Source organism: Somniosus microcephalus, unplaced genomic scaffold (genome assembly GCF_052327205.1).
Source record: "Somniosus microcephalus isolate GS21.2 unplaced genomic scaffold, FLI_Smic_1.0 unresolved_chr1, whole genome shotgun sequence".
NCBI lineage: Eukaryota > Metazoa > Chordata > Chondrichthyes > Squaliformes > Somniosidae > Somniosus > Somniosus microcephalus.
Window position 1 is genome coordinate 124,404,868 of NW_028225179.1, and position 144,179 is coordinate 124,549,046.

At 50.1% G+C, this 144,179-nt stretch overlaps 1 protein-coding gene across 1 annotated transcript; it reads right to left on the minus strand.

The window, feature by feature from the left end:
* Positions 1 to 3,479: 3,479 nt before the first annotated feature.
* On the minus strand, positions 3,480 to 116,150 carry LOC147095803 (uncharacterized). Its single transcript, XM_085974810.1, has 6 exons — positions 115,885 to 116,150; positions 41,967 to 42,347; positions 27,602 to 27,829; positions 25,566 to 25,737; positions 14,295 to 14,848; positions 3,480 to 7,888 (listed from the first exon to the last, which is right to left on the minus strand). Exons 2-6 carry the CDS (start codon positions 42,318 to 42,320, stop codon positions 7,655 to 7,657), a joined length of 1,542 nt encoding a protein of 513 aa, XP_085830936.1. The 5' UTR covers positions 42,321 to 42,347; positions 115,885 to 116,150; the 3' UTR covers positions 3,480 to 7,654.
* Positions 116,151 to 144,179: the final 28,029 nt, after the last annotated feature.

The following is a 144,179-nucleotide window of genomic DNA, read 5'->3' on the forward strand; positions in this document are numbered from 1 at the left end:
GATATCTGTACACTGTATGGAGTCTCTCAGTCCCCTCTCCCTCAGGGAGATATCTGTACACTGACTGGGGTTTCTCAGTCCCATCTCCCTCGGGGAGATATCTGTACACTGTATGGAGTCTCTCAGTCCCATCTACCTCAGGGAGATATCTGTACACTGACTGGGGTCCCTCAGTCCCATCTACCTCGGGGAGATATCTGTACACTGTATGGAGTCTCTCAGTCCCATCTCCCTCGGGGAGATATCTGTACACTGACTGGTGTCTCCCAGTCCCCTCTCCCTCAGGGAGGTATCCGTACACTGTATGGAGTCCCTCAGTCCCATCTCCCTCGGGGAGATATCTGTACACTGACTGGGGTCTCTCAGTCCCCTCTGCCTCAGGGAGATATCTGTACACTGACTGGGGTCTCTCAGTCCCATCTCCCTCGGGGAGATATCTGTACACTGACTGGGGTCTCCCAGTCCCCTCTCCCTCAGGGAGGTATCCGTACACTGTATGGTGTCTCTCAGTCCCATCTCCCTCGGGGAGATATCTGTACACTGACTGGGCTCTCTCAGTCCCCTCTCCCTCAGGGAGATATCTGTACACTGACTGGGGTCTCTCAGTCCCATCTCCCTCGGGGAGATATCTGTACACTGACTGGGGTCTCCCAGTCCCCTCTCCCTCAGGGAGATATCCGTACACTGTATGGAGTCTCTCAGTCCCATCTCCCTCGGGGAGGTATCCGTACACTGTATGGAGTCTCTCAGTCCCATCTCCCTCGGGGAGATATCTGTACACTGACTGGGGTCTCTCAGTCCCATCTCCCTCAGGGAGGTATCCGTACACTGTATGGAGTCTCTCAGTCCCATCTCCCTCAGGGAGATATCTGTACACTGACTGGGGTCACTCAGTCCCCTCTCCCTCAGGGAGATATCTGTACACTGACTGAGGTCTCTCAGTCCCCTCTCCCTCGGGGAGATATCTGTACAGTGACTGGGGTCTCTCAGTCCCCTCTCCCTCGGGGAGATATCTGTACACTGTATGGAGTCTCTCAGTCCCATCTCCCTCGGGGAGATATCTGTACACTGACTGGGCTCTCTCAGTCCCCTATCCCTCAGGGAGATATCTGTACACTGACTGGGGTCTCTCAGTCCCCTATCCCTCAGGGAGATATCTGTACACTGACTGGGGTCTCTCAGTCCCCTCTCCCTCGGGGAGATATCTGTACACTGACTGGGGTCTCTCAGTCCCATCTCCCTCGGGGAGATATCTGTACACTGACTGGGGTCTCTCAGTCCCCTCTCCCTCGGGGAGATATCTGTACACTGACTGGGGTCTCTCAGTCCTTTCCTCAGTGAGATATCTGTACACTGACTGGGGTCTCTCAGTCCCCTCTCCCTCAGGGAGATATCTGTACACTGACTGGGGTCTCTCAGTCCCCTCTCCCTCAGGGAGATATCTGTACACTGTATGGAGTCTCTCAGTCCCATCTCCCTCGGGGAGATATCTGTACACTGACTGGTGTCTCCCAGTCCCCTCTCCCTCGGGGAGATATCTGTACACTGACTGGTGTCTCCCAGTCCCCTCTCCCTCGGGGAGATATCTGTACACTGACTGGGGTCTCTCAGTCCCATCTCCCTCGGGGAGATATCTGTACACTGACTGGTGTCTCCCAGTCCCCTCTCCCTCGGGGAGGTATCCGTACACTGTATGGTGTCTCTCAGTCCCCTCTCCCTCGGGGAGATATCTGTACACTGACTGGGCTCTCTCAGTCCTTTCCTCAGTGAGATATCCGTACACTGACTGGGGTCTCTCAGTCCTTCCCTCGGGGAGATATCTGTACACTGACTGAGGCCTCTCAGTCCTTTCCTCAGTGAGATATCTGTACACTGACTGGGGTCTCTCAGTCCCCTCTCCCTCGGGGAGATATCTGTACACTGACTGGGCTCTCTCAGTCCCCTCTCCCTCGGGGAGATATCTGTACACTGACTGGGGTCTCTCAGTCCCCTCTCCCTCGGGGAGATATCTGTACACTGACTGGGCTCTCTCAGTCCTTTCCTCAGTGAGATATCCGTACACTGACTGGGGTCTCTCAGTCCCCTCCCCCTCGGGGAGATATCTGTACACTGACTGGGGTCTCGCAGTCCTTTCCTCAGTGAGATACCTGTACACTGACTGGGGTCCCTCAGTCCCCTCACCCTCGGGGAGATATCTGTACACTGACTGGGGTCTCTCAGTCCCCTCTCCCTCGGGGAGATATCTGTACAGTGACTGGGGTCTCTCAGTCCTTTCCTCAGTGAGATATCTGTACACTGACTGGGGTCTCTCAGTCCCCCCCCCTCGGGGAGATATCTGTACACTGACTGGGGTCTCTCAGTCCTTTCCTCAGTGAGATATCTGTACACTGACTGGGGTCTCTCAGTCCTTTCCTCAGTGAGATATCTGTACACTGACTGGGCTCTCTCAGTCCCTCCCTCAGGGAGATATCCGTACACTGTATGGAGTCTCTCAGTCCCCTCTCCCTCAGGGAGGTATCTGTACAGTGACTGGGCTCTCCCAGTCCTTTCCTCAGTGAGATATCTGTACACTGTATGGAGTCTCTCAGTCCCCTCTCAGTGAGATATCTGTACACTGTATGGAGTCTCTCAGTCCCCTCTCGGGGAGATATCTGTACACTGACTGGGGTCTCTCTGTCCCTCCCTCGGGGAGATATCTGTACAGTGACTGGGGTCTCTCAGTCCCCCCCCTCGGGGAGATATCTGTACACTGACTGGGGTCTCTCAGTCCCCTCTCCCTCGGGGAGATATCTGTACACTGACTGAGGTCTCTCAGTCCTCTCTCCCTCGGGGAGATATCTGTACACTGACTGGGGTCTCTCGGTCCCCCGTCCCTCGGGGAGGTATCTGTACACTGACTGGTGTTTCTCAGTCCTCTCCCTCAGTGAGATATCTGTACACTGACTGGGGTCTCTCAGTCCCCTCTCCCTCGGGGAGGTATCTGTACACTGACTGGGCTCTCTCAGTCCTTTCCTCAGTGAGATATCTGTACACTGACTGGAGTCTCTCAGTCCCATCTCCCTCGGGGAGATATCTGTACACTGACTGGGCTCTCTCAGTCCCCTCTCCCTCGGGGAGATACCTGTACACTGTATGGAGTCTCTCAGTCCCCTCTCCCTCGGGGAGATATCTGTACACTGACTGGGCTCTCTCAGTCCCCTCTCCCTCGGGGAGATACCTGTACACTGACTGGGGTCTCTCAGTCCTTTCCTCAGTGGGGTCTCAGGCGGATGTTAAAGACCCCACGGTATTATTTGAAGAACGGGGAGTTCTCCAGTTGTCCTGGCCAACATTCCGCCCTCAAGCAACACCAGCAAATGCAGGTTGACTGGTCGCTCTTCTCCTCGCCGTCTATGGGATGTTCATGCTGCAGAACGAGCCGCCACACTTGCTGCAGTCGCTGACTTGCTGCCCCTTTAAAAGTAATTCAATCTGCAAAATGCTTTAAGAAGTTTCAACAGGCAACGCAAGTCATCTTTTTTTCTCTTGATATTTATTTACAGGCGGCTAAAGACATGATTCGCGCCTTCACTGACCAAAGCACCGCTCTGGGGTTCCGTTCTCTCTGCATCTCAGGAAGGAGAGTTCCGCACGCAGGTAGTTCCAAGCCTTTCCATGCACTCCCTATAATCCAGCAAAGTAACCAGCCAGGTTTTATTATATAGAAAAATAAAACAAGGTTAATAAAGGAGAAGGAACTTTCACCCCTCAGGACATCCCAAAGTAATTTTTATATTAATTCTCAGGATGTGGGCCTCACTGGTCAGGCCGACATTTATTGCCTGTCCCCGAGATGCCCTTGAGAAGGTGGTGGTGGGCCTTCTCCTTGAACCATAGCAGTTTTAAAACAACTGTGTGGCTCGCTAGGCCAGGTCACAGGGCGTTTCATAGAATCCTAGAATGATACAGCAAAGAAGGAGGCCGGACAAGTGCAAGGTAATGCATTTGGGGAGGGCTAACAAGGCAAGGGAATACGCAATAAATGGTAGGATACTGAGAAATGCAGAGGGTCAGCACGACCTCGGTGTGCATGTCCACAGATCTCTGAAGGTAGTAGGACAGGTAGATAAGATGGTTAAGAAGGCATACGGGATACTTTCCTTTATTTGCCGAGGCATAGAATATAAGAGCAGGGAGGTTATGCTTGAACTGTATAAACCACTAGTTAGGCCACAGCTAGAACACTGCATTCAGTTCTGATCACCACATTACAGGAAGGATGTGATTGCACTAGAGAGGGTGCAGAGGAGATTTACGAGGATGTTGCCTGGGCTGGAAAATTTTAACTATGAGGAAAGATTGGATAGGCTGGGGTTGTTCTCTTTGGAACAGAGGAGGCTGAGGGGAGACTTAATTGATGTGTACAAAATTATGAGGGGCCTAGATAGAGTGGATAGTAAGGAACTATTTCCCTTAGCAGAAGGGTCAATAACCAGGGGCCCTAGATTTAAAGTAATTGGTAGAAGGATTAGAGGGGAGTTGAGGAGAACTTTGTTCACCCAGAGGGTGGTGGGGGTCTGGAACTCACTGCCTGAAAGGGTGGTTGAGGCAAAAACCCTCATCACATTTAAAAAGTACTTGGATATTCACTTGAAGTGCCGCAACCTGTAAGGCTACGGACCAAGAGCTGGAAAGTGGGATTAGGCTGGAGAGCTCTTTGTTGGCCAGCACGGACAAGATGGGCTGAATGGCCTCCTTCTGTGCTGTAAATTTCTATGATTCTATGATTCGGCCCATCATGCCTGTGCCGGCTCTTTGAAAGAACTATCCAATTAGTCCCAGTCACCAGCTCTTTCCCCACAGCACTGAACATTTTTCCTTATCAAGTATTTATCCAATTCCCATTTGAAAGTTATTATTGAATCTGCTTCCAGCACCCTTTCAGGCAGCACGTTCCAGATCATAACGACGCGCTGTGTTAAAAAATGTTCCCTCATATCATTTTTGGTTCTTTTGCCAATCACCTTAAATCTGTCTCCTCTGGTTACTGACCCTTCTACTGTTGGAAACAGTTTCTCCTTATTTACTCGATCAAAACCCTTCATAATTTTGACCACCACTGTTAAATTTCCCCTGAATCATCTCTGCTCTAAGGAGAACAAAGTCAACAAGGAGTTGGGGTGGGACTGGAGTCACATATAGGCCAGACCGGGTAAGGATGGCAGGATTCCGTCCCTGAAGGACATTAGTGAACCGTTTTGGGTAATTTATGAAATTCTGACAGCTTCAAAGTGACTTTTACTGGTTTTGCAGTCAATCTGTTACTTTCTGAAGAGCAGCCAGTATTGTTAGTCAGGCAAACTTGGTTGAGCATTGCCTGAGGGAGCAATGTTGACCAGGACTCCGGGCAATCTCCCATTGCCTTTTATATCCTCCTGCACAGGTAGCTTAGTCGTATTTGTCCTTCTCGTTCTCACTGGCTGGTTTGTCCTTGTGTGAATGTTGCAGGCCTGGAGGTTTGGGAAGGGTTGCTCTTGGTGCTGTTCTCTGATTGGTGGGCAAATCCTAAATCAGTTCGTAGCAGCAGCTTGAGATACGTGCAGCTGAATGGCAGTTGGGATTTAAATCTCATAGCTGCGGCTCAGCGGGTAGCACGCTCACCTCTAGAGTCAGAAGGTGCATGGGTTCAGGCCCCACTCCAGAGACTTGAGCACAAAATCCATGGAAGACACTCCAGCGCCGTGCTGAGGGAGAACTGCACTTTCACAGGTGCCGTCAGGTGAGAGGTCGAACCTCTCGGGTGGACATAAAAGATCCCTTGACACTATTTCGAAGAAGAGCAGGGGAGATTTCCCCCGGCGTCCCGGCCAATATTTATCCCTCAGCGATCTGGTCATTTATCACATTGCCGTTTGTGGGAGCTTGCTGTGCACAAATTGGCTGCTGCGTTTCCCACATTAGAACAGTGACTACACTTCAAAAGTACTTCATTGGCTGTAAAGTAATTTGGGATGTTGTGAAAGGCATGATATATAAATTCAAGTCATTCTTTCTTTCTTATGGTAAAGTCAGGGGAACCAGCTTGTTGTGTGTGCCCCAGAGGCTCATGGTAAGCACCTAAGTGGCTCACAGAGACAAAAAGACCTTCAACAAGAGCAGGCCAGAGGCTGGGAATTCTGCGGCGAGTGTCTCACCTCCTGACTCCCCAAAGCCTTTCCACCATCTATAAGGCACAAGTCAGGAGAGTGATGGAATACTCTCCACTTGCCTGGATGAGTGCAGCTCCAACAACACCATCCAGGACAAAGCAACTCGTTTGATTGGCACCCCATCCACCACCTTAAACATTCACTCCCTCCACCACCGGCGCACTGTGGCTGCTGTGTGCACCATCTACAAGATGCACTGCAGCAACTCGCCAAGGCTTCTTTGGCAGCACCTCCCAAACCCGCGCCCTCTTCCACCTAGAAGGACAAGGGCAGCAGACGCATGGGAACGCCACCACCTCTGAGTTTCCCTCCAAGTCACACACCATCCTGATTTCGAAGTATATCGCCGATCCTTCATCGTCGCTGGGTCAAAATCCTGGAACTCCCTCCCTAACAGCACTGTGGGAGCGCCTTCACCACACGGACTGCAGCGGTTCAAGAAGGCAGCCCACCACCACCTTCTCAAGGGCAATTAGGGATGGGCAATAAATGCTGGCCTTGCCAGTGACGCCCAGATCATGAGAATGTATAACAGAAGAAACATAGGATACCTGGCCCACGCTGCGTTAGTTGATCCCAACTGGACGGAAGTTGAGTCATGACATTATGAATCAGTGCCCTTGGACAACTGTGGAGAGTGGGGTGGGGGCGGTTGGAAATTAGCCAGGATTCCCGCTCCAGTGACCATCCCCGACCCCCCACTCCCCACAGTTGGAGAGAGTGTGTTGGGTGACAGACAAGGTTGGGATGAGTCATGACCCGTGCTCCCTTCAGTTTTTTTTCCGGGTGGGCGGCCCATTCGAAAGACCGCGCCCATTTAAAAGCCGACGAGCTGGCCGCGTGGGAGCTCTGGAGCGCAGCGCGGCCGCACAGCTTAAAGGGAACATCGGTCATGATGTCAATTCCCCTGACGACACGCGACAAACAACTTGCATTTATATAGCGCCTTTAACGTAGTAAAACCTCCCGCAGCACTTCACAGGAGCCAAAGGAAAATGAGACGGAGCCATTGGGACAAGTGGGCGGAAGCTTGGTCAAAGAGGTCGGCTTTAAGGAGCATCTTAAAGGAGGAGAGGGGAGGGGCCAGGGACCACCCGGCAACGATGGGGTATCAGCATAGCGGGGGTGGGGGGCACTGAGGGAGGAGAAACATTCTGACAATTTCAGCGCCATGTTAAATCAGGATAGTGCAGCCATTTCCCCACTGGTACGGCACAGAGCAGTCACTATTTTAATGCCATCTCCATCCGGGTCAGGGGTTAGAGTTGGTCGCTTTGGCTGTTCTCAGGTTTTCCAGCTTCTTTGCTGCAATATCTTTGACCGTAAACTCCCGAGCGAGGTTTTCGCTCGCCATCCTCGTCGGTCGGCCGGTGATTATTATATATATATTTTTTTTTGTGTGTTGCCTGCTGTGGTTTTCTGTGTTTTTTTTTTCCTTTTTATATCCCCCCTCCCCCGCCGGGCGTTCAGTTGGAGTTGGCGCGTCGCTGGGACATGCCCTTCAGCAGGGGCGAGAAGATGGAACCTCGCCGCTCCTCCTGGCCCCGCTCCGCCACCCGCTTCGGGGCCAGGCCCAGCGGTAGCGCAGCCCGCTGCTCGTCCATCCGCCGCTCCTGCACGCGCTCCAGCAGGTCGAAGAAGTCCTGGGAGCTGTAGGCCGGAGGCTGGCTGCGTTGGTCCTCGATCCGGGCACTGGCCGACTGGCGGGGGCAAAGAAGAGAGAGGGGAAACAAGATGGGTTATTCCATTCCAGCCGGCGTTCATTCCTAGACTACTTCCCTCCGCTTCAGCCCAGTTCAACTTAATTGAGACCCGCAGTCTTGGTGTCAGCCATGGATCAGTGGGCCACACTCTCACCTCTGGGTCAGAAGGTCATGGGTTCAAGTCCCCACTCCAGAGACTTGAGCACAAAATCCAGGCTGTCACTCCCAGTGCAGTGCTGAGCGAGAGCTGCACTGTTGGAGATGAGTGCCTGGATGAGTGCAGCTTCAACAACACTCAAGAAGCTCGACACCATCCAGGACAAAGCAGCCCGCTTGATTGGCACCCCATCCACCACCTTAAACATTCCCTCCCTCCACCACCGGCGCACTGTGGCTGCAGTGTGTACCATCTACAAGATGCACTGCAGCAACTCACCAAGGCTTCTTCGGCAGCACCTCCCAAACCCGTGACCTCTTCCACCTGGAAGGACAAGGGCAGCGGGCGCATGGGAACACCGCCACCTCCAAGTTCCCCTCCAAGTCACACACCATCCTGACTTGGAAATATATCGGCCGATCCTTCATCGTCGCTGGGTCAAAATCCTGGCAGTCCCTCACTAACAGCACTGTGGGAGTACCTTCACCACACGGACTGCAGCGGTTCAAGAAGGCGGCTCACCACCACCTTCTCAAGGGCAACTAGGGACGGGCAATAAATGGCGGCCTTGCCAACAACGCCCACATCCCATGAACATATAAAAAAATATGCTGTTTTCAGGATGAGACGTTAAACCCAGACCCTGTCAGCCCTCTCCGGTGAAAGTGAATCATCCCATGGCCGCTATTTGAAAGAAGAGCAGGGGAGTTATCCCCGGTGTCCTGGCCAATATTTATCCCTCAACCCATCATCACTAAAAACAGATTATCTGGTCATTTGTCTCATTCCTGTCTGTGTTTCCTACATCACAACAGTGACTACACTTTGAAAAGTACTTCATTGGCTGTGAAGCGCTTTGTGATAGGTGCTGTATAAAGTCCCTTTTTGCTTTTTTTACTTCTTTCTTACAGAGCTGCCTTGAAGTTGCACATTGAGGGAACAGCAGCCTATTATTTCTCATCTAGTTGTCCCAGAGTTTTACCCTCTCCTCCTCTCCTGAAGACCAGAGCTTCCTGCTAGGGTATATTTCCCAGGGGGTCAGCCACCCTTCACCCAATTGGTCGATCTTCTCATGCGAGCCTTGCCGGTGAGCTGTTTGACCAAGTGGGGAATCACAGCCCAGCCCAATCCAGTTTTCACCCAACACCCAGGCACGCCATCCTGCAGCAGCCATTGGATAGAGATCAGGAGTGGTCAAGCTCGGTTGATATTTCCCCAGTCTGAGGCCAGAGAGCGGGGTTGTGGGGGGTTGGAGAGGAACCAGATTCAATAGTAACTTTCAGAAGAGAATTGGATGTAAAGTTGAAAAGGAAAAACTTGCAGGCCTATTGGGAAAGGGCAGTGGGAGTGGGATTAATTGGAGAGCTCTTTCAAAGAGCCGGCACAGGCCCGATAGGCCAAATGGGCTCCTTCTGCGCTGTAAGATTCTACGCGGCGTTCCAACATTCCTCGCCCTCTGAGTGTGCAGCAAATGGCATCCACACCCGCTCCGGCTCGCTACCAAGATTAGGGACCGGATGCAATGTCCTCAGTCATTCCCTGTGCCAGAGCATTCCATGCTCCAACAGCGCTCTGTGCAAAGAGATTCCTCCTAACCTCTCTCCTCAGGCTCTGAGCGACAAATCGAAAAGGAGTCGCTGACTCCTCGTCATGGACTCCCCAATCAGAGGAAACAGTCTTTCCCTTTCGCTTTACCAGACCGGATAACATTATCTGGTCATTATCGCATTGCTGTTTGTGGGATCTTGCTGTGCGCAAATTGGCTGCTGCGTTTCCTACATCACAACAGCGACTGCACTCCAAAAAGTACTTCATTGGCTGTAAAGCGCTTTGGGACGTCCTGAGGTCATAAAAGGCGTTATATAAATGCAAGTCTTTCTTTTACCAAAACTCCTTGTAATTTGAAAAACCTCTATTCATTCTGCTCTGCTCCAGCAGAACATTATTTTTATGGAATTTCTCTTGATACAGATTCCAACACATTTCCAATAGGCAGATTCCTACATTACAACAGTGACTACACTTCAAAAAGTACTTCATCGACTGTGAAGCGCTTTGGGGCATCTGATGCAATTTATTTCTCTTTTTTTAACCCCTCTGTTAAATAACGGACGGAGGAATATCACACGAGCACATCGAACATTCGGCACTAATATTGGTGACGGGGTTTTCACACTTGAAGAAAGACCAGTTGCCGTAGGACTTGCCCGCTCACACCCACCCTGATTTTCTTCACAGACGTCCCCCGTTCTTCAGCGACATGAATCCCACAGTTGGGTTCAGATCTGAGATATGCCCGACCCCCGCCCCGGTTCTGTCTGCTCATTTAAATGGGCAGGGAAAGCGGGCGGGGGGCGCCTCACTTGCCCATTTTCCCTGCATTCCCGGCGCCCATGCCACCCAATAGCCTCAGACGCAGGGCGAGGAAAATCTGCCTGGTCAAACTCCAGCGCCCGCCTCCCTCTGCTGGAGACATGTGTGAATTACACGCCATAGTCTAAAGTACAGTCCCCACCACAGAACCGCCCACTCTGTAGTGCCATTTACAAAGTGCTTGTTTACAATATGTTAATCGCGCCGGCTATGTTGGGCGGAAACAAGTATCCAGCGATCAGTCTGTGCCTTGATAATGTTATACATATGGGTAAAGGCCGAACAGGCTGCTGCTCTTTTCTCTAGAAAAGAGAAGACTGAGGGGTGACCTGACAGAGGTATTTAAAATTATGAAGGGGTTCGATAGGGTAGATATAGAGAGGATGCTTCCACTTGTGGTGGGGGGGGCGGCGGGGGAGTCCAAAACTAGGGGCCATAAATGTAAGATAGTCACTAATAAATCCAGTAGAGAATTCAGGAGAAACTGCTTTACCCAGAGAGTGGTGAGAATGTGGAACTCGCTACCACAGGGAGAGTGGTTGAGGCGAATAGTATAGATGATGCATTTAAGGGGAGGCTAGATAAGCGTATGAGGGAGAAGGGAATAGAGGGATATGCTGATAGGGTGAGATGAAGAGGGCTGGGAGGAGGCTCGCGTGGAGCATAAACACCGTCATCAACCAGTTGGGCCGAATGTGCTGCACATTCTCTCTAATTCTATGTACGGTGTAGTTATCTATTAAAATGAAAAAAGACAGACTTGCATTTATATAGCGCCTTTCACGACCACCGGACGTCCCAAAGCGCTTTACAGCCAATGAAGTGTTTTTGAAGTGTAACCACTGTTGTAATGTGGGAAACGCGGCAGCCAATTTGCGCATAGCAAGCTCCCACAAACAGCAATGTGATAATGACCCAGATCATCTGTTTTTGTTATGTTGTTTGAGGGATAAATATTGGCCGGGACACCAGGGAGAACTCCCCTCCTCTTCTTCGAGATAGTGGCCATGGGATCTTTTACGTCCCCTGAGAGAGCAAACGGGGCCTCGTTTTAACATCTCATCCAAAAGACAGCACCTCTGACAGGGCAGCACTCCCTCAGCACTGCACTGGAGTGTCAGCCTAGATTTATGTGTTCAAGTCCCTGGAGTGGGACTTGAACCCGCAACCTATTATTAATCACCTCTAATACTGAAGGTGTTTGAAGAAACTCTGAACACACTGACTGACAATAGCGCGAACAGGGGCAGCTTTCAAGCCTCAGATCGATTGGGTTTAATGGAGTATTTCACATTCTGAGGTGATCTCCAAAAATCCTCTTCCATTTTCATTACTTCCCGCTTTAAATAATTTGATGTCGAGAGTTTATCTATTGATGCCAGTTTGCAATTAAAGTCACTGCTTCAGTTCCCCACTCATCGACTCGGGCTAATTCGTATAAACCATCCAGCACATATTGTGGGAAAATCGCATTAGCATCAACGCTGTAAGCAGTGGGGACTGCACTACAGTCAATGGGCTCTGCTGTAGACCACCCTCAGAAGCTATCACCGACGGGCAGTAATAGCATTGCTCCTGTAGAGCCCTCACAGACAGACAGCGTGCAACTCTACCACCTAGAAGGACAAGGGCAGCAGGCACGTGGGAACACCACCTCCTCCAACTTCCCCTCCAAGTCACACACCAGCCTGACTTGGAAGTATATCAGCCATTCCTTCATCGTCGCTGGGTCAAAATCCTGGCACTCCCTCCCTAACAGCACTGTGGGAGCACCTTCACCACATGGACTGCAGCAGTTCAAGAAGGTGGCTCACCATCACTTTCTCAAGGGCAATTAGGGATGGGCAACAAATGCTGGCCTTGCCAGCGATGCCCACATCCCAGAATGATTTTTTTTTTAAAACATGTCGTTCTGCTGACCTGGAGTGCAGATGAACAGCGGGGTCGCTGACATTGCTCCGTTCTCACCGGGCACCAGCGCGTGGGTGAATGAGGATTGAGCTGACTTGTTTGTGGCATGGCCCCTCTTTTCCTCTTCGGCTGCCCCTCACCCACCCCCCCCACCCACCTCCCCCGCCCCCTGCCAGGCTCTGGAACCCACATGTTTAACTAGGGGCTACCGCTCTACACCATGCATGGTTGGTGCCCCATGGGTTTGTTCTTGCTGTGCTCGAGATTTGCAGCATTCCATTAAAGTAGCAAAGTTAGACCGAATTTACAGCACAGAAACAGGCCATTCGGCACAACAGGTCCATGCTGGTGTTTATGCTCCACACGAGCCTCCTCCCACCTTTCTTTATTTAACCCCAGCAACATAACCTTCTATTCCTTTCTCCCTCATGTGTTTATCTAGCTTACCCTTAAATGCACCTATGCTCATCGCCTCAACTACTCTCTGTGGTAGCGAGTTTCATGTTCTCACTACTCTCTGGGTAATGAAGTTTCTCCAGAATTCCCTATTGGATTTATTAATGGCTCAGAAATTCGGGTCCCAACGCGTGAGTACGCACTGGGTACTCACACCTGGGCCCAATGAAAGTGCCGGTTTCGTACATGCACTGCGCATGCACGGGAAACCGGCACTTCTGTTCCCCTGAAAGAAGGGGTTGAGAGGTGGAACGCGTGCGCAGGAGAGGCAGCGCGTGCGCATCGAACTTACGTTTTTTTTGCAGGTTTCCCTGGGAGGGTAAGTCTCCAGCAGTTACACTTTAAAAAGCAGTCGCAAGGCCTGCTTTTAACAAGGTAAGTGGTGAATTAATTAAAATTAAAACATTTTTTCCACAGGTTTATTATTTTTAAATACTTTAAAGAAAGGTAAGATTATTTTTAGCCCCGTTAGAAAATGTAATTAAATTTTTCAAAAATTTAAATAATTGTTTAAAATAGTTATTTCATGTAATTTATAGTTATTTTAAAAATGTGATGTTTTTTTAAAAATGTATTTGAGGTTTTAGTGATGTTTTGGGGCTTATAGTATTTATAGGTTTGACAGGTCTTCCTGTCAAACTTATGAATGAAGTATTCCCTGCTATCATTGGCTCTCCATGGCCCACGTGATCCCAGGGGACGCATCGAACTAACTGCGCCCCTGGGATACACAAGCACTGCGCGCTGGCAGCTGGAGGAGACCCAGGATCGGAATCCCACGGGGGCCCACAGCACAACGGCCGGCGTGCTAGGAAAGTACAGGTCGGGGGCTTGCACCCGCGGGAAGCCCCCGACCCGAATTTCTGGGCCATTAGTGACTATCTTATATGGCTGGAGTGTCTAGAGCTAGAGGGCATAGTCTCAGGATAAGGGGTCGGCCATTTAAGACTGAGATGAGGAGGAATTTCTTCACTCAGAGGGTGGTGAATCTTTGGAATTCTCTGCCCCAGAGGGCTGTGAATGCTGAGTCTTTGAGTGTATTCAAGGCTGAGATCGATAGATTTTTGGACTCTAGGAGAATCAAGGGATATGGAGATCGGGTGGGAAAGTGGAGTTGAGGTTGAAGATCGGCCATGACCTTGTTGAATGGCGGAGCAGGCTCGAGGGGCCGTAGGGCCAACTCCTGCTCCTAATTCTTATGTTCTTATGGCCTCTCATTCTGGTCTCGCCCACAAGTGGAAACATCTTCTCTACGTCTACCCTACTGAACCCTTTCATAATCTTAAAGAGCTCTATCAGGTCACCCCTCAGCCTTCTTTTTTCAAGAGAAAAGAGCTCCAGCCTGTGCGATCCAGATATGACTAATACCGGCTATCTGCCCACTCAACCTATACCCACAAAACCACAGGGCCAAACATGGCCCAAGGAATTGGACAAAGGGACCAAATGGTCAATGTCCCTTTAATGGGTGGCCTATACAGAGTTCAGCCCGTCGTTTCTCAGTACCTGATGCGTCAATATGGTGTTGTATAGTTCATCATCCGGCTCTTTCTTCTCTGCTGGGATCTTCACTTTCTCTGCTGGGATCTCCTCTCTCTCTCCTGGATCCTGTCCTTTCTCTGCTGGAGCCTCCTCTCTCTCTGCTGGAGCCTCCCCTGTCTCTGCTGGAGCCTCCTCTCTCTCTGCTGGGGCCTCCTCTCTCTCTGCTGGGGCCTCCTCTCTCTCTACTGGGGCCTCCTCTCTCTCTGCTGGAATCACATCTCTTTCTGCGGGAACCTCTTCTTCCTCTGCTGGAGGCTCTTTTCCCTCTGTTGGAGAATGCCATCTCTCTGTTGCATTATCTTCTGTACCTGCTGGAGATTCCTCTCTCAACGTGGGAGATGCCGTTCTTCCCACCGGAGCCAGGTATTCGAAAGTTTGCTCAGGGAAAGGTGACCCAAGTTCAACAATAGGGGAATCTTCAAAGTCCGCTCGCTGGTCGTCAAGGCGACGGCTCTGGGAGCAGGCAATTAGGTCGAAGAATTCCTCTGTTTGCAGCGAAGACATGGAGGGGTAAAATGCTACAAAGAAGGTGAAAGATCAGCGGATGTCGAAGAAAATATTTCAATTCGACTTCAGCTATCCAGCCCCACCACATACACATCCGTTTATACGCACACATTCACATGTACATGCATGCACACAGACATCCGTACAAAGGCATATTTATAGGCACATCCATGTACACATACAGATTCATGTACACATCATATACAGTCTAACGACAAGTACAGCACAGGTTAGATACAGAGTAAAGCTCCCTCTACACTGTCCCATCAAACACTCCCAGGTCAGGCACAGCACAGGTTAGATACAGAGTAATGCTCCCTCTACACTGTCCCATCAAACACTCCCAAAGCAGGCACAGCACGGGTTAGATACAGAGTAAAGCTCCCTCTACACTGTCCCATCAAACACTCCCAGGGCAGGTGCACCATGGATTAGATACAGAGTAAAGCTCCCTCTACACTGTCCCATCAAACACTCCCAGGGCAGGTACAGCAGGGGTTAGATAAAGAGTAAAGCTCCCTCTACACTGCCCCATCAAACACTCCCAACGCAGGCACAGCACAGGTTAGATACAGAGTAAAGCTCCCTCTACACTGTCCCATCAAACACTCCCAGGGCAGGTACAGCACGGGTTAGATACAGAGTAAAGCTCCCTCTACACTGTCCCATCAAACACTCCCAGGGCAGGTGCACCATGGATTAGATACAGAGTAAAGCTCCCTCTACACTGTCCCATCAAACACTCCCAGGGCAGGTACAGCAGGGGTTAGATAAAGAGTAAAGCTCCCTCTACACTGTCCCATCAAACACTCCCAGGGCAGGCACAGCACAGGTTAGATACAGAGTAAAGCTCCCTTTACACTATATCATCAATCATTCGCACATCAGGTACAGCACGGGTTAGATACAGGTTATTTCCCCCGGCAGGAGTGTCTGGAAATAGGAGGCATAGTCTCAGGATAAGGTGTCCGCCATTTAAGACTGAGATGAGCAAGAATTTCTCCAGTCAGGGGGTTGTGAATCTTTGGACTTCTCTACCACAAAGGGCTGCGGATACTGAATCATGGAGTATATTCAAGGCTTTCATAGATAGATTTTTGGACTCTAGGAAAAGCAAGGGATATGGGGATAGTGCAGGAAAGTGGAGTTGATATTGAAGATTAGCCATGATCTTGTTGAATGGCGGAGCAGTCTCGAAGAGCCGTATGGCTGACTCCTGCTCCTAATTCTTATGTTCTAAAGCTCCCTCTACAATGTCCCCTCAAAAACTCCCAGGGGAGGTACAGCACAGGTTAGTTACCGAGTGAAGCTACCTCTACACTGTCCCATCAAACACTCCCAGGTCTGGTACAGCACGGGTTAGATACAGAGTAAAGCTCCCACTAAACTGTCCCACCAAACACTCCCAGGGCAGGTACATCACGGGTTAGATACAGAGTAAAGCTCCCTCTACACTGTCCCATCAAACACTCCCAGGTCTGGTACAGCATGGGTTACATACAGAGTAAAGCTCCCTCTACACTGTCCCATCAAACACTCCCAGGTCTGGTACAGCACGGGTTAGATACAGAGTAAAGCTCCCACTAAACTGTCCCACCAAACACTCCCAGGGCAGGTACATCACGGGTTCGATACAGAGTAAAGCTCCCTCTACACTGTCCCATCAAGCACTCCCAGGGCAGGTGCAGCAAAGGTTAGATACAGAGTAAAGCTCCATGTACACTGCCAAATCAAATGCTCCCAGGGCAGGTACAGCACGGGTTAGATAGAGATTAAAGCACCCTCGACACCATCCCATCAACACTCCCAGGACAGGTACAGCCCGGGTTAGACACAGAGTAAACCTCCCTCGACACTGTCCCATCAGACACTTCCAGGGCAGGTACAGCACGGGTTAGATACAGAGTAAAGCTCCCTCTACATTGTCCCATCAAACACTCCTGGGGCAGGTACAGCACGGATTAGATGCAGAGTCAAGCTCCCTCCACAACATCCCATCAAACACTCCCAGGGCAGGTACAACACGGGTTAGATACAGAGTAAATCTCCCTCTACACTGTATCATCAATCATTCGCACATCAGGTACAGCATGGGTTAGAGACAGAGTAAAGCTCCCTCTACACTGTCCCATCAAACACTCCCAGGGCAGGTACAGCACAGGTTAGATGCAGAGTAAAGGTCCGTCTACACTGACCCATCAAACACTCCCAGGTCAGGCACAGCATGGGGTAGATACAGAGTAAAGCTCCCTCTACACTGTCCCATCAAACACTCCCAGGGCAGGTACAGCACGGGTTAGATAAAGAGTAAAGCTCCCTCTACAGCATCCCATCAAACAATCCCAGGGCATGGAAAGGACTGGTTAGATACAGATTAAAGCTCCCGCTACACTGTCCCATCAAAGACTCCCAGGTCAGGAACAGCACGGGTTAGATACAGAGTAAAGCTCCCTCTACACCATCCTATCAAACACTCCCAGGACAGGTACAGCACGGGTTAGATACAGAGTAAAGCTCCCTCTACAGCATCCCATTAAACAATCCCAGGGCATGGAAAGCACTGGTTAGATACAGATTAAAGCTCCCTCTACACTGTCCCATCAAACACGCCCAGGTCAGGTACAGCACAGCTTAGATACAGAGTAAACCTCCCTCTACACTGTCCCAACAAACGCTCCCAGGTCAGGTACAGCACGGGTTAGAAACAGAGTAAATTCCCTCTACACTGTCCCATCAAAACTCCCAGTTCAGGTGCAGCACGGGTTAGATACAGAGTAAAGTTCCCTCTACACTGTCCCATCAAACACTCCCAGGTCAGGTACAGCACGGGTTAGATACAGAGTAAAACTCCCTCTAAACTGTCCCATGAAACACTCCCGGGGCAGGTACAGCACGGGTTAGACACAGTGTAAAGCTCCCTGTAAACTGTGCCATCAAACAATCCCAGGGCAGGTACAGCACAGGTTAGATACAGAGTAAAGCTCCCTCTACACTGTCCCATCAAACACTCCGAGGGTAGGTACAGCACAGGTTAGCTACAGAGTAAAGCTCCCACTACACTGTCCCATCAAACACTCGCAGGGAACGTACAGCACGGATTAGATACAGAGTAATGCTCCATCTACACCAACCTATCAAACAATCCCAGGGCAGGTATAGCACGAGTCAGATACAGATTAAACCTCCCTCTACACTGTCCCTTCAAACACTCCCAGATCAGGTACAGCACCGGTTAGATACAGAGTAAAGCTCCCTCTACACTGTCCCATCAAACACTCCCAGGGCAAGTACAGCACAGGTTAGATGCAGAGTAAAGGTCCGTCTACACTGATCCATCAAACACTCTCAGGGCAGGTACAGCACGGGATAGATACAGAGTAAAGCTCCATCTACACTGCCAAATCAAACACTCCCAGGTCAGGCACAGCATGGGGTAGATACAGAGTAAAGCTCCCTCTACACTGTCCCATCAAACACTCCCAGGGCAGGTACAGCACGGGTTAGATACAGAGTAAAGCTCCCTCTACAGCATCCCATCATACAATCCCAGGGCATGGAAAGGACTGGTTAGATACAGATTAAAGCTCCCGCTACACTGTCCCATCAAAGACTCCCAGGTCAGGAAAAGCACGGGTTAGATACAGGGTAAAGCTCCCTCTACACCATTCTATCAACCACTCCCGGGACAGGTACAGCACGGGTTAGATACAGAGTAAAGCTCCCTCTACAGCATCCCATTAAACAATCCCAGGGCATGGAAAGCACTGGTTAGATACAGATTAAAGCTCCCTCTACACTGTCCCATCAAACACGCCCAGGTCAGGTACAGCACAGATTAGATACAGAGTAAACCTCCCTCTACACTGTCCCAACAAACACTCCCAGGTCAGGTACAGCACGGGTTAGAAACAGAGTAAATTCCCTCTACACTGTCCCATCAAAACTCCCAGTTCAGGTGCAGCACGGGTTAGATACAGAGTAAAGTTCCCTCTACACTGTCCCATCAAACACTTGCAGGGAACGTACAGCACGGGTTAGATACAGAGTAATGCTCCATCTACACCAACCTATCAAACACTCCCAGGGCAGGTATAGCATGAGTTAGATACAGAGTAAACCTCCCACTACACTGTCCCTTCAAACACTCCCAGATCAGGTACAGCACCAGTTAGATACAGAGTAAAGCTCCGTCTACACTGACCCATCAAACACTCCCAGGGCAGGCACAGCACGGGTTTGATACAGAGTAACGCTCACTCTACACCATCTCATCTAACACTCCCAGGGCAGGGACAGCACGGGTTAGATACAGAGTAATGCTACCTCTACACCATCACATCAAACACTTCCAAGGCAGGGACAGCGCTGGTTAGATACAGAGTAAAGCTCCCTCTACACTGTCCCATCAAACAATCCCAGTGCAGGTACAGCACAGGTTAGATACAGAGTAAAGCGCCCTCTACACTGTCCCATCAAACATTCCTAGGGCAGATACAGCACCGGTTAGATAGAGATTAATGCTCCCTCTACACTGTCCCATCAAACACTCCCACGGCAGGTACAGCACAGGTTAAATACAGAGTAAAGCTCCCTCTACACTTTACCATCAAACACTCCCAGGTCAGGAACAGCATGAGTTAGATCCAGAGTAAATCTCCCTCTACACTGCCCCATCAATCATTCGCAGGTCAGGTACAGCACGGTTAGAGACAGAGTAAAGCTCCCTCTACACTGGCCCATCAAACACTCCCAGGTCAGGCACAGCACGGGTTAGATACAGAGTAAAGCTTCCACTACACTGTCCCATCAACACTCCAGGTTAAGCACCATACGGTTTAGATTCAGAGTAAAGCTCCCTCCACACTGTCCCATCAAACACTCCCAGGGCAGGTACAGCACAGGTTAGATACATAGTAAAGCTCCCTCTACACTCTCCCAACAAACACTCCCAGGTCACGTACAGCACGGGTTAGATACAGAGTAAACCTCCCTCTACACTGTCCCATCAAACACTCCCACGTCAAGTGCAGCACGGGTTAGATACAGAGTAAATCTCCCTCAACACAGTGTCATCAATCATTCGCACATCAGGTACAGCACGGGTTAGAGACAGAGTAAAGCTCCGTCTACACTGTCCCATCAAACACTCCCTGGGCAGGCACAGCACGGGTTCGATACAGAGTAAAGCTCCCTCTACACCATTCCATCAAACACTCCCAGGGCAGGTATAGAACGGCTTAATTACACAGTAAAGCTCACTGTACACTGTCCCATCAAACATTCCTAGGGCAGATACAGCACCGGTTAGATACAGAGTAAACCTCCCTCTGCACTATCCCATCAAACACTCCCAGGGCAGGTACAGCACGGGTTAGATACAGAGTAAAGCTCCCTCTACACTGTCCCATCAAACACTCCCAGGGCAGGTACAGCACGGGTTAGGTACAGAGTAAAGCTCCCTCTACACTGGCCCATCAAACACTCCCAGGGCAGGTACAGCACGGGTTAGATACAGAGTAAAGCTCCCTCTACACTTTACCATCAAAAACTCCCAGGTCAGGAACAGCATGAGTTAGATCCAGAGTAAATCTCCCTCTACACTGCCCCATCAATCATTCGCAGGTCAGGTACAGCACGGTTAGATACAGAGTAAAGCGCCCTCTACACTGGCCCATCAAACACGCCCAGGTCAGGCACAGCATGGGTTAGATACAGAGTAAAGTTCCCTCTACACTGTCCCATCAAACACTCCCAGGGCAGGTACAGCACGGGTTAGATACAGTGTAAAGCTTCCACTACACTGTCCCATCAACACTCCAGGTTAAGCACCATACGGTTTAGATTCAGAGTAAAGCTCTCTCCACACTGTCCCATCAAACACTCCCAGGGCAGGTACAGCACAGGTTAGATACATAGTAAAGCTCCCTCTACACTCTCCCAACAAACACTCCCAGGTCACGTACAGCACGGGTTAGATACAGAGTAAAGCTCCCTCTACACTGTCCCATCAAACACTCCCAGGGCAGGTACAGCACGGGTTAGATACAGAGTAAAGCTCCCTCTACACTGTCCCATGAAACACTCCCAGGGCAGGTACAGCACGGGTTAGATACAGAGTAAAGCTCCTTCTACACTGTCCCATCAAACACTCCAGGTTATGCACCATACGGGTTAGATTCAGAGTAAAGCTCCCTCTACACTGTCCCATCAAACACTCCCAGGGCAGGTACAGCACAGGTTAGATACATAGTAAAGCTCCCTCTACACTCTCCCATCAAACGCTCCCAGGGCAGGTACATCACGGGTTAGATACAGAGTAAACCTCCCTCTACACTGTCCCAACAAACACTCCCAGGTCAGGTACAGCACGATACAGAGTAAATCTCCCTCTGCATTGTATCATCAATCATTCGCACATCAGGTACAGCATGGGTTAGAGACAGAGTAAAGCTCCCTCTACACTGTCCCATTAAACACTCCCAGGGCAGGTACAGCACAGGTTAGGTGCAGAGTAAAGGTCTCTCTACACTGACCCATCAAACACTCCAGGTACAGCACGGGATAGATACAGAGTAAAGCTCCATCTACACTGCCAAATCAAACGCTCCCAGGTCAGGCACAGCATGGGTTAGATAAAGAGTAAAGCTCCCTCTACACTGTCCCATCAAACACTCCCAGGACAGGTACAGCACGCGTTAGATACAGAGTAAAGCTCCCTCTACAGCATCCCATCAAACAATCCCAGGGCATGGAAAGCACTGGTTAGATACAGATTAAAGCGCCCGCTACATTGTCGCATCAAAGGCTCCCAGGTCAGGTACTGCACGGGTTAGATACAGAGTAAAGCTCCCTCTACACTGTCCCATCAAACACTCCCAAAGCAGGTACAGCACAGGCTAGATACAGAGTAATTCTCCCTCTGCAGAATCCCATCAAACACTCCCAAGGAAGGTACAGCACGGGTTAGACACATAGTAAATCTCCCTCTACACCTTCCTATCAAACACTCCCAGGACAGGTACAGCATGGGTGAGATACAGAGCAAAGCTCCCTCTACACTGTCCCATCAAACAGTCCCAGGTCAGGTACAGAACAGGTGAGATACAGAGTAAGGCCCCCTCTACAGTGACCCAACAAACATTCCAAGATCAGGTACATCACGGGCTAGATACAGAGTACAGCTCCCCCTACACTGTCCCATCAAACACTCCCAGGGCACGTACAGCACGGGTTATATATAGAGCAAAGCTCACTCTACACCACCCCATCAAAAACTCCCAGGGCAGGGACAGCAAGGGTAAGACACAGTGCCAAGCTCCCTCTACACTGTCCCATCAAACACTCCCAGGGCAGGTACAGCACAGGTTAGATAGAGAGTAAAGCCCCCTCTACACTGACCCAACAAACACTCCAAGATCAGGTACTGTACGGGTTAGATACAGAGTAAAGCTCAATCTACACCATCCCATCAAACACTCCCAGGGCAGGGTCAGCACTGGTTAGATACAGATTAAAGCTCCCTCTAAAGTGTACCATCAAACACTCCCAGGGAAGGTACAGCACAGGTGAGATACAGAGTAAATTCCCTCTACACTGTCCCATCAAAACTCCCAGTTCAGGTGCAGCACGGGTTAGATACAGAGTAAAGTTCCCTCTACACTGTCCCATCAAACACACCCACGTCAGGTACTGCACGGGTTAGATACAGAGTAAAACTACTTCTACACTGTCCCATCAAACACTCCCAGGGCAGGTACAGCACAGGTTAGATGCAAATTAAAGCTCACTCTACACGACCCCATCAAACACTCCCAGGGCACGTACAGCACGGGTTAGATACAGAGTAAAGCTCAATCTACACCATCCCATCAAACACTCCCAGTGCAGGGACAGCACTGGTTAGATGCAGATTAAAGCGCCCTCTACACTGTCCCATCAAACAATCCCAGGATAGGTACAGCATGGGTTAGATACAGAGTAAAGCTCCGTCTACACTGCCCCATCAAACACTCCCAGGGCAGGTACAGCATGGGTTAGATACAGAGTAAAGCTCCCTCTACACTGTCCAATCAAACACTCCCAGGGCAGGTACAGCACGGGTTTGGTACAGAGTAAAGCTCCCTCTACACCATCCCATCAAACACTTCCTCGGCAGGGACAGCGCTGGTTAGCTACAGAGTAAAGCTCCCTCTACACTGTCCCATCAAACACTCCCAGGTCAGGTATAGCACAGGTTAGATACAGAGTAAAGCGCCCTCTACACTGTCCCGTCAAACACTCCAAGGGCAGGTACAGCACGGGTTAGACACAGAGTAAAACACACTCTACACTATCACATCAAACACTCCCAGGGCAGGTACAGCACAGATTAGATACAGAGTAAACCTCCCTCTACGCTATCCCATCAAACACTCCCAGGGCAGGTATAGCACAGGTCAGATACAGAGTAAAGCTCACTCTACACTCTCCCATCAAACACTCCCAGGGCAGGTACAGCACGGGTTAATTGCAGAGTAAAGCTCACTCTACACTGTCCCATCAAACATTCCCAGGGCAGATACAGCACCGGTTAGATACAGAGTAATGCTCCCTCTACACTCTCCCATCAAACACTTCCAGGGCAGGTACAGCACGGGTTAATTACAGAGTAAATCTCACTGTACACTGTCCCATCAAACATTCCTTGGGCAGATACAGCACCGGTTAGATACAGATTAATGCTCCCTCTACACTGTCCAATCAAACACTCCCAGGGCAGGTGCAGCACAGGTTAGATACAGAGTAAAGCTCCCTCTACACTGGCCCATCAAACACTCCCAGGTCCGGTACAGCATGGGTTAGATACAGAGTAAAGCTCCCTCTACACTGGCCCACCAAACACTCCCAGGGCAGGTGCAGCATAGGTTAGATACAGACTAACGTGTCCTCTACACTGCCCCATCAATCATTCGCATGTCAGGTACAGCATGGGTTAGATACAGAGTAAAGCTCCCTCTACGCCATCCCATCAAACACTCCCAGGTCAGGTACAGAGCGCTTTACATGCAGAGTAAAGCTCCCTCTACACTGTCCCATCAAACACTCCCAGGGCAGGTACAGCACGGATTAGATACAGGGTAAAGCTCCCTCTACACTGTCCCATCAAACACTCCCAGGGCAGGTGCAGCGCGGGTTAGATACAGAGTAAAGCTCCCTTTACACTGTCTCATCAAACACTCCCAGGTCAGGTACAGCACGGTTTACATACATAGTAAAGCTCCCTCTACACCAGCCCATCAAACACTCCCAGGGCTGGTACTGCACGGGTTAGATACAGGGTAAAGCTCCCTCTACACTGTCCCATCAAACACTCCCAGGGCAGGTACAGCACGGGTTAGATACAGAGTAAAGCTCCCTCTGCACTGTCCCATCAAACACTCCCAGGGCAGGTACAGCACGGGTTAGATACAGAGTAAATCTCCCTCTACACTGTCCCATCAAACACTCCCAGGGCAGGTTCAGCACAGGTTAGATACAGAGCAAAGCTCCCTCTAAACTGTCCCATCAAACACTCCCAGGGCAGGTACAGCACGGGTTAGATACAGAGTAAAGCTCCCTCTACACTGTCCCATCAAACACTCCCAGGGCAAGTACAGCACGGGTTAGATACAGAGTAAAGCTCTCTCTACACTGTCCAATCAAACACTCCCAGGGCAAGTACAGCACGGGTTAGATACAGAGTAAAGCTCCCTCTACACTGTCCCATGAAACACTCCCAGAGCAGGTACAGCACGGGTTAGATACAGAGTAAAGCTCCCTCTACACTGTCCCATCAAACACTCCCAGGGCAAGTACAGCACGGGTTAGATACAGAGTAAAGTTCCCTCTACACTGTCCCATCAAACACTCCCAGGGCAGGTACAGCACGGGTTAGATACAGAGTAAAGCTCCCTCTACACTGTCCCAGCAAACTCTCCCAGTGCAGGTACAGCACGGGTTAGATACAGAGTAAAGCTCCTTCTACACTATCCCATCAAACACTCCCAGGGCAGGTACAGCACGGGTTAGATACAGAGTAAAGCTCCCTCTACATTGTCCCATCAAACACTCCCAGGTCAGGTACAGCACGGGTTAGATACAGAGTAAAGCTCCTTCTACACTATCCCATCAAACACTCCCAGGGCAGGTACAGCACGGGTTAGATACAGAGTAAAGCTCCCTCTACACTGTCCCATCAAACACTCCCAGGGCAGGTACAGCACGGGTTAGATACAGAGTAAAGCTCCCTCTACACTGGCCCATCAAACACTCCCAGGGCAGGTACAGCACGGGTTAGATACAGAGTAAAGCTCCCTCTACATTGTCCCATCAAACACTCCCAGGTCAGGTACAGCATGGGTTAGATACAGAGTAAAGCTCCCTCTACACTGTCCCATCATACTGTCCCAGGACAGGTACATCACGGGTTAGATACAGAGTAAAGCTCCCTCTACACTGGCCCATCAAACACTCCCAGGTCAGGTACAGCGCGGGTTAGATGCAGAGTAAAGCTCTGTGTGATGTCTCAGGTTTCAACGACCTTGCTGGGCCGGGTACTGGGAGATGGTCTTCACCAAACACGAGGAAAAGTGGAAATTGGGAAGGGAAAAAATGTTAGTGTATTCTGCGACAGCCATATAAGGCTGAAAACCAAACAATTATGATTGATATTATGACAGAAAATGTGCAGTTAGTGTTTCAATCCCTTACATCTTATTTCATCCTCGTGCAGAGGCGATGAGGGCACTGATCGATATGCTCGACGGTCCTTGATCTTCTTACGGAAAGAACACCGTTGGTCGTTGAGACGTCTGCTCTGGACTTCCCACACCAGGTCAAAAAATACCTCACCGTCACTGAAGTCAGGGGTCAAGTATTTGGTCTACAGAGAGAGAGAGAGAGACAGTGTGACATTGAGTGACATCACAGACAGCCAATCCCAACCGAGTTCCTGGCGGAAGGCGGTTCCAAAACAGCCTCATTCGTCCAATGAAGCAGCTTTTCCTGTACATCCTACCATGATTCTTTGGTCAGGGAGAAAGGAATCGGAGGATATGTTGATGGGGTTGGATGAAGAATGGTGGGAGGAGGTGTGTGTAGAGCGTGCCTCTGTTGGGCCAAATGGCCTGTTTCTGGGCTGTAAATACGATGTAACTCTGTGTAATTGTCCAGCTCTCCGCCCACAATGCAACAAGTGTGAGATGTTTAGATCCCTTCTCTGGCCATTCTTGAGGTGCCTTCGAAATGAGATTGTCAGTTTAGCGTCATTTAATGTGCTGGCAATTTTGTGTGGAGTCCCGAATTCGGGGTCATAAATACAAGACCAATAAATCCAACAGGGAATTCAGGAAAATCTTCTTTCCCAGGGAGTGGTTAGAGTGTGGAACTCACTCCCACATGGAGTAATTTAAGCGAATAGCATCGATGCATTTATGAAGATAGTGACAGACTTCAAGAGGACACACACAGACATGTGGCAGATGAAATTTAACGCAGAAAAGTGCGAAGTGATACATTTTGGTAGAAAGAATGAGGAGAGGTAATTTAAACTAAAGGGTACAATCCTAAAGCGGGTGCATGAACAGAGAGACCTGGCGGTATATGTGCACAAATCCTTGAAGGTGGCAGGGCAGGTTGAGAAAGTGGTTAAAAAAGCTTACGGGATCCTGGGCTTCATAAATAGAGGCATAGAGCACAAAAGCTAGGAAGTTATGATGAACCTTAATAAAACACTGGTTCGGTCTCAACTGAAGTATTGTGTCCAATTCTGGCACTGCGCTTTAGGAAGGATGTGAAGTCCTTGGAGAGGGTGCAGAAGAGGTTTACAAGAATGGTTCCAGGGATGAGGGACTTCAGTTACGTGGATAGACTGGAGAAGCTGGGGTTGTTCTTCTTAGAGCAGAGAATATTGAGAGGAGATTTGATAGAGGTGTTCAAAATCATGAGGGGTCTGGACAAAGTAGATAGAGGGAAACTGTTCCCATTGGCAGAAGGGTCGAGAACCAGAGGACACAGATTTAAGGTGATTGGCAGAAGAACCAAAGGCGACATGAGGAAAAACGTTTTAATGCAGCGAGTGGTTAGGATCTGGAATGCACTGCCTGAAAGGGTGGTGGAGGCAGATTCAATCGTGGCTTTCAAAAGGGAATTGGATAAGTACCTGACAGAAAAACATTTGCAGGGCTATGGGGAGAGGGCGGGGGAGTGGGACTAGCTGAGGTGCTCTTGCAGAGAACCGGCACGGGCTCGACAGGCCAAATGGCCTTCTTCCGTGCTGTAACCATTCTATGAGTCTATGATAAGGGGAAGCTAGATAATTATGTGAGGGAGAAAGGAATTGAAGGTTAGGCTGACAGGGTGAGATGAAGTAGGGTGAGTGGAGTTTTGTGCGGAGCATAAACACTGGCAGAGACCAGCTAGATTTGTATCTGTGCTGTGAAATTCTATGTAATTCTATGTAATTGACCCATCCATTGGGGACTGGGTTGGGATTGTACCCATTTCACCCAGAACTCTTTCAGACAACAGAGAGAGGAGATTTTCATTCACCCAGTCTGTTCTGGATTAGAACTTAACGACCAGAGGTGACAGGAATGTACACTAACTCACTGCGGCACCCTTGACCATCTTTAATACATGGTTACAGTGTAAATGCACAATCCCTGTTAATCTGAAGGGCATCCTGTATGAACTTATCGGTAGCGACAGCAAGGGCCAAGTCTAGTTTCAGATTCCTTTGCGCTCACCATATTTTGTACGTTGCTGGTATCCAGGTGTAACTGGTCAAGGCCGAGGCACCTTACAGCTTCAGCGTTGCATTCATCCGCTGGCACGGTGTCACTGTCCTCGTCACTCCTGTCTGTGGGGCAACTGGGGTGACTGAGCTGCCCCGCCCCGGCGTGAGTGTCCGAAGAAGCCGATCGATCGGTCACCTCGCCGTCCTCTTGGCCACCGTCACCTTCACTCTCTCTGGTCTGCGATAAGAAAGACTTGGCATTTGTATTGGGCCCTTCCACAGACTCTGGACATCCCAAAAAACAATTGGCGGCCAACGTATCACCAGCGGAGTGTTGCTTTACTTGTAGGCAAGCATGGCAGCCCATTAGCAAGTCATGAGATGAATGCCCAGTTAATCTGTTTTAATTTTGTCGGCAGCCCTCTCACCTCTGGAGTGAGACTACATAATGCTGCGGTACAGAGGGATCTGGGGGTCCTTGTACATGAAACACAAAAAGTTAGCATGCAGGTACAGCAAGTAATTAGGAAGGCTAATGGAATGTTGGCCTTTATTGCAAGGGGTATGGAGTATAAAAGTAGGGATGCAACTTTACAGGGTGCTGGTGAGACCACACCTGGAGTATTGCGTACAGTTTTGGTCTCCATATTTAATGAAGGATATACTTGCATTGGAGGCAGTGCAGGGAAGGTTCACTAGGTTGATTCCTGGGATGAAGGGGTTGATGTATGACAAAAGGTTGAGCAGGTTGGGCCTATACTCATTGGAGTTTAGAAGAATGAGAGGTGATCTTATTGAAACATAAGATTCTGAGGGGGATTGACAGGGTGAATGCTGAGAGGATGTTTCCCCTAGTGGGGGTATCTAGAACTAGGGGGCATAGTTTCAGAATAAGGGGTCACCCATTTAAGACGGAGATGAGGAGGAATTTCTTCTCTCAGAGGGTCGTGAATCTTTGGAATTCTCTACCCAAGAGAGCTGTGGAGGCGGAGTCAGTGAATATATTCACGGTGGAGATTGACAGACATTTGAACTACAAGGGAGTCAAGGGGTATGGGGAGAGAGCGGGAAAGTGGAGTTGAGGCCAAGATTGGATCAGCCATGATCTTATTGAATGGCGGAGCAGGCTCGAGGGGCCGATTGGCCGACTCCTGCTCCTGTTTCTTATGTTCTTATGTTCTCTGAGTCAGGAGATCATGGGTTCAAGCCCCCCTCCAGGACTTGAGCACAAGATCAGTGTTGGTGTTGGCTCAGGGATGAACATGGGCCAAGGCAGCAGGCGAACTTCTTCAAATCGCCTACCATTGGATCTTTTACACTCACCTGAGAAGCCAGATGGGGTCTCATTCAAAAGGATGGCATCTTGTACAGCAGCACTAGCTCAGTACTTCACTAATTATGTGCTCAAGTCTCCGGAGTGGGGCTTGAACCCAGGACCTCCTGATTCAGAGGCCAGGTTTGTAGGAAATCGTGGATTGAAAGAAATAATCGTCTGTTATGTGTTCCCTGTAGTGTATGTAACCGTCTACCTTTAAGAGACTATTGTATGTAACCGTTCACCTTTAAGAGAACTATTTTAGGTGTGGCACTACTTGTTTGGCTTCTGTATACGGTAATACCGACGGTGACCACACCGGTATATAAGTGCTGTGGCATGATTTATAGGGCAGATTCGCCCTGACCTTCGAATAGTAAAGTCCTGTTGTATGTTACTCCTGAAGTCTGTGTCGTAATTAACTGCACAAACCACAGACTTTACAGTGGCGACGAGTCCGATCGTACCCTGCGGCAACAATATTTTCAAGCAACGAAAGAGCGTCGAAAAGAGGCAACCGCCCTCGTCATTCGGCTGGGAGAAAACTCAAGGCTGCAGCAATAGAAAGGAGGAAGACTTTAGCGACAAAAACTTCCATCAGCAACAGGCACTGACTGTCCCTTCTGCCACGGTGACTGTGAGTAAGGGAAAGTGAAAAGAATAGCCGGAGGATAAGGGCTGGGCACTCGACCACGGTCGAGGGGGAAAAGGAGCCGGACAAAAAAGTCGGGTCCAACGGTGTCGTGAGAGACCGCGACCGGCGGGAAAAGCCGGGTGGTGACCGAAGCCACGAAGCGCTGCGACCGGGAGCGTAGGCGCGGGAAGAGAGAAACTCAGCCGCAGCCGGGGAGAGAAGCACCGGACTGCGAGAGGGCTGGGAGGCGCGATTGGGGTCCGAGCGAGCGGGAGAGGCAGAGCCGACCAAGAGAGACTGCGCGAGAGCCAGTCCAGCGGCTGAACTGTCCTCCGTCAACGGGGTGTAACCAGCGCCGGTAGAGCCGAGCGAGCGGGAGAGACACAGAGCCGAGCAAGGGGAACTGTGCGAGAGCCAGCCCAGCGGCTGAACCTGTTCGCCGTCAGCGGGGTACCCAGAGCCGGTCGCCCTGCCATAAAATTTAAAAAAAAGGGAAAGCCTTGAAGCCGACGCGCAGGCTGTGAACCTGAAAGCCAGCGGCCGTCGCCCGTGGGGGAAAGTGTACCCCTCCCGCCAGGGAAGAAACGCGGGAAGCCGCCATTAGGCGAGGAAGAAGACAGAAGCGGGAAACCGCCATTGAAGTGGGCGGGGAGAGAAGATAAGAGCGGGAAACCGCCATTTTCGCGGGAAAACCGCCATCTTAGAAAAAAAAAGAAATAATAATTTAAAGAAATACTTGTGTTGTTCCCAAAGAGAGGAAGATGCCTAAGCGTGGTAACATCAACGATTTTAATTCGGAGATAGAAGACTGGGCCACGTACGTGGAACGCATTGAGATCTATTGTGAGGCCAACAAAATAGAAGACGACGACAAAGCTATAACCTTGCTAAACTCGATGGGCGCAAAGACATACGGGCTCTTGAAGCATCTACTATCACCAGCTAAACCGGCGGATCAGACTTTCGATGAGATAGTGGCTGTTCTGAAGGATCACTTGAACCCCACACCGTTGATGTTGGCTGAACGATTCAAATTCTATGCGAGAACGCAACGGAAAGACGAAAGCAACGCGGAATACTTGGTCGAACTGCGTAGACTAGCGAAATACTGCCAGTTTGAAGGGAATCTGACAGAGGCATTGTGAGACAAGTTCGTATGCGGACTGTCCAAGGAAGGGACGCAAAAGCGATTACTCGAAGAGAACGACCTTACACTTGACAGGGCTGTCCTTATAGCAGCATCGCACGAAGCCGCAGTGAAAGGAACTGCGGAAATGCAGCTAAAGGCAGCGGCACTCGGTGTGGACCAAATTACCTCGAGTATAACAAAATGCTATCGCTGTGGGAAGACAACACACGATCAGAACCAATGCTGGTTTAAGAGCCAGGAATGTAGGAAATGTGGCAAACTGGGTCACATCGCTAAGGTATGCCGGTCAGGGAAGAAGACCAACAACCAAAGGAAGCCATCACAGGAAAAGTACAACAAGGTACACAAGGTGGCTGAGAAGAGTTCAGACGAACAGAATTCAGGCTCAGACCCAAACGGCCAGGAGCTGGGTAGTCTGAGAATTCATAATGTGAGTAAGGAAGCTGACCTACAAACTATCTGGGTCATGCTAAAAATAGCTGGAGTCCAAGTGAAAATGGAGTTGGACACTGGATCAGCTGTATCAGTCATAAATCGAAGGGATTACCACAGGCTATTCTCACATATACCCCTAAGAGATACCAAGTTCGTATTGCAGACATACACGGGGCATAAAGTATACCCCATGGGAAAGATAAGAGTCAAGGTGAGAGATAGGGGTAAAGAACACCCAAGAATGAACTTATACGTACTACCTGAGGGAGGACCACCACTTCTAGGACGGGAGTGGATCAAGAAAATAGACATGGAATGGCACTACCTACAAGCAATGACGAGTGAGGACTCGGTGCAGACAAGCAGCTCAGACTCTGAGCCGGAAGACGATAAGTCCAGCCCAAGTATGAAAAACAAGGTTAACATGAACTCACTGACTAAGGATGGCAAAACGATGGCGTGTATAAAGACAGAGAATTCTGAGTCTGTTCAAGTTACAGACATATGCATTACGGAGGAACACCGAGCTCGAACTCAACGTTATCTCAAAGTACGACAACAATTAGAACAATTGAGTTACCGTCTCGTACAAGAGATGAAAACAATGAAAAAGTTCTATGACACCGAATGGGAGAGTCTGGAAAGACAACAGAACCTGCTGGCTCAAGCAGAGAGTGACCATAGAGCCATCGTGACCAATTACCGATCACATCTCCCTTATGATGTTCAGGAGTTAGAATATTTGCATGATCTAGAGATACAGCATAAAGGCAAACCACGCTACACTGAGGATTTTGTCCTGCAATTGGAGACGGAGCCAGTGCAGGCAAGGTTAAGAGAAGCTGAATCGCAATGTGCACTTAAAGAGATGCAGAAAAAAATCTTGGACATAGAAAAGAGAAACGCTTCTTTACCTGATGAGAATAATGTGGCCATGTTGCAAGAGGAGCTTATGGGGCGAAACTGAAAGAAGCTAAGCAAAGGATGTTGGAACTTGAAACACAGAACCAAATCAGCAGTAACCAGCTATGTCGAGCAGAGAAGGAGTGCAATGGTCTACAGGAGAAGGTGCAATATCTCTCAGCCCAGAATAAGGGACTACTCACTCAGTTAAATGAAAGTAAAGGGAAAATGGCTGAGATAGACTGCAAGAATAAAGAAGATTTGATGGCAGTGAGACTTCGAGAGGCAGATAGCATAGCAGCCTTGGCTGAACTCCAACAGAAAATTGCGAAAGAAGCAAATGAAGAGGAATCTTCAGGAAGCCAGGATTTTATTCCAGTTCTTCTCTACGACTCCTTACAAGCAGAGTGTGAGAAGTTGAAAGAACAGTATGAACAGGCCCAGGCTATAATTCTGGAGGGGGTTAACTCGGCAACCTCCGAAAAGCTAGTTTCAGTAGAAGCATATGAGCAACTAAAGGTTGAACATGAGCAAGAAGTCCAAAGGCTGCAGGAAATTCTTGATGAGCTCAAGGCCAAGACAGACTCATCGGTAGAAGTTCCATCCATAGATGAGAAATTAGAGGTGAAAGACATGGCCGAACATGAAAGACAAGATGTCCAAGAACTCATAAAAATATTGAAGGAAACCCAAGACAAATATGAGGCGGCAATGACCGAGGTTCAACAACTTGAACAACAGATTCAACTGGGAATCCTTTCAGTGGAAGAAAAGGAAACTGTAAGAAACACAGAGACTGTAAGAATGGCCCCTGAACATGAGCTAGAGAGCATCAAGGCGCAACTGCTCCGAGCGCTGAAAGCCAAAGTCCAAGAGGAAAAGAAGGTGAAAGCATTGGAGAAAAAGGTGGAGGAAATGGAGAAGACTCTGATCCACAGTGTTCCCGTGGAAGAGTTAACGGTCAGCCAACTCCTTCATATGCTGAGGGACAAGACTCTGCAATGGGAACAATCTGAACACGAGCTTCAATCTTCAAAGGGAAGGAGTTCGGAGCTCTCAAAAGTTATGGAAATAGCTGAGGTTGCAACACAGATTTTACTGGGATGCCAAAAGGACACTGAATCACGTCTATGTGAACAACAGAATGTTGAAACAGCTGCTCCAGTAGAAGGATTGAATAGCCCGATCAATCAATCCCCGATGGAAGGGGAAGTATTGAAATCACAAATGAGGTCCTTAGTGAAGGATTTGCAGGAAACCCAGGAAGAGCGGGATGACTATGAACACATGAAGAAGTCCCTTCAGGAAAGATGTCTAGGGAGGGAACAACAGTCGGCTAACGTCCAGTTGGGTAAGGAAGAAGTAGCAGGCCCTCTCGCTAGACTAGCTCAGGATGACACCGAATATTACCATGACCTGTTGAGTGACACGGAATATTACGAGGACTTGGTCTGCCCAGCTTGTGATGAAAACTCCCAAAGTGCAGAAATCAGGATGAAGCACTTAAAGTCTAAGGAACATAGGGAGATGGTGGCGCTACAGCTGGCAGCTGATAAGGGAGCCCCGAGAGTCTCCAAGAAGCAAAAAAGGAAAAGACGAAGCCAAAGATGATAACCATCTAAATCATTATCACTTCTAATGGGAAAGTAGGGAAAAATTACTAAGGCAGTCCAGCTGTTTATAAAAGTCAGCACTGCTGGTTCAGCAGGACGGAAGTTCAAGCTGTTACGTCAAGGGAAAGACTATTGGATGAGTCACGCTAGCAATGTGAACCGGCTACACCACAGAGATGTTGTTCGGACCGAGTCAAGACCAGAGACTGAATCTGTGAACTGTTCCCACAGAGACTGAACCCGTGAACTGTTTTCCGCAGAGACTATATCTGTAAATTGTTTTACATGAAGTTGAATATATGTTATGTTTAATGGGGAATACGTATGTTGTAAGCTAAAAAGGGAGGATTGTAGTGTATGTAACCGTCTACCTTTAAGAGACTATTGTATGTAACCGTTCACCTTTAAGAGAACTATTTTAGGTGTGGCACTACTTGTTTGGCTTCTGTATACGGTAATACTGACGGTGACCACACCGGTATATAAGTGCTGTGGCATGATTTATAGGGCAGATTCGCCCTGACCTTCGAATAGTAAAGTCCTGTTGTATGTTACTCCTGAAGTCTGTGTCGTAATTAACTGCACAAACCACAGACTTTACATTCCCTAGATCAGCAGTTTGCCTAAGTTGATGACACAGAAGGATTCCAGTCATGTCAGAAAAGGAGTTGTACAGAGAGCTGAATTACGAGGTCAGAACACAAACACAGGCCTTCGAGTGGGCATAGCTAGGCCTGATAAGGGATGCAGCAAGGAGCCGTAGGATAAACAAGCTGTCTACGAGAGGGCAACAAAACCTTTAGAACAGAGATAAGGAGGAAAATGACCTCATGAGGCTGGGAGGGGGCTGTGATAGGTGGCCTCTCCCTTGTAATTGGACAATAGGATGGGGAACAATTGATTGACACCAGGTAATTGTAGTGTCCGTGTGTAGATAAAGACACTGAAGACAGGAGTTGGTTCATAGGTATTTACTAAGCAAGTCTGGGGGGGGGGGGTTCTAAAGGATATACACAATACACAGGCTTATATAGCCCAAGTGGCAATTACCGGCATTACGCACACTTGGGGCTCTTAAAGGCACATACACCACAATTGCTCTTAAAGGCACATACACCACAATTCCTCCCCTTCTAGCTAACTAGTACATCATATTTTAAGTAATTATTAATTACATGTTATATGCAAAATAATATACATTGCTGTATTAATTAATTATAAGTTAGTCTCTCAGGAGGCTTCCTGACTCGGTCCGGATAACGCCTCGGGGGTGTAGTAGTTTCTGGTGGTGTAGTAGGTTCTTCTGGCAAGGCTGATTCGGCTTGAAGGCCAGTGTCGGGTTCATCGGGTTCCAGTATCACCGGATCGGAGGTAGATATGGGTATCTCTACTTCATCGTTAGATGTATAGTGTGGTGGTGTAGGTTGTCCCTTTTCAGATGACTTGATGATTTGGTCAGCATGGCGCCTTATTATGCTTTCTCCGATGTCCACGGTATACATCAGTGGCCCTAGTCGTGTGCAGATAGTTCCAGGCTGCCATTTCTCGGTACGGTAGTCCCGGGCCAAAACCGGTTGGCCTATCTGGAAGGCCCTAGTTGGCCTTTCATTCATGCCCTGAAACTGCCGGTTCTCCACGTCCCTTCGGATGTTGGGCTTGACCAAATCCAGCCGGCATCTTAGGTTTCTATTGTAGAACATCATGGCGGGAGTTTGGTTTGTAACCATATGTGTTGCATTCCTATATGCAAATAAGAAGTTATCCACCTTGTGCTGAAGTTTTATGTCTTCATTACCCATGGCCTTTATGGCCTTCTTAAAGGTCTGGACAAACCTTTCAGCCAATCCATTGGTGGCGGGGTGGTATGGGGCGGACGTGTAGTGCTTTACCCCATTGTTCTTTAAGAACTTTCTGAATTCTTCGAACACAAATTGCGGTCCATTATCAGAACATATCTGTTCCGGCAGCCCATTCCTGGCAAATATGGTCCTTAATACTGTGATGGTTTTTTCCGTGGTGGTGGAGGACATCTTTATTACCTCCGGCCACTTGGAGTGTGCATCAACTGCGATTAAGAACATTGAGTCCATAAATGGACCAGCAAAGTCGATGTGCACCCTTTGCCAGGGAGATGAGGGCCACTCCCATGGATGTAGAGGGGCCTGTGGCGGAGCATTTTGGACCTTCTGGCATCCTAGGCAGCTCTTGGTCATGTCTTCGATGTCTCCATCGATACCTGGCCACCATACAAACGCCCTAGCTAGGTTCTTCATTTTCACTCCACCCAGATGCCCCTCGTGAAGCTCCTTTAGCACTTTATCCTGGAGTTTGGGTGGAATCACCACTCTGGATCCACACATCAAGGTTCCTCGGCACACTGACAGCTGTTCTCTTCTTTGCGAGAATGCTGGCAACAGTGGTTCGCCATGTGCTGGCCATCCCTTTATTGTTAAATCGTAGACCCGTGAGAGAGTAGGGTCATTTCTGGTCTCCCTTTCAATGGCAGAATTTGTCACCGGTAGACATTCCACTATGGTAGAGTGGAATATCTCTACTGGGTCTACTGTAGGTGCCTCTTCTATCGTTGGCAACGGCAGGCGCGATAAACCGTCAGCATTCCCATGCTGTTTTGACCCTTTGTATTCAATGTTGTATTGGTGTGCCCCTAGAAAAAGGGACCACCTCTGTAGTCTTTGTGCCGTCATAATGGGGACACCTTTCTTAGGGTTGAATATGGAGATGAGGGGTTGATGGTCAGTCAGCAAGGTAAATTTTTGTCTGTGTAGGTAATGGTTGAATTTCTTCACTCCCCATACCAGGCTGAGTGCTTCCCTGTCTATCTGGGAATAGTTACGCTCAGCTGAGTTCAATGAGCGTGACGCAAAAGCTATCGGCCGTTCCGAGCCATCAGGGAATCTATGGGACAATACCGCTCCTATGCCGTAAGGGGATGCATCGCACGCCAGTCTGATTGGTAGTGATGGGTTGTAGTGAGCCAAAACTTTCTCGGATGTGATTAAGTCTTTACATTTATGGAAGGCACGTTTACAGTCTTCGTTCCATTTCCAAATCACTCCTGTGTGTAGAAGATCATTAAGAGGGTGTAGAATAGTTGATAAGTTCGGTAAAAATTTATGATAGTAATTTATTAATCCCAGGAATGACCTCAATTGTGAAACATTTTCAGGTGCTGGGGCTTTTATAACTGCTTCAATTTTTTCAGGTGACTTATGCAACCCCTCCTTATTAATTATGTGGCCACAATATGATATCTGATTTTGGAAAAATTCGCACTTGGGGCGATTTGCTCGTAGGCCCCGTTCTTTCAGCCTAGTGAGCACCTGCTCCAAATTGGCAAGGTGCTCGTTGTCGTTTTCTCCTGTTATAAGGATGTCGTCTAGGTAACACTGAGTCCCCGGAATCCCTTGCAGGACTTGCTCCATAGCTCTTTGCCAGATAGCTGGAGCTGATGCTACTCCAAAAACCATTCGATTGTACTGGTACAGGCCTTTGTGTGTGTTTATTGTGAGATACTTTTTAGAGGTCTCCTCAACCTCCATCTGTAGATATGCCTGTGCCAAGTCAATTTTTGTGAAACGTTTTCCTCCGGATAGTGAGGCGAAAATATCTTCTATCCTCGGAAGAGGATACTGTACCGTGTGAAGGACCGGGTTTACAGTCACCTTAAAGTCCCCACAGATGCGAATTTTTCTCTGTTCCTCAGAGTTATTTTTCAATGCTTTTTTCATGACTGGAACGATGGGTGTTGCCCATTCGCTCCAATCTATTTTGGATAATACGCCTGCCTTTTCCAAATTCTCCAGCTCTGCCTCGACTGCCAGACGTATTGCGTATGGCACCGGTCTTGCCTTAAAAATTTTTGGAATTGCTGCATCTTCCACTTTTATTGAGGCGGTGATGCCTTTCAAGGTTCCTAGGTTCTCTTGAAACACTTCTTTGGCGTTGGCCAAGATGTCTTTTAATCGTTCAGGTATGATGTCATCATTCTATTTTTCTTACTGGTCACCGTCAGTGCCTGACTGGAGTGCCAGTCTAAACGTATCTTCCTTATCCATTCACGTCCCAACAACGGTGGACCACCATCTTGTAGAATGTATAAATACAACTTTTGTATTTCTTTGCCGTTGTATACCACAGGCACCTTTATTTTTCCTTTGGGGTATACTTTCTGCCCCATATATGTTTTTAAGATAATGGATGTGTCTTTTAGAGGTATATGCGAAAATAGCCTCTCGTAATCTCGTCGATTTATTACGGTTAGAGCTGATCCTGTATCTAGCTCCATTTTAACTGGGGACCCTGCTATTATGAGGGTAACCCAAATGGTCTGGTAATCTTCATTGGCAATTACATTATGTAATTTGAGAGAGCTTAGTCTCTTGTTCCCGGAGTCGCTATCGCTCTTCTGGTCTTTGGAGCTACTGTCCGTCATCATTTGTACCTTTCTGTGCTTTTCCTTATTGATTCTTTTCCCGTTAGTGGATTTTTTATTTTCAGATCGGCATACACGTGGAATGTGTCCCATCTTTCCGCATCGCCTGCATGCTTTTTCTTTGAACCAGCAATCCCTCTGGTCATGGTTGGATCTGCCGCAGCGATAACATCTCTCGAAACCCTGTGTCATTTCATGGGTGCCGAAGTCCTGTGGCCTTTGCTGTATCTTTGCCGCTCCTATTGCACTGAAAGCCTTGTCCGGTGTTAAATCTTTTCCAGAAGATACCTTTTTCTGTGTTTCTACACTTAGGGGATCGCAGGTGAATTTGTCTTGCAGAGAATCTGCCAGTCCTGCCTCGAATTGGCAGTGTAGGGTATCAACAATCTCCTCAAAATTCTTGTCCATCGGTTCGGCTGGAGTGATTAAGTTGCGTAACAGCTTGTATGTTTCTGCGCCCATTAGATCCAGAAGCACTGAAGCTTTTTTTTCATCTTCTATTCCATTTGCGGTGCAAAACACCTCCACTCTTTCTACATATGTGGTCCAATCCTCTATCTTGTTATCAAAAACATCAATATTGCCAAAGTTAGGCTCTGTTTCATTATCAAAAGCATCAATATTGCCAGACTTAGGCATTTCAAAAAAGATATGGCGCTTCCCACGCTTTTTTTTCTCTCTGTAGCAACGATATGACGTTTCCTGCGCTTTCCCGCCGCTGCTACCGATAACAACGCTGTTTTACTGTGGTTTCCGTTTATTCACTGTTGGAGACTCGTTCCCGACGGAGGTCTAAACGCTGACCTGCTTGCCGCGCTGGCCGTCTCCCGAGTGCACCCTCCCAGTCCGTTATTGCTTGCCTCCGATTTCGCTGCCTGTCTCAGCTGTAGAGCCCGCCGCTGGAGCCCCAGCCTGACGCCCAGGAAGGATTAGCGCAGTACCTGCCACCAGCTTGGCCAGCTGGTGAAACCACAGTTTATATTACTTCCTTGAGTCTTCTGGACGCTGGAGGAATCGATGTCCTTGAGGTGCTGCCGAATTGCAGGTAAGTCCGTTTCCACTTCGTCGCCACTGTAGTGTCCGTGTGTAGATAAAGACACTGAAGACAGGAGTTGGTTCATAGGTATTTACTAAGCAAGTCTGGGGGGGGGGTTCTAAAGGATATACACAATACACAGGCTTATATAGCCCAAGTGGCAATTACCGGCATTACGCACACCTGGGGCTCTTAAAGGCACATACAGCACAATTGCTCTTAAAGGCAAATACACCACAATTGCTCTTAAAGGCACATACACCACAGTAATCACCAGCCCACTGAAATAACTATAAATATAGATGACCGAGAGAGGAAATCAGGCCGTTAGGGATGAAGGCTTCCCCAAGGTGGCTGCGGTCTAACACCTTGGTCAAGTTTAGCCTCTGAGGTGGCTGACGGCCTAACACCTCCAACAGCTCGAGGGATGACCCAACGGAAGTGACCGCTGCAGCAGACTGCAGGAATCCACCCAATCCGAGACCACCGTACTGCCTCACCATCCATCCGGTTGTTTCGTTCTGTTCCAGGGCCGTGGATCGCCCTCATCTGTTACGGGTTGTCTATGTCTACTGTATCTATTTCAATCGCATTTCGTAATATCTGATTATGCTTTAAACTGTAGCTCTGTAATAAAAAGCCTTACAACTCCTAAGACCCTTTGGGTAATCTGTATGTGGCCTGTGATCCAAAATCTTACAGGTTGCTACCCACTGAGCCAAGACTGACTCTCGCTACAAAGAAAGGTTTAAAGGCCAGTGTCAGGGCAACCCCCAATGATTGCAAGACTCAGAAAGCTGCTTCTCCCCTCCTCTCCTGAAGGCACCGACTCTTGCTGGGGAAGATCCCGCACATGCTGTTCATTCCTTCAGTGCATAAGAACATAAGAAATAGGAGCAGGAGTCGGCCATACAGCCCCTCGAGCCTGCTCCACCATTCAATAAGATCATGGCTGATCATCGACCTCAACTCCACTTTCCCGCCTCATCTCCATATCCCTTGCTTCCCCTGGAGTCCAAAAATCTATCGATCTCAGCCTTCAATATACTCAAAGACTCAGCATTCACAGCCCTCTGGGGCAGAGAATTCCAAAGATTCACAACCCTCTGAGTGAAGAAATTCCTCCTCATCTGAGTCTTAAATGGCTGACCCCTTATCCTGAGACTATGTCCCCTAGTTCTAGACTCTCCAGCCAGGGGAAACAACCTCTCAGCATCTACCCTGTCAATCCACTTCAGAATCTTGTATGTTTCAATGAGATCACCTCTCATTCTTCTAACCTCCAGAGAGTATAGGCCCATTCTACACAAGAGGACATTTATCCACGTGTGACTAGGTGTTGGCAGGATATTCGACTGTTGGGAACCATTGGGAACCAGAGCTGACTCTGTGCTCACCCAATGTCCGCACACAGGCACCTCCCAGAAGGAGTTGCTGGACAGCCATCAGGAGCAAGGAGCCGAGCTCATTCCTCCTGTCCATATCCCAAGGGTGCTGAAGTCAACACCCTTCGCTGCTTAAAACCTACCTCTTTGACCAAGCTTTTTGTTCACCTGTCCTAACATCTCCCTGTGTGGCTCGGTGTCAAGATTTTGCCTGATAATCGCTGTAAGATACCCGAGCCGTGTATACATATACACAAAGAGTTAGGATTTGGCTTAATCTCATATGCTTTCTTTTTACTTTTAAATGGTTTGTGGATTTGTACTGCAGTTAGAAATAGTGAAGTGGTTAAAGTTGTTCATTCCCAGGATGCTGTAGAGTTTAATGTGTCAGGGTACAATTTAGCGGACTGTGCTGTTCAGCTTCTGCAGAAGGTGCAGGATGTGTGATTCATGTCTGTTGACTTCTTGTTGTCACCACACTGTGAAAAGAGGTAGCTAGAACAGTCTTGAGATAAAGAAACTGGCAACAGGGCTATGATGATTAGTTACATGCTTGATGGTAAACAGATTGAGCATCTGGACATTTTGTAGGAACTACCACGTTTCTGGTGTCTTGTTTACATTAACACTTGTCAGGCCATAATGAATCAGCCAGGATAGTGTGCATGACTAGAGGCCTATAAAGATCCTGAGCTTTCCTTCACAATTGATAAACAGAGTCAGGATCGAAAGGATTGATGACATCTCTACCCAGGGGAACATGGGGTAATATTGTTTGTTTCTCTGTATGTCTGCTGCTTAGAGATATTGCATGTGTCAGAGACTTGGTCGAATAAAATCAATAGATTGTGTTGCAACCATATTTGGTGTTGGATTCAACTGTTCTTACATCACTCCTGTGAAGCGCCCTGTGACGTTTTACAACAACAACGTCTACAACTTGCATTTATATAGCGCCTTTAAAATAGTAAAACGTCCCAAGGCGTTTCACAGGAGCGTAATCAAACAAAATTTGACACCGAGCCACATAAGGTGAATTTAGCTGACTGTGTCAAAAGCTTGATCAAAGAGGTAGGTTTTAAGGAGCAGGAGAGAAGGGTGGAGAGGTTTAGGGAGGGAATTCCAGAGTTTAGGGCCTAGGCAGCTGAAGGCACGGCCACCAGTGGTGGAGCAGATGTACTGCCCAAGATCAACCCCCTAAAAAAAACACATCCAGATGAATTTCTGCTCCAACATCCACCCCACCACCATATCTCGACCTGTAGCCTCCCAACCAATACAAAAACTGTTGGATCCCAGAGAAAATGTTGGATTTGATAAAACCAATGTTGCTTCGGTGGTTCAATGGGCAAGTTCACCAGGCACCAGAGAGCAGGGGCCACACGTGGAACCAAGGAGAGTTGGAGGGGTGACATCGGGGAGGAAAGATGGGGTTAATGAAGCCAACTCACCAGGCCGCTGTCCACACTGGTATCAAGTTCTGAGACTTTGGACACGGGTGACGTTTCGCTCCGACTAACTTCGTCTGCGAGCCCATCGCCCACCCACACCGTAGCCAAGATGTCCTCCGTGTGATTAGCAGGCTCAGAGAGGATCGCCAGGTAGAGCGAGAGGGCGGCCCCCTCTTTCTCCTCATTTCTGTTGTCCCTGTTGGTGCCCAGCCCTTGTGCTCCTTCAGTCTGGTCTTCCTCAGGTGGGTCACCACCGCCGTCCAACGAGGTTGTATCCCCGTCGTCCGCGTTGCTGTACTGAGCACCGGCCGTTCCACTCTGAACCCCTGTGTCCGTCAATCCTCTTTCTTCCATTCCTTGCTCAGCTTCCTCCTCCTCACACTGCAATACAATGACAGCCGTTAAAGAAAAGAAAGAACTTGCATTTATAGCGCGCCTTTCATAACCACCGAACGTCCGAAAGCTCTTTACAGACAATGAAGTGCTTTTGAAGTGTCGTCGCTGTTGTAATGTAGGAAAGCCGGCCGCCAATTTACGCACAGCAAGAACCCACAAACAGCAATGTGATAAATGACCATATAATTTGCTTTTAGGTATTGGTTGAGGGATAAATATTGGCCAGGGCACCAGGGCGAACTCTCCTGCTCTTCTTCGAAATATTGCTGTGGGATGTTTTATGTCCACCCGAGAGGGCAGACGGGGCCTCGGTTTAAAGTCTCATCTGAAAGATGGCACCTCCGACAGTGCAGCGCTCCCTCAGTACCGCATTGCGACTGTCAGCCACGATTTTGGCTATTCACAGCAACAGGCCGAGTTCGGCATCGCACGAGGGCCTGACGGCAGCCCCAGGGTAAACTCTGCGATAGAGCAGACAGCGAGCAGGCAAGCTCTCCCCCGCCGTAACCAAGCGCTCGCGCCACTTCCCGGGCCAAATCCCAGCGGGCGCCAGATGCCTGAGCTGCCCGCCTTGGCTCCCTCTGCCCAAAACTCTTGGTCCTCTGGCGAATCCGCCACAACCCTGGGTCAGGGCCCGACATAATGCCGGCGCCGAGCAGTGCGGCCAAAGCTGAGGTGGGCAGCACCAACGGCGTGGCATCAACAAGAGGCGTCCGTGTTGAAAATGGTTGGCAGTAAACAGCGGGAAAAAAAACCAATTGCACAAGCAATAATGCAAAAGCGGGTAGGTGATGCATTAAAATAAAATGCAGTACAAAACAACTTATCATAAATCCAGTTGGTATGAATGGACGCCCTGCCAGGAATGGAAGAGAAACCAGCAAGTACCCATTTCGACAACAAAAACATAACAACTTGGCCAAAGAGGCAGGTTTTAAGGAGCGTCTTAAAGAAGGAGAGAGGTCCAGAGAGACGGAGAGGTTCAGGGAGGGAATTCCAGAGCTTCGGGCCTTGGCAGCTGAAGGCACGGCCACCACTGGTGGAGCAATTAAAATCAGAGGATGCGCAAGTGGTCAGAAGTGGAGGAGCGCAGATATCTCGGGGGGGCGGGGAAGGCGCTGGAGGAGGTTACAGAGATAGTGAGGGGGGTGAGGCCACGTAGGGATTTGAACACAAGGATGAGAAAAATATTTTATTTTAACGGTAAGCGAACACGTGGACTTCATCATGGGGCACGTTCAAATAAACTTGCATCAATTGCAGGGCTACCCGCGGTGAGGCCTGCACATCTGGCGCAGCCGGACAAAAAAACTTCAAACTTGCTGGCCTGCTTAACCCAGAGTCTGGTGCACAGGCCTACCTCGGGCCTACCTGACTGGATCCACACTGCCAGCCAGGGGTAGGGTGGACAACTCCAATTGGACAAAGCCCTGGAGGATTCATCACATGGCTTCCCGACTCCAAACGTCCCACCCAATCAAACAGCCTTTTCTCCCCCAGCTCAAATAGTTTTATAAGTAATAAACAAAACAATTTTTTTTGACGGCTCCAGTGATTTTTCTCCCGTGGTTTGCTCACAACAGTGTCCAGGAGATTAATCTTCAACCCCTGAACTCTCCGGGACAATCCTGAAGGGTTGGCATCTCCAGCACACTGGGGCCATAATCCATACATCTCGGTATTGGCCCTCCGAATAATACAAGGTCACAGCTCCTTATTGAGGCCTGGCCACTGTTGCTCACACAGACGCCTATCATAAAGGGTGGCTGCGCAATATGCATTTCTTCGTCACAGTATGTTGTCCGGCGTCCACGATCGATTGTATGGGAGGAGTTCAGTCAGAAAGCTAATGGAATTCATTACAGAAAACTAGAAATTAAATGACGGGCTCAGCAGAGTCACAGGAAGTCACAGCTCATATTTACACATCGCTGAGACTTCAGGGAAATGAGTGGTACGATGATAAAGATCAGGCACAGTGACTGGGTACAGAAACACTCCTTCAGTGCTCAGAGGGCACAGTGAGTGGGTACAGAAACACTCCTTCAGTACTCAGAGGGCACAGTGACTGGGTACAGAAACACTCCTTCAGTACTCAGAGGGCACAGTGAGTGGGTACAGAAACACTCCTTCAGTACTCAGAGGGCACAGTGAGTGGGTACAGAAACACTCCTTCAGTACTCAGAGGGCACAGTGACCGGGTACAGAAACACTCCTTCAGTACTCAGAGGGCACAGTGACCGGGTACAGAAACAATCCTTCAGTACTCAGAGGGCACAGTGACCGGGTACAGAAACACTCCTTCAGTACTCAGAGGGCACAGTGACTGGGTACAGAAACACTCCTTCAGTACTCAGAGGGCACAGTGACCGGGTACAGAAACACGTCTTCAGTACTCAGAGGGCCCAGTGACCGGGTACAGAAACACTCCTTCAGTACTCAGAGGGCACAGTGACTGGGTACAGAAACACTCCTTCAGTACTCAGAGGGCACAGTGACCGGGTACAGAAACACTCCTGCAGTACTCAGAGGGCACAGTGACTGGGTACAGAAACACTCCTTCAGTAATCAGAGGGCACAGTGACTGGGTACAGAAACACTCCTTCAGTACTCAGGGGGCACAGTGACTGGGTACAGAAACACTCCTTCAGCACTCAGAGGGCACAGTGAGTGGGTACAGAAACACTCCTTCAGTACTCAGAGGGCACAGTGACCGGGTACAGAAACACTCCTTCAGTACTCAGAGGGCACAGTGAGTGGGAACAGAAAGACTCCTTCAGTACTCAGAGGGCACAGTGACTGGGTACAGAAACACTCCTTCAGTACTCAGGGCACAGTGACTGGGTACAGAAACACTCCTTCAGCACTCAGAGGGCACAGTGACTGGGTACAGAAACACTCCTTCAGTACTCAGAGGGCACAGTGACCGGGTACAGAAACACTCCTTCAATACTGAGAGGGCACAGTGACTGGGTACAGAAACACTTCTTCAGTACTCAGAGGGCACAGTGAGTGGGTACAGAAACACTACTTCAGTACTCAGAGGGCACAGTGACTGGGTACAGAAACACTCCTTCAGTACTCAGAGGGCTCAGTGAGTGGGTACAGAAACACTCCTTCAGTACTCAGAGGGCACAGTGACTGGGTACAGAAACATTCCTTCAGTACTCAGAGGGCACAGTGACTGGGTACAGAAACATTCCTTCAGTACTCAGAGGGCACAGTGACTGGGTACAGAAACACTCCTTCAGTACTCAGAGGGCACAGTGACTGGGTACAGAAACATTCCTTCAGTACTCAGAGGGCACAGTGACTGGGTACAGAAACATTCCTTCAGTACTCAGAGGGCACAGTGACTGGGTACAGAAACACTCCTTCAGTACTCAGAGGGCCCAGTGACTGGGTACAGAAACAGTCCTTCAGTACTCAGAGGGCACAGTGACTGGGTACAGAAAAACTCCTTCAGTACTCAGAGGGCACAGTGACTGGGTACAGAAACACTCCTTCAGTACTCAGAGGGCACAGTGACCGGGTACAGAAACACTCCTTCAGTACTCAGAGGGCGCAGTGAGTGGGTACAGAAACACTCCTTCAGTACTCAGAGGGCACAGTGAGTGGGTACAGAAACACTCCTTCAGTACTCAGAGGGCACAGTGACTGGGTACAGAAACACTCCTCCAGTACTCAGAGGGCACAGTGACTGGGTACAGAAACAATCCTTCAGTACTCAGAGGGCACAGTGGCTGGGTACAGAAACACTCCTTCAGTACTGAGAGGGCACAGTGACTGGGTACAGAAACACTCCTTCAGTACTCAGAGGGCACAGTGACTAGGTACAGAAACACTCCTTCAGTACTCAGAGGGCACAGTGACCGGGTACAGAAAAATTCCTTCAGTACTCAGAGGGCACAGTGACTGGGTACAGAAACACTCCTTCAGTGCTCAGAGGGCACAGTGAGTGGGTACAGAAACACTCCTTCAGTACTCACAGGGCACAGTGACTGGGCACAGAAACACTCCTTCAGTACTCAGAGGGCACAGTGACCGAGTACAGAAACACTCCTTCAATACTCAGAGGGCACAGTGAGTGGGTACAGAAACATTCCTTCAGTACTCAGAGGGCACAGTGACTGGGCACAGAAACACTCCTTCAGTACTCAGAGGGCACAGTGACTGGGCACAGAAATACTCCTTCAGTACTCAGAGGGCACAGTGACTGGGTACAGAAACACTCCTTCAGTACTCAGAGGGCACAGTGACCGGTTACAGAAACACTCCTTCAGTACTCAGAGGGCACAGTGGCTGGGTACAGAAACACTCCTTCAGTACTCAGAGGGCACAGTGACTGGGTACAGAAACACTCCTTCAGTACTCAGAGGGCACAGTGACTGGGTACAGAAATACTCCTTCAGTACTCAGAGGGCACAGTGACTGGGTACAGAAATACTCCTTCAGTACTCAGAGGGCACAGTGACTGTGTACAGAAACACTCCTTCAGTACTCAGAGGGCACAGTGAGTGGGTACAGAAACACTCCTTCAGTACTCAGAGGGCACAGTGACCGGGTACAGAAACACTCCTTCAGTATTCAGAGGGCACAGTGACCGGGTACAGAAACAATCCTTCAGTACTCAGAGGGCACAGTGACCGGGTACAGAAACACTCCTTCAGTACTCAGAGGGCACAGTGACTGGGTACAGAAACACTCCTTCAGTACTCAGAGGGCACAGTGACCGGGTACAGAAACACTCCTTCAGTACTCAGAGGGCACAGTGACTGGGTACAGAAACACTCCTTCAGTACTCAGAGGGCACAGCGACTGGGTACAGAAACACTCCTTCAGTAATCAGAGGGCACAGTGACCGGGTACAGAAACACTGCTTCAGTACTCAGAGGGCACAGTGAATCTGTACAGAAACACTCCTTCAGTACTCAGGGGGCACAGTGACTGGGTACAGAAACACTCCTTCAGTACTCAGAGGGCACAGTGACTGGGCACAGAAATACTCCTTCAGTACTCAGAGGGCACAGTGACTGGGTACAGAAACACTCCTTCAGTACTCAGAGGGCACAGTGAGTGGGTACAGAAACACTCCTTCAGTACTCAGAGGGCACAGTGACCGGGTACAGAAACACTCCTTCAGTACTCAGAGGGCACAGTGAGTGGGAACAGAAAGACTCCTTCAGTACTCAGAGGGCACAGTGACTGGGTACAGAAACACTCCTTCAGTACTCAGGGCACAGTGACTGGGTACAGAAACACTCCTTCAGTACTCAGAGGGCACAGTGACTGGGTACAGAAACACTCCTTCAGTACTCAGAGGGCACAGTGACCGGGTACAGAAACACTCCTTCAATACTGAGAGGTCACAGTGACTGGGTACAGAAACACTCCTTCAGTACTCAGAGGGCACAGTGACTGGGTACAGAAACACTCCTCCAGTACTCAGAGGGCACAGTGACTGGGTACAGAAACACTCCTTCAGTACTCAGAGGGCACAGTGGCTGGGTACAGAAACACTCCTTCAGTACTGAGAGGGCACAGTGACTGGGTACAGAAACACTCCTTCAGTACTCAGAGGGCACAGTGACTAGGTACAGAAACACTCCTTCAGTACTCAGAGGGCACAGTGACCAGGTACAGAAAAATTCCTTCAGTACTCAGAGGGCACAGTGACTGGGTACAGAAAAATTCCTTCAGTACTCAGAGGGCACAGTGACCGGGTACAGAAAAATTCCTTCAGTACTCAGAGGGCACAGTGACTGGGTACAGAAACACTCCTTCAGTGCTCAGAGGGCACAGTGAGTGGGTACAGAAACACTCCTTCAGTACTCACAGGGCACAGTGACTGGGCACAGAAACACTCCTTCAGTACTCAGAGGGCACAGTGACCGAGTACAGAAACACTCCTTCAATACTCAGAGGGCACAGTGAGTGGGTACAGAAACATTCCTTCAGTACTCAGAGGGCACAGTGACTGGGCACAGAAACACTCCTTCAGTACTCAGAGGGCACAGTGACTGGGCACAGAAATACTCCTTCAGTACTCAGAGGGCACAGTGACTGGGTACAGAAACACTCCTTCAGTACTCAGAGGGCACAGTGACCGGTTACAGAAACACTCCTTCAGTACTCAGAGGGCACAGTGGCTGGGTACAGAAACACTCCTTCAGTACTCAGAGGGCACAGTGACTGGGTACAGAAACACTCCTTCAGTACTCAGAGGGCACAGTGACTGGGTACAGAAATACTCCTTCAGTACTCAGAGGGCACAGTGACTGGGTACAGAAATACTCCTTCAGTACTCAGAGGGCACAGTGACTGTGTACAGAAACACTCCTTCAGTACTCAGAGGGCACAGTGAGTGGGTACAGAAACACTCCTTCAGTACTCAGAGGGCACAGTGACCGGGTACAGAAACACTCCTTCAGTATTCAGAGGGCACAGTGACCGGGTACAGAAACAATCCTTCAGTACTCAGAGGGCACAGTGACCGGGTACAGAAACACTCCTTCAGTACTCAGAGGGCACAGTGACTGGGTACAGAAACACTCCTTCAGTACTCAGAGGGCACAGTGACCGGGTACAGAAACACTCCTTCAGTACTCAGAGGGCACAGTGACTGGGTACAGAAACACTCCTTCAGTACTCAGAGGGCACAGCGACTGGGTACAGAAACACTCCTTCAGTAATCAGAGGGCACAGTGATCGGGTACAGAAACACTGCTTCAGTACTCAGAGGGCACAGTGAATCTGTACAGAAACACTCCTTCAGTACTCAGGGGGCACAGTGACTGGGTACAGAAACACTCCTTCAGTACTCAGAGGGCACAGTGACTGGGCACAGAAATACTCCTTCAGTACTCAGAGGGCACAGTGACTGGGTACAGAAACACTCCTTCAGTACTCAGAGGGCACAGTGAGTGGGTACAGAAACACTCCTTCAGTACTCAGAGGGCACAGTGACCGGGTACAGAAACACTCCTTCAGTACTCAGAGGGCACAGTGAGTGGGAACAGAAAGACTCCTTCAGTACTCAGAGGGCACAGTGACTGGGTACAGAAACACTCCTTCAGTACTCAGGGCACAGTGACTGGGTACAGAAACACTCCTTCAGTACTCAGAGGGCACAGTGACTGGGTACAGAAACACTCCTTCAGTACTCAGAGGGCACAGTGACCGGGTACAGAAACACTCCTTCAATACTGAGAGGTCACAGTGACTGGGTACAGAAACACTCCTTCAGTACTCAGAGGGCACAGTGACTGGGTACAGAAACACTCCTCCAGTACTCAGAGGGCACAGTGACTGGGTACAGAAACACTCCTTCAGTACTCAGAGGGCACAGTGGCTGGGTACAGAAACACTCCTTCAGTACTGAGAGGGCACAGTGACTGGTTACAGAAACACTCCTTCAGTACTCAGAGGGCACAGTGACTAGGTACAGAAACACTCCTTCAGTACTCAGAGGGCACAGTGACCAGGTACAGAAAAATTCCTTCAGTACTCAGAGGGCACAGTGACTGGGTACAGAAACACTCCTTCAGTGCTCAGAGGGCACAGTGAGTGGGTACAGAAACACTCCTTCAGTACTCACAGGGCACAGTGACTGGGCACAGAAACACTCCTTCAGTACTCAGAGGGCACAGTGACCGAGTACAGAAACACTCCTTCAATACTCAGAGGGCACAGTGAGTGGGTACAGAAACATTCCTTCAGTACTCAGAGGGCACAGTGACTGGGCACAGAAACACTCCTTCAGTACTCAGAGGGCACAGTGACTGGGCACAGAAATACTCCTTCAGTACTCAGAGGGCACAGTGACTGGGTACAGAAACACTCCTTCAGTACTCAGAGGGCACAGTGACCGGTTACGGAAACACTCCTTCAGTACTCAGAGGGCACAGTGGCTGGGTACAGAAACACTCCTTCAGTACTCAGAGGGCACAGTGACTGGGTACAGAAACACTCCTTCAGTACTCAGAGGGCACAGTGACTGGGTACAGAAATACTCCTTCAGTACTCAGAGGGCACAGTGACTGGGTACAGAAATACTCCTTCAGTACTCAGAGGGCACAGTGACTGTGTACAGAAACACTCCTTCAGTACTCAGAGGGCACAGTGAGTGGGTACAGAAACACTCCTTCAGTACTCAGAGGGCACAGTGACCGGGTACAGAAACACTCCTTCAGTATTCAGAGGGCACAGTGACCGGGTACAGAAACAATCCTTCAGTACTCAGAGGGCACAGTGACCGGGTACAGAAACACTCCTTCAGTACTCAGAGGGCACAGTGACTGGGTACAGAAACACTCCTTCAGTACTCAGAGGGCACAGTGACCGGGTACAGAAACACTCCTTCAGTACTCAGAGGGCACAGTGACTGTGTACAGAAACACTCCTTCAGTACTCAGAGGGCACAGCGACTGGGTACAGAAACACTCCTTCAGTAATCAGAGGGCACAGTGACCGGGTACAGAAACACTGCTTCAGTACTCAGGGGGCACAGTGACTGGGTACAGAAACACTCCTTCAGTACTCAGAGGGCACAGTGACTGGGCACAGAAATACTCCTTCAGTACTCAGAGGGCACAGTGACTGGGTACAGAAACACTCCTTCAGTACTCAGAGGGCACAGTGAGTGGGTACAGAAACACTCCTTCAGTACTCAGAGGGCACAGTGACCGGGTACAGAAACACTCCTTCAGTACTCAGAGGGCACAGTGAGTGGGAACAGAAAGACTCCTTCAGTACTCAGAGGGCACAGTGACTGGGTACAGAAACACTCCTTCAGTACTCAGAGGGCACAGTGACTGGGTACAGAAACACTCCTTCAGTACTCAGAGGGCACAGTGACCGGGTACAGAAACACTCCTTCAATACTGAGAGGGCGCAGTGAGTGGGTCCAGAAACACTCCTTCAGTGCTCAGAGGGCACAGTGAGTGGGTACAGAAACACTCCTTCAGTACTCAGAGGGCACAGTGACTGGGTACAGAAACACTCCTCCAGTACTCAGAGGGCACAGTGACTGGGTACAGAAACACTCCTTCAGTACTCAGAGGGCACAGTGGCTGGGTACAGAAATACTCCTTCAGTACTCAGAGGGCACAGTGACTAGGTACAGAAACACTCCTTCAGTACTCAGAGGGCACAGTGACCGGGTACAGAAAAATTCCTTCAGTACTCAGAGGGCACAGTGACTGGGTACAGAAACACTCCTTCAGTGCTCAGAGGGCACAGTGAGTGGGTACAGAAACACTCCTTCAGTACTCACAGGGCACAGTGACTGGGCACAGAAACACTCCTTCAGTACTCAGAGGGCACAGTGACCGAGTACAGAAACACTCCTTCAGTACTCAGAGGGCACAGTGACTGGGCACAGAAACACTCCTTCAGTACTCAGAGGGCACAGTGACTGGGCACAGAAATACTCCTTCAGTACTCAGAGGGCACAGTGACTGGGTACAGAAACACTCCTTCAGTACTCAGAGGGCACAGTGACCGGTTACAGAAACACTCCTTCAGTACTCAGAGGGCACAGTGACTGGGTACAGAAACACTCCTTCAGTACTCAGAGGGCACAGTGACTGGGTACAGAAATACTCCTTCAGTACTCAGAGGGCTCAGTGACTGTGTACAGAAACACTCCTTCAGTACTCAGAGGGCACAGTGACCGGGTACAGAAAAATTCCTTCAGTACTCAGAGGGCACAGTGACTGGGTACAGAAACACTCCTTCAGTGCTCAGAGGGCACAGTGAGTCGGTACAGAAACACTCCTTCAGTACTCAGAGGGCACAGTGACCGGGTACAGAAACATTCCTTCAGTACTCAGAGGGCACAGTGACTGGGTACAGAAACACTCCTTCAGTACTCAGAGGGCACAGTGACCGGGTTCAGAAACAGTCCTTCAGTACTCAGAGGGCACAGTGACTGGGTACAGAAACATTCCTTCAGTACTCAGAGGGCACAGTGACTGGGTACAGAAACATTCCTTCAGTACTCAGAGGGCACAGTGACCGGGTTCAGAAACAGTCCTTCAGTACTCAGAGGGCACAGTGACTGGGTACAGAAACACTCCTTCAGTACTCAGAGGGCACAGTGACCGGGTACAGAAACACTCCTTCAGTACTCAGAGGGCGCAGTGAGTGGGTACAGAAACACTCCTTCAGTACTCAGAGGGCACAGTGAGTGGGTACAGAAACACTCCTTCAGTACTCAGAGGGCACAGTGACTGGGTACAGAAGCACTCCTCCAGTACTCAGAGGGCACAGTGACCGGGTACAGAAAGACTCCTTCAGTACTCAGAGGGCACAGTGATCGGGTACAGAAACACTCCTTCAGTACTCAGAGGGCACAGTGACTGGGTACAGAAACACTCCTTCAGTACTCAGAGGGCACAGTGACTGGGTACAGAAACACTCCTTCAGTACTCAGAGGGCACAGTGAGTGGGTACAGAAACACTCCTTCAGTACTCAGAGGGCACAGTGACTGGGTACAGAAACACTCCTTCAGTACTCAGAGGGCACAGTGACTGGGTACAGAAACACTCCTTCAGTACTCAGAGGGCACAGTGACTGGGTACAGAAACACTCCTTCAGTACTCAGAGGGCACAGTGACTGGGTACAGAAACACTCCTTCAGTTCTCAGAGGGCACAGTGACTGGGGACAGAAACACTCCTTCAGTTCTCAGAGGGCACAGTGACTGGGGACAGAAACACTCCTTCAATACTCAGAGGGCACGGTGAGTGGGTACAGAAGCAGTCCTTCAGTACTCAGAGGGCACAGTGACCGGGTACAGAAACACTCCTTCAGTACTCAGAGGGCACAGTGACTGGGGACAGAAACACTCCTTCAGTACTCAGAGGGCACAGTGACTGGGTACAGAAATACTCCTTCATTACTCAGAGGGCACAGTGACCGGGTACAGAAGTAGTCCTTCAGTACTCAGAGGGCACAGTGAGTGGGTACAGAAGCAGTCCTTCAGTACTCAGAGGGCACAGTGACTGGGTACAGAAACACTCCTTCAGTACTCAAAGGGCCTTCAACAGGCAATAGCATCCACATGCATTCATGTCCCAACTGGCTGCAGGAAGTACCCTGTTGTGCTAAAGTTCCACTTGTGCAATGTTGAGGTGCATTGTGTCACAATGTTTGCGTGCTATCTACATCAGTGTTGCTGCAAAGAAATGGAAAGTAGTGAGACTTGCTTGAGCATGTGGGTGTGGAATGATTCCTATTTGTGTTGCTGCAGCTTTTGTAGATGAAGGACACTGGTTTAGTGAAGGGCTCTCTCCGATCAATGCAAATGAATTTTGTGGGCTGTCTGCTCTGCAGGGCTCTCAGTAACCGAGGGGAAGGATGTAAGTGCCATAGAATGACAAATATCGTGTTAATGCATCTCGCTTAAAAAAGTCACTGATGCGTTTGAACCAGAATATTGGTCAGGGTCAGATTTCAGTGCATCTCCAGCCTGTCAAACACTCACACAGAGTCACACCCAAAGCAGGAAATCCCAGTCCCACTGTCCCATCAAACACTCCAAGGTCAGGTACAGCACCGGTTAGATACAGAGTAAATCTCCCTCTACACTGTCCCATCAAACACTCCCAGGTCAGGTACAGCACAGGTTAGATACAGAGTAAAGCTCCCTCTATACTTTCCCATCAAACACTCCCAGGACAGGTACAGCACAGGTTAGGTACAGAGTAAATCTCCATCTACACTGTCCCATCAAACACTCCCAGGGCAGGTACAGCACGGGTTAGATACAGAGTAAATCTCCCTCTACACTGTCCCATCAAACACTCCCAGGGCAGGTACAGCACGGGTTAGATACAGAGTAAATCTCCATCTACACTGTCCCATCAAAAACTCCCAGGACAGGTACAGCACAGGTTAGATACAGAGTAAATCTCCATCTACACTGTCCCATCGAACACTCCCAGGGCAGGTACAGCACGGGTTATATACAAAGTAAAGCTCCCTCTACACTGTCCCATCAAACACTCCGAGGGCATGTACAGCACGGGTTAGAGACAGAGTAACGCTCCCTCTACACCATCCCATCAAGCACTCCCAGGGCAGGTACAGCACGGGTTAGATACAGAGTAAAGCTCCCTCTACACTGTCGCATCAAACACCCCCAGGGCAGTTTCAGCGCGGATTAGATACAGATTAAAGCTCCCTCTACACTGTCCCATCAAACACTCCCAGGACAGGTACAACATGATTTAGATACAGAATATAATTCTCTCTACACTGTCCCATCAAATACTCCCAGGACAGGGACAGCACGTGTTAGAGACAGTGTTGTGGCGTACCGATCACAGAAAGGACACAATCCGCTTTTCGGTCCGTAGACTATAAATCAGGCGTCATGCCTTTCAGAAGGATCACACCTTTAAGAAACTCGATCTGCAACATAGTTAAGCCCAGAGCCGGGGAGGAGCAGTCAAAGCTGTGGACTGATGAAAAGCAGTCAGACTTGGTGTCGTCTCTGACGCCATTTTGTGTTCAACATGTAGCCTCAACAATTAAACCTTTTCTGTTGAACCTCTCCGAGTACAGTATATTTTGTTAGGAGTTCGTAGACTCCTACATTGGTGACCCCGACGCTCAGGACGACTCCTAAGCGTAACCATGGCTGACACAAACGCAGTTTCTGTGAAGCTGCCGGAGTTCTGGGAGAACCTAGCCACCGCCTGGTTCCTTCAAGCTGAATCGCAATTCCGACTCCGCGGCATCACCGCCGACGCAACGATGTACGACTACCTCCTCGCCTCCCTGGGCAGTTCCACAATCACGAAAGTCTGGACAACGCTACAAGACCCTCTGGAAGAAGGCAAGTACGCACATCTCAAGGCCGCGCTCCTTAAAATATTCACAGCCTCCCAATTTTTGCGCAACTGCCACCTCCTCGACCTCCCGGGCCTCGGTGACTCCACGCCGTCAGACTTGCTCTCACACATGCTTGCTCTGACCGATGAGAAACCGCCCGGCTTCCTCTTCCGCACGCTCTTTATCCACCAACTACCTCCCAGCATCCGCCAGCGATCGTGGCGTCCAGCCTCACGGACCTCGAGGTCCTGGCCGACGAAGCCGATAAGCTCCTGTCCGCTGGCTCTATCCACGCCGTCACCCCCGACCTGGCCTCCGCAGCGTCGGCGCGCGCTCCACCCTCTATCGCGCGGCCACAGCTCGGCCACGAGGCCCCGCAGGCCCCCACGTCCCCCAAGCCCTCCGACCCAGGGCTACTGCTACTTCCATACCCGGTTCGGCGCACGGGCACGCCGCTGCAGCCATCCCTGCACGTTTCCAACCGCCCCCACACCGGCCTACACGATGGCCGTGGGGCAAGCAGGCGCGCTGCTGTACGTTACGGACAGCGCCTCCGGACGCCGTTTCCTATGCGACACAGGCGCGCAGCGCAGCATCATCCCCGCGTCCACCCTCGAGATCCAGCGAGGCGGCCGCGGCCCTGCGCTGGCTGCCGCCAACGGCACCGACATCCAGACGTACGGCACCTGCACCGTCACCATCGACCTCGCAGGCCGCTGCTACCACTGGGAGTTTATCACCGCCAAGGTGCTCTCCCCGCTCCTCGGTGTGGATTTCCTGTGCGCCCACGGCCTGTTGGTCGACATGCCTCGGCGCCGCCTCGTGGATATGAACACCATGTCACCTATCCCGGGCGCCATGGCCATCCCCAACCCGCTGAAATGGCGTGGCAGTGCCGCGCCCGCTCAACGGACGACTACTCAGCACTCCTGGCTGAGTTCCCAGCCCTCACCAACCCGACCTTTTCCGCGAAAGTTGCTAAGCACGGGGTAGAACACTTCATCCCCACCACAGGCCCACCGGTGTATGCCCACGCCCGCAGGCTGGACCCGGCCAAGCTGGAGATCGCGCGGGCCGAGTTCGCCACAATGGAACAGCTCGGCATCATCCGCCGCTCCAACAGCACCTGGGCCTCCCCACTCCACATCGTCACCAAACCCGACGGGGGATGGCGCCCCTGTGGGGACTACCGGCGCCTAAACGACGCCACCACGCCGGATCGGTACCCCATACCGCACATTCAAGACTTCTCGGCTAGACTGGCCGGCCGCTCAGTCTTCTCCAAAGTCGACCTCGTGCGCGGTTACCATCAGGTGCCAGTCCACCCCACGGACGTTCCCAAGACGGCCATAATCACCCCTTTTGGACTATTCGAGTTCCTCCGAATGCCCTTCGGCCTCAAAAACGCGGCCCAGGCCTTCCAGCGGCTCATGGACTCGGTCCTCCGGGACCTGAAGTTCCTCTTTGTCTACCTGGATGACATCCTGGTAGCTAGTTCCTCCAAGCAGGAACACATCGAGCACCTCCGCACCCTGTTCCAGCGGCTCAGTGAGCACGGGCTCATCATCAGCCCAGCCAAGTGCCAGTTCGGCCTCAGCAGGATCGAATTCCTCGGCCACCACATCACGCAGGATGGAGCCATTCCCCTGCCCGCCAAGGTGCAAGCCGTCCAGCAGTTCCCCCGGCCTACCACCATCAAAGGCCTCCAGGAGTTCTTGGGGATGATCAACTTTTACAACCGCTTCATTCCCGGAGCGGCCTCCCTCATGCGGCCCCTATACGAAGCCCTCCGGGGTAAGAAAGACAGAATGGCGATCGGGTGGTCGGCGGATATGTTGACCGCTTTCGACTCGACCAAAAAGGCGCTCGCCGACGCCACCATGCTCGCTCACCCACAGCCCAATGCCAGGGTGGCCCTCACCACGGACGCCTCCGACCACGCGGTCGGCGCCCTGTACAAACAGTGGGTCGACGGGGCCTGGCAACCGCTGGCCTTTTTCAGCTGCCAACTGCGCCCCCCGGAGGCCAAATACAGCGCCTTCGACCGCGAGCTCCTCGCACTGTACCTGGCAGTCCGCCATTTTAGATTTCTTCTGGCGGGCTGCCCCTTCACCGCGTTTGTCGACCACAAACCCCTGACATTCGCGATGGCGAAATCTGCGGACACGTGGTCAGCCAGGCAACAACGCCAGCTCGCCACGGTGTCCGAATTCACCACGGACATCCGGCACGTCTCCGGTCGAGACAACGTGGTGGCCGACTGCCTATCCCGCCCCGCCGTCCACGGCGCCCACCTGGCAGTGGACTATGCTCAACTGGCAGCGGAGCAACGCACCGACCCCGATCTGCTCTCCGCGCCCACAACCCTCCCAGGGCTGCGACTGACCGACGTCGCCTGCGGCCCGTCCGCCATCACAGTCAAATGCGACACCTCCTTGGCGCAACCCCGCCCCGTAGTCCCGGCGTCCTGGCGAAAACGGGTGTTCGACATCGTCCACGGCCTCTCACACCCCAGCACCCGCGCGTCCATTAGACTGGTGGCCAACCGATTTGTCTGGCGCGGCCTGTGCAAAGATGTGCGCGTCTGGTCCAGATCCTGCATAGCTTGCCAGCGTGCCAAAATCCACCAACACGTCAAAGCCCCACTCGAGGAGTTCACCGTGCCAGAAAGAAGGTTTGACCACGTCCACATCGACCTCGTCGGCCCCCTGCCGCCATCACAAGGTCACACGCACCTGCTGACAATCGTGGACCGTACCACCCGCTGGCCCGAGGCCATTCCACTGACGTCCACCACCACCGCCGACATCGCGAGGGCGTTCATTGGTACCTGGGTCGCTCGGTTCGGCGTCCCCTCCAACATGACGTCGGATAGAGGCCCGCAGTTCACCTCTGATCTGTGGGCCGCCATCGCCCGAAACCTCGGGGTGGCCGTTCACCGCACCACGGCTTACCACCCCCAAGCCAACGGACTGTGCGAGCGATTCCACAGGTCCATGAAGGCGTCCCTCCGTGCCAGCCTCGAGGACGAGGCTTGGATCGACCGCCTCCCGTGGGTGCTACTTGGCCTACGCTCCGCGGTCAAGGAAGACCTGCAAGCCTCGGCGGCGGAACTCGTGTACGGCCAGCCACTGCGCGTACCCGGAGAGTTCCTGCCCACCGCCACGACCCCCTGGTCGGCTGACCAGCAACGCCGCGCTTTCGCCAACCGAGCACAACAGTTCGCTCCGGTACCCACCGGCCGGCACGGCGAACCAGCAACCCGCGTACCACCTAGCCTGCACATGGCCAAATTTGTTTTCGTGCGCCATGACGCCCACCGAGGACCTCTACGGCCCCCATACGACGGACCCTACAAGGTACTCCAGACGGGGAACAAGTTCTTCCTCCTCGAAGTGGGCGGCAGAACTGACAAGGTGTCGGTCGACCGGCTCAAGCTGGCGCACCTAGAGCCCGACGAACCCGTTCAAGTGGGCCAACCCCCACCGCGGGGCAGACCGCCTAAGAGCCCGACGTGTCCGACCGCCCCGCTCCCGACACCAACCGCCAAGAGCCGTTCCGGCCGTGCCATCAAGCTGCCATGCCGGTTCGTACACTCCCTACTAGTGGATTCTGGGGGGAGCTGTGTGGCGTACCGATCACAGAAAGGACACAATCCGCTTTTCGGTCCGTAGACTATAAATCAGGCGTCATGCCTTTAAAAAGGATCACACCTTTAAGAAACTCGATCTGCAACATAGTTAAGCCCAGAGCGGGGGAGGAGCAGTCGAAGCTGTGGACTGATGAAAAGCAGTCAGACTTGGTGTAGTCTCTGACACCATTTTGTGTTCAACATGTAGCCTCAACAATTAAAACTTTTCTGTTGAACCTCTCCAAGTTCAGTATTTTTTGCTAGGCGCACGTAGACTCCTGCAGTGTAAAGCTCTCTCTACACTGTCCCATCAAACACTCCCAGGGCAGCTACAGCACAGGCTAGAGACAGTGTAAATCTTCCTTTACACTGTCCCATCAAACACTCCCAGGGCTGGGAAAGAATGGGTTAGAAACCGAGTAAGGCTGCCACTACACTGTCCCATCAAACACTCCCAGGTCAGGTATAACACGGGCGAAATATAGAGCAGAGCTCTCTCGACATTGTTCCATCAAACACCCCCGAGACAGGCACAGCATGGGTTAGATACATAGTAAATGTCTCTCCCAGGGCAGGTACAGCACAGGTTAGCTACAGAATAAAGCTCCTTCTACACTGTCCCATCAAACACTCCCAGGTCAGGTACAACATGGGTCAGATACAGAGTAAAGCTCCCTCTACACTGTCCCGTCAAACACTCCCAGGGCAGGTACATCACAGGTTAGATACAGAGTAAAGCTCCCTCTACACTGTCCATCTGTTAGATCCGTGATTCTGAGAGTATGATGTTTTTCAATAACCACACGGATGCTGTAACTTAACAATCAACAGGTATTTACTGGAGGAGGGTAGTCTCAAGACTGGGGGTAGAGAGGCATCCGCAAGGCTTATATACAGGTGTGGTCACTGCCGGTACTACAGTATACAGGAGCTGTAAAAGTAGTTCTGTCTTAAAGGTACATACACTACAATTCCTCCCCTTTTAGATTAGTAGTACCCCTATGATGCACTATCAACAACACCAAAGACTACGAGTTGAACTTATACGAAGTAAGCTTTTATTGACTAAGAACTGGAGCATGCCTCTGCTAGTGGATCCATCCTAAGAGCTCCCGGGGGAAGGGTGGTGAGTCACCTTTATACCCGGGCTTAGGGGTGGAGCCAGGGGCGGAGACACGCCCGGACCTGTACAGAGTTAACAGTGGTTTACCACACAGGCATGTACAGAGTTAGCAGTGGTTTACCACATTCACCCCTCATTTAAAAAAGAGTCCGGCGGGGTGAAGTGTTTCAAAAGTTCGTATACGAAAGTCTCTCCGGGGGTCTTGTCTGCCGTAATGATCTTCGTGGTGCCGGTTGCGGCGGTTCTTTGCCCGCGGCCGCTTCTCGCGTGGGACGGAGCACTGGCGTGTCGTCCTCTCGGGGTAGGGATGGCACCGGCATGTCGTCAGTTCGTGGTAGACACCCCGGTGGTGCGTCGTGGGTAGTGGTGGTGGGTGGAGGTAGTAGATGGTGATCAATGGTGTTTCGGATGCTACCTGAGGGTGCGAGGTCTCGAATTGAGACTGTGTCCTCCCGCCCGTCAGGATACGCCACGTAGGCGTACTGTGGGTTGGCGTGGAGGAGGTGAACCTTTTCGACCAGGGGGTCCGTCTTATGGCTCCTCACGTGTTTCCTGAGCAGGACGGGTCCCGGAGACGTCAGCCATGGCGGTAGTGATGTCCCCGAGGTGGATTTCCTGGGGAAGACGAACATCTTCTCGTGAGGGGTGGCGTTTGTGGCAGTACAGAGCAGTGATTGTATGGAGTGGAGCGCATCGGGGAGGACATCTTGCCAACGGGAGATTGGGAGGCCCTTGGATTTTAGGGCGAGCATGGCGGTCTTCCACACCGTTGCATTCTCCCTCTCTACCTGTCCGTTACCCCGGGGGTTGTAGCTGGTAGTCCTGCTCGTGGCTATGCCCTTCTCGAGCAGGTACTGGCGCAGCTCGTCGCTCATGAACGACGAGCCCCTGTCGCTGTGGATGTAATTGGGGAAGCCAAATATGGCGAACAGGTCGTTGAGGCACCTGATGACTGTGGCGCTGGTCATGTCCGGGCAGGGGATGGCGAAGGGGAAACGGGAGTACTCGTCAATAATATTGAGGAAGTACGTGTTGCGGTCAGAGGAGGGAAGGGGCCCCTTGAAATCGACGCTGAGACGTTCGAAGGGGCGGGTGGCTTTAATCAGGTGTGCCCTGTCTGGCCTATAAAAATGCGGTTTGCATTCGGCGCAGACCTGGCAGTTCCTGGTCATGGTCCTGACCTCCTCGATGGAGTAAGGCAGGTTGCGAGCTTTAATAAAATGGAAGAACCTGGTGACCCCCGGGTGGCAGAGATCATTGTGGAGGGTCCGTAGCCTATCGACTTGTGCATTGGCACATGTCCCACGGGATAGGGCGTCTGGGGGCTAATTAAGTTTCCCGGGCCGGTATAAGATATCGTAGTTGTAGGTGGATAACTCGATCCTCCACCGCAATATCTTATCATTTTTGATTTTCCCCCTTTGTCTGTTGTTAAACATAAATGCTACTGACCGTTGGTCAGTGAGCAGGGTGAAACATTTACCGGCCAGGTAATGCCTCCAGTGCCGTACAGCCTCCACTATCGCCTGGGCCTCCTTCTCGACTGAGCAGTGTCGAATTTCAGGGCCCTGGAGGGTCCGTGAAAAGAAGGCCATGGGTCTCCCCGCCTGGTTAAGGGTGGCGGCTAGGGCGAAGTCGGATGCATCGCTCTCCACTTGGAAAGGGATGGACTCATCCACTGCGTGCATTGTGGCCTTCGCAATGTCCTCTTTTATGAGGGTGAAGGCTGCACGGGCCTCTGCCGTCAGGGGGAAGGAGGTTGACTTGATGAGCGGCCGGGCTTTGTCCGCATAGTTGGGCACCCACTGGGCGTAGTAAGAGAAGAACCCTAGGCATCTCTTCAGGGCTTTTAGGCAGTGGGGGGGGGGGTAGTTCCAGGAGGGGGCGCATTCGGTCGGGGTCGGGGCTGATGACTCCGTTTCCCACCACGCAGCCAAGAATAGCGAGGCGCGTGGTGCGGAACATACATTTTTCTCTGTTGTATGTCAGATTCAGCCATTGGGCCGTACGGAGGAATTTTTCTAGGTTGGCGTCGTGGTCATGCCGGTCATGGCCGCAGATGGTAACGTTGTCTAGATAGGGGAAGGTGGCCTGCAGCGCGTTCTGGTCAACCATCCGGTCCATCTCCCTTTGGAAGACCGAGACCCCGTTGGTGACGCCGAAGGGGACTCGGAGGAAGTGGTAGAGGCGACCGTCGACCTCGAAGGCCGTGTACTGGCGGTCCTCAGGCCTGATGGGGAGCTGGTGGTATGCCGACTTCAGATCAATCGTCGAGAATACCCGGTATTGTGCTATCTGGTTGACCATGTCAGATATGCGGGGAAGTGGGTATGCGTCTAATTGCGTGTATCGATTGATCGTCTGGCTGTAATCAATAACCAGGCGCTGTTTTTCGCCGGTCTTCACTACCACCACTTGGGCTCGCCATGGGCTGGTGCTGCCCTCGATAATCCCTTCCCTCAGGCGTCTTTCTACTTCTGATTTAATAAAGCTCCTATCCCCGGCACTGTACCGCCTGCTTTTAGTAGCAATTGGCTTGCAGTCTGTGGCGAGGTTAGCGAACAACGGGGGGGGTTTGACCTTCAGGGTGGACAGGCTGCATACTTTACGCGGCGCCGTGTTTAAATTCTGCCGGCTGCAGACTGTAAGTGGGGGCAAGGGCCCGCCATATGCCATCGTGACGCTCTCCAGATGGCACTGGAAGTCTAATCCTAGCAGTACGGGAGCGCAGAGCTGTGGCAGGACGAGGAATTTAAAATCTCTGTACTCTACGCCGTTCACTGTCAGAGTCGCTACACAGTAGCCACCGACGTCCGCCGTATGGGACTTTGAGGCCATAAAGACCTGGTGGCGTGTGGGCATAACCGATAGGGAGTAGCGTCGCACCGTGTCGGGGTGGATGAAGCTCTCCGTGCTTCCGCAGTCGAAAAGGCAATTTGTGGCATGGCCATTTACCTTTACGTTCATCATGGACCTGGCTAGTTGATGGGGCCTAGATTGGTCCAGGGTGATGGAGGCCATCGTCGAGGTCGGTGGGTCACTGTAGTATTCGCCCGCGCCGGGGGCCTGGTCTCAAAATGGTGTCCAAGATGGCGGCTCCCTCGCGGCTGGTGGTGCCCAAAATGGCGGCCCGCACGGCTCACACGTGTTTGGTGGGGTCCAAAATGGCGGCCTGCACAGTTCACACGTGGCGCTGCTGGAATTGGGGGTCGATTTCGCCCTGCACACTCTCGCGTAGTGGCCTTTCTTGCCGCATTTGGAGCAGGTCGCGTCCTTTGCTGAGCATTGCTGTCTGGGGTGCTTGGCCTGGCCGCAGAAGTAGCATTTCTGGCCTCTGGTCATTGCAGCTGTAGTTGGGCTGCTGGCGGCTTGTGGCCTTACCGGGTCCCAAGATGGCTGCTCCCGTGACATCCACGTGGCCATCCGGTCAGGGGGGTAGGCGTCCATGTTCTGGAGGGCCACGTCTAACGAGTTAGCGAGGGCCACCGTCTTCTGCAGGTCGAGCCCCCTCTGTTCCAGCAGCCTCTGCCGAGTATAGTTGGACCTGATGCCGGCTATGTAGGCGTCTCGGATCAGGTTTTCCGTGCATTCCTTGGCCGTCACCGCTTTGCAATTACAGGCCCGGCCGAGGACTCTCAGTGCCAGTAAGTATTCGGCGCCCGATTCCCCGGGGCGCTGTTTTCGGGTAGCCAGGAGGTGTCTGGCGTAGACCTCGTTAACAGGCCTCATGTATTGTTCCTTTAGCGTCGCGATGGCGGCCGCGTAAGTTGTGGCGTCTCGGATGATCGAGTAGACTCGGTGGCTCACCCGTGAGTTCAAGACAAGCCGTTTTGCGTCATCTGTAGTGATGGTAGTGCTGGAGGCCTCCAGGAAGGCTTCGAAACAGCTCAGCCAGTGTTCAAAGTTATTGGCTGCATCTGCTGCTTGAGGATCCAGGTCTAAACGTTCCGGCTTCAAGATTTGCTCCATGTCAAAAATTTAGTCAATAAAATTGATGCACTATCAACAACACCAAAGACTACGAGTTGAACTTATACGAAGTAGGCTTTTACTGACTAAGAACTGGAGCATGCCTCTGCTAGTGGATCCATCCTAAGAGCTCCCGGGGGAAGGGTGGTGAGTCACCTTTATACCCGGGCTTAGGGGTGGAGCCAGGGGCGGAGACACGCCCGGACCTGTACAGAGTTAACAGTGGTTTACCACACAGACATGTACAGAGTTAGCAGTGGTTTACCACACCCTAATATTCAAATAACAATTAACACTTTAACATGTACATTAAACAACAATAGTCCATTTATAGATTCAGTCTTTGGGGCGGCTTCCTGATCCTTTCGGGATAGCGCCTTTCCTGAGGTTCTTGTTCTTGGTGCGGAGGTGATTCTGGCCCCTTTTCATCGGGTAATTCATCGGTTTCCACTGCTACTGGTTCTGAGGTAGATGCTACCGGTATGTTGGGTTTATCCCCAGGTACTCGAGACATGGGGTTGACTCGTTCCTGTGACACTAAGATCTGATCGACGTGGCGTCTCACAATGTTCTCCCTGACATCCACTGTGTACATTAATGGTCCCTGCCTTGTGCATATCGTTCCGGGTTGCCATTTCTCTGTTCGGTAGTCACGGGCCAAGACTGGTTGTCCGACATTGAAGCTCCTTGTCGGCTTCTCTTTGATGTGCTGGAATTGTTTATCCTCAACATTTCCTTGCACATTGGGTCTGAGCAAGTCCAGACGAGATCTCAACCTTCAGTTAAAGAACATCCTGGCTGGGGTCTGGTTGGTAACTGCATGTGTCGCGTTTCGGTAGGCTAATAAGAAATTGTCCACCTTATGCTGCAGTGGAATTTCATCATCGCACATGGCCTTTATCGCCTTCTTAAAGGTTTGTACGAACCTCTCAGCCAATCCATTTGTGGCTGGATGATACGGGGCGGATGTGTAATGCCTTACCCCATTCCTTCTCATCAATTTTCGAAACTCTTCGGACACAAACTGTGGTCCATTATCAGAGCAAATCTGCTCTGGCAAGCTGTTTCTGGCAAATATGGTCCGTAGGACTGCAATCATTTTCTCTGTAGTGGTTGAGGACATTTTTATCACCTCAGGCCACTTCGAATAAGCATCCACTGCTATTAAGAACATTGAGTCCATGAATGGACCAGCGAAATCAATATGCACCCGTTGCCATGGAGAGGAGGGCCACTCGCATGGGTGTAGAGGGGCATGTGGTGGTGCATTTTGGACCTTCTGGCATCCTGAGCAGCTCTTGGTTAGGTCTTCGATTTGTTGATCGATTCCCGGCCACCACACATAAGCCCTAGCAAGGCTTTTCATTTTCATTCCCCCCAGATGACCTTCATGCAGCTCATTTAGCACTCTCTCCCTTAACTTGGGTGGAATCACCACTCTGGATCCACACATCACTGTCCCCTGGCATACTGACAGCTGTTCTCTTCTGGATGAGAATGCTGGCAACAGTGAGTCACCATGTGTTGGCCATCCCCTCACCGTCAAATCATATACCCGAGACAGCGTCGGATCATTGCGGGTCTCCTTCTCTATATCCGCGTTCGTTACTGGCAATCGTTCAATTATTGACGAATAAAATATCTCGATAGGGTCCACTGCTGGTGCTTCCTCCACAGTAGGCAGTGGCAGGCGCGATAGCCCATCAGCGTTTCCATGCTGTTGCGTGCCTTTATATTCTATTTCATATTGATTCACCCCTAGAAACAGGGACCATCTTTGTAACCGTTGTGCAGTCATCACTGGAACGCCCTTCTTAGGATTAAAGATGGAGACAAGTGGTTGGTGGTCAGTCAGCAAGGTGAACTTCTGCCCATGCAGATAGTGGTTGAATTTTTTTACTCCCCATACTAGGCTGAGGGCCTCCCTGTCAATCTGGGCGTAGTTGCGCTCGGCTGGGGTTAGTGACCGAGACGCAAAGGCTACTGGCCTCTCCAACCTGTCTGGGAATTTGTGCGACAGCACCGCTCCAATACCATAGGGTGATGCATCACATGCCAAACGAATTGGTAGTGCTGGGTTGAAATGGGCCAACACCTCTTTTGATGTGATCAATTCTTTACACTTCTGGAAAGCTCGTCTACGTTCGTCATTCCACTTCCATGGTACCCCTGTTTGCAGTAGGGTGTTCAGTGGGTGTAATACCGTCGACAAATTTGGTAAGAACTTGTGGTAGTAGTTTACCAGCCCGAGGAACGACCTCAGTTGTGACACATTTTCCGGTGCTGGAGCCTTGACTACTGCCTCAATCTTTTCAGGGGACTTATGTAACCCCTCTTCATCGATGACGTGGCCACAATACGAGATCTGTTTCTGGAAAAACTCGCACTTGTGGCGCTTAGCTCGTAGCCCATACTCCTTTAATCTGGTGAGCACCTTCTCCAAGTTGGCGAGGTGATCACTGTCATTTTCGCCCGTGACCAGGATGTTGTCCAAATAACACTGGGTCCCTGGAATCCCTTGCAGGACTTGATCCATTGCCCTTTGCCAAATAGCCGGAGCTGATGCTACCCCGAACACCAGCCGGTTGTATTGATAGAGACCTTTATGAGTGTTAATCATAAGGTATTGTTTCGAAGCTTCTTCTACATCCATTTGCAAGTACGCCTGGGCTAGATCAATTTTGGTGAAGCGTTTACCTCCAGATAGCGAGGCAAAAATATCCTCAATTCGTGGAAGCGGATATTGTACCGTGTGAAGGACTGGGTACACTGTCACCTTAAAATCCCCACAGATGCGGACCTTCTTTGGTTCCCCAGGCGTATTACTCAACGACCTCTTCATTACAGGAACGATGGGTGTAGCCCACTCGCTCCAGTCTACTTTGGACAGTACTCCTGAACGTTCCAACCCTTCCAGCTCCGCTTTGACAGCTGGTCTGATCGCATAAGGCACTGGTCTGGCCTTAAGAAACTTTGGGCTTGCATTTTCCTCTATTTTAATCGTTGCTGTTATGCCTTTTAGTGTTCCGAGTCCCTCCTGGAACACTTCTTTTGCGTCAGTTAGCATTTTTGACAGTCATCCAGGTGTGACGTCGTCATCCTTTTTGGCCTCAACCTTCAGTGCCTGTATGGAATGCCAATCTAATTGTATCTTCCGGATCCATTCACATCCTAGCAGTGGTGGTCCTCCATCTGGCAATACATATATATCCATTTTAGGTATTTCCTGGCCTTTATATATCACTTTCACCCTTATTTTTCCTTTGGGGTAGACTTTTTGCCCCGCGTACGTCTTCAAGACAATCTCTGTAGCTTTCAAGGGTATATGTGAAAATAGCCGCTTGTAGTCCCTTTGGTTTACGACTGTTAGGGCTGATCCTGTGTCCAATTCCATTTTCACTTGGACTCCGTCTATCTTGAGTGTAACCCAGATAGTCTGGTGATCCTCCATTTTGGTTACCTTATGTAGTTTCAGATAACCCAGCTCCTTGCTTCCGGAGTCTGTGTCACTTTTCTGTTCGTCTGAACTACTGTCCATCACCTGGTGTACCTTTTTGTACTTCTCCTGTGGAGATTTTTTACTGTTGGTTTTCTTCCCAGACCTGCAGACTCTTGCTATGTGTCCTGCTTTTCCACACTGTCTGCACACTTGGTCCTTGAACCAACAATCCTTCTGGTCATGTGTTGTTCTGCTGCAGCGATAGCACTTCCCTGTTCCATAGGACATGTCATTGGTGCCATATTCTTGCGGTCTCCGTTGTATCTCTGCAGCGCCCCTTGCGGCTGCTTCGTGTGATACTGCCATACTGAAAGCCTTGTCCAGCGTAAGATCCTTTTCTGATAGAAGCCGTTTCTGGGTTCCTTCACTTTGCAGCCCACACACAAACTATTCCCTTAACGTGTCTGCTTGTCCCGCTCCAAACTGGCAGTGTTTCGATAGCTTGCGCAGTTCTGTTAGGTGCTCAGCATTGCTTTCATCTTTGTGTTGGTTCCTTTTATGGAACTTAAATCATTCTGCTATCAGCAGCGGTGTGGGGTTTAAGTGGTCCTGTAGGATTTCTACTATGCTTTCGAAATTCTTGTTCACCGGCTTCTCTGGGGTTATTAGGTTTCGCAGTAACCCATAAGTTTTTGCACCCATGGAATTTAACAAAACCAGTGCTTTCCTAGCATCTGGCACTTCATTCGCCCTGCAGTACACCTCAATACGTTCCACATATGTCACCCAATCTTCGACTTCATTGTCGAACATAGAGATACTGCCACTCTTCGGCATCTCTGGGTGTGATTTAACTGTCTAAAATGGCATCTCCCGCGCTTCCCCTTCTTCTCCGCTGGCATAAAATGGCGTCTCCCGCTATATTCTATAATTATGGGGGATTTCAACTATCATATTAATTGGACAAATCAAACTGGGCAGAGCAGCCTTGGGGATGAGTTCATTGAGTGTATTAGGGATGGGTTTCTTGAGCAGTATGTAACTGAACCGACCGGGGGCAAGCAACCTTAGATCTGGTCCTGTGTAACGAGACGGGATTAATTAAAAATGTCCTAGTAAAGGAGCCCCTTGGAATGAGTGACCATAACATGGTTGAATTCCATATTCAATTAGAGGGTGAGAAGGTTGGATCTCAAACAAGCGTGCTAAGCTTGAATAAAGGAGACTATGAAGGTATGAGAGCGGAATTGAGTAGAGTGGATTGGGAAAATAGATTAAAGGGTAAGACAATACATGATCAGTGGTGTACATTCAAGGAGTTATTTTACAACTTCCAAAAAATATATATTCCACTGAGAAGAAAAGGGTGTAAAAGAAAAGACAGCCATCCGTGGCTAAGTAAAGAAATTAAGGATAGTATTCGACTAAAAACAAGGGCATATAAGGTAGCCAAATCTAGTGGGAGGATAGAGGATTGGGAAACTTTAAAAGACAGCAAAAAATAACAAAAAGATTGATTAAGAAAGGGAAGATAGATTATGAAAGTAAATTAGCAAAAAATATAAAAACAGATAGTAAGAGTTTTTATAGTTATATAAAAAGAAAAAGGGTGGCTAAAGTAAATGTTGGTCCCTTAGAGGATGAGACCGGGAAATTAATGGTGGGAAATATGGAGATGGCAAAAACACTGAATGAATATTTTACATCAGTCTTTACAGTAGAAGACACTAAGAATATCCCAACACTGGACAAATAGGGGGCTAAAGGGGGGGAGGAGCTAAACACGATCAAAATCACTGAGGAAGTGGTACTCGGTAAAATAATGGGACTCAAGGTGGATAAATCACCTGGACCTGATGGCTCACATCCTAGGGTCTTGAGGGAAGTGGCGGTAGGGATTGTGGATGCATTGGTAACAATTTTCCTAAACTCCCTGGACTCGACAAAGGTCCCGGCAGACTGGAAAACTGCTAATGTAACACCCTTATTTAAAAAGGGCAGTAGACAGAAGGCTGGAAACTATAGCCTAACATCTGTGGTAGGTAAAATTTTGGAGTCCATTATTAAGGAGACAGTAACAGGACATTTGGATAATCATAATTTAATAGGACAAAGTCAGCATGGTTTTATGAAGGGGAAGTCATGTTTGACAAATTTGCTGGAGTTCTTTGAGGAAGTAACGTATAGGGTGGATAAAGGGGAACCAGTGGACGTAGTGTATTTAGACTTCCAAAAGGCATTTGACAAGGTGCCACACACAAGATTATTGCTTAAGATAAAAAATCACGGGATTGGGGGTAATATTCTGGCATGGATAGAGGATTGGCTATCTAACAAAAGGCAGAGAGTTGGGATAAATGGTTCATTCTCAGACTGGCAATCAGTAACTAGTGGTGTTCCGCAGGGGTCAGTGCTGGGTCCCCAACTCTTTACAATCTATATTAACGATTTGGAGGAGGGGACCGAGTGTAACATATCAAAGTTTGCAGATGATACTAAGATGGGAGGGAAAGTAGTGAGTGAGGAGGACATAAAAAACCTGCAAGGGGACATCGACAGGCTAAGTAAGTGGGCAGAGATTTGGCAGATGGAATACAATACTGGAAAGTGTGAGGTTATGCACTTTGGCAGGAAAAATCGTAGAGCAATTTATTATCTTAATGGCAAGAACGTGGAAAGTACTGAAGTACAAAGGGATCTTGGGGTCCTGGTGCACGAAACTCAAAAGGTTAGTATGCAGGTGCAGCAAGTGATTAAGAAGGCCAATGGAATGTTGGCTTTCATTGCTAGGGGGATAGAATATAAAAATAGGGAGGTATTGCTTCAGTTGTACAAGGTATTGGTGAGGCCGCACCTGGAATACTGCGTACAGTTTTGGTGTCCATACTTAAGAAAGGACATACTTGCTCTCGAGTCAGTACAAAGAAGGTTCACTCGGTTAATCCCGGGGATGAGGGGATGGACATATGAGGAGAGGTTGAGTAGATTGGGACTCTACTCATTGGAGTTCAGAAGAATGAGAGGCGATCTTATTGAAACATATAAGATTGTGAAGGGGTCGGACCGGGTGGATGCGGGGAAGATGTTCCCGATGATGGGTGAAACTAGAACTAGGGGGCATAGTCTTAGAATAAGGGGCTGCTCTTTCAAAACTGAGATGAGGAGGAACTACTTCACTCAGAGGGTGGTAGGTCCATGGAATATGCTGCCCCAAAAAGCTGTAGAAGCTACATCATTACATAAATTTAAAACAGAAATAGACAGTTTCCTAGAAGTAAAGGGAATTAAGGGTTACGGGGAGCGGGCAGGAATTTGGACATGAGTCTAGGTTCGGATCGGACATGGCCCTGTGGGTAGCGGAGCGGGCCCAGGGGCCGTGTAGCCTGATCCTGCTCCTATTTCGTGTGTCTAATTCTGTTAGATTCAGGAGATGGTTCTGTGATAGTGGATTGGCGGTTAGGATCAGATCAGCCATGATCTTATTGAATGGCGGAGCAGGCTCGAGGGGCCGATTGGCCTACTCCTGCTCCTATTTCTTATGTTCTTATGTTCTTATGTTTCCTTCCTTCCCGCGCTTGCCCTTCTTCTCCGCTGCGGCTTCTAAAAATGGCGTCTCCCGTGCTCTTCCTTCTTCTCCGCAGCTCAATGGCATCTCCCGCGCTCTCCCTTCTTCTCCCCGCGGACACTGTTCAGCCCTTGAGCCCTGGTCGTGCTCTGCGCGCTTTTTTTTTTTTTCCGCCGCTCGGTCCTGAACCCGGCTGTTGCTTTACCATCTCTCTCCGTTTGTTTTTTGTTTTTTTCTCTCGACGCCGCTCGGTTTTCAACCCCCGGCTGCGCCCTGTGCGCTTCACCCTCTGTCTTACCCCGTCGACGCTGCTCGGCTTTCTCTCCGCCGTCGGTCGGCTCCAGCCGCCGCTGTCCGGGAGGGGTCTGCGCTGTACCTGTCGTCAGCCTCTTGCTGACCGTCGTGGCTGGGGAACCAAGCCCGGCTCTCCACAGCCTCCCCTGCGATGTTCACTCTCTGCCGGACGACTGGGCGGTTGCTCGTGGTTGACGCCCGTGCTTCTGGCCTCGACTTTCTTCCACCGCCCTCCCGGAGTGAATCCTCGAAGGGAAATGCAGAGTTGCAGGTAGATTCGAATCGACACTCGTCGCCACCGTTAGATCCGTGATTCTGAGAGTATGATGTTTTTCAATAACCACACGGATGCTGTAACTTAACAATCAACAGGTATTTACTTGAGGAGGGTAGTCTCAAGACTGGGGGTACAGAGGCATGCGCAAGGCTTATATACAGGTGTGGTCACTGCCGGTACTACAGTATACAGGAGCTGTAAAAGTAGTTCTGTCTTAAAGGTACATACACTACACCATCAAACACTCCCAAGGCAGGTACAGCACGGGTTAGATACAGAGTAAAGCTCCCTCTACACTGTCCCATCAAACACTCCCAGGACAGGTACAGCACGGGTTAGATACAGAGTAAAGCTCACGCTACACTGTCCCATCAAACACTCCCAGGGCAGGTACAGCACAGGTTAGATACAGAGTAAAGCTCACGCTACACTGTCCCATCAAACACTCTCAGGGCAGGTACAGCATGGGTTAGATACAGAGTAAAGCTCCCTCTACACTGTCCCATCAAACACTCCCAGGGCAGGTACAGCACGGGTTAGATACAGAGTAAAGCTCCCTCTACACTGTCCCATCAAACACTTCCCAGGAGAGTTATGGCACCGATTAGATGCAGGGAAAAGCTAACTCTAGACTGCCCCATCAAACACTCCCAAAAAAGATACAGCATCAGTTATATACATAGCAAAGATCCCTCTACACCATACCATCAAACATTCCCAGAACAGGTACAAGACACGTTAGATACAGAGTAAAGCTCACTCTACACTGTTCCATCAAACACTCCCAGGTCAGGTACAGCGCGGGTTAGATACAGAGTAAATCTCTCTCTACACTGTCGCATCAAAAACTCCCAGGGCAGGTAAAGCACGGATAAGATACAAAGTAAAGCTCCCTCTACACTTTCCCATCAAACACTACCAGGGCAGGTACAGCACGGGTTAGATACAGAGTAAATATCCCTCTACATTGTCCCATCAAACACTCCCAGGGCAGGTACAGCACAGGATAGATACAGAGTAAAGCTCCCTCTACACTGTCCCATCAAACGCTCCCAGGGCAGGTACAGCGCGGGTTAGCTACAGAGTAAAGCTCCCTCTACACTCTCATATCAATCACTCCCAGGTCAGGTACAAAACCCGTAAGATACAGAGTAAAGCTCCCTCCACACTGTCCCATTATACACGCCCAGGGCAGGTACAGCATGAATTAAATAAAGAGTAAAGCTCCCTCTACACACTCCCATCAATCACTCCCTGGGCAGGTACAGCACGGGTTAGATACAGGGTAAAGCTCTCACTACACTGTCCCATTAAACACACCCTGGGCTGGGACAGCACGGGTTAGATACAGAGTAAAACTCCCTCTACAGTTCCCTATCAAACACACCAAGGGCAGGTACAGCACGGGTTAGATAGAGAGTAAAGTTCCCTCTAGCCTCCCATCAAACACTCACAGAACATGTACAGAACGGGTTAGATACAGAGTAAAGCTCCCACTCCACTGTCACATCAAACACTTCAAGGACAGGTACATCACAGGTTAGATACAGAGTAAACCTGCCTCTGCACTATCCTAACAAACACTCCCAGGGCAGGAACAGCATGATTTAAATTCAGAGTAAAGCTCTCTCTACACAGTCCCATCAAACATTTCCAGTTCAGGTACAGCATCGGTTAGATACAGGGTAAAGCTCCCTCTACACTGTCCCATTAAACACGCCCTGGACAGGTACAGCACGGGTTAGATACAGAATAAAGCTCGCTATACACTGTCCCATCAAAACTCGCAGGACAGGTACAGCACGTTAGATTCTGACGAAGGGCCATCGACCTGAAAAGTTAACTCTGTTTCTCTCTCCATGGATGCTGCCTGGCCTCCAAAGTGTTGCCTGCATTTTCTGTTGTTATTTTGCACTACTCTGTTTCATCAAACACTCCCATGTCACGTACAGCACAGGTTAGAGAGAGTGTAAAGCTCCCTCTAAGCTGCCCCACCAAACACACCCAGGACAGGTACAGCACGCTTTAGATACAGAGCAAATTTCCCTCTGCGCTGTCCCATCAAACACTCCCAGGGCAGGTACAGCACAGGTTAGATACAGAGTAAAGCTCCCTCTACACTGTCCCATCAAACACTTCCCAGGAGAGTTACAGCACCGATTAGATGCAGGGAAAAGCTAACTCTAGACTGTCCCATCAAACACTCCCGAAAAAGATACAGCATCGGTTATATACATAGCAAAGATCCCTCTGCACCATATCATCAAATATTCCCAGAACAGGTACAAGACACGTTAGATACAGAGTAAAGCTCCCTCTACACTGTCCCATCAAACACTCCCAGGGCAGGTACAGCACGGGTTAGATACAGAGTCAAGCTCCCTCTACACTGTCCCATCAAACACTCCCAGGGCAGGTACAGCACGGGTTAGATACAGAGTAAAGCTCCCTCTACACTGTCCCATCAAACACTCCCAGGGCAGGTACAGCATGGGTTAGATACAGAATAAAGCTCACTCTACACTGTCCCATCAAACACTCCCAGGGCAGGTACAGCACGGGTTAGATACAGAGTAAAGCTCCCTCTACACTGTCCCATCAAACACTTCCCAGGAGAGTTACAGCACCGATTAGATGCAGGGAAAAGCTAACTCTAGACTGTCCCATCAAACACTCCCGAAAAAGATACAGCATCGGTTATATACATAGCAAAGATCCCTCTGCACCATATCATCAAATATTCCCAGAACAGGTACAAGACACGTTAGATACAGAGTAAAGCTCCCTCTACACTGTTCCATCAAACACTCCCAGGTCAAGTACAGCGCGGGTTAGATACAGAGTAAATCTCTCTCTACACTGTCCCATCAAAAACTCCCAGGGCAGGTAAAGCACGGATTAGATACAGAGTAAAGCTCCCTACACACTGTCCCATCAACACTCCCAGGCCATGTATAACATGAGTCAGAAACAGAGCAGAGCTCTCTCTACACATTCCCATCAAACACTCCCAGGTCAGGTACAGCGAGCTTAGAAACAAAGTAAATCACCCCCTACACTGTCCCATCACACACTCCCAGGGCAGACACAGTACGAGTTTGCTACAGAGCAAAGCTCCCTCTACACTGTCCCATCAATCACTCGCAGGTCAGGTAAAGCACAGGTTAATACAGAGTAAGGCTCCCTCTACAATATCCTATCAAATACTCCCAGGGCAGGTACAGCATGGGTTGGATACAGAATAAAGCTCCCTCTAAAATCTTCCATCAAACACTCCCAGGGCAGGTACAGCACGGGTTAGATACAGAGTAAATCTCCCTCTACACTGTCCCATCAAACACTCCAAGGTCAGGTATAATATGGAAGAGATACCACAGAGATCACACAACACTGTTTCAACAAACACTCCCAGGTCAGGTACAGCACGGGTTAGATACAGAGTAAAGCTCACGCTACACTGTCCCATCAAACACTCCCAGGGCAGGTACAGCACAGGTTAGATACAGAGTAAAGCTCACGCTACACTGTCCCATCAAACACTCTCAGGGCAGGTACAGCATGGGTTAGATACAGAGTAAAGCTCCCTCTACACTGTCCCATCAAACACTCCCAGGGCAGGTACAGCACGGGTTAGATACAGAGTAAAGCTCCCTCTACACTGTCCCATCAAACACTTCCCAGGAGAGTTATGGCACCGATTAGATGCAGGGAAAAGCTAACTCTAGACTGCCCCATCAAACACTCCCAAAAAAGATACAGCATCAGTTATATACATAGCAAAGATCCCTCTACACCATACCATCAAACATTCCCAGAACAGGTACAAGACACGTTAGATACAGAGTAAAGCTCACTCTACACTGTTCCATCAAACACTCCCAGGTCAGGTACAGCGCGGGTTAGATACAGAGTAAATCTCTCTCTACACTGTCGCATCAAAAACTCCCAGGGCAGGTAAAGCACGGATAAGATACAAAGTAAAGCTCCCTCTACACTTTCCCATCAAACACTACCAGGGCAGGTACAGCACGGGTTAGATACAGAGTAAATATCCCTCTACATTGTCCCATCAAACACTCCCAGGGCAGGTACAGCACAGGATAGATACAGAGTAAAGCTCCCTCTACACTGTCCCATCAAACACTTCCCAGGAGAGTTATGGCACCGATTAGATGCAGGGAAAAGCTAACTCTAGACTGCCCCATCAAACACTCCCAAAAAAGATACAGCATCAGTTATATACATAGCAAAGATCCCTCTACACCATACCATCAAACATTCCCAGAACAGGTACAAGACACGTTAGATACAGAGTAAAGCTCACTCTACACTGTTCCATCAAACACTCCCAGGTCAGGTACAGCGCGGGTTAGATACAGAGTAAATCTCTCTCTACACTGTCCCATCAAAAACTCCCAGGGCAGGTAAAGCACGGATAAGATACAAAGTAAAGCTCCCTCTACACTTTCCCATCAAACACTACCAGGGCAGGTACAGCACGGGTTAGATACAGAGTAAATATCCCTCTACATTGTCCCATCAAACACTCCCAGGGCAGGTACAGCACAGGATAGATACAGAGTAAAGCTCCCTCTACACTGTCCCATCAAACGCTCCCAGGGCAGGTACAGCGCGGGTTAGCTACAGAGTAAAGCTCCCTCTACACTCTCACATCAATCACTCCCAGGTCAGGTACAAAACCCGTAAGATACAGAGTAAAGCTCCCTCCACACTGTCCCATTATACACGCCCAGGGCAGGTACAGCATGAATTAAATAAAGAGTAAAGCTCCCTCTACACACTCCCATCAATCACTCCCTGGGCAGGTACAGCACGGGTTAGATACAGGGTAAAGCTCTCACTACACTGTCCCATTAAACACACCCTGGGCTGGGACAGCACGGGTTAGATACAGAGTAAAACTCCCTCTACAGTTCCCTATCAAACACACCAAGGGCAGGTACAGCACGGGTTAGATAGAGAGTAAAGTTCCCTCTAGCCTCCCATCAAACACTCACAGAACATGTACAGAACGGGTTAGATACAGAGTAAAGCTCCCACTCCACTGTCACATCAAACACTTCAAGGACAGGTACATCACAGGTTAGATACAGAGTAAACCTGCCTCTGCACTATCCTAACAAACACTCCCAGGGCAGGAACAGCATGATTTAAATTCAGAGTAAAGCTCTCTCTACACAGTCCCATCAAACATTTCCAGTTCAGGTACAGCATCGGTTAGATACAGGGTAAAGCTCCCTCTACACTGTCCCATTAAACACGCCCTGGACAGGTACAGCACGGGTTAGATACAGAATAAAGCTCGCTATACACTGTCCCATCAAAACTCGCAGGACAGGTACAGCACGTTAGATTCTGACGAAGGGCCATCGACCTGAAAAGTTAACTCTGTTTCTCTCTCCATGGATGCTGCCTGGCCTCCAAAGTGTTGCCTGCATTTTCTGTTGTTATTTTGCACTACTCTGTTTCATCAAACACTCCCATGTCACGTACAGCACAGGTTAGAGAGAGTGTAAAGCTCCCTCTAAGCTGCCCCACCAAACACACCCAGGACAGGTACAGCACGCTTTAGATACAGAGCAAATTTCCCTCTGCGCTGTCCCATCAAACACTCCCAGGGCAGGTACAGCACAGGTTAGATACAGAGTAAAGCTCCCTCTACACTGTCCCATCAAACACTTCCCAGGAGAGTTACAGCACCGATTAGATGCAGGGAAAAGCTAACTCTAGACTGTCCCATCAAACACTCCCGAAAAAGATACAGCATCGGTTATATACATAGCAAAGATCCCTCTGCACCATATCATCAAATATTCCCAGAACAGGTACAAGACACGTTAGATACAGAGTAAAGCTCCCTCTACACTGTCCCATCAAACACTCCCAGGGCAGGTACAGCACGGGTTAGATACAGAGTCAAGCTCCCTCTACACTGTCCCATCAAACACTCCCAGGGCAGGTACAGCACGGGTTAGATACAGAGTAAAGCTCCCTCTACACTGTCCCATCAAACACTCCCAGGGCAGGTACAGCATGGGTTAGATACAGAATAAAGCTCACTCTACACTGTCCCATCAAACACTCCCAGGGCAGGTACAGCACGGGTTAGATACAGAGTAAAGCTCCCTCTACACTGTCCCATCAAACACTTCCCAGGAGAGTTACAGCACCGATTAGATGCAGGGAAAAGCTAACTCTAGACTGTCCCATCAAACACTCCCGAAAAAGATACAGCATCGGTTATATACATAGCAAAGATCCCTCTGCACCATATCATCAAATATTCCCAGAACAGGTACAAGACACGTTAGATACAGAGTAAATCTCTCTCTACACTGTCCCATCAAAAACTCCCAGGGCAGGTAAAGCACGGATTAGATACAGAGTAAAGCTCCCTACACACTGTCCCATCAACACTCCCAGGCCATGTATAACATGAGTCAGAAACAGAGCAGAGCTCTCTCTACACATTCCCATCAAACACTCCCAGGTCAGGTACAGCGAGCTTAGAAACAAAGTAAATCACCCCCTACACTGTCCCATCACACACTCCCAGGGCAGACACAGTACGAGTTTGCTACAGAGCAAAGCTCCCTCTACACTGTCCCATCAATCACTCGCAGGTCAGGTAAAGCACAGGTTAATACAGAGTAAGGCTCCCTCTACAATATCCTATCAAATACTCCCAGGGCAGGTACAGCATGGGTTGGATACAGAATAAAGCTCCCTCTAAAATCTTCCATCAAACACTCCCAGGGCAGGTACAGCACGGGTTAGATACAGAGTAAATCTCCCTCTACACTGTCCCATCAAACACTCCAAGGTCAGGTATAATATGGAAGAGATACCACAGAGATCACACAACACTGTTTCAACAAACACTCCCAGGTCAGGTACAGCATGGGTTAGGTACAGAGTAAATCTCCCTCTGTACAGTCCCACCAAACACACCCAGGGCAGGTACAGCACGGGTTAGATATAGAGTAAAGCGCCGTCTACACTCTCCCATCAAACACACCCAGGGCAGGTAAAGCACGCGTAAGATATAGAGTAAAGCTCCCTCTACACTGTCCCATCAAACACACCCAGGGCAGGTAAAGCACGGGTTAGATACAGAGTAAAACTCGTTCTACAATGTTCCATCAAACAGTCCCAACGCAAGTACAGCATGTGTTAGATACAGAGTAAAACTCCATCTACACTGTCCCAATAAACATGCCCAGGGCAGGTACAGCATTACTTAAATGCAGAGTAAATCTCCCTCTACACTCTCCCATCAATCACTCCCAGGGCAGGTACAGCACCCGTAAGATGCAGAGTAAAGCTCCCTCTAAACTGTCCCATCAAATACTCCTAGGGCTGGTACAACACAGGTTATATACAGGGTAAAACTCCCTCCACACTGTCCCAACATACACGCCCAGGGCAGGTACAGCATGACATAAATACATGATATAGCTCCCTCTACGCTGTCCCAATAAACACACCCTGGGCTGGGACAGCTCGGGTTAGATACAGAGTAAAACTCCCTCTACAGTTCCTTATCAAACACACCATGGGTTAGATAGAGAGTAAAGTTCCCTCTACGCTCCCATCAAACACTCACAGAACATGTACTGAATGAGTTAGATACAGAGTAAAGCTCCCACTCCACTGTCCCATCAAATACTCCAAGGACAGGTACAGCGCGGGTTAGATACAGAGTAAAGCTCCCTCTACACTGTCCCATCAAACACTCCCAGGGTAGATATAACACAGGTGAGATACAGGGCGGAGCACCCTCAACACAGATCCATCAAACACTCCCAGGTCAGGTACAGCGCGGGTTAGACACAGAGTAAATCTCCCTCTACACTGTCCCTTCAAAAACACCCAGGGCAGGTACAGCACGGATTAGATACAGAGTAAAGCACTCTCTACGCTGCCCCATCAAACACTCCCAAGGCAGGGACAGCATGGGTTAGAATCATAGTAAATCTCCCTCTACACTGTCCCGTCAAAAACTCCCAGGTTAGGTACGGCAGGGGTTAGATACAGAGCAGAGCTCCCTCTACACTGCCCCATCAAACACTCCCAGGGCAGGGACAGCACGGGTTAGATACAGAGTAAAGCTCCTGCTACACTGTCCCATCAAACACTCCCAGGGCAGGTACAGCACGGGTTAGATACAGAGCAGAGCTCCCTCTACACTGCCCCATCAAACACTCCCAGGGCAGGGACAGCACGGGTTAGATACAGAGTAAAGCTCCCTCTACACTGTCCTATCAAACACTCCCAGGTCAGTTACAACATGATTTAGATACAGAATAAAGCTACCTCTACACTGTCCCATCAAACAATCCCAGGTCAAGTACAGCACGGGTTTGATAGAGAGTAAAGCTCCCTCTAAACTGTAGCATTAATAACTCCCAGGTCAGGTAAAGCACAGGTTAGATACAGAATAAAGCTCCCTCAACACAGATCCATCAAACACTCCCAGGTCAGGTACAGCACGGCTTAGATACAGAGTAAAACTCCCGCTACACTGTCCCATCAATCATCCCACGGCAGGTTCAGCATGGGTTAGATACGGAGTAAATATCCCTCTGCACTACCTTATCAAACTCTCCCAGGGCACGGACAGCACGGATTAGATACAGAGTAAAGCTCCCTATACACTGTCCCATCAAACACTCCCAGGTCATGTATACCATGAGTCAGAAACAGAGCAGAGCTCTCTCTACACATTCCCATCAAACACTCCCAGGTCAGGTACAGCGAGCTTAGAAACAAAGTAAATCTCCCTCTACACTGTCCCATCACACACTCCCAGGGCAGACACAGCACGAGTTTGCTGCATAGCAAAGCTCCCTCTACACTGTCCCATCAATCACTCCCAGGTCAGGTAAAGCACAGGTTAATACAGAGTAAGGCTCCCTCTACAATATCCTATCAAATACTCCCAGGGCAGGTACAGCATGGGTTAGATACAGAATAAAGCTCCCTCTAAAATCTCCCATCAAACACTCCCTGGACAGGTACAGCACGGGTTAGATACAGAGTAAAGCTCCCTCTGTACTCTCCCATCAGACACTCCCAGGACAGGTACGGCACGGGTTAGATACAGAGGAAGGCTCCCTTTACAGTGTCCTATCAAATATTCCCAGGGCTGCGACAGCACGGGTTAGATACAGAGTAAACCTTCCCCTACACTTTCCCATCAATCACTCTCAGGGCAGGGACAGCACAGGTAAGATACAGAGTAAAGCTCCCTCTACACTGTCCCATCAAACACTCCTAGGGCAGGTACAGCACAGGTTAGATACAGAGTAAAGCTCCCTCTACACTGTCCCATCAAGCACTCCCAGGGCAGGTACAGCATGATTTAAATACAGAGTAAATCTCCCTCGGCATTGTCCCATTAAACATTCCCATGGCAGGTAATTACTAATTTGGTTAGCCCAATCTATATGTAGATTAAAGTCACCCATGATAACTACTGTGCCCTTATTGCATGCGTCTTTAATTTCCCGTTTAATGTCATCCCCAACCTCCGCACTACTGTTTGGCAGTCTGTATACAACTCCCACTAACATTTTCTGTCCCTTCGTATTTCTCAGCTCTTCCCATACAAATTCTACATCATCAGAGCTAATATCCTTCCTAACAAATGTGTTAATCTCCTCTTTAACCAGCAATGCTACTCCACCTCCTTTTCATTTTTGCCTGTCTTTCCTGAATATTGAATACCCCTGGATGTTGAGTTTCCAGTCTTGGCCAGCCTGGAGCCAGGTTTCCGTACTCCCAATCACATCATATCCATTTACATCTATTTGTGCAGCTAATTCTTCCACCTTATTGCGAATACTCCTCGCATTAAGACACAAAGCCTTCAGGCTTGTTTTTTTAAGACTCTTAGACCTTTTAGAATTATTATTTACTGCGGCCATGTTTGATTTAAACCCTCGATTTCTCTGACTGCCACTTTTGCTCTTCTCCTTTCTGTCTTTTGCTTCTATCCTTGTTTTCCTTTCATCTGTCTCCCTGCACAGGTTCCCAACCCCCTGCCATTTTAATTTAAACCCTCCCCCACAGCACTAGCAAACACTCCTCTTAGGACCTCGGTCCCAGTCGTGCCCAGGTGCAAACCATCCATTTTGTACTGGTCCCACCTCCCCCAGAACCGGTTCCAATGTCCCAGGAATCTGAATCCCTCTCCCTTGCACCATTCCTCTAGCCATGTATTCATCTGAAATATTTTTGTATTTCTACTCTGACTAGCACGTGGCACTGGTAGCAATCCTGAGATTACTACCTTTGAGGTCCTATTTTTTAATTTACCTCCTAACACCCTATATTCAGCTTTTAGGACCCCATCCCAGTTTTTACCTATATTGTTGGTACCTATATGCACCACGACAACTGGCTGTTCACCCTCCCCTTCCAAAATGCTCTGTAGCTGCACCCAAACATCCTTGACCCTTGCACCAGGGAGGCAACATACCATCCTGGAGTCTCATTTGCAGCCACAGAAACACCTATCTATTCCCCTTACAATAGAATCCCCTATCACTATAGCTCTCCCACTCTTTCTCCTCCCGTCCTGTGCAGCAGAACCACCCACGGTGCCAGGAAGTTGGCTGCTGCTGCCTTCCCCTGATAAGCCATCTCCCTCACCAATATCCAAAGTGGTATATCTGTTTGAGAGGGGGATGGCCACAGGGGCGCCCTGCACTACCTGCCTGCACCTACTACTCTGCCTGGTGGTCACCCATTCTCTTCCTTCCTGTGCATCCTTTACCTGCGGTGTGACCAACTCCCTAAACGTGCTATCCACGATGTCCTCAGCATCGCAAATGCTCCAGTATGCATCCATTCGCAGCTCCAGTGCCACAATGCGGTCTGCCAGTAGCTGCAGCTGGATACACTTCCCGCACACATGGTCGTCAGGGACAGAGCAAAGCTACCTCTACAGTGTCAAATCAAACACTTCTAGATCAAGTACAGCACAGGTTAGATACAGAGTAAAACTCCCTCTACACTGTCCCTTCGATCATCCCAGGGCAGGTACAGCATGGGTTAGATAAGGAGTAAATATCCCTCTACACTGGCTTCTCAAACACTCCCAGGGCACGGACAGCACGGATTAGATACAGAGTAAAGCTCCCCCTACACTGTCCAATCAAACACTCCCAGGTCATGGATAACATGAGACAGATACAGAGCAGAGCTGCCTCTACACATTCCCATCAAACACTCCCAGGTCAGGTACAGCGAGCTTAGAAACAGAGTAAATTTCCCTCTATACAAGGTCCCATCACACACTCCCAGGGCAGGCAGATACAGCATGAGTTCGATACAGAGCAAAGCTCCGTCTACACTGTCCCATCAATCACTCCCAGGTCAGGTAAAGCACAAGTTAATACAAAGTAAGGCTCCCTCTACAATGTCCTATCAAATACTCCCAGGGCTGGGACAGCACGGGATAGATACAGAATAAAGCTCCCTCTACAATCTCCCATCAAACACTCCCTGGACAGGTACCGCACGGGTTAGATACAGAGTAAAGCTCCCTCTGTACTCTCCCATCAGACACTCCCAGGTTAGGTACAGCAAGTTTTAAATACAGAGCAAAGCTCCCACTAAATTGTCCCATCAATCATTCCAAGGTCAGGTAAAGCACAGGTTAGATAGAGTGTAAGGTTCACTCTACAATGTCCTATCAAATACTCCCAGGGCTGGGACAGCATGGGTTAGATACAGAGTAAATCTCCCTCCACATTGTCCCATCAAACATTCCCAGAGCAGGGACAGCTCAGGTTAGATATAGAGTAAAGCTCCCTCTACACTGTCCCATCAAACACTCCCAGGGCAGGTACAGCATCATTTAAATACAGAGTAAATCTCCATCTACATTGTCCCATTAAACATTCCCATGGCAGGTGCAACATGATTTAAATACAGAGTAAATCTTCCTCTACATTTTCCCATCAAACACTTCCAGGGCAGGTACATCAACGCTTAGATACAGAATAAAGCCCCATCTACACTGTTGCATCAAACACTCCCAAGTCAAGTGCAGCATGGGTTAGACAGAGAGTAAAGCTCCCTCTACACTGTCCCATTAAACACACTCAGAACAGTTACAGCACGGGTTAGATACAGAGTAAAACTCCCTCTACAAGGTCCCATCAAGCACTCCCAGGTCAGGTACAGCACAGGTTAGAGAGAGTGTAAAGCTCCCTCTACGCTTTCCCATCAAACACTCCCAAGGCAGGGACAACATGGGTTAGAAACATAGTAAATCTCCCTCTACAATGTCACATCAAACACTCCCAGGCAGCAACAGCACGGGCTAGATACAGAGAAAAGCTCCCTCTACAACATCCCACCAAACACTCCCAGGACAGGTATAGCATGGGTTAGATACAGAGTAAAGCTCCTTTTACAGTGTCCCATCAAACACTCCCAGGGCAGGTGCAGCACAGGTTAGATACAGATTAAAGCTCACTCTACACTCTCCCATCAATCACTCCCAGGGCAGGTACAGCACGGGTTAGATACAAAGTAGAGCTCTCTCTGCACTGTCCCATCAAACACTCCCAGGTCAGTTACAACATGATTTAGATACAGAATAAAGCTAGCTCTACACTGTCCCATTAAACACACCCAGGGCAGGTACAGCATCGGTTAGATACAGAGTAAAACTCCCTCTACAACGTCCCATCAAACACTCACAGGTCAGGTACAGCACGGGTTTGATACAGAGTAAATTCCCTCTAAACTGTAGCATTAAACACACCCAGGGCAGGTACAGCTTGGTTTAGATAGTAAATTTCCCTCTACCCTCCCATCAAACACTCACAGAACATGTACAGCACAGGTTAGATACAGAGTAAATCTCCCTCTGCAGTTCCCTATCAAACCCTCCCAGGGCAGGCACAGCACCCGTTAGATAGAGAGTAAAGTTCATTGAAACATAGAAACATAGAAGACAGGAGCAGGAGTAGGCCATTCGGCCCCTTGAGCCTGCTCCGCCATTCAATGAGATCATGGCTGGTCATCCAAATTCAGTACCCTGTCCCTGCCTTCTCTCCATATCCCTTGATCCCTTTAGCCTTAAGAAATATATCTAACTCCTTCTTGAATATATTTAATGACTTGGCCTCTACTGCCTTCTGTGGTAGAGAATTCCACAGGTTCACCACTCTCTGGGTGAAGAAATTCCTCCTCATCTCTGTCCTAAATGGCTTACCCCTTATCCTTAGACTGTGACCCCTGGTTCTGGACTCCCCGGCCATCGGGAACATCCTTCCTGCATCTAGTCTGTCTAGTCCTGTTAGAATTTTATAAGTTTCAATGTGATCCCCTCTCATTCTTCTAAACTCCAGCGAGTATAAGCCCAATCGGCCGAATCTCTGGTGCACAAGGACACCCAGGTCTCGTTGCACTTCCCCTTCTCCCAATCTATTGCCATTCAGATAATAATCTGCCTTCCTGTTTTTGACACCAAAGTGGATAACCTCGCATTTATCCACGTTATATTGCATCTGCCATGCTTCTGCCCAATCACCCAACCTGTCCAAATCATACTGGAGTTTCTCGGCATCCTCCTCACAGCACACACGCCCACCCAGCTTTGTGTCGTCTGCAAACCTGGAGATATTACATCTAGTTCCCTCATCTAGATCATTAATATATATTGTGAATAGCTGGGGTCCAAGGACCGATCCCTGCGTTACCCCACTAGTCACTGCCTGCCACTCGGAAAAAGACCCATTTTATCCAACTCTTTGCTTTCTGTCTGCCAACCAGTTCTCTATCCAAGTCAATACCTTGTCCCCAATCCCATGTGCCTTAACTTTGCACGCTAATCTCTACACCGCCCCATCAAACACTCACAGAACAAGTACAGCACGGTTAGATACGGAGTAAAGCTCCCACTACACTGTCCCATCCAACTCTCCCAGGACAGCTCCAGTACGGTTCAGATACAGAGTAAATATCCCTCTAAACTGCCTTATCAAACACTCCCAGGGCACGGACAGCACGGATTAGATACAGCGTAAAGCTCCCCCTACACTGTACCATCAAACACTCCCAGGTCATATATAACATGAGTCAGATACAGAGCAAGACTCTCTCTACACATTCCCATCAAACACTCCCAGGTCAGGTAAAGCGCGCTTAGAAACAGAGTAAATCTCCCTCTACACTGTCCCACCACACACTCCCAGGGCAGATACAGCACAAGTCAGATACAGAGTATGGCTCCCTCTACAATGTCCTATAAAATACTCCCAGGGCTGGGACAGCACGGGTTAGATACAGAATAAAGCTCCCTCTACAATTTCCCATCAAACACACACTGGACAACAGGTACAGCACGGGTTAGATACAGAGTAAAGCTCCCTCTACACTGCCCCATCAAACACTCCCAGGAAAGTACAGCACAGGTTAGATACAGAGTAAAGCTCCCTCTACACTGTCCCATCAAACACTCCCAGGGCTGGTGGAGCAATTGTTAGATACAGAATAAAACTCCATCTACAGTGTCCCATCAAACATTCCCAGTTCAGGTACACCACGGGTCAGTACAGAGTAAAGCTCTCTTTACACTGTTCAATCAAACACTCCCAGGTCAGGTACGGCATGGGTGAGATGCAGAGTAAATATCCCTCTACACTCTCCCATCAAATACACCCAGGGCAGGTACAGCATGGGTTTAATCCACAGTAAAGCGCCCTCTGCACTGTCATGTCAAACACTCCGCGGGCAGGTACAGCACGGGTTAAATATAGAGTAACGCTCCCTCTACACTGTCCCATCAAACACTCCCAGGGCAGGTACAGCACAGGTTAGATACAGAGTAAATCTCCCTCTACACTTTCCCATCAAACACTCCTAGGGCAGGTATAGCACAGGTTAGATTCAGAATAAAGCTCCCTCTACACAATCCCATCAAAAACGCCCAGGTCAGGTACAGCATGGGTTAGATACAGAGTAAAGCTCCCTCTACATTGTCCGATCAAACACGCCCAGGGCAGGTACAGCACGGGTTAGATACAGAGTAAAGCTCCCTCTAAACTCTCCTAACAAACACGCCCAGCGCAGGTACAGCACAGGTTAGATACAGAGTAAAGCTCCCTCTACAGTGTCCGAACAAAGACTCCCAGGGCATGGACAGCACTGGTTAGATACAGATTAAAGCTGCCTCTACACTGTCCCACCAAACACTCCCAGGGCAGGTACAGCACAGGTTAGATACAGAGTTAAGCTCCTTCTACACTGTCCCATCAAACGCTCACAGGGCAGGTACAGCACAGGTTAGATACAGAGTAAAGCTCCCTCTACAATGTCCGAACAAAGACTCCCAGGGCAGGTACAGCATGATTTAAATACAAAGTAAAGCTCTCTCTACACATTCCCATCAAACACTCACAGGTCAGTTACAGCATGGGTTAGATAAAGCGTAAATATCCCTCTACACTTTTCCATCAACCACACCCAGGGCAAGTACAGCACGGGTTAGATACAGAGTAAAGCTCCCTCTGCACTGTCATGTCAACCACTCCCCGGGCAGGTACAGCACAGGTTAGATACAGAGTGTGGTAAACCACTTTTATCGTTCACTATCGTTTCACTATGGTTATCACTGTTTATATCGTTACACTATGGTTATCACTGTTTACACTGTTGTATCACTACACAAGGTCACCTCTTGTCACGCTGTTATACCTGGGCTGACCACAGCTGACTCCGCCCATGACTCCGCCTGCTTGCCCAGGTATAAAGGTGGTCGACTGGCTGGTATTCCTCCTTGTTGGACCCGATCACCCACGAGGGTGGGCTCTGTTATTTAGCCAATAAAAACCTATAGTTACTATCTTAACTCGTCGCTTTTCATTGGATGAATTGATAGGTATATCAATTTTATTGGCTAAATTTTGAAATAAGTGGATCGGAGCAGCCAAACGACCAGCCAAATGGCCAGCTACAACAGCCACAGCAGCCGGCCTGGCTGCGAGCCCTCCGACCGCCGTACCTGGATCTAAACCCACAGGCAGCGAACTCAGCCCTCGACTTCAAACACTGGCTGAGCTGTTTCGAATCCTACCTGGGAGAATCCGGCGTGCCTCCGGGATCCAAACTAAGAGTTCTGACCGCCCAAGTGAGCCCTAAAGTATTTGCAATCATCCAGGACCTTACTACATACGAGGACACCCTCAACCTGCTGAAAGAGCAGTACCGGAGCCCGGTAAACTCTATGTATGCCAGACATCTCCTAAGATCCCGCTCGCAACAGCCAGGAGAGTCTGTAGATGAATTTTTACGGGCGCTACAAACACTCGGCAGGGACTGTGACTTTAAAGCTGTAACGGCTGCAGAAAATACTGAAGGGAATATCCGCGATGCCTTCGTGAAAGGCCTTCGGTCCGACTACTCACGGCAAAGACTGCTCGAATCAAAGGACCTCGACCTGAATACAACTGCAGCCCTCGCTCGCTCTCTGGAAGTGGCCCATCGGGACCTCGAGGCGTATTCCAGGTACTGCGCTGCGCGACCCTGGGACTCCGGCCCGACCCCGGCCGCAATACCCCTCGCACCGCCGCCTCTGGGACCTACCTCAGCGTCGGCGTCCCAGAACCGATCGGGACCGCCACCCCCGGTACCGGCTGCAACATCGGAGCCCCGCGATCGGGCCACCGGCTGCTTCTTCTGTGGCCAGGCGAAACACCCGAGGACGCGCTGCCCTGCAAGAAACGCGACTTGCTCCGATTGCCACAAGAAAGGCCACTTCGCTAAGGCCTGCAGGGGGAGAGCCACAGACGCCAGCAGTGCCTCATGCGAGTTGTGGGGGCGGCCATCTTTCATCAAGGCCACAGATGCCAGTATCCCCTCGTGTGAGTCGTGGGGGCGGCCATCTTTGATCAAGGCCACCGACACCAGCAGTGCCTCATGTGAGTTGTGGGGGCGGCCATCTTCTCCGCCATTTTATTCAACCTCGTGGGCGCCGCCATTTTGTCCACCACACTCGACCGCCACCTTGCCTCCAGACCCGACCACCGCCTCACCCGCAGACTACAGCAGCTCGCTCAGCCATACACTAGCCTCCGTCACACTGGACCAAGCTCGCCCGCATCACCTGTCCAAGTCCATGATGGACATCAAAGTAAACGGCCACGCCACGACCTTCCTGTTCGACAGCGGAAGCACGGAGAGTTTCATCCATCCAGACACGGTGAGCCACTACTCCCTCACTGTCCGGCCAACGCGCAACCGGATCTCGATGGCGTCGAGGTCCCATTCTACCGACATCAGCGGCTACTGTGTTGTGACCCTGTCGGTAAGGGGCACGGAGTATAAAAATTTTTAACTCCTCGTCCTGCCCCAGCTCTGCGCTGCCGTCCTACTAGGGCTGGACTTCCAATCCCACCTTCAAAGTGTCACTTTGGCATACGGTGGACCCGTCCCCCCACTCACAGTCGACAACCAGCAGCCTTTAAACTGCCCACCGCATACCACCTGCGGCCTATCCACCCTCAAGGTCCCGCCCCCCTCCCTGTTCGCTAACCTCACCCGCGACTGTAAACCCGTCGCCACCAAGAGCAGGCGGTACAGCGCCGGGGACAGAGCTTTTATTAGCTCTGAGGTGCAGCGTCTCCTGAAGGAGGGCATCATCGAGAGGAGCAACAGCCCCTGGCGTACCCAGGTCGTAGTTGTTAAGACCGGCAATAAAAACCGCCTGGTCATCGACTACAGCCAAACCATAAACCGGTACACCCAGCTGGACGCATACCCCCTTCCCCGCATATCTGATATGGTCAATCAGATTGCACAGTACCGGGTATTCTCCACCATCGACCTAAAGTCGGCCTATCACCAACTCCCTATCCGCCCTGAGGACTGCCAGTATACCGCCTTCGAGGCGAATGGCCGCCTCTACCACTTCCTTAGGGTTCCCTTCAGTGTCACCAACGGGGTTTCGGTCTTCCAAAGGGAGATGGACCGGATGGTTGACCAGAACGGGCTGCAGGCCACGTTCCCTTATCTAGATAACGTCACCATCTGCGGCCGCGACCGGCAGGACCACGATGTTAATCTGGAGAAATTCCTCCGTACGGCCGAATGGCTGAACCTCACTTACAATAAGGAGAAATGTGTGTTTAACACCTCGCGTCTCGCCATCCTCGGCTGCGTAGTAGAGAACGGGGTCATCGGCCCCGACCCCGAAAGAATGCGCCCCCTCATGGAGCTACCCCTCCCCCACTGTCCAAAGGCGCTGAAGAGAACCCTGGGGCTCTTCGCCTACTATGCCCAATGGGTGCCGAATTATGCGGACAAAGCCAGACCCCTCATGAAGTCCACCTCCTTCCCCCCGACGGCAGAAGCGTGCGCAGCCTTCTCCCTCATAAAGGGAGACATTGCTAAGGCCACAATGCACGCGGTGGATGAGTCTATCCCTTTCCAAGTGGAGAGCGATGCATCCGACTTCGCCCTAGCAGCAACCCTTAACCAGGCGGGGAGACCTGTGGCCTTCTTCTCAAGGACCCTCCAGGGCCCTGAGATCCGACACTCTTCGGTCGAGAAGGAGGCCCAGGCGATCGTGGAGGCAGTACGACGCTGGAGGCATTACCTGGCAGTCAAACGATTTATCCTCCTCACCGACCAGCGTTCAGTCGCTTTTATGTTTAATAACAAGCTGAGGGGCAAAATCAAGAACGACAAGATCTTGAGGTGGAGAATCGAGCTCTCCACCTATGATTATGATATCTTGTACCGACCTGGGAAACTGAACGAACCCCCAGATGCTCTATCACGAAGTACATGCGCCAACGCGCAAATTGATAGACTGCAGACCCTCCACAACGACCTCTGCCACCCCGGGGTCACCAGACTTTACCACTTCATTAAGGCCCGCAACCTGCCCTACTCCATCGAGGAGGTCAGGACCATGACCAGGAACTGCCAAACCTGTGCTGAATGCAAACCGCATTTCTTTAGGCCGGACAGAGCAAGCCTGATCAAGGCCACCCGCCCCTTCGAGTGCTTGAGCATCGATTTTAAGGGGCCCCTCCCGTCCTCTGACCGTAATGTGTACTTCCTCAACATCATTGATGAGTACTCCAGTTTCCCCTTTGCCTTCCCCTGCCCAGACATGACCAGTACCACGGTCATCAAATGCCTGAACGACCTCTTCGCCTTGTTCGGGTTCCCGAACTATATACATAGCGACCGGGGCTCATCCTTCATGAGTGAGGAACTTCGCCAGTTCCTACTAGCGAGAGGCATTGCTGCAAGCAGGACCACCAGCTACAACCCCCGAGGGAACGGCTAGGTGGAAAGAGAGAACGCGACTGTCTGGAAGGCCGTTCTCTTAGCCTTAAAGTCTAAGGGCCTGCCAACCTCTCGCTGGCAGGAAGTCCTCCCGGCAGCGCTGCATTCCATCCGGTCACTACTTTGCACGGCCATTAACACCACCCCCCATGAACGAATGTTTGTTTTCCCCAGGAAGTCGACTACGGGAACCTCGCAACCAACATGGCTGACTTCTCCGGGGCCCGTCTTGCTGCGAAAGCACGTGAGGGCCCATAAAATGGACCCCCTGGTCGAGAGGGTGGACCTCCTGCACGCCAACCCCCAGTACGCCTATGTGGCATACCCAGACGGGCGGGAGGACACAGTCTCCTTACGAGACCTTGCACCCTCGGGCACCCCTGAGACACCACCGTTACCCCACACCACCCCCCCAAATCCACCCCAGGTAGACGGCATGCCGGAACCCCACGAGCCTTCGCCGACCACGCAGACACCAGCATTAACATCGGATACTGCATCACCGCCGCCGCTGCTGCGCCGATCAGAGAGACTTACGAGGCCTCCGGACAGACTGACATACCCGAACTGGTAGCACACTTCACCCCGCCGGACTCAAATCTAAACAAGGGGTGAATGTGGTAAACCACTTTTATCGTTCACTATCGTTACACTATGGTTATCACTGTTTATATCGTTACACTATGGTTATCATTGTTTACACTGTTGTATCACTACACAAGGTCACCTCTTGTCACGCTGTTATACCTGGGCTGACCACAGCTGACTCCGCCCATGACTCCGCCTGCTTGCCCAGGTATAAAGGTGGTCGACTGGCTGGTATTCCTCCTTGTTGGACCCGATCACCCACAAGGGTGGGCTCTGTTATTTAGCCAATAAAAACCTATAGTTACTATCTTAACTCGTCGCTTTTCATTGGATGAATTGATAGGTATATCACAGAGTAAAGCTCCCTCTACACTGTCCCATCAAACATTCCCAGAGCAGGTACAGCACGGGTTAGATACAGATTAAATCTCCCTCTACACTTTCCCATCAAACACTCCTAGGGCAGGTATAGCACAGGTTAGATACAGAGCAAAGCTCCCTCTACACAGACCCATCAAACACTCCCAGGTCAGGTACATCATGATTTAGATACAGGGTAAAGCTTCTTCTACACTGTCCGAACAAACACTCCCAGGGCAGCTGCAGCAGAGGTTAGCTACAGAGTAAAGCTCCCTCTACATTCTCCTATCAAACATGCCCAGCGCATGTACAGCATGGTTTAGATACAGAGTAAAGCTCCCTCTACACTGTCCCATCAGACACTCCCAGGAAATTACAGCACAGGTTAGATACAGTGTAAAGCTCCCTCTACACTATCCCATCAAACACACCCAGAGCATGCACAGCACAGATTAGATCCAGAGTAAAGCTCCCTTTGCAGTGTCCGAACAAAGACTCCCAGTGCAGGTACAGCATGATTTAAATACAAAGTAAAGCTCTCTCTACACATTCCCATCAAACACTCACAAGTCAGTTACAGCATGGGTTAGATAAAGAGCAAATCTCCCTCTACACTATCCCATCAAACACACCCAGGGCAGCTACAGCAAGGGTTAGATACAGAGTAAACCTCCCTCTACAATGTCCCATCAAACACTCCCAGGACAGGTACAGCACGGATTAGATACAGAGTAAAGTTCCCTCTGCGCCGTTCCATCAAACACTCCCAGGGCAGGTACAGCACGGATTAGATACAGAGTCAAGCTCCCTCTACACTGTCCCATCAAACACTCCCGGTCAAGTGCAGCACAGGTTAGATATAGAGTAAAGCTCCCTCTACACTGTCCCATCAAACACTCCCAGGGCAGGTACAGCACGGGTTAGATACAGAGTAAAGCTCCCTCTACACTGTCCCATCAATCACTCCCAGGTCAGGTACAGCATGGGTTAGATACAGAGTAAATAACCCTCTACACTGTCCCATCAAACACACCCACGGCAGGTACAGCACGGGTTAGATACAGGGTAAAGCTCCCTCTACACTGTCCCATCAAACACTCCCAGGTCAGGTACTGCATGGGTTAGATACAGAGTAAATAACCCTCTGCACTGTCCCATCTAACACAGCCAGGGCAGGTACAGCACGGGTTAGATACAGAGTACAGATCCCTTTACAATGTCCTATCAAACACTCCCAGGGCTGCGATAGCACGGATTGATACAGAATAAAGCTCCCCCTACACTGTCCCGTCAAACACTCCCAGGTCCGGTATAACACGGGTGAGATACACGGCAGAGCATCCTCGACAATGTTCCATCGAACTCTCCTAGGTCAGTTACATTGCGGATTAGGTACAGAGTAAATCTCCCTCTAAACTCTCCCATCAAAAACAACCAGGGCAGGTACAGCACAGAATAGAAAAAGTGTAAACCTCCCGCTTCACTTTCCAATCAAACACACCCGAGAAAAGTACAGCATGGGTTAGATAAATAGTAAAGCTCCCTCTACACTATCCCATCAAACATTCCCAGGGCAGGTACAGCACGGGCTAGACACAGAGTAAAGCTCCCGCTACATTGTCCCATCAAACACTCCCAGGGCAGGTGCAACACGGGATAGATACAGAGTAAATCTCCTTCTATACTGTCCATCAATTCTCCCAGGACAGGTCCAGCATGATTTAAATAGAGAGTAAAGCTCCCTCTAAACTTCCAAATCAAATACTCCTGTAGTGTGTGTGCCTTTAAGATCCCCATGTGTACTGTAATGCCGGTAATGGCCACTCGGGCTATATAAGCCTGTATATTGTGTTGTATCAGTTAGTTCCCCTCCAGACTTTGTTTAGTAAACACCTATGAAACCAACTCCTGTCTTCAGTGTCTCTATCAACACACAGACACAACAGTGGCGACGAATTGGAAACGGACTTACCTGCAACTCGGCAGCACCTCAAGGACATCGATTCCTCTGGCGTCCAAAGTTGAAGAAAAATCAAGAAAAAGAAAAAGCTGTGGTTTCACCAGCTAGCCAAGCTGGTGGCAGGTACTGCAATAATCCTTCCTGGGCGTCGGGCTGGGGCTCCAGCGGCTGGCTCTACAGCTAGGCCAAGCAGCGAAAGCGGAGGCAAGCAGTAACAGACGGGGAGGGAGCACTCGGGAGACGGCCGGCGCTGCAAGCAGGTCGGCGTTCAGACCGAGAGAGAGAGTCTGGCGGGAACGAGTCTCCAGCTGTAAATAAATAAATAAAAAGAACGGAAACCACGAGAAACAGCGTTGTCATCGGCAGCAGCGGCGGGGAAGCGCGGGAAGCGCCATATCTTTTCTGCAGAAAAGAAAGAAAAGCGCGGGAAGCGCCATTTTATTTCTAGGATGCCTAAGTCTGGCAATATTGATGCTTTTGATAACGAGATAGAGGATTGGACCACATATGTGGAAAGAGTGGAGGTATATTGCACCACAAATGGAATAGAAGATGAAAAAAAAGCTTCAGTACTGCTAAATCTAATGGGCGCAAAGACATACGGGCTGTTACGAAATTTAATCACTCCAGCCAAACCAAAGGACAAGAATTTTAAGGAAATTATTGATACCCTGCAGGAGCACTTAAACCCAACACCGCTGCTGATAGCGGAATGATTCAAATTCTTCAAGAGAAATCAACACAAGAATGAAAGTAACGCTGATTACCTCACCGAATTAAGAAAGCTATCAAAACACTGCCAATTTGGGGCAGGACTAGCAGATTATCTTCGAGACAAATTTGTCTGCGGTCTCTTAAGTGAAGGAACACAAAAAAGGCTGCTTTCTGAAAAAGATTTAACACTGGACAAGGCTTTCAGTATGGCTGTATCATACGAAGCAGCCGCAAGAGGAGCTGCAGAGATACAACAAAAGACACAGGACTTCGGCACCCATGAAATGACACAGGGTTTCAAGAGATGTTATCGCTGCGGCAGATCGACCCATGACCAGAGGGGCTGCTGGTTCAAGGACAAAGCATGCAGGCAATGCGGAAAGATTGGACACATTGCATGGGTATGCCGATCTGGACAAAAAAAATCCACAGACAGGAAAAAAAAAATCAATAAAGAAAATTACAGAAAGGTACAAATGATGACGGACAGTAGCTCCGAAGACCAGAAGAGCGATAGCGACTCCGAAAACAAGAGACTAAGCTGTCTCAAATTACATAATGTAATTGCCAAAGATGATTACCAGACCATTTGGGTTACCCTCACGATAGCAGGGTCCCCAGTTAAAATGGAGCTAGATACAGGATCAGCTCTGACCGCCATAAATCAACGGGATTACGAGCGGCTATTTCCGCATATACCTTTAAAAGACACATCCATTACCTTGAAAACATATACGGGGCAGAAAGTATACCCCAAAGGAAAAATAAGGGTGCCTGTTGTATAAAACGGCAAGGAAATACAAAAGTTGTATTTATACGTTCTACAAGATGGTGGTCCACCGCTGTTGGGACGTGAATGGATCAGGAAAATACGTTTAGACTGGCACTCCATTCAGGCACTGACGGTGACCAGTAAGAAAAAAAACGATGATGACGTCATACCTGAACGATTAAAAGACATCGTGGCCAATGCCAAAGAAGTGTTTCAAGAGAAACTAGGAACCTTGAAAGGCATCACCGCCTCAATAAAAGTGGAAGATGCAGCAATTCCCAAGTTTTTTAAGGCAAGACCGGTGCCATACGCAATTCGTCCAGCAGTCGAGGCAGAGCTGGAGAATTTGGAAAAGGCAGGCGTATTATCCAAAATAGATTGGAGCGAGTGGGCAACACCCATCGTTCCAGTCATGAAGAAAGCATTGAATAATGATAAATCTGAAGAACAGAGAAAAATTCGCATCTGTGGAGACTTCAAGGTGACTGTAAACCTAGTCCTTCACACGGTACAGTATCCTCTTCCGAGGATAGAAGATATTTTCGCCTCACTATCTGGAGGGAAACGTTTCACCAAAATTTACTTGGCACAGGCATATCTACAGATGGAGGTTGAAGAGGCCTCTAAAAAATATCTCACGATAAATACACACAAAAGTCTGTACCAGTACAATCGACTGGTTTTCGGAGTAGCATCCGCTCCAGCTATCTGGCAAAGAGCTATGGAGCAAGTCCTCCAAGGGATTCCGGGGACTCAATGCTACCTAGATGACATCCTTGTAACAGGAGAAAATGACAACGAGCACCTTGCCAATTTGGAGCAGGTGCTCACTAGGCTGAGAGAACGGGGACTACGAGCAAATCGCCCCAAGTGCGAATTTTTCCAAAATCAAATATCATATTGTGGCCACATAATTAATAAGGAAGGGTTGCATAAGTCACCTGAAAAAATTGAAGCGGTCATAAAAGCCCCAGCACCTGAAAATGTTTCACAATTAAGGTCGTTCCTGGGATTAATAAATTACTATCATAAATTTTTACCGAACTTATCAACTCTTCTACACCCTCTTAATGAACTGCTACAAACAGGAGTAATTTGGAAATGGAGCGAAGACTGTAAACGTGCCTTCCATAAATGCAAAGACTTAATCACATCCAAAGAAGTTTTGGCTCATTACAACCCATCACTGCCAATCAGACTGGCGTGCGATGCATCCCCTTATGGCGTGGGAGCAGTATTATCGCATAAATTCCCTGATGGCTCGGAACAGCCGATAGCTTTTGCGTCACGCTCATTGAACTCAGCTGAGCGTAACTATGCCCAAATCGACAGGGAAGCACTCAGCCTGGTATGGGGAGTGAAGAAATTCAACCATTACCTACACGGACAAAAATTTACCTTGTTGACTGACCATCAACCCCTCATCTCCATATTCAACCCTAAAAAGGGTGTTCCCATTATGACAGCGCAAAGGCTACAGAGGTGGTCCCTTTTTCTAGGGGCACACCAATACAACATAGAATACAAAGGATCAAAACAGCATGGGAATGCTGACGGGTTATCCGTTGCCAATGGTAGAAGAAGCACCTACCGTAGACCCAGTGGAGATTTTCCACTCTACCATAGTCGAATGTCTACCAGTAACAAATTCTGCCATTGAAAGGGAAACTACAAATGACCCGACTCTCTCACGTGTCTATGATTTAACAGTGAAGGGATGGCCAGCACATGGCGAACCACTGTTGCCAGCATTCTCGCAAAGAAGAGAACAGCTGTCAGTGTGCCGAGGAACCTTGATGTGTGGATCCAGAGTGGTGATTCCACCCAATCTCCAGGATAAAGTTCTAAAGGAGCTTCACGAGGTGCATCTGGATGGAGTGAAAATGAAGAACCTAGCCAGGGCGTTTGTATGGTGGCCAGGTATCGATGGAGACATCGAAGAAATGTCCAAGAGCTGCCTAGGATGCCAGAAGGTCCAAAACGCTCCACCCCAAGCCCCTCTACATCCATGGGAGTGGCCCTCATCTCCCTGGCAAAGGGTACACATCGACTTTGCTGGTCCATTTATGGACTCAATGTTCTTAATCGCGGTTGATGCACACGCCAAGTGGCCGGAGGTAATAAAGATGTCCTCCACCACCATGGAAGGACCATATTTGCCAGGAATGGGCTGCCGGAACAGATCTGTTCTGATAATGGACCGCAATTTGTGTCCGAAGAATTCAGGAAGTTCTTAAAAAACAATGGGGTTAAGCACTACACGTCCGCCCCATACCATCCCGCCACCAATGGATTGGCTGAAAGGTTTGTCCAGACCTTCAAGAAGGCCATAAAGGCCATGGGTAATGAAGACATAAAACTTCAGCACAAGGTGGATAACTTCTTGTTCGCATACAGGAATGCAACACATATGGTCACAAACCAAACTACCGCCATGATGTTCTTCAATAGAAGCCTAAGATGCCGGCTGGATTTGATCAAGCCCAACATCAGAAGGGACGTGGAGAACCGGCAATTTCAAGGCATGAATGAAAGGCCAACTAGAACCTTCCAGATAGGTCAACAAGTTTTGGCCTGGGACTACCGTACGGAGAAATGGCAGCCTGGAACTATCTGCACACGACTAGGACCACTGATGTATACCGTGGACATCAGAGAAAGCATAATAAGGCGCCATGCTGACCAAATCATAGAGTCATCCGAAAAGGGACAACCTACACCACAACTCTATACGCCTAACGATGAAGTAGAGATACCCATATCTACCTCCGATCCGGGGATACTGGAACCCGATGAACCCGACACTGGCATTCAAGCCGAATCAGCCTTGCCAAAAGAACCTACTACACCACCAGAAACTACTACACCACCGAGGCGTTATCTGGACCGAGTCAGGAAGCCTCCAGAGAGACTGACTTATAATTAATTAACTGCAGCAATGTGTAGATTATTTTTCTTGTAACATGTAATTAATAATTACTTAAAATATTATGCACTGGTTGGCTAAAAGGGGAGGAATTGTAGTGTATGTGCCTTTAAGAGCCCCATGTGTACTGTAATGCCGGTAATGGCCACTCGGGCTATATAAGCCTGTATATTGTGTTGTATCAGTTAGTTCCCCTCCAGACTTTGTTTAGTAAACACCTATGAAACCAACTCCTGTCTTCAGTGTCTCTATCAACACACAGACACAACAACTCCCAGGTCAGTCACAGCACAGGTTAGATAAAGAGTAAAGCTCCATCTACACTGTCCCATCAAATTCTCCCAGGGCAGGTACAGCACAGGTTAGAGACAGTGTAAAGCTCCTGCTACACTGTCCCATCACACACTCCCAGGGCAGGGACAGCATGGGTTAGATACAGAGTAAAGCTCCCTCTACAATGTCCCATCACACACTCCCGAGACAGGTACAGCACGGGTTTGTAGGGTTCTCAAAATTCCTACATTCCCCAGAGTTATTAATAAAGGGACCCTGAAGGATGAAGTTATAAGGGTAACCTAAACAAAATGGCTTCTGGACCTCGTGGCAGAAGCCTGCAAGATTGAACAAAAACAGGGCCCTGCAAAACGGCAGGTCAGATGACATGCCTGGGTCTGTGAGGGACTTGTTATTTCTGAAGCCAGACATTAGATAATGCAGAATACGCATTCTTCATTTTGAAACCAATCAACTCAGGAAAGACTGAATCTTCAACCCATCAAACCTTTTGCATAAATGATCGGTTACAGTTTGAAGTAGCCACCAAGCCAGGAAAACGGCGATTAAACATTATGAATAACAAACACCGAAACATTAAGGAATATTGAACAATGGGGCAACCACCCAAAAAGCAGTTAAAGTGAACGATGATAATCACTTTAACGAGCCCACCAAAATTAGACAAAGAACTAACCCTGATTTGGCACGCAGATAAGGAACCTCCGAAGTAGTATAATTGTAGGCCCACCGGTAACCAAAAAAAAAAGAGAACAAGACGAGGCAAGGCGAGGTGAGCGGCAAGGCCGATAAGCAGAGAAGGGCAGTGTAGAGAAGCATTGGGGACGAGCGGGCACACACCCCGGTCCGGGCATAAGCTGACTTTTGAAGCAGGGGTAGAAGAAGAAGCCGACGACCACGAGCACCGCAGTAACAAAGGGCTGGGTAAACTATACCTTCGGATCATTACCACTGCACAGGTAATGGTCTAGGCCACCGCGACCAAGTCAACACCGAACCCCAACCGCGACAAAACTTCGACAACCAGACCACCACCAGAAGAACAAAACCCGAAGTTTCCACTCTGCAAGGTAAAGTACCCAACAAAGACTTTACTCCCTATCTCTAATGGAGGAAAAGAGGGTACTTTACTCAGACGACTCCACCGCCGTGCCCTGGGACCACGTGACGACAGCAGGCCCCAAAGGACACCAAGAGCAAACCCCAAAACCACAACCGGCTTAAATCGACAGGATTCGAAATGTCCAGAAACCCTTATGGGTGAGCATAATCCCTGGCCCCTCACAGCACAATTAGTTAGATATTGGGGGTGGGACAAGAGTAAGGGGATTAATACTGTGATTTTTCCCTTGATGTGCCGTGTGTTCCCCATTCCTAATTAAGTATACTCTTGTAAGCCTGTAGTTATTCCAGTAAATTTTCCAGTGTTGTAATTTTATTGTGCCTTTTAATAAAAGTACGGTTTTCTTGTACCAAACCAGTGGTCTACTCCAATTCTGTATCGCCGCCTGTACTTAAGTCCGGTGTCTAGAACCCAGGGGTGTGGGAGCGATTCGAACCACTCAGAGACCCAGTCAGAGGCGAGCTGACTGCGCACATGCCACCCCCTACAAGTTAGATACAGAGCAGATCTCCCTCAACACTGTTCCATCAAACACTCCCAGGACAGGTACAGCACGGGTTAGATACAGAGTAAAGCTCCCAATACTCCATCCCATCAAACACGCCCAGGGTAGGTACAGCATGGGGTGGAGACAGAGTAAAGCTACCTCTACAGTATCCCATCAAACACTCCCAGGACAGGTACAGCACGGGTTAGATACAGAGTAAAGCTCCCACTACTCCATCCCATCAAACACTCCCAGGGTAGGTACAGCATGGGGTGGAGACAGAGTAAAGCTACCTCTACAGTATCCCATCAAACACTCCCAGGACAGGTACAGCACGGGTTTGATACAGAGCAGAGCTCCCTCAAAACTGTTCCATCAAACACTCCAGGTTATGCACAGCACAGGCTAGAAACAGAGTGAATCTCCCTCTACAGTGCCCCATCAAACACTCCCAGGACAGGAACATCACGGGCTAGATAAAGAATAAATCTCCTTCTACACCATCCCATCAAACACTCCCAGGGCAGGTACAGCACGGGTTAGATACAAAGTAAAGCACCCTCTAGCCTGTCCGATCAAACTCTCCCAGGACAGGTACAGCATGATTTAGATACAGAGTAAAGCTCCCGCTAAATTGTCTCATCAATCACTCCCAGGGCAGGTACAGCACCAGTTAGATACAGAGTAAGTCTCCCTCTACAATGTCCCATCAAACGCTCCCAGGACAGGTACAGCACGGATTAGATACAGAGTAAAGCTGCCTCTAAACTGTCCCATCAATCAGTCCCAGTGCAGGTACATTACCTGTGATACAGAGGAAATCTCCCACTGCACTGTACCATCAAACACTCCCAGGGCAGGTACAGCACGGGTTAGATACAAAGTAAAGCTCCCTCTACACTGTCCCTCAAACACTCCCAGGGCAGTTACAGCATGGATTAGATACAGAGTAAAGCTGCCTCTAAACTGTCCCATCAATCAGTCCCAGGGCAGGTACATTAGCTGTGATGCAGAGGAAATCTCCCTCTGCAATGTCCCATCAAACACTCCCAGGGCAGGTACAGCACAGGTTAGATACAAAGTAAAGCTCCCTCTACACTGTCTCATCAAACACTCCCAGGGCAGGTCCAGCAGAGTAAGATACAGAGTAAATCTCCCTCTACATTATCCAATCAAACACTCCTGGGACAGGTACTGCATGATTTAGATACAGAGTAAATCTCCCTCTACAATGTCTCATCAATCACTCCAAGGGCAGGTACAGCACAGGTTAGATACAGAGTAAAGCTCCCATTACACTGTCCCGTCACACACTCCCAGGGCAGGGACAGCATGGATTGGATACAGAGTAAAACTCCCTCTACACTGTCCCATCAAACACTCCCAGGGCAGGTACAATGCAGGTTAGAGACAGTGTAAAGCTCCCACTACACTGTCCCATCACACACTCCCAGGGCAGGGACAGCATGGGTTACAATAAAAAAAAAGCTCCCCCTACAATGTCCCATCAAACACTCCCGAGACAGGTACAGCATCGATTAGATACAGAGTAAAGCTCCCTCTACACTGTCCCATCAAACACTCCCAGGGCAGGAAAAGCACGGGTTAGATACAGAACAGAGCTCCCTCAACACAGTTCCAGCAAACACTCCAGGTTATGCACCATACGGGTTAGATACAGAGTAAAGCTCCTTCTACAGTGTCCCATCAAACACTCCCAAAGCAGGTACATCACTGGTTAGATACAGAGTAAAGCTCCCTCCATAGTGTCCCAACAAACATGCCCAGGGCAGGTGCAGCATGATTTAAATACAAAGTATAGCTCCCTCTACACTGTCCCATCAAACACTCACAGGTCAGGTACAACATCGGTTAGATACAGAGTAAAGCTCCTGCTACACTGTCCCATCAAACACTCACAGGTCAGGGACAGCATGGGTTAGATACAGAGTAAAGCTCCCTCTACACTGTCCCATCAAACACTCCCAGGGCAGATACAGCACGGGTTAGATACAGAGTAAAGCTCCCTCTACACTGTCCCATCAAACACTCCCAGGGCAGGTACAGCACTGGTTAGATACAGAGTAAATCTCCATCTACACTGTCCCATCAAACACACCCAGGGCAGGTACAGCACGGGTTAGATACAGAGTAAAGCCCTCCCTGCACTGTCCTGTCAAACACTCCCAGGGCAGGTACAGCACTGGTTAGATACAGAGTAAAAATCCCTCTACACTGTCCCATCTAACAAACACATGGCAAGTACAGCACAGGTTAGATACAGTGTAAAGCTCCCTCTACACTGACCCAGCAAACACTCCCAGGGCAGGAACAGCAAGGGCTAGATACAGATAAAAACTCCCTCCACACCATCCTATCAATCACTCCCAGGGCAGGTACAGCACAGGTTAGATACAGAGTAAAACTCCCTCTACGCTGACCCAGCAAACAGTCCCAGGGCAGGAACAGCAACGGCTAGATACAGATAAAAACTCCCTCCACACCATCCTATCAATCACTCCCAGGGCAGGTACAACACGGGTTAGATACTAGAACATAAGAACATAAGAAATAGGAGCAGGAGTAGGCCAATCGGCCCCTCAAGCCTGCTCCGCCATTCAATAAGATCATGGCTGATCTGATCCTAACCGCCAATCTACTATCACAGAACCATCTCCTGAATCTAACAGAATTAGACACACGAACTAGGAGCAGGATCAGGCTACACGGCCCCTGGGCCCGCTCTGCTACCCACAGGGCCATGACCGATCCGAACCGAGACTCATGTCCAAATTCCTGCCCGCTCCCCGTAACCCTTAATTCCCTTTACTTCTAGGAAACTGTCTATTTCTGTTTTAAATTTATGTAATGATGTAGCTTCTACAGCTTTTTGGGGCAGCATATTCCATGGACCTACCACCCTCTGAGTGAAGTAGTTCCTCCTCATCTCAGTTTTGAAAGAGCAGCCCCTTATTCTAAGACTATGCCCCCTAGTTCTAGTTTCACCCATCATCGGGAACATCCTCCCCGCATCCACCCGATCCAACCCCTTCACAATCTTATATGTTTCAATAAGATCGCCTCTCATTCTTCTGAACTCCAATGAGTAGAGTCCCAATCTACTCAACCTCTCCTCATATGTCCATCCCCTCATCCCCGGGATTAACCGAGTGAACCTTCTTTGTACTGACTCGAGAGCAAGTATGTCTTTTCTTAAGTATGGACACCAAAACTGTATGCAGTATTCCAGGTGCGGTCTCACCAATACCTTGTACAACTGAAGCAATACCTCCCTATTTTTATATTCTATCCCCCTAGCAATGAAAGCCAACATTCCATTGGCCTTCTTAATCACTTGCTGCACCTGCATACTAACCTTTTGAGTTTCGTGCACCAGGACCCCCAGATCCCTTTGTACTTCAGTAGTTTCCAGTTTCTTGCCATTAAGATAATAACTTGCTCTACGATTTTTCCTGCCAAAGTGCATAACCTCACACTTTCCAGTATTGTATTCCATCTGCCAAATCTCTGCCCACTTACTTAGCCTGTCTATGTCCCCTTGCAGGTTTTTTATGTCCTCCTCACTCACTACTTTCCCCCCCATCTTAGTATCATCTGCAAACTTTGATATGTTACACTCGGTCCCCTCCTCCAAATCATTAATATAGATTGTAAAGAGTTGGGGACCCAGCACTGACCCCTGCGGAACACCACTAGTTACTGGTTGCCAGTCTGAGAATGAACCATTTATCCCAACTCTCTGCCTTCTGTTAGATAGCCAATCCTCTATCCATGCCAGAATATTACCCCCAATCCTGTGATTTTTTATCTTAACCAATAATCTTTTGTGTGGCACCTTGTCAAATGCCTTTTGGAAGTCTGAATACACTATGTCCACTGGTTCCCCTTTATCCACCCTATATGTTACTTCCTTAAAGAACTCCAGCAAATTTGTCAAACATGACTTCCCCTTCATAAAACCATGCTGACTTTGTCCTATTAAATTATGATTATCCAAATGTCCTGTTACTGTCTCCTTAATAATGGACTCCAAAATTTTACCTACCACAGATGTTAGGCTAACCGGTCTATAGTTTCCAGCCTTCTGTCTACTGCCCTTTTTAAATAAGGGTGTTACATTAGCAGTTTTCCAGTCTGCCGGGACCTTTGCCGAGTCCAGGGAGTTTTAGAAAATTATTACCAATGCATCCACAATCCCCACCGCCACTTCCCTCAAGACCCTAGGATGTAAGCCATCAGGTCCAGGTGATTTATCCGCCTTGAGTCCCATTATTTTACCGAGTACCACTTCCTTAGTGATTTTGATCGTGTTTAGCTCCTCCCCCCCTATAGCCCCCTGTTCGTCCAGTGTTGGGATATTCTTAGTGTCCTCTACTGTAAAGACTGATACAAAATATTCATTCAGTGTTTTTGCCATCTCCATATTTCCCACCATTAATTTCCCGGTCTCATCCTCTAAGGGACCAACATTTACTTTAGCCACCCTTTTTCTTTTTATATAACTATAAAAACTCTTACTATCTGTTTTTATATTTTTTGCTAATTTACTTTCATAATCTATCTTCCCTTTCTTAATCAATCTTTTTGTTATTTTTTGCTGTCTTTTAAAGTTTTCCCAATCCTCTATCCTCCCACTAGATTTGGCTACCTTATATGCCCTTGTTTTTAGTCGAATACTATCCTTAATTTCTTTACTTAGCCACGGATGGCTGTCTTTTCTTTTACACCCTTTTCTTCTCAGTGAGTAAACGTTCCTCTACACTGTCCCTTAAAATCTGCCAGTGCACGTACAACACAGGTTAGATACAGAGTAAAGCTCCCTCTACACCGTCCAATCAAACACACCTGAGACAGGAACAGCACGGGTTAGATACATAGTAAAGCTTTCTCTACACTGTCCCAGCAAACACTCCCAGGGCAGGAACAGCAAGGGCTAGATGCAGATAAAAACTCCCTCCACACCATCCCATCAAACACTCCCAGGACAGGTACAACATGATTTTGACACAGAGTAAAGCTCGCGCTACACTGTCCCATCAACACTCCCAGGGCAGGTACAGCGCGGATTAGATACAGAGTAAAGCTCCCTCTACACTGTCCCATCAAACACTCCCAGGGCAGGTACACCACAGGTTAGACACAGAGTAAAGCTCCCACTACACTGTCCCATCAAACACTCCCAGGGCAGGTACAGCACGGATTAGATACTGAGTAAAGCTCCCTCTACACTGCCCAATCAATGAGAACATAAGAAATAGGAGCAGGAATAGGCCACTTGGCCCCTCAAGCCTGCTCCGCCATTGAATAAGATCATGGCTGATCTTGGGCTCAAAGCCACTTCCCCGCCCGCTCCCCATAACCCTTCACTCCCTTATCTTGCAAAAATTTGTCTATCTCCACTTTAAATGCATTTAATGACCCAGCCTCCACAGCTCTCTGTGGCAGAGAATTCCACAAATTTATGACCCTCAAGAGAAGAAATTCTTCCTCATCTCAGTTCTAAAAGGGTGACCCTTTATTCTGAGACTGTGCCCCCGAGTTCTAGATTTCCCCACGAGGGGAAACATCCTCTCTGCACCTACCCTGTCGAGCCCCCTCGGTATCTTATATGTTTCGATAAGATCCCCTCTCATTCTTCTAAATTCCAATGAGTATAGGCCCAACCTGCTAAACCTTTCCTCATAAGTCAAACCCCTCATCTCTGGAATTAACCACGTGAATCGTCTCTGAACTGCCTCCAATGCAAGTATATCGTTCCTTAAATAAGGAGACCAAAACTGTACACAGTACTCAAGATGTGGTCTCACCAAAACCTTGTACAGTTGTAGCAGGACTTCCCTGCTTTTATACTCCAACGCCCTTGAAATAAAGGCCAACATTCCATTTGCCTTTTTGTTTACTTGCTGTACCTGCATGCTAACTTTTTGTGTTTCATGCACAAGGACCCCCAGGTCCCTCTCAACTGTAACATTTTGTAATCTCTCTCCATTTAAATAATAGTTTGCTTTTATATTTTTCCTGCCAAGGTGGATAACCTCGCACTTTCCCACATGATACTCCATCTGCCAAATGTTTGCCCACTCACCTAGCCTGCCTATATCCCTTTGCAGATTCTTTGAGTTCTCTGCACCACTTGCTTTCTCACCCATCTTTGTATCATCCGCAAACTTGGCTACATTACACTCAATCCCTTCATCCAAGTCATTAATGTAGATTATAAATAGTTGAGGCTCCAGCACCGATCCCTGTGGCACCCCACTAGTTACCGTTTGCCAACCAGAAAATGACCCATTTATCCTGACTTCTGCTTTCTGTTAGTTAGCCAATTTTCTATCCATGCTAATATACCCCCAACTCCGTGAGCTCTTATCTTATGCAGTAGCTTTTTATGTGGCACCTTATCGAATACCTTCTGTGTTAAGTATGTGTATTGTATTGAACAATTAACACAAAGGCTTAAACGTATAACTCAAACAGGTCTTTACTGGTTGGAGGTAGGGACTATACTGAATACAAGATTACTGCACAGTGCTTATATACCGGTGTGTTCACCCCCGGTATTACGTCTACAGCAGCCTGAGAAAGTAGTACATCTCTTAAGGTGGAACAGGCTTAAGCTCTCTTAAGGTGGAACAGGTTACATACACAACATTCTGGAAATCCAAATACTTCACATCAACTGGCTCACCCCTGTCCACCCTGCTTGTTACATCCTCAAAGAACACCAGCAAATTTGTTAAACATGATTTCCCTTTCCTAAAACCATGCTGACTCTGTTTGACTGCAGTATGTTTTTCTAAATGCCCTGCTATTGCTTCCTTAATGAAGGACTCCAGCATTTTCCCAACGACAGATGTTAGGCTAACTGGTCTATAGTTTCCTGCTTTCTGGCTCCCTCCTTTCTTAAATAGGGATGTTACATTAACGGTTTTCCACTCTGCTGAGACCTCTCCAGAGTCCAGGGAATCAAACACTCCCAGGTCACGTACAGCACGGATTAGATACAGAGCAAAACTCCCTCTACACCATCCCATCAATCACTTCCATGGCAGGTACAACACAGGTTAGATGCTGAGTAAAACTTCCTCCACACTGTCCCATCAAACACCCCCAGGTCAGATACAGCACGAGTTCGATAAAAAGGAAAGCTCCCTCTACACTGTCCTTATCCACTCTACTGCTTCTTTACTTCCCTCCCCGTGCCCAGGTTTAAAATCTCATCTGAAAGACGGCACTTCCGACGTGCAGCACTCCCTCAGTACTGCACTGGGAGTGTTGGACTCTGTTATAAGCTCACGTCCCCACGACCTGCTGACCCAGAGGCGAGCGTGCTACTCACTGAGCAACTTGACTCCACCGAAGCTCATGGACCTTTTATTCAACTGAACGGGAGTGGCGGGAATTGTAGTAGGGTTCGTAACGCAGCCAGGGCGTGATGGGCACTCAATGCTGGCTTGCCAGTGATGCCCACATTTGAGAACAAACTTACAATAAGAAACGTTAGCACGAACAAACATTCAGTGCATTTTACATAGAATTACATCGAGTCTACAGTATAGAAACAGGCCATTCGGCCCAACAGGTCCCTGCTGGCATTTATGCTCCACCCGAGCCTCCTCCCACCCCTCTTCATCTCACCCTCTCAGCATATCCTTCTATTCCTTTCTCCCTCCTGTGCTTATCCAGCTTTCCCTTAAATGCATCTTTGCTCTTCGCCTCAACTGCTCCTTGTGGCAGCACGTTCCACATTCTCACCACTCTCTGTGTTAAGAAGCTTCTCCTCAATTCCCTCGTGGATTTATTAGTGGCTGTCTTATGTTTATGTACCCACGTTCTAGCCTCCCCCAGAAGTGGAAACATCTTCTCTGCATCTTCACAATCAAACCCTTTCATAATTATAAAGAATACTGCTTTTTTGATATATATAAATGACCTGGATATTGGAATACAGAGTAGAATTTCTAAATTTTCTGATGGCACCAAACTTGGGAGTGTGGCAAACAGTGATGATGATACCAATTGACTGCAACAGGACATAGAAAGGCTAGCAGAATGGGCAGACAAGTGGCAGATGGAATTTAATACAGAGAAGTGTGAGGTGATGCATTTTGGCAGAAGGAACAGGGAGAGGCAATATACACTTAATGGCACAGTTTTAAAGAGTGTGCAGGGACAGAGGGACCTGGGAATTAATGCACATAGGTCCCTGCAGGTGGCAGGACATATTGAGAGAGCAAAGCATATGGGATCTTGGGCTTCATAAATAGAGGTATTGAGTACAAAAGTAGAGAAGTTATGCTGAACCTTTAATAAAGCGTTGGTTCGGCCACAACTGGAGTATTGCGTCCAGTTCTGGTCACCACACTTTAGGAAGGGTGTGAAGGCCCTTGAGAGGGTGCAGAGGAGATTTACCAGAATGGTTCCAGGGATGGGGGTTCTTAGCTACAAGGACAGGTTGGAGAAGCTGGATTTGTTTTCATTCGAGCAAAGGAGGTTGAGGGCTGATTTGATCGAGGTGTACAAGATTATGACGGGTTTGGATAGGCTAGACGGGGAAAGGCTGTTCCCACTAGTTGATGGGACAAGGTCTAGGGGACACAGATTTAAGGTTTTGGGCAAGAGATACGGGGGGAACGTAAGGAAAAACTATTTTACGCAGCGAGTGGTGATGACCTGGAATTCGCTGCCGACGGAAGTGGTGGAAGCGGAGACACTCAATATTTTCAAGGGGAGACTGGATAGGCACTTGAGGGGAATAAACTTGCAGGGCTACGGGGATAGAGCGGGAGAATGGGACTGACTGGGTTGATCTACAGAGAGCAGGCACGGACTCGATGGGCAGAATGGCCTCCTTCTGTGCCGTTATGACTCTATGGGGTCACCCCTCAGCCTTCTCGTTTCTTGAGAAAAGAGCCCTAGCCTGTTCAGCCTTGCCTGACAGTTTGAAGATTTTTATATCTTCACTGGTACTTGGTGAGGTTGTGGGCAGTGATTGATCTGCGACGGTGGCTGTGTCCGGTGATGGCTGCACGCCGCGGTTTGCTATGAGCGTAACCGCGGTGAGCCTCTCCATGCGGGGTGCGCGGGTGCTCGGGGGCTTGCTGCAGCATGGCCTGCGACACAGTTTGACGTGTGGTGCAGCTCAGCCCGGCTCCAGGCCCGGCTGCGACTCGTCCATCGAGGCAACTTCCTGTGCCACCCCAGCGCAGCAACAGGAAGTGAGCTCATCGCCCGCAGCTTGCAGTGCAAACTTTCATTTCCTGCCAACCGTCTTTCACTGTTTTTTTTTTACTTCCCTCCTGTTTCCTCCCCTCCTTTGCCTGAGGGCATTAACATCGGGCTCGGGCTACGGGCTCCAGTTAGCCACCCCATTCTTCACGCGCGGCTGTTGGTGGGCTATTGAACTGCAGAGGGCATCATACCCAATATTAGCACATGCTCGCTTGCTCAAAGTGGGTCACGGGGTAGTGATCAATAGTGAAAATTATCAATAGTGAGAATTTTGATTGATGCTTCCCCACTGTGTCTGCCTTGGTAGCAATTTTAAATTCCCACCCCAGACTAGAGCACCAAATCCAGGCCAACACTCCCAGTGCAGTGCTGAGAGAGTGCTGCACTGTCGGAGGTGCCGTCTTTCAGGTGTGCCATTAAACCGAGGCCCCGTCTGCCCTCTCAGTTGGACGTAAAAGATCCCGCGGCCACTATTTCGAAGAAGAGCAGAGGAGTTCTCCTCGGAGTCCTGGGCCAAATTTATCCCTTAATCAACATCACTAAAAACAGATGATCTGGTCATTATCAGCTTACTGTTTGTGGGAGTTTGCTGTGCACAAATTGGGTGCCGCACATTACAACAGTGACTACACTTCAAAAAAAGTACTTCATTGGCTGTAAAGCGCTTTGGGACATCTGGTGGTCGTGAAAGGCGTTCATCTTTGGAAGGTTTATTCTTTCATTCCTTCTTTTGTATCTGTCTGTGACTGTGCCACTGTCTGTGTCTGTATATGTATCTGTGCCTGTATGTGTATCTGTGTCTGTGTCTGTATGTGTGCCACTGTGTGTGTCTGTATATGTATCTTTGTCTGCATCTGTGTCTGTGGTTGAATCCATGGTACATCCTCCATGGGCTTAAAACCAGCATTTACCAACTGCCAATATTCAGCCTCAGAGGTTGCTTGTGGAAATGAAACCCGTGGGCGAATGAGATCAAAGGCGGGACGGGGGGGTGAGGGGGAGGTGGGGAAATTCCACCCGGTTTGGACTTGTTTTTGACATCTTCCCTAAAATGATCGTCAGGTGGAGTTCGGTCTCTGAGCTTGCAGCTGTTGCTGGCTGAGGCTAGCCCAGGAGGTCGCACCATTCTAGCCAATTGTTGAATCCCCACACTGTCGATTCACACTGCCCGAACTCGTGCCAACCTACCCTGCTGAAAATCTGCTGTCGGAGGACAGTTTCGTTCAGGAAGCTTGAGGCCAGACTTTGCTCTGTACCCGTCTGGGCAGAGAGGAGGAAGGAAAATCTGGCACGGGGATGATCGCAGGCTGGGAACAGAAACTGCCCGGCTCTTCCTTCCGTTGAAAGGAATGGAAGGGATTCTCCAAGCCGTAATTTCCTTTTTAACAAAAAGAAAGACTTTTATATCGCGCGCGCCTTTCACGACCACCGGCCATCTCAAAGCGCTTTACAGCCAATGAAGTGCTTTTGAAGTGGAGTCAGTGTTGTAATGTGGGAAACGCAGCAGCTTATTTGCGCACAGCAAGCTCCCACAAACAGCAATGTGATAATGACCAGGTAATCTGTTTTTGTTAGTTGAGGGAGATATATTGGTCACTGGGGAGAACTCCCCTATTCTTCTTCAAAATAGTGCCCATGGGATCTTTTACGTCCAGCTGAGAGGGCAGACGGGACCTCGGTTTAACGTCTCATCTGAAAGACGGCACCTCTGACAGTGCAGCACTCCCTCAGCACCGCACTGTGGAAAATCCCAGAGGCACTAAAAAAAAAATTCTTTCAACACCTTTGTTTATTTGTTTATAAAAAATATTGGAGATTTGGGGTGGGGCCGTTTCACTGACAGTTAAGAATCATCCAATCGGATAATGAAGCGTCTGTTCGCTTTCAAATTGGCCACGGGAAGGCGGGGCGCCGTGAGGACGGACATGTCAGGTGACCGCCCCGCACAGATCGATTGGTTACCTACCGTTTTTTTATTAAAGCGACAAACCTTCGTTGAAAGGTCAAGGGTCACGGAGCAGGGCGACCAGCAGCAAAGAGGAGAAGAGGCAAATCAGGAAGTGGTGATTAGATGAGGAATTCTCCTCCGAACCTCCCTCTCTTGTTCCTCCCAGGATTCAAAGGCACCGTCCCGCCTGCTCCTCCTCTCCCTTGCGTCCTTGCAGCGGGGTTGGGCCACTTATGAGCGGCAACATCGTAAGTGTGTTCAAAGAATAATGGCCTAGAAATTCGGTAGGCTTAGCGCCGCTTTTGAGGCGCTAGAGGGCCTAGCGCCGGAGTTATGGCCAGTTTGGAAATTGAGTGGGTCCCTAAATCAGCGTTAGGCCGTTAGCGCTGCGCCGGCACCGATGACGTCATCGGTGTGCGCAGCGTCCCGGTTGCCATGGTAACCCGCCCGAACTCCGAAATTGACTTGCGGCCGCCTTGCCCGTGGCAGCCGCAAGCAACGTTCTGGCAGAGGTGCCTTACTGGACTTTGCGCCGGCGCATTAAAGGCCCCGCGGCGGCCGGCCGCTTTCCCGCCGGCCGCCTGGCCGCAGCTCCCTCCCTGGACTTCTCCCCCCCCCCGCCCCCGGGACAGATGCAAGCCCGGCACTTGTCCGAGGTGCCGGGCTCATTTTTACAATGATTTTCGCGGGCCGCGGCCGGGTGCAGGCAGCTCCTCCTTAAGGGAAGGAGGAGGCCTGCACTTCCCGAACCTGCCGCACCGCAGCGGGCGCCGCAGCGCCGGAATAGCGCCGCAATTCAGCGCGTAGCGCCAGTTTTCAGGCGCAAACAGCTTTCAGCAGCGCCGGCAGCCGTTTGGGCGCAGAACTAGTGAATTTTTGGCCCGCCCAGCGCGACTTAGCTCCGGCACTAACTTCCGGCGCTAAAGCCGTCGCTGCGCCAAAACCCAATTTCTAGGCCAATGTGTCTAAGAGTCTGTTACGCACAATGGCACCATTTCATAGAATCATAGAATCTTACCGCACAGAAGGAGGCCATTGCGTCCATTGTGCCTGTGCCAGCTCTTTGAAAGAGCTCTCCAATTAGTCCCAATCCCCTGCACTTTCCCCATAGCCCTGCAAACCTCTTATTTTCAAGTATATATCCAATACCCTTTTGAAAATTACTATTGAATCGGCTTCCACCACCCTTTCAGGCAGTGCAGTGCATTCCAGATCCTAACTCGCTGCATAAAATTTTTTTTCATCTCCCCTCCTCGGGGCTTTTACCAATGATCATAAATCTGTGTCCTCTGGTTACCAACCCTCCTGTCAGTGGAAACAGTGTCTCCCTATTTACTCTATCAAAACCAGTCTCTTTAAAACTGTGAAACTCTTGACTGGAAACCGCCCCGCACAGATCGATTGGTTGCCTACCGTTTTTAAAATATCGACAAACCTTTGTTGAAAGGTCGAGGGTCACGGAGCAGGGCGGCCAGCAGCAAAGAGGAGAAGAGGCAAATCAGGAAGTGGTGATTAAGTGACGAATTCTCCTCCAAACCTCCCTCTCTTGTTTTTCCCAGGATTCAAAGGCACCGTCCCGCCTGCTCCTCCTCTTCCTTGTGTCCTTTAATTATCCCTTTCCCCCAACAACCTACAAGTTTTTTGCAATCCAGGATTAATGTCATCGAATCACCTTGTCTTCTCTCCCACTCTTCCTTTCTCAATTAAGGACAACATATGTGGGACACCTTTGCAAATGTCCCATGTGGGACCAATGTGGTAAGAGAGCCATATCAAAGGGGCATAATATGATCGCGGGTTATGCCATTAGCCCTGCTCACACAGAATCCTTAACGCTGTATTGGGCATTGCTTTCAGGAACTCCTGTTTTCATTAGATTACTGGAGCTAGCCCGCTAGCCACAGTGGACTAGCACAGACCCAAACCCAAACAATCTGGGGTAGAATTTTATCATCACTGCGTGGGTAGTAAGCTTGTGGAGTGGATTACCCACAACTTCATAGAACAGGCTCAATCTTCATTCCATTGATTTCAATGGAATGAATATCATGGGGGGCAGTGGTCTATAAAGGGCATGAATTCTTCTCCGCCACAGTAAAGCTGAAAATCTACTCCCCACGCCCCCAGCGCTGTGTTGACATCCCATGTAGTTAAGATCTCCGATGTGTAATTGGATGATCCCACATGTCCAATGAATCTACCAGCTGGATGATCCCTGATGTTCAATGTATCCATTACTGAATGGCTCCCCAGTGATCCAGTGGATCCAGTACTGAAGGGGCCTAGTTACCTACATGGATTCATTACTGCGTGATCCCTGTCATCCCAGTGGGTCCATTACTGGATGATATTGAAAAGATGCATTACTGATTGATCCCTGCCTCCCCAATGAATCCATTAGTGGAGGATCCCAATGACCCAGTGGATCCACTTACTGGATGATATTGAACAGATTAATTGCTGAATGATCCTAGTCTCTCCAATGAATCCACTACTGGATGATCCCAGTGACCCAATGGATCCACTACTGGATGATCCCAGTAACACAATGGATCCACTACTGGATGATCCCAGTGACACAATGGATCCACTCCTGGATGAACCCAGTGACCCAATGGATCCACTGCTGGATGATCCCAGTGACCCAATTGATCCACTACTGGATGATCCCAGTGACACAATGGATCCACTACTGGATGATCCCAATCTCTCCAATGGATCCACTACTGGATGATCCCAGTCTCTCCAATGGATCCACTACTGGATGATCCCAGTCTCTCCAATGGATCCACTACTGGATGATCCCAGTGACACAATGGATCCACTCCTGGATGATCCCAGTGACCCAATGGATCCACTGCTGGATGATCCCAGTGACCCAATTGATCCACTACTGGATGATCCCAGTGACACAATGGATCCACTACTGGATGATCCCAGTGACCCAATTGATCCACTACTGGATGATCCCAGTGACACAATGGATCCACTACTGGATGATCCCAGTGACCCAATGGATCCACTACTGGATGATCCCAGTGACCCAATGGATCCACTACTGGATGATCCCAGTGACACAATGGATCTACTACTGGAAAATCCCAGTGACACAATGGATCCATTACTGGATGATCCCAGTCTCTCCAATGGATCCACTACTGGATGATCCCAGTGACCCAATGGATCCACGGCTGGATGATCCCAGTAACACAATGGATCCACTACTGAATGATCCCAGTGACCCAATGGATCCAATACTGGATGATCCCAATGGATCGAGTAACTCACCCGTACTGAATGACTTCTGGTGTATTTTCAGAACTTTTTGTAGTTTTAACAACTCAATAGAGGCCATGTGCACCGAGCAGTGTACCGCCACCGATGGAAGTGTCCTCAGTAATTGTGGAGTAGAAAGCAGCACCATAGGTTGACGTGGAAAAATACTCAAAGGGCTGTATGACTTCCAGAACCCCAATTAAAAGGAGGAATCTGGCCATACAGACCCCTATTAGAGAAGATGGGCTGTGAGGAGCCCCAGTAAAGAGGGAATCTACTCATACAGATCCCCTATTGGAGATCTTGGTCTGTGAGGGTCCTCACAAAAAGGAGAATCTGTCCTTTGGGACCCTTATTAAAGAAGGCTGTTAAGGCACCTATTAAAGCGGGAATTTGTGCATCGGAACCCCTATTAAAGAGGGAGTTTAGTCAACTGGGCTAATTAGCAAAAGAGGAAGTCAGGCTCCCAAGACGTTTATTACTGAAAGGCCCTCGCTGTCAGAAGGTTACTGGAGGACTGGTGTGGGAGGTTTACTGAGCCCAGCGTTGTGAGGGCACTGAATCAACAAACGCCACAACTAACAGGCTCATGGAAGTAAAGTCGGCTCAGTGCCTGCAGCTTATGCACATGCTCAGTGTTTCCGGAAAGACAAGCTGAAGAAATCAACGCCAACAACAACTCCCTCACCCCCACCGACCCTCCGACCTCCCAGACATAAACAATATAAGCCACAAGATGGAGAATGAAGCAAAATGAAATGTCAATCGCAATTTTTGGGGGGGCGGGAGGGGGAGGGGGAGAGTTTGTTTAACATTTTGTCTACGAAAGGCCACTCATAGAATAATAGAATCTTACAGCACAGAAGGAGGCTATTCAGCCCATCATGCCTGTGCCGGCAGTTTGTTAGGGCTATCCGATTAATCCCACTCCCCCGACTCTTTCCCCATAGCCCTGCAATTTTCTCCCCTTCAAGTATATGTCCAATTCCCTTTTGAAAGTTACTACTGAATCTGCTTCCGCCGCCCTTTCAGGTAGCGCATTCCAGACCACAATAACTCGCTGCATAAAAATTAATTCTCCTCCTCTTCCCTCTGGTTCATTTGCCAATCATCTTAAATCTGTCTCCTCCTCCTGCCGCCAGTGCTAACAGCTTCTCCTTATTTACTCTATCAAAACCCTTCACGAAGGAGTTACGTGCTGAAGGAGAGGATCTCCATGGCTTGGAGCAAGTGCTTAACGCCGATCACCTTAGGTCTCGCAGATGACAGATATGGGCTCAGGACACATACGACACCAAAGTAACGTGTTGAAAAACCAATAGAAAAATTAAACTCCAAGTACTCACGTCAATGGAGACACCTTGGGCGTGGGTTGTCTGCTACCTGTCTTAGGCCCCACATCTCCCTTTCCCCCCCCCACCTATTCAGACCCCTTCAGTCAGAACGCCGAACCACCGTGTATTCATAATCAAAGACCGGAAAGGAACTGAAGCTGCGATTTGTTTCGAACCCAGGGGCGGAGGGGGGCAATGGGAAGGATCGGAGCGAGGCTCGAGGCGGCCTTTCTGTTCCTGCTTTGTTGTGTCTCTCTGCAGTTGACTCTGTGGTCACGTTGGGTTGCAGGAAACGTCTTAGCAACCACTTCCTCCTCCCGGCTCTCGGTGTGTCATTGCGCAGCTCGCTCGTACACCTTACGGCAGAGAGGCTGAAGCTCAGCTCCGGGGAAAGTCAGAACTGGAATTGGTGGCTTTGTTCATTCTGCTCCACTTGGCCTGAGATGGAAACTTCCGCACACTCATTATACTGCGTCAGTTCTTCTCACTCTGACTGGGAAATGCCCGATCATTCCATCAGTGGATCCACTGGGTCCCTGGGATCATTCCATCAGTGGATCCATTGGGTTCCTGGGATCATTCCATCAGTGGATCCACTGGGTCCCTGGGATCATTCCATCAGTTGATCCATTGTGTCACTGGGTTCATTCCATCAGTGATCACAGGGATCATTCCATTGGTGGATCCCTTGGGTCACAGGGATCATTCCATCGGTGGATCCATTGGGGGAGAAATTTGGTATCGCCCCATTTGGGGTGCAATTATCGGCTAGGCGCAAAGTTTAGCGCCTAGCGCAAATTATCGGCTCCGACGGCAAACTTGGCTTCTATCACCCCTGGAGGAGATTGAAGTGCTAAATCAGGCACTACACAACTGTCTTAAGGTGCTAACGCCGAGGAGTGAGGTGCTACCTCAGAGCGCTGGCGAAGCTCATGTGATGTCAGTCAGCAATGGAACACAGACACACTGGCGCCGGCCAGTTCTTAAAGGGGAGGGTCGATCTTCCTCTCCATCCACACCCTGCTCATTGCAGCCTTGAATGTCAGCCTGGAGAGACCTGCACATCAAATCTGCTGGAAAGAACAATGAAGAGGCCCAGGGAAAGAGTTCAGAGTGCAGCCCCCATAGTCTTTTCTAAATCGATGCAAGGAAGGTCAAATCAAAATGAACCTGCAAAGTGCTGCTCAGTACCCAAAACTCCTCAACACAGCGTTGAATCTCTCCAGAAGTCTCTCTCTCTCAGAATGCGTGGTGCAAAAATGTCGCCGACAAAAAAAGGCAGGAAGCGGCCGCCTTTAAATAGCACTCCCCCAGTCCCTTCCCGACTGCAAAACATTCCCCTCAACCTGTCGTTGCTAGCAGCAGGCGCAAAGGTAAGGGGCGCCATTCAATATCCGATCCAGGGTGCTACCGGGGAGTTGTGCACTCGACTGACGTAACGATCTGTGGGTGCAGGAGATCGTGGCGGTAGAGTTTAGCGCTGCTGCAAAATGTCTGGTCAATTTCACGAGCGGCGCAAATATTGCCGCGCCCGGGCGCTAGTTGCTTTGCGCCCCATTACCACCCTCTTAAGGCGCTAATGGGAGGCACAAAGCAACCAAATGTTTCCCCCATTGGGTCACTGGAATCATTCCATTGGTGGATCCATTGGGTCACTGGGATCATTCCATTGGTGGATCCATTGGGTCACTGGGATCATTCCATTGGTGGATCCATTGGGTCACTGGGATCATTCCATTGGTGGATCCATTGGTTCACTGGGATCATTTCATTGGTGGAACCATTGGATCACTGGGATCATTCCATTGGTGGATCCATTGGGTCACTGGAATCATTTCATTGGTGGATCCATTGGATCACTGGGATCATTTCATTGGTGAATCCATTGGTTCACTGGAATCATTTCATTGGTGGATCCATTGGATCACTGGGATCATTCCATTGGTGGATCCATTGGGTCACTGGGATCATTCCATTGGCTCACTGGGATCATTCCATTGGTGGATCCATTGGATCACTGGGATCATTTCATTGGTGAATCCATTGGATCACTGGGATCATTCCATTGGTGGATCCATTGGGTCACTGGGATCATTCCATTGGTAGATCCATTGGCTCACTGGGATCATTCCATTGGTGGATCCATTGGATCACTGGGATCATTTCATTGGTGAATCCATTGGATCACTGGGATCATTCCATTGGTGGATCCATTGGGTCACTGGGATCATCCCATTGGTGGATCCATTGGGACACTGGTAACAACCTGTCAGTGGATCCTAAATCACTGGGATTATCCCATTAGCAAATCCATTGGGACATTGGAATTGTCCCAATACGGGTGTATCTGGTGTACAAACAATGGAGATCCCAGGTTTGATCTGAAAACATGTTGAGTGAGCCGGTCTAAGCCGAGGCACTGGCAGGGTCACTACAACTGGGCCCAACTCTTGGATGGGAGTGGAAAACCAGCCTGAATTCCCCCTTCTTTTCCCTATTCAGTGAACCCTGTTGAAAGGTGCACGCGTGGGTCCATCGGAGGAGGACCAGGATGTTCCTCATCGGATAAATATCCCACCAGTGCCGACTGCCTAGGCTTCTGGCTGATGAATGGCCACTCGGGATAGGCACTGGAGGGCGGGCAGCACGTGGAGCCTGTACCCTCAACTCCATTGACCCGCCTGTGCTCCATATCCTGTGATACCCTTACCCAACAAAAATCTACCGATCTCAGTCTTGAAAGCTCCAATTGACTCCCAACATCCACACCCTTTTAGAGGAGGCAGTTCCACATTCCCACGACCCTTTGTGTGAAAAAGTACTTCCTGATTTCACTCCTGAATGGCTTAGCTTTAATTTTAAGGTTATTTCCCCCTCGTTCTTGATTTCGACCCCCCACACCTCTGTGAGAATTTGCATATTATTCTCTTCCATCTCTTTCACTGATCAGTGGAGCTCAGTCTGTCTTCTGCGAGTGGAAGGTTCAGCAAGTCCTTACATATCACACGGGCGATGAACGTTTTGAGGTCCGTACCTCCCAGCTGAGCAACTCTGCTCCCTCAATCCTCTATAGTTTCCTCTCTCTCTCCTTTCCCTCTCCCCTGTCTGTGCACTCTCATTCTCTCCCTTCACCGCTCCACCCCTCTCTCTTCTCTTGCATCTCTCCTCTCACTCCTCTTGTTCCTTTCCCTCTCCCCTCCCCCCTCACTCGCCTGTCTCTTCGCTCTGCTCTCTCTCCCTCTCCTCTTTTGCATTTCTCTGATCTCTTTCACCTCTCACCTTTCCCCTCTCTTCGCCTCCCTTTACTCTCTCTTGTCTCTCTTCTCTTTCCCTCTCTCTATTTTCTCTCCCTCTGTCCTCTTCCCTCTCCTGTCTCTCTCCTCTTTTACTCTTCCCTCTCCTCATGCTCTCTTTATTTCTTCCTCTCCTCCCTCACTCCTCTCCTCCGTCTCACCCTCTCCTCTCTCTCCTCTCTGTCCCATTTCTCTTTCAGGTGTCGGCTGTGGTTCGGTGGGTAGCACTCTGGCCTTTGTGGCAGAAGGTTGTGGGTTCAAGTCCCCCTCCAGAAACGTCAGCACATAATGCAGGCTGACACTCCCAGTGCAGTGCTGAGGGGGGGTTGCATTGTTGGAGGTGCCGCCTTTTGGATGAGATGTTAAACTGAGGCCCCAACTACCCTCTCAGGTGAAGGTAAACGATCCCAGGGCACTACTTTGAAGAAGAGCAGGGGAGTTCTCCCCCGCGGTCCTGGCCAATGTTTAACACTCAGCCAACATCACTGAAATTCATTATCTGGTCATTATTGCATAGTTGTTTGTGGGAGCTTGCTGTTGGCAAATTGGCTGCCACATTTCCCACATTACAACAGTGACTACACTTCAAAAGTACTTCATGTGAAGCGCGTTGGGATGTCCTGAGGTTGTGAAAGATGCTGTATAAATGTAATTCTTCCTTCTCTGCTTCTCTCTCTCTCCTCTGTCTCGAGCTCCTCTTTATCTCTAACTCCCACTCCTCTGCTCTCTCTTCTTTCTGCCCTCTCCTTTTTCCTCTCTCCGCACGCGCTCATACCTCCTTCGCTCTCTCTCTCCCACTCGTCTCCTCTGCCTCTCGTGTGTGTCTCTCTCTCAATTCTCACTTTGCTCTCTGCGCCTCTCTCCCATGCTCTCTCTCCTTCCTCCCTTTCCCCTCTTTCTCTCTGTTCCTTTCTCTCTCCCTCTCTACTTTCTCTCTCCTCCTGCTCACTGATCCTCTGTCCCACACCCTCTCTCCTTCCTCTACCTCTTTCTCCCTTTCTCGTTCCTCTCCCGCTCTCTCTCAATCTCTCCCCTTCTCTCTCCCCCTCTTTGTTTCTCTCTCACACTTTCTCTCCCTCTGCCCTCTCCTTCTCTGTTCCTTTCTTTCCCTCTCTCTCTCTCTCCCTCCCTCCCTCCCCGCTCTCTCTCTCTCCCTCCCTCCCCCGCTCTCTCTCTCCCTCCCTCGCTCTCTCTCTCTCCCTCCCTCCCCCGCTCTCTCTCCCTCTCCCGCCCTCTCTCCCCCGCTCTCTCTCTCTCCCCCTCCCTCTCTCCCCCCACTCTCTCTCTCCCTCCCTCTCTTTCCCCGCTCTCTCTCCCCCTCCCTCTCTCCCCCGCTCTCTCTCTCTCTCTCCCCCGCTCCCTCTCTCTCCCTCCCTCTCCCCCGCTCTCTCTCCCTCTCCCGCCCTCTCTCCCCCGCTCTCTCTCCCTCTCCCTCCCTCTCTCCCCGCTTTCTCCCTCTCCCTCCCTCTCTTCCCCGCTCTCTCTCCCTCCCTCTCTTCCCCACTCTCTCTCTCTCTCTCCCTCATCTCTCTCTCTGCCTCCCTCTCTCCCCACACTCTCTCCCCCTCCCTCTCTCTCCCCATTCTCTGTCTCTCTCCCCATTCTCTCTCTCTCCCTCCCTCTCTCCCTCTCCCCCTCGCTCTCTCTCTCTCTCCCTCCCCCACTCCCTCTCTCCCCCTCCCTCTCTCCCCCGCTCTCTCTCTCTCTCCCTCCCCCGCTCCCTCTCTCTCCCTCCCTCTCCCCCGCTCTATCTCCCTCTCCCTCTCTCTCTGTCTCCCTCTCTCTCTCTCTCTCCCTCCTCTCTCTCTCTCCCTCCCTCTCTCCCCACACTCTCTCCCCCTCCCTCTCTCTCCCCATTCTCTGTCTCTCTCCCCATTCTCTCTCTCTCCCAGCTCTCTCGCTCTCCCTCTCTCTCTCCCTCGCTCTCTCTCTCCCTCCTCTCTCTCTCCCCGCTCTCTCTCTCTCTCCCTCCCCTGCTCCCTCTCTCCCCCTCCCTCTCTCCCCCGCTCTCTCTCTCTCTCCCTCCCCCGCTCCCTCTCTCTCCCTCCCTCTCCCCCGCTCTCTCTCCCTCTCCCTCTCTCTCTGTCTCCCTCTCTCTCTCTCTCTCCCTCCTCTCTCTCTCTCCCTCGCTCTCTCCCCACACTCTCTCCCCCTCCCTCTCTCTCCCCATTCTCTGTCTCTCTCCCCATTCTCTCTCTCTCTCCAGCTCTCTCTCTCTCCCTCCCTCTCTCCCTCGCTCTCTCTCCCTCCTCTCTCCCTCCCTCTCTCCCCCGCTCTCTCTCTCCCACCCTCACTATCCCCGCTCTCTCTGTCTCGCTGCTGTCTCACCCTCCCTCTCCCCCGCTCTCCCTCCCTCTCTATCCCCGCACTCTCTCTCTCCCTCTCTCTTCCTCCCCCGTTATCTCACCCTCCCTCCCTCTCACTCTCCCTCCCTCTCTATCCCCGCTCTCTCTCTCTCCCTCTCTTCCTCCCCCGTTATCTCACCCTCCCTCCCTCTCACTCTCCCTCCCTCTCTATCCCCGCTCTCTCTCTCTCTCCCTCTCTTCCTCCACCGTTATCTCTCACTCCCTCTCTCTCTCTCCCCGCTCTCTCTCTCTCCCTCCCTCTCTCTCTCCCCCGCTCTCTCTCTCCCTCTCTCTCCCTCTCTCTCTCTCTCTCCCTCTCTCTTCCTCCCCCGTTATCTCTCCCTCCCTCTCTCCCCCGCTCTCTCTCTCTCCCTCCCTCCCTCTCTCCCCCGCTCTCTCTCTCTCCCTCCCTCTCTCTCTCTCTCCCTCCCTCTCTCTCTCTCCCTCTCTCTTCCTCCCCCGTTATCTCTCCCTCCCTCCCTCTCTCCCCCGCTCTCTCTCTCCCTCTCTCTCCCTCCCTCTCTCTCTCTCCCTCTCTCTTCCTCCCCCGTTATCTCTCCCTCCCTCTCTCTCTCCCTCCCTCTCACCCCCGCTCTCTCTCTCTCTCCCTCCCTCTCTTCCCCGCTCTCTCTCTCTCCCTCCCTCTCTCTCTCTCTCCCTCCCTCTCTCTCTCTCCCTCTCTCTTCCTCCCCGTTATCTCTCCCTCCCTCTCTCTCTCCCTCCCTCTCTCTCTCCCTCCCTCTCTCCCCCGCTCTCTCTCTCTCTCTCTCTCCCTCCCTCTCTTCCCCGCTCTCTCTCTCTCCCTCCCTCTCTCTCTCTCTCCCTCCCTCTCTCTCTCTCTCCCTCTCTCTTCCTCCCCCGTTATCTCTCCCTCCCTCCCTCTCTCTCCCGCTCTCTCTCTCCCTCCCTCTCTCCCCCGCTCTCTCTCTCTCTCTCTCTCCCTCCCTCTCTTCCCCGCTCTCTCTCTCTCCCTCCCTCTCTCTCTCTCTCCCTCCCTCTCTCTCTCTCTCCCTCTCTTCCTCCCCCGTTATCTCTCCCTCCCTCCCTCTCTCTCCCGCTCTCTCTCTCCCTCTCTCTCTCCCTCTCTCTTCCTGCCCCGTTATCTCTCCCTCCCTCTCTCTCTCCCTCCCTCTCTCCCCCGCTCTCTCTCTCTCTCTCTCTCTCCCTCCCTCTCTTCCCCGCTCTCTCTCTCTCCCTCCCTCTCTATCCCCGCTCTCTCTCTCTCTCCCTCTCTCTTCCTCCCCCGTAATCTCTCTCTCCCTCCCTCTCTTTCCCTCCCTCTCTCCCTCGCCTGCTCTCTCTGTCCCTCCCTCCCTCCCTGTACTCCCGTGAATGCTGGCTCCAGGAAGTGATGACAGGGAGTCGGTCAGCACCTTCTGCTGCCTCTCAGTGTGCTCGTCACTGCATATTTGGCCCTGCCTGAAGGCTGCGAGGTGATTGGCCGGAGCAGGAGGCGAGAGCCCGAATATCCGAGTGAAGTTGTCACAATACATCGAGCTGAAGATTGTGGTTTCCTGTCTCGAAAATCCCCAGCTTATTAAAAATAAAAAATATCTGACAACAGCACGTAACAGCCCAGTTTCCGAAAAATGAACGGATGTTTGCGAAAGTGTTCTGCTTGTTAACAACTTCAGGCCTTGTTAGTAAACACAAGACAGTGAGGACAGATATTAAAAAAGTATATTGGAGCCGTTAGTCATGCAGAATTCCACCTTTTCTATCAGGAACTGCCAACCACCGACATGGCATTGACCTAGTGTAGCACGTAACTATTCAGAGGGCACAGTGACCGGGTACAGAAACACTCCATCAGTACTCAGAAGCACAGTGACTGGGTACAGAAACACTCCTTCAGTACTCAGAGGGCACAGTGACCGGGTACAGAAACACTCCATCAGTACTCAGAGGGCACAGTGACTGGGTACAGAAACACTCCATCAGTACTCAGAGGGCACAGTGACTGGGTACAGAAACACTCCTTCAGTACTCAGAGGGCACAGTGAGTGGGTACAGAAACACTCCTTCAATACTCAGAGGGCACAGTGACTGGGTACAGAAACACTCCTTCAGTACTCAGAGGGCACAGTGACTGGGTACAGAAACACTCCTTCAGTACTCAGAGGGCACAGTGAGTGGGTACAGAAACACTCCTTCAGTACTCAGAGGGCACAGTGACCGGGTACAGAAACACTCCTTCAGTACTCAGAGGGCACAGTGACTGGGTACAGAAACACTCATTCAGTACTCAGAGGGCACAGTGACTGGGTACAGAAACACTCCTTCAGTACTCAGAGAGCACAGTGAGTGGGTACAGAAACACTCCTTCAGTACTCAGAGGGCACAGTGACCGGGTACAGAAACACTCCTTCAGTACTCAGAGGGCAGAGTGACTGGGTACAGAAACACTCCTTCAGTACTCAGAGGGCACAGTGACTGGGTACAGAAACACTCCTTCAGTACTCAGAGGGCACAGTGATTGGGTACAGAAACACTCCTTCAGTACTCAGAGGGCACAGTGACTGGGTACAGAAACACTCCTTCAGTACTCAGAGGGCACAGTGACCGGGTACAGAAACAGTCCTTCAGTACTCCGAGGGCACAGTGACCGGGTACAGAAACACTCCTTCAGTACTCAGAGGGCACAGTGACCGGGTACAGAAACACACCTTCAGTACTCAGAGGGCACAGTGACTGGGTACAGAAATACTCCTTCAGTACTCAGAGGGCACAGTGACCGGGTACAGAAACACTCCTTCAGTACTCAGAGGGCACAGTGACCGGGGACAGAAACACTCCTTCAGAACTCAGAGGGCACAGTGGCTGGGTACAGAAACGCTCCTTCAGTACTCAGAGGGCACAGTGAGTGGGTACAGAAACACACCTTCAGTACTCAGAGGGCACAGAGACTGGGTACAGAAACACTCCTTCAGTACTCAGAGGGCACAGTGACTGGGTACAGAAACACTCCTTCAGTACTCAGAGGGCACAGTGAGTGGGTACAGAAACACTCCTTCAGTTCTCAGAGGGCACAGTGACTGGGTACACAAACACTCCTTCAGTACTCAGAGGGCACAGTGACCGGGTACAGAAACACTCCTTCAGAACTCAGAGGGCACAGTGACTGGGTACAGAAACGCTCCTTCAGTACTCAGAGGGCACAGTGAGTGGGTACAGAAACATTCCTTCAGTACTCAGAGGGCACAGTGACCGGGTACAGAAACACTCCTTCAGTACTCAGAGGGCACAGTGACTGGGTACAGAAACACTCTTTCAGTACTCAGAGGGCACAGTGACCGAGTACAGAAACACTCCATCAGTACTCAGAGGGCACAGTGACTGGGTACAGAAACACTCCATCAGTACTCAGAGGGCACAGTGACTGGGTACAGAAACACTCCTTCAGTACTCAGAGGGCACAGTGACCGGGTACAGAAACACTCCTTCAGTACTCAGAGGGCACAGTGAGTGGGTACAGAAACACTCCTTCAATACTCAGAGGGCACAGTGACTGGGTACAGAAACACTCCTTCAGTACTCAGAGGTCACAGTGAGTGGGTACAGAAACACTCCTTCAGTACTCAGAGGGCACAGTGACTGGGTACAGAAACACTCCTTCAGTACTCAGAGGGCACAGTGACTGGGTACAGAAACACTCCTTCAGTACTCAGAGAGCACAGTGAGTGGGTACAGAAACACTCCTTCAGTACTCAGAGGGCACAGTGACCGGGTACAGAAACACTTCTTCAGTACTCAGAGGGCATAGTGACTGGGTACAGAAACACTCCTTCAGTACTCAGAGGGCACAGTGACTGGGTACAGAAACACTCATTCAGTACTCAGAGGGCACAGTGAGTGGGTACAGAAACACTCCTTCAGTTCTCAGAGGGCACAGTGACTGGGTACACAAACACTCCTTCAGTACTCAGAGGGCACTGTGACCGGGTACAGAAACACTCCTTCAGTACTCAGAGGGCACAGTGACCGGGTACAGAAACACCCCTTCAGTACTGAGTGGGCACAGTGACCGGGTACAGAAACACTCCATCAGTACTCAGAGGGTACAGTGACCGGGTACAGAAACACTCCTTCAGTACTCAGAGGGCACAGTGACTGGGTACAGAAACACTCCTTCAGTACTCAGAGGGCACAGTGACCGGGTACAGAAACACTCCTTCAGTACTCAGAGGGCACAGTGACTGGGTACAGAAACACTCCTTCAGTACTCAGAGGGCACAGTGACTGGGTACAGAAACACTCCTTCAGTACTCAGAGGGCACAGTGACCGGGTACAGAAACATTCCTTCAGTACTCAGAGGGCACAGTGACCGGGTACAGAAACACTCCTTCAGTACTCAGAGGGCACAGTGACTGGGTACAGAAACACTCCTTCAGTACTCAGAGGGCACAGTGACCGGGTACAGAAACACTCCTTCAGTACTCCGAAGGCACAGTGACCGGGTACAGAAACACTCCTTCAGTACTCAGAGGGCACAGTGACTGGGTACAGAAACGCTCCTTCAGTATTCAGAGGGCACAGTGAGTGGGTACAGAAGCACTCCTTCAGTACTCAGAGGGCACAGTGACTGGGTACAGAAACACTACTTCAGTATTCAGAGGGCACAGTGACCGGGTACAGAAACACTCCTTCAGTACTCAGAGGGCACAGTGACCGGGTACAGAAACACTCCTTCAGTGCTCAGAGGGCACAGAGACTGGGTACAGAAACAATCCTTCAGTTCTCAGAGGGCACAGTGAGTGGGTACAGAAACACACCTTCAGTACTCAGAGGGCACAGTGACTGGGTACAGAAACATTCCTTCAGTACTCAGAGGGCACAGTGACCGGGTACAGAAACACTCCTTCAGTACTCAGAGGGCACAGTGAGTGGGTACAGAAACACACCTTCAGTACTCAGAGGGCACAGTGACTGGGTACAGAAACATTCCTTCAGTACTCAGAGGGCACAGTGACCGGGTACAGAAACATTCCTTCAGTACTCAGAGGGCACAGTGAACGGGTACAGAAACACTCCTTCAGTACTCAGAGGGCACAGTGACCGGGTACAGAAACACTCCTTCAGTACTCAGAGGGCACAGTGACCGGGTACAGAAACACTCCTTCAGAACTCAGAGGGCACAGTGACCGGGTACAGAAACACTCCTTCAGTACTCAGAGGGCACAGTGACTGGGTACAGAAACACTCCTTCAGTACTCAGAGGGAACAGTGACTGGGTACAGAAACACTCCTTCAGTACTCAGAGGGCACAGTGACTGGGTGCAGAAACGCTCCTTCAGTACTCAGAGGGAACAGTGACTGGGTACAGAAACACTCCTTCAGTACTCAGAGGGCTCAGTGACTGGGTACAGAAACACTCCTTCAGTACTCAGAGGGCACAGTGACCGGGTACAGAAACACTCCTTCAGTACTCAGAGGGCACAGTGACCGGGTACAGAAACACTCCTTCAGTACTCAGAGGGCTCAGTGACTGGGTACAGAAACACTCCTTCAGTACTCAGAGGGCACAGTGACCGGGTACAGAAACACTCCTTCAGTACTCAGAGGGCACAGTGACTGGGTACAGAAACACTCCTTCAGTACTCAGAGGGCACAGTGACCGGGTACAGAAACACTCCTTCAGTACGCAGAGGGCACAGTGACTGGGTACAGAAACACTTCTTCAGTACTCAGAGGGCACAGTGACCGGGTACAGAAACACTCCTTCAGTACTCAGAGGGCACAGTGACTGGGTACAGAAACACTCCTTCAGTACTCAGAGGGCACAGTGAGTGGGTACAGAAACACTCCTTCAGTACTCAGAGGGCACAGTGACCGGGTACAGAAACACTCCTTCAGTACTCAGAGGGCACAGTGACTGGGTACAGAAACACTCCTTCAGTACTCAGAGGGCACAGTGACTGGGTACAGAAACACTCCTTCAGTACTCAGAGGGCACAGTGACCGGGTACAGAAACACTCCTTCAGTACTGAGAGTGCACAGTGATCGGGTGCAGAAAGACTCCTTCAGTACTCAGAGGGCACAGAGAGTGGGTACAGAAACACTACTTCAGTACTCAGAGGGCACAGTGAGTGGTTACAGAAACACTCCTTCAGTACTGAGAGGGCACAGTGACCGGGTACAGAAACACTCCTTCAGTACTCAGAGGGCACAGTGACTGGGTACAGAAACACTCCTTCAGTACTTAGAGGGCACAGTGACCGGGTACAGAAACACTCCTTCAGTATGCAGAGGGCACAGTGACTGGGTAGAGAAACACTCTTTCAGTACTCAGAGGGCACAGTGACTGGGTACAGAAACACTCCTTCAGTACTGAGAGGGCACAGTGACCGGGTACAGAAACACTCCTTCAGTACTCAGAGGGCACAGTGACCGGGTACAGAAACACTTCTTCAGTACTGAGTGGGCACAGTGACCGGGTACAGAAACACTCCTTCAGTTCTGAGAGGGTACAGTGAGTGGGTACAGAAACACTCCTTCAGTACTCAGAGGGCACAGTGACTGGGTACAGAAACACTCCTTCAGTACTCAGAGGGCACAGTGATTGGGTACAGAAACACTCCTTCAGTACTCAGAGGGAACAGTGACTGGGTACAGAAACACTCCTTCAGTACTCAGAGGGCACAGTGACTGGGTACAGAAACACTCCTTCAGTACTCAGAGGGCACAGTGATTGGGTACAGAAACATTCCTTCAGTACTCAGAGGGCACAGTGACCGGGTACAGAAACACTCCTTCAGTACTCAGAGGGCACAGTGACCGGGTACAGAAACACTCCTTCAGTACTCAGAGGGCACAGTGACCGGGTACAGAAACACTCCTTCAGTACTCCGAGGGCACAGTGACCGGGTACAGAACACTCCTTCAGTACTCAGAGGGCACAGTGACCGGGTACAGAAACACTCCTTCAGTACTCAGAGGGCACAGTGACTGGGTACAGAAATACTCCTTCAGTACTCAGAGGGCACAGTGACCGGGTACAGAAACACTCCTTCAGAACTCAGAGGGCACAGTGACTGGGTACAGAAACACTCCTTCAGTACTGAGTGGGCACAGTGACCGGATACAGAAACACTCCTTCAGTACTCAGAGGGTACAGTGAGTGGGTACAGAAACACTCCTTCAGGACTCAGAGGGCGCAGTGACCGGGTACAGAAGCACTCCTTCAGTACACAGATGGAACAGTGACTGGGTACAGAAACATTCCTTCAGTACTCAGAGGGCACAGTGACCAGGTACAGAAACACTCCTTCAGTACTCAGAGGGCACAGTGACCGGGTACAGAAACACTCCTTCAGTACTCAGAGGGCACAGTGACCGGGTACAGAAACACTCCTTCAGTACTCAGAGGTCACAGTGACCGGGTACAGAAACACTCCTTCCGAACTCAGAGGGCACAGTGGCTGGGTACAGAAACACTCCTTCAGTACTCAGAGGGCACAGTGACTGGGTACAGAAACACACCTTCAGTACTCAGAGGGCACAGTGACTGGGTACAGAAACACTCCTTCAGTACTCCGAGGGCAGAGTGACTGGGTACAGAAACATTCCTTCAGAACTCAGAGGGCACAGTGGCTGGGTACAGAAATGCTCCTTCAGTACTCAGAGGGCACAGTGACTGGGTACAGAAACGGTCCTTCAGTACTCAGAGGGCACAGAGACTGGGTACAGAAACACTCCTTCAGTACTCAGAGGGCACAGTGACTGGGTACAGAAACACTCCTTCAGTACTCAGAGGGCACAGTGAGTGGGTACAGAAACACTCCTTCAGTTCTCAGAGGGCACAGTGACTGGGTACACAAACACTCCTTCAGTACTCAGAGGGCACAGTGACCGGGTACAGAAACACTCCTTCAGTACTCAGAGGGCACAGTGACTGGGTACAGAAACGCTCCTTCAGTATTCAGAGGGCACAGTGAGTGGGTACAGAAGCACTCCTTCAGTACTCAGAGGGCACAGTGACTGGGTACAGAAACACTACTTCAGTATTCAGAGGGCACAGTGACCGGGTACAGAAACACTCCTTCAGTACTCAGAGGGCACAGTGACCGGGTACAGAAACACTCCTTCAGTGCTCAGAGGGCACAGAGACTGGGTACAGAAACAATCCTTCAGTTCTCAGAGGGCACAGTGAGTGGGTACAGAAACACACCTTCAGTACTCAGAGGGCACAGTGACTGGGTACAGAAACATTCCTTCAGTACTCAGAGGGCACAGTGACCGGGTACAGAAACACTCCTTCAGTACTCAGAGGGCACAGTGAGTGGGTACAGAAACACACCTTCAGTACTCAGAGGGCACAGTGACTGGGTACAGAAACATTCCTTCAGTACTCAGAGGGCACAGTGACCGGGTACAGAAACATTCCTTCAGTACTCAGAGGGCACAGTGAACGGGTACAGAAACACTCCTTCAGTACTCAGAGGGCACAGTGACCGGGTACAGAAACACTCCTTCAGTACTCAGAGGGCACAGTGACCGGGTACAGAAACACTCCTTCAGAACTCAGAGGGCACAGTGACCGGGTACAGAAACACTCCTTCAGTACTCAGAGGGCACAGTGACTGGGTACAGAAACACTCCTTCAGTACTCAGAGGGAACAGTGACCGGGTACAGAACACTCCTTCAGTACTCAGAGGGCACAGTGACCGGGTACAGAAACACTCCTTCAGTACTCAGAGGGCACAGTGACTGGGTACAGAAATACTCCTTCAGTACTCAGAGGGCACAGTGACCGGGTACAGAAACACTCCTTCAGAACTCAGAGGGCACAGTGACTGGGTACAGAAACACTCCTTCAGTACTGAGTGGGCACAGTGACCGGATACAGAAACACTCCTTCAGTACTCAGAGGGTACAGTGAGTGGGTACAGAAACACTCCTTCAGGACTCAGAGGGCGCAGTGACCGGGTACAGAAGCACTCCTTCAGTACACAGATGGAACAGTGACTGGGTGCAGAAACATTCCTTCAGTACTCAGAGGGCACAGTGACCAGGTACAGAAACACTCCTTCAGTACTCAGAGGGCACAGTGACCGGGTACAGAAACACTCCTTCAGTACTCAGAGGGCACAGTGACCGGGTACAGAAACACTCCTTCAGTACTCAGAGGTCACAGTGACCGGGTACAGAAACACTCCTTCCGAACTCAGAGGGCACAGTGGCTGGGTACAGAAACACTCCTTCAGTACTCAGAGGGCACAGTGACTGGGTACAGAAACACACCTTCAGTACTCAGAGGGCACAGTGACTGGGTACAGAAACACTCCTTCAGTACTCCGAGGGCAGAGTGACTGGGTACAGAAACATTCCTTCAGAACTCAGAGGGCACAGTGGCTGGGTACAGAAATGCTCCTTCAGTACTCAGAGGGCACAGTGACTGGGTACAGAAACGGTCCTTCAGTACTCAGAGGGCACAGAGACTGGGTACAGAAACACTCCTTCAGTACTCAGAGGGCACAGTGACTGGGTACAGAAACACTCCTTCAGTACTCAGAGGGCACAGTGAGTGGGTACAGAAACACTCCTTCAGTTCTCAGAGGGCACAGTGACTGGGTACACAAACACTCCTTCAGTACTCAGAGGGCACAGTGACCGGGTACAGAAACACTCCTTCAGTACTCAGAGGGCACAGTGACTGGGTACAGAAACGCTCCTTCAGTATTCAGAGGGCACAGTGAGTGGGTACAGAAGCACTCCTTCAGTACTCAGAGGGCACAGTGACTGGGTACAGAAACACTACTTCAGTATTCAGAGGGCACAGTGACCGGGTACAGAAACACTCCTTCAGTACTCAGAGGGCACAGTGACCGGGTACAGAAACACTCCTTCAGTGCTCAGAGGGCACAGAGACTGGGTACAGAAACAATCCTTCAGTTCTCAGAGGGCACAGTGAGTGGGTACAGAAACACACCTTCAGTACTCAGAGGGCACAGTGACTGGGTACAGAAACATTCCTTCAGTACTCAGAGGGCACAGTGACCGGGTACAGAAACACTCCTTCAGTACTCAGAGGGCACAGTGAGTGGGTACAGAAACACACCTTCAGTACTCAGAGGGCACAGTGACTGGGTACAGAAACATTCCTTCAGTACTCAGAGGGCACAGTGACCGGGTACAGAAACATTCCTTCAGTACTCAGAGGGCACAGTGAACGGGTACAGAAACACTCCTTCAGTACTCAGAGGGCACAGTGACCGGGTACAGAAACACTCCTTCAGTACTCAGAGGGCACAGTGACCGGGTACAGAAACACTCCTTCAGAACTCAGAGGGCACAGTGACCGGGTACAGAAACACTCCTTCAGTACTCAGAGGGCACAGTGACTGGGTACAGAAACACTCCTTCAGTACTCAGAGGGAACAGTGACTGGGTACAGAAACACTCCTTCAGTACTCAGAGGGCACAGTGACTGGGTGCAGAAACGCTCCTTCAGTACTCAGAGGGAACAGTGACTGGGTACAGAAACACTCCTTCAGTACTCAGAGGGCTCAGTGACTGGGTACAGAAACACTCCTTCAGTACTCAGAGGGCACAGTGACCGGGTACAGAAACACTCCTTCAGTACTCAGAGGGCACAGTGACCGGGTACAGAAACACTCCTTCAGTACTCAGAGGGCTCAGTGACTGGGTACAGAAACACTCCTTCAGTACTCAGAGGGCACAGTGACCGGGTACAGAAACACTCCTTCAGTACTCAGAGGGCACAGTGACTGGGTACAGAAACACTCCTTCAGTACTCAGAGGGCACAGTGACCGGGTACAGAAACACTCCTTCAGTACGCAGAGGGCACAGTGACTGGGTACAGAAACACTTCTTCAGTACTCAGAGGGCACAGTGACCGGGTACAGAAACACTCCTTCAGTACTCAGAGGGCACAGTGACTGGGTACAGAAACACTCCTTCAGTACTCAGAGGGCACAGTGAGTGGGTACAGAAACACTCCTTCAGTACTCAGAGGGCACAGTGACCGGGTACAGAAACACTCCTTCAGTACTCAGAGGGCACAGTGACTGGGTACAGAAACACTCCTTCAGTACTCAGAGGGCACAGTGACTGGGTACAGAAACACTCCTTCAGTACTCAGAGGGCACAGTGACCGGGTACAGAAACACTCCTTCAGTACTGAGAGTGCACAGTGATCGGGTGCAGAAAGACTCCTTCAGTACTCAGAGGGCACAGAGAGTGGGTACAGAAACACTCCTTCAGTACTCAGAGGGCACAGTGACTGGGTACAGAAACACTACTTCAGTACGCAGAGGGCACAGTGAGTGGGTACAGAAACACTCCTTCAGTACTGAGAGGGCACAGTGACCGGGTACAGAAACACTCCTTCAGTACTCAGAGGGCACAGTGACTGGGTACAGAAACACTCCTTCAGTACTTAGAGGGCACAGTGACCGGGTACAGAAACACTCCTTCAGTATGCAGAGGGCACAGTGACTGGGTAGAGAAACACTCTTTCAGTACTCAGAGGGCACAGTGACTGGGTACAGAAACACTCCTTCAGTACTGAGAGGGCACAGTGACCGGGTACAGAAACACTCCTTCAGTACTCAGAGGGCACAGTGACCGGGTACAGAAACACTTCTTCAGTACTGAGTGGGCACAGTGACCGGGTACAGAAACACTCCTTCAGTTCTGAGAGGGTACAGTGAGTGGGTACAGAAACACTCCTTCAGTACTCAGAGGGCACAGTGACTGGGTACAGAAACACTCCTTCAGTACTCAGAGGGCACAGTGATTGGGTACAGAAACACTCCTTCAGTACTCAGAGGGAACAGTGACTGGGTACAGAAACACTCCTTCAGTACTCAGAGGGCACAGTGACTGGGTACAGAAACACTCCTTCAGTACTCAGAGGGCACAGTGATTGGGTACAGAAACATTCCTTCAGTACTCAGAGGGCACAGTGACTGGGTACAGAAACACTCCTTCAGTACTCAGAGGGAACTGAGACCGGGTACAGAAACACTCCTTCAGTACTCCGAGGGCACAGTGACCGGGTACAGAAACACTCCTTCAGTACTCAGAGGGCACAGTGACCGGGTACAGAAACACTCCTTCAGTACTCAGAGGGCACAGTGACTGGGTACAGAAATACTCCTTCAGTACTCAGAGGGCACAGTGACCGGGTACAGAAACATTCCTTCAGAACTCAGAGGGCACAGTGACTGGGTACAGAAACACTCCTTCAGTACTGAGTGGACACAGTGACCGGATACAGAAACACTCCTTCAGTACTCAGAGGGCACAGTGACCGGGTACAGAAACACTCCTTCAGTACTCAGAGGGCACAGTGACCGGGTACAGAAACACTCCTTCAGAACTCAGAGGGCACAGTGGCTGGGTACAGAAACGCTCCTTCAGTACTCAGAGGGCACAGTGAGTGGGTACAGAAACACACCTTCAGTACTCAGAGGGCACAGAGACTGGGTACAGAAACACTCCTTCAGTACTCAGAGGGCACAGTGACTGGGTACAGAAACACTCCTTCAGTACTCAGAGGGCACAGTGAGTGGGTACAGAAACACTCCTTCAGTTCTCAGAGGGCACAGTGACTGGGTACACAAACACTCCTTCAGTACTTAGAGGGCACAGTGACCGGGTACAGAAACACTCCTTCAGTACTCAGAGGGCACAGTGACTGGGTACAGAAACGCTCCTTCAGTACTCAGAGGGCACAGTGAGTGGGTACAGAAACACTCCTTCAGTACTCAGAGGGCACAGTGACTGGGTACAGAAGCACTCCTTCAGTACTCAGAGGGCACAGTGACTGGGTACAGAAACACTCCTTCAGTACTCAGAGGGCACAGTGACCGGGTACAGAAACACTCCTTCAGTACTGAGTGGGCACAGTGACCGGGTGCAGAAACACTCCTTCAGTACTCAGAGGGCACAGTGATTGGGTACAGAAACATTCCTTCAGTACTCAGAGGGTACAGTGACTATGTACAGAAACACTCCTTCAGTACTCAGAGGGTACAGTGACTGGGTACAGAAACACTCCTTCAGTACTCAGAGGGCACAGTGACTGGGTACAGAAACACTCCTTCAGTCCTCAGAGGGCACAGTGATTGGGTACAGAAACCTTCCTTCAGTACTCAGAGGGCACAGTGACTGGGTACAGAAACAATCCTTTAGTACTCAGAGGGCACAGTGACCGGGTACAGAAACACTCCTTCAGTACACCGAGGGCACAGTGACCGGGTACAGAAACATTCCTTCAGTACTCAGAGGGCACAGTGACCGGGTACAGAAACACTCCTTCAGAACTCAGACGACACAGTGACTGGGTACAGAAACACTCCTTCAGTACTGAGTGGGCACAGTGACCGGATACAGAAACACTCCTTCAGTACTCAGAGGGTACAGTGAGTGGGTACAGAAACACTCCTTCAGGACTCAGAGGGCGCAGTGACCGGGTACAGAAGCACTCCTTCAGTACACAGAGGGAACAGTGACTGGGTACAGAAACATTCCTTCAGTACTCAGAGGGCACAGTGACCGGGTACAGAAACACTCCTTCAGTACTCAGAGGGCACAGTGACCGGGTACAGAAACACTCCTTCAGTACTCAGAGGGCACAGTGACCGGGTACAGAAACACTCCTTCAGTACTCAGAGGGCACAGTGACCGGGTACAGAAACACTCCTTCAGAACTCAGAGGGCACAGTGGCTGGGTACAGAAACGCTCCTTCAGTACTCAGAGGGCACAGTGAGTGGGTACAGAAACACACCTTCAGTACTCAGAGGGCACAGAGACTGGGTACAGAAACACTCCTTCAGTACTCAGAGGGCACAGTGACTGAGTACAGAAACACTCCTTCAGTACTCAGAGGGCACAGTGACTGGGTACAGAAACACTCCTTCAGTACTTAGAGGGCACAGTGACCGGGTACAGAAACACTCCTTCAGTATGCAGAGGGCACAGTGACTGGGTAGAGAAACACTCTTTCAGTACTCAGAGGGCACAGTGACTGGGTACAGAAACACTCCTTCAGTACTGAGAAGGCACAGTGACCGGGTACAGAAACACTCCTTCAGTACTCAGAGGGCACAGTGACCGGGTACAGAAACACTTCTTCAGTACTGAGTGGGCACAGTGACCGGGTACAGAAACACTCCTTCAGTTCTGAGAGGGTACAGTGAGTGGGTACAGAAACACTCCTTCAGTACTCAGAGGGCACAGTGACTGGGTACAGAAACACTCCTTCAGTACTCAGAGGGCACAGTGATTGGGTACAGAAACACTCCTTCAGTACTCAGAGGGAACAGTGACTGGGTACAGAAACACTCCTTCAGTACTCAGAGGGCACAGTGACTGGGTACAGAAACACTCCTTCAGTACTCAGAGGGCACAGTGATTGGGTACAGAAACATTCCTTCAGTACTCAGAGGGCACAGTGACTGGGTACAGAAACACTCCTTCAGTACTCAGAGGGAACTGAGACCGGGTACAGAAACACTCCTTCAGTACTCCGAGGGCACAGTGACCGGGTACAGAAACACTCCTTCAGTACTCAGAGGGCACAGTGACCGGGTACAGAAACACTCCTTCAGTACTCAGAGGGCACAGTGACTGGGTACAGAAATACTCCTTCAGTACTCAGAGGGCACAGTGACCGGGTACAGAAACATTCCTTCAGAACTCAGAGGGCACAGTGACTGGGTACAGAAACACTCCTTCAGTACTGAGTGGGCACAGTGACCGGATACAGAAACACTCCTTCAGTACTCAGAGGGCACAGTGACCGGGTACAGAAACACTCCTTCAGTACTCAGAGGGCACAGTGACCGGGTACAGAAACACTCCTTCAGAACTCAGAGGGCACAGTGGCTGGGTACAGAAACGCTCCTTCAGTACTCAGAGGGCACAGTGAGTGGGTACAGAAACACACCTTCAGTACTCAGAGGGCACAGAGACTGGGTACAGAAACACTCCTTCAGTACTCAGAGGGCACAGTGACTGGGTACAGAAACACTCCTTCAGTACTCAGAGGGCACAGTGAGTGGGTACAGAAACACTCCTTCAGTTCTCAGAGGGCACAGTGACTGGGTACACAAACACTCCTTCAGTACTCAGAGGGCACAGTGACTGGGTACAGAAACGCTCCTTCAGTACTCAGAGGGCACAGTGAGTGGGTACAGAAACACTCCTTCAGTACTCAGAGGGCACAGTGACTGGGTACAGAAGCACTCCTTCAGTACTCAGAGGGCACAGTGACTGGGTACAGAAACACTCCTTCAGTACTCAGAGGGCACAGTGACCGGGTACAGAAACACTCCTTCAGTACTGAGTGGGCACAGTGACCGGGTGCAGAAACACTCCTTCAGTACTCAGAGGGCACAGTGATTGGGTACAGAAACATTCCTTCAGTACTCAGAGGGTACAGTGACTATGTACAGAAACACTCCTTCAGTACTCAGAGGGTACAGTGACTGGGTACAGAAACACTCCTTCAGTACTCAGAGGGCACAGTGACTGGGTACAGAAACACTCCTTCAGTCCTCAGAGGGCACAGTGATTGGGTACAGAAACCTTCCTTCAGTACTCAGAGGGCACAGTGACTGGGTACAGAAACAATCCTTTAGTACTCAGAGGGCACAGTGACCGGGTACAGAAACACTCCTTCAGTACACCGAGGGCACAGTGACCGGGTACAGAAACATTCCTTCAGTACTCAGAGGGCACAGTGACCGGGTACAGAAACACTCCTTCAGAACTCAGACGACACAGTGACTGGGTACAGAAACACTCCTTCAGTACTGAGTGGGCACAGTGACCGGATGCAGAAACAGTCCTTCAGTACTCAGAGGGTACAGTGAGTGGGTACAGAAACACTCCTTCAGGACTCAGAGGGCGCAGTGACAGGGTACAGAAGCACTCCTTCAGTACACAGAGGGAACAGTGACTGGGTACAGAAACATTCCTTCAGTACTCAGAGGGCACAGTGACCGGGTACAGAAACACTCCTTCAGTACTCAGAGGGCACAGTGACCGGGTACAGAAACACTCCTTCAGTACTCAGAGGGCACAGTGACCGGGTACAGAAACACTCCTTCAGTACTCAGAGGGCACAGTGACCGGGTACAGAAACACTCCTTCAGAACTCAGAGGGCACAGTGGCTGGGTACAGAAACGCTCCTTCAGTACTCAGAGGGCACAGTGAGTGGGTACAGAAACACACCTTCAGTACTCAGAGGGCACAGTGACCGGGTACAGAAACACTCCTTCAGAACTCAGAGGGCACAGTGGCTGGGTACAGAAACGCTCCTTCAGTACTCAGAGGGCACAGTGAGTGGGTACAGAAACACACCTTCAGTACTCAGAGGGCACAGAGACTGGGTACAGAAACACTCCTTCAGTACTCAGAGGGCACAGTGACTGGGTACAGAAACACTCCTTCAGTACTCAGAGGGCACAGTGAGTGGGTACAGAAACACTCCTTCAGTTCTCAGAGGGCACAGTGACTGGGTACACAAACACTCCTTCAGTACTCAGAGGGCACAGTGACCGGGTACAGAAACACTCCTTCAGTACTCAGAGGGCACAGTGACTGGGTACAGAAACGCTCCTTCAGTACTCAGAGGGCACAGTGACTATGTACAGAAACACTCCTTCAGTACTCAGAGGGTACAGTGACTGGGTACAGAAACACTCCTTCAGTACTCAGAGGGCACAGTGACTGGGTACAGAAACACTCCTTCAGTCCTCAGAGGGCACAGTGATTGGGTACAGAAACCTTCCTTCAGTACTCAGAGGGCACAGTGACTGGGTACAGAAACAATCCTTTAGTACTCAGAGGGCACAGTGACCGGGTACAGAAACACTCCTTCAGTACACCGAGGGCACAGTGACCGGGTACAGAAACATTCCTTCAGTACTCAGAGGGCACAGTGACCGGGTACAGAAACACTCCTTCAGAACTCAGACGACACAGTGACTGGGTACAGAAACACTCCTTCAGTACTGAGTGGGCACAGTGACCGGATACAGAAGCACTCCTTCAGTACACAGAGGGAACAGTGACTGGGTACAGAAACATTCCTTCAGTACTCAGAGGGCACAGTGACCGGGTACAGAAACACTCCTTCAGTACTCAGAGGGCACAGTGACCGGGTACAGAAACACTCCTTCAGTACTCAGAGGGCACAGTGACCGGGTACAGAAACACTCCTTCAGTACTCAGAGGGCACAGTGACCGGGTACAGAAACACTCCTTCAGAACTCAGAGGGCACAGTGGCTGGGTACAGAAACGCTCCTTCAGTACTCAGAGGGCACAGTGAGTGGGTACAGAAACACTCCTTCAGTACTCAGAGGGCACAGTGATTGGGTACAGAAACACTCCTTCAGTACTCAGAGGGAACAGTGACTGGGTACAGAAACACTCCTTCAGTACTCAGAGGGCACAGTGACTGGGTACAGAAACACTCCTTCAGTACTCAGAGGGCACAGTGATTGGGTACAGAAACATTCCTTCAGTACTCAGAGGGCACAGTGACTGGGTACAGAAACACTCCTTCAGTACTCAGAGGGAACTGAGACCGGGTACAGAAACACTCCTTCAGTACTCCGAGGGCACAGTGACCGGGTACAGAAACACTCCTTCAGTACTCAGAGGGCACAGTGACCGGGTACAGAAACACTCCTTCAGTACTCAGAGGGCACAGTGACTGGGTACAGAAATACTCCTTCAGTACTCAGAGGGCACAGTGACCGGGTACAGAAACATTCCTTCAGAACTCAGAGGGCACAGTGACTGGGTACAGAAACACTCCTTCAGTACTGAGTGGGCACAGTGACCGGATACAGAAACACTCCTTCAGTACTCAGAGGGCACAGTGACCGGGTACAGAAACACTCCTTCAGTACTCAGAGGGCACAGTGACCGGGTACAGAAACACTCCTTCAGAACTCAGAGGGCACAGTGGCTGGGTACAGAAACGCTCCTTCAGTACTCAGAGGGCACAGTGAGTGGGTACAGAAACACACCTTCAGTACTCAGAGGGCACAGAGACTGGGTACAGAAACACTCCTTCAGTACTCAGAGGGCACAGTGACTGGGTACAGAAACACTCCTTCAGTACTCAGAGGGCACAGTGAGTGGGTACAGAAACACTCCTTCAGTTCTCAGAGGGCACAGTGACTGGGTACACAAACACTCCTTCAGTACTTAGAGGGCACAGTGACCGGGTACAGAAACACTCCTTCAGTACTCAGAGGGCACAGTGACTGGGTACAGAAACGCTCCTTCAGTACTCAGAGGGCACAGTGAGTGGGTACAGAAACACTCCTTCAGTACTCAGAGGGCACAGTGACTGGGTACAGAAGCACTCCTTCAGTACTCAGAGGGCACAGTGACTGGGTACAGAAACACTCCTTCAGTACTCAGAGGGCACAGTGACCGGGTACAGAAACACTCCTTCAGTACTGAGTGGGCACAGTGACCGGGTGCAGAAACACTCCTTCAGTACTCAGAGGGCACAGTGATTGGGTACAGAAACATTCCTTCAGTACTCAGAGGGTACAGTGACTATGTACAGAAACACTCCTTCAGTACTCAGAGGGTACAGTGACTGGGTACAGAAACACTCCTTCAGCACTCAGAGGGCACAGTGACTGGGTACAGAAACACTCCTTCAGTCCTCAGAGGGCACAGTGATTGGGTACAGAAACCTTCCTTCAGTACTCAGAGGGCACAGTGACTGGGTACAGAAACAATCCTTTAGTACTCAGAGGGCACAGTGACCGGGTACAGAAACACTCCTTCAGTACACCGAGGGCACAGTGACCGGGTACAGAAACATTCCTTCAGTACTCAGAGGGCACAGTGACCGGGTACAGAAACACTCCTTCAGAACTCAGACGACACAGTGACTGGGTACAGAAACACTCCTTCAGTACTGAGTGGGCACAGTGACCGGATACAGAAACACTCCTTCAGTACTCAGAGGGTACAGTGAGTGGGTACAGAAACACTCCTTCAGGACTCAGAGGGCGCAGTGACAGGGTACAGAAGCACTCCTTCAGTACACAGAGGGAACAGTGACTGGGTACAGAAACATTCCTTCAGTACTCAGAGGGCACAGTGACCGGGTACAGAAACACTCCTTCAGTACTCAGAGGGCACAGTGACCGGGTACAGAAACACTCCTTCAGTACTCAGAGGGCACAGTGACCGGGTACAGAAACACTCCTTCAGTACTCAGAGGGCACAGTGACCGGGTACAGAAACACTCCTTCAGAACTCAGAGAGCACAGTGGCTGGGTACAGAAACGCTCCTTCAGTACTCAGAGGGCACAGTGAGTGGGTACAGAAACACACCTTCAGTACTCAGAGGGCACAGTGACTGGGTACAGAAACACTCCTTCAGTACTCAGAGGGCACAGTGATTGGGTACAGAAACATTCCTTCAGTACTCAGAGGGCACAGTGACTGGGTACAGAAACACTCCTTCAGTACTCAGAGGGAACTGAGACCGGGTACAGAAACACTCCTTCAGTACTCCGAGGGCACAGTGACCGGCTACAGAAACACTCCTTCAGTACTCAGAGGGCACAGTGACCGGGTACAGAAACACTCCTTCAGTACTCAGAGGGCACAGTGACTGGGTACAGAAATACTCCTTCAGTACTCAGAGGGCACAGTGACCGGGTACAGAAACATTCCTTCAGAACTCAGAGGGCACAGTGACTGGGTACAGAAACACTCCTTCAGTACTGAGTGGGCACAGTGACCGGATACAGAAACACTCCTTCAGTACTCAGAGGGCACAGTGACCGGGTACAGAAACACTCCTTCAGTACTCAGAGGGCACAGTGACCGGGTACAGAAACACTCCTTCAGAACTCAGAGGGCACAGTGGCTGGGTACAGAAACGCTCCTTCAGTACTCAGAGGGCACAGTGAGTGGGTACAGAAACACACCTTCAGTACTCAGAGGGCACAGAGACTGGGTACAGAAACACTCCTTCAGTACTCAGAGGGCACAGTGACTGGGTACAGAAACACTCCTTCAGTACTCAGAGGGCACAGTGAGTGGGTACAGAAACACTCCTTCAGTTCTCAGAGGGCACAGTGACTGGGTACACAAACACTCCTTCAGTACTTAGAGGGCACAGTGACCGGGTACAGAAACACTCCTTCAGTACTCAGAGGGCACAGTGACTGGGTACAGAAACGCTCCTTCAGTACTCAGAGGGCACAGTGAGTGGGTACAGAAACACTCCTTCAGTACTCAGAGGGCACAGTGACTGGGTACAGAAGCACTCCTTCAGTACTCAGAGGGCACAGTGACTGGGTACAGAAACACTCCTTCAGTACTCAGAGGGCACAGTGACCGGGTACAGAAACACTCCTTCAGTACTGAGTGGGCACAGTGACCGGGTGCAGAAACACTCCTTCAGTACTCAGAGGGCACAGTGATTGGGTACAGAAACATTCCTTCAGTACTCAGAGGGTACAGTGACTATGTACAGAAACACTCCTTCAGTACTCAGAGGGTACAGTGACTGGGTACAGAAACACTCCTTCAGTACTCAGAGGGCACAGTGACTGGGTACAGAAACACTCCTTCAGTCCTCAGAGGGCACAGTGATTGGGTACAGAAACCTTCCTTCAGTACTCAGAGGGCACAGTGACTGGGTACAGAAACAATCCTTTAGTACTCAGAGGGCACAGTGACCGGGTACAGAAACACTCCTTCAGTACACCGAGGGCACAGTGACCGGGTACAGAAACATTCCTTCAGTACTCAGAGGGCACAGTGACCGGGTACAGAAACACTCCTTCAGAACTCAGACGACACAGTGACTGGGTACAGAAACACTCCTTCAGTACTGAGTGGGCACAGTGACCGGATACAGAAACACTCCTTCAGTACTCAGAGGGTACAGTGAGTGGGTACAGAAACACTCCTTCAGGACTCAGAGGGCGCAGTGACCGGGTACAGAAGCACTCCTTCAGTACACAGAGGGAACAGTGACTGGGTACAGAAACATTCCTTCAGTACTCAGAGGGCACAGTGACCGGGTACAGAAACACTCCTTCAGTACTCAGAGGGCACAGTGACCGGGTACAGAAACACTCCTTCAGTACTCAGAGGGCACAGTGACCGGGTACAGAAACACTCCTTCAGTACTCAGAGGGCACAGTGACCGGGTACAGAAACACTCCTTCAGAACTCAGAGGGCACAGTGGCTGGGTACAGAAACGCTCCTTCAGTACTCAGAGGGCACAGTGAGTGGGTACAGAAACACACCTTCAGTACTCAGAGGGCACAGAGACTGGGTACAGAAACACTCCTTCAGTACTCAGAGGGCACAGTGACTGAGTACAGAAACACTCCTTCAGTACTCAGAGGGCACAGTGAGTGGGTACAGAAACACTCCTTCAGTTCTCAGAGGGCACAGTGACTGGGTACACAAACACTCCTTCAGTACTCAGAGGGCACAGTGACCGGGTACAGAAACACTCCTTCAGTACTCAGAGGGCACAGTGACTGGGTACAGAAACACTCCTTCAGTACTCAGAGGGTACAGTGAGTGGGTACAGAAACACTCCTTCAGGACTCAGAGGGCGCAGTGACCGGGTACAGAAGCACTCCTTCAGTACACAGAGGGAACAGTGACTGGGTACAGAAACATTCCTTCAGTACTCAGAGGGCACAGTGACCGGGTACAGAAACACTCCTTCAGTACTCAGAGGGCACAGTGACCGGGTACAGAAACACTCCTTCAGTACTCAGAGGGCACAGTGACCGGGTACAGAAACACTCCTTCAGTACTCAGAGGGCACAGTGACCGGGTACAGAAACACTCCTTCAGAACTCAGAGGGCACAGTGGCTGGGTACAGAAACGCTCCTTCAGTACTCAGAGGGCACAGTGAGTGGGTACAGAAACACACCTTCAGTACTCAGAGGGCACAGAGACTGGGTACAGAAACACTACTTCAGTACTCAGAGGGCACAGTGACTGAGTACAGAAACACTCCTTCAGTACTCAGAGGGCACAGTGAGTGGGTACAGAAACACTCCTTCAGTTCTCAGAGGGCACAGTGACTGGGTACACAAACACTCCTTCAGTACTCAGAGGGCACAGTGACCGGGTACAGAAACACTCCTTCAGTACTCAGAGGGCACAGTGACTGGGTACAGAAACACTCCTTCAGTACTCAGAGGGCACAGTGAGTGGGTACAGAAACACTCCTTCAGTACTCAGAGGGCACAGTGACTGGGTACAGGAGCACTCCTTCAGTACTCAGAGGGCACAGTGACTGGGTACAGAAACACTACTTCAGTACTCAGAGGGCACAGTGACCGGATACAGAAACACTCCTTCAGTGCTCAGAGGGCACAGAGACTGGGTACAGAAACATTCCTTCAGTTCTCAGAGGGCACAGTGAGTGGGTACAGAAACATTCCTTCAGTACTCAGAGGGCACAGTGAGTGGGTACAGAAACACTCCTTCAGCACTCAGAGGGCACAGTGACCGGGTACAGAAACACTCCTTCAGTACTCAGAGGGCACAGTGAGTGGGTACAGAAACACTACTTCAGTACTCAGAGGGCACAGTGACCGGGTACAGAAACACTCCTTCAGTACTGAGAGGGCAGAGTGATCGGGTGCAGAAACACTCCTTCAGTACT

Bases quoted from the DNA above. Each gene is read 5' to 3' on its own strand.
- LOC147095803 (XM_085974810.1), bottom strand. From the start codon at position 42,320: ATGGAAGAAAGAGGATTGACGGACACAGGGGTTCAGAGTGGAACGGCC. The intron at 25,738-27,601 runs GTGAGCGCAAAG...CTCTCTCTGTAG, and splicing joins CCAGCAACGTACAAAATATG to ACCAAATACTTGACCCCTGA. The intron at 14,849-25,565 runs GTAAGGGATTGA...CCTTCTTTGTAG, and splicing joins GCACGAGGATGAAATAAGAT to CATTTTACCCCTCCATGTCT.